Source organism: Hetaerina americana, unplaced genomic scaffold (assembly GCF_022747635.1).
Source record: "Hetaerina americana unplaced genomic scaffold, ioHetAmer1.1.p SCAF_79, whole genome shotgun sequence".
Taxonomy (NCBI): Eukaryota; Metazoa; Arthropoda; class Insecta; order Odonata; family Calopterygidae; genus Hetaerina; species Hetaerina americana.
In genome coordinates this window covers 1,664,572-1,784,008 of record NW_027287416.1, presented here as the reverse complement: position 1 = coordinate 1,784,008, position 119,437 = coordinate 1,664,572, and the positions used below count along the sequence as shown (strand labels likewise).

Sequence of the window (119,437 nt, the reverse complement as noted above, 5' to 3'; positions counted from 1 at the left end):
GGTAGACCCTGGAGGAAGTCGGGAACGGGGGATCTTTATTGAGGGTAGACGGCTTGTCGGGGGAGGGGGAATGCTGAGGAAAGTAGTTGGAGGCGTGGGACGGAGGGAGAGTGAAAAGCTTTAAGCGCTTGAGGTTTGAGAGTGAGAGGAGAGTGGATAAGAGAATGGGGAGCTGTGCTCTGCGATGTGATAACGACACGGTACCTTCTTCTTTAAAATTAAAATTTCTCTAAAACAGCTCTCTCCGCATCGGGGTTGCAATTATTTAGGTGAATAAGATCAATCGTTAAATGAGTGGGTTTTTTGTGAAAGGTATGTGGACGACTGTACCGGAAGAAGTCTATTTACGAGTTCACTTCAAAGATATTTTATTGAAAACAAGTATGAAGTTATGTTTCATTTCTCACCATGTTTGAATTTTGTTACCCTCAATAATCCTTTTACAAATTTCCTGTAATTTACATCTCAAAAAGTTATAAAAAAGCTGGCAATGAGTATCAAAAAATTCTTCAGAGAAATTAAAAAATATCCTTTGTATAAGAGTACATAACGTTGGATTGAAAACTCATTCTTATTCAATGTGAAGATATTGAATGAAGTTTGGACAGCAATCATTTATACTATATGATATAATTCAGCCCGGATACTCAACCTAAAAAAATATAATTTGTCTTATAATCAACTGGGGTGGAATTTAATTTTAAGAAAATTGAACATTTAAAAATAGGTCAGGCTCAAACTAATTTATACTTTGCATTTGAGTTTAAATAATATCAGTTGGTATTTGCAATGGCACACTGTATACAAAGCAATATATTTAACTCACATGCTATGTGAAACTACAGTTTTTCTGTCAACCGTCATTGGACCGTTATCGATTCGATTGACGTGTGTTTTGCAGGGACAGGTTCGAAGCTTTTCTACAGTATATCTACTTTGGCGAACAATTACTTATCTGGTGCAGCATAAATATAATTCTGTACGAGAATGTTAATTTTACGCAGAATGAAGGAAGGAAGTAGATAAACCAAGTTAATTGGGTGTGTGAATTTGCTTGCAAAATCTGTTGGAAGAAAACAAATTAAAAAAAAACCTTATTAGTTTAATCTTGACTAAGCGACTGTTCAGGTCAATTCAATTTCTAGAATTTTATCTAACCTTATTTGAGTGATCTTATCCTTTATTAACTAAGATCATACAGCCCAGTTTTATCTGGGGACGTATAAAAAAAGTTCAAATTTTAAATGAAAACATCGAAATTAATCGGAAGAAGACACGCTGTTTTTTTATTCCCAGAATGGTTCGTGTTGATGTCCGCAATAGCCAACCAGTAACCGAGAGAGCCCTGATTCCACTTCACCCCCGGTGAAGTGGGATGGCAATTAATATTTTTGTTTGGCAAAATAGGCATTGCAGTCTCGCTGCTGGGAGTTTGAAATTTTCTACCGCGCGCTCATCTCTAGTGATATCTGCACCAAGGACAATTCGTGTCATTATGGAGTCGCATGGATACGCCAGGGGGCGGATGGTAAGATTGAAAAGAGAAGTGCGGAGGAGCGTAAAAGAACCAACCACTGGGAATCCTTTGTGACGATAAAAAGGGTGACTCCGCGCGAAAGGAGAGCGACCATGGCTCATCAAAATGGCGAGATTAACAGTGCAGATGGGGCGTGGGGGGAAATGAAAGGAGAGATGGAGAGAAGAGGAGAGTTAGCTACTGGCGGTCGAGGGTAATGGTGAGGATGCTAGGGAAGTGTAATATTGCGATCTATCGACTGTAGTGCTCTTCACGCTACATCGCATTGCAATCAGAAATTAGGCAAATCTGAAAACTACCGCGGAAATTTCGATAGTTTACAATATTTGTTAATTACTACTTTTGCTATAATTTGTTCCCCTGTGCATACATTATTATCTGAAAGTACCGTACTTTTCGGTGATATTTTCAAAACATAATCTACTCATAATAATTATTCTCACAGCTTTTCACTGATATTCTTATTTATTTAAACTAAATTATAAGAATATATTCTATTGTTTCAGGCTTCACTTCGTGCAAGTAATTGATATCCATTATTGAAATAGAAAGAAAGACTCGTACTTTTCCACAGATTTTATTATACGGCACTAATAAAATCTGTGGAAAAGTACGAGTCTTTCTTTCTATTTCAATAATGGATATAAATTATAAGACTTATAGATCATCAGGGGAAATATATTAAAAAGTAGATGAAAAAATTTATTTCTTTCACAACTTTTTAAAGTATTTAGGTCACTCATAGGTGCACATATGAGAAGTTACATTAGAGTGAAAGTCATATATTACGCATTGTATAAATTCTGTCTGACACAAGAGATTATTTCATAAAATATTATTAGTTCTGATGCTGACATAAACATTTTCCAATGCGCATTAGGATATTATTTGCTCGGAATATTTCTCATACCATGAAATAAGAAGGTCAGAAGGGCTTGGCTACCATCGTATCCTCCAGACACTTCTTTTTGGGTGTTTGATAAACTACTGCAGAATTTGGGGAGGGTTGAAGGTTGCTCTACCTGAAAAATATTATTAATGGCTTCTTTCATTATTCATCACTGAATAATCATGAGTTTTATATTAAAAATAAATTGAAAATTATCGTGTTTTATCCTGGAAATTTTCCTAAAATAATATTTATGCCAAATAACTTTCATTGCAGCATTTGAAGCGCTGAGCAATACGCTGCATTGAATCACCAAGCACATATATTGCATTCTATATTTAGATGTGCGATATTTCATTTTAAACGTCGACCATAGGCATTTAAAAAATCAATAAAATGATGATATAAATCAAGGGCTCGATCACGAACCTTGCGGCCCAGGTCCAATGGTTCGCGGTAGCGCAAGAGTCCCTTTGTGCTGGGTTAGGTGATTTAAAGATTAAGGTTTTAGATTTGATATTTGAAGGACGTCGATAGAATTTTTGCTATCTATAGCGTTATTAACTATAACGACAACGCGTGCGCGCTGCGAAAATCCGTGATCGCCCCCAAGTATATCGAAAATGGGATATATATATCTACGAAATCATTATTACTGGAATCTTCGAGATCGTACATATATATACTCGATCGTCCCTACGATGATGAAAATGGGTTCGTTGATAAGCATCAAATCGCCCGAAATGCAACTGTAGGTTATGCATATCACAGTTATCAACAAGAAAATTGGTTTGATAAGTGAAGGTCGCACTCTGAATAACACACCTCATGCTAAGAACAAATTTTTCACGGGAAAAATGGGTGAAATTCAATCAGTGGGGTATGGATCGTCCTTACTCTCTGCCACCTGCAGTTCCCTCGGAAAACCAATGCTTAAAACCATCACACAGCTTGGTTGAAGCCGAGGGTGTTCATCAACGCCACCCTGAATAGATCCCACGCCCTCCATATAGTAGCCCAGCGCTCTATCCACAATAACACCACCGATGTTATACATTTGTTTTTTGAATAGATTTAGAGTTCACATTAAAATCACAGTGAACCTTTGCCACAATAAGGAACGCAAAATAAAAAGACTTAAGCCTCTTGTGAAAATAAAATTTTCGTTAACATTTTGAATGAACCTGACGCGAATATTAATACAAACTAACTTTAAAAACTATCATAGAAATATACAAAAATAATAGTTTCAGAAGTAAAGACTAACAACATGCGTTTTGGAAAACACAATATTTGTAAAATGTCATCCGAGCATGCGGTTATGCCGGCACTTCAGCGCCTTTGACTATAGTCGGGTTTACGTCGCGCTGCGACTTCGGGATTCCACTTGGGGCTGCCTGAGGGTTGAGAGGAAGCAGTTCTTGAGAGGAAGCAGCGCGCGCACGCAATCTATGAAGAAGGAGGATGACATTCTCTCTCGGGAAAGGCGTCTTCGGAGAAGGGAAAAACACGACTTAGATATTCCGCGACATTCTGGACCGCGATAGACAAAGGGTGCGAGGGGAGGTCGGAGAAAGGGCCGGCGGCAAAGCGAAGCTGCGGAAGAAACGCCCGAAGTGGATCTCCCGGAGGGGAGAGAGAGGGTGGAGCGAACCCTTGCTGGACGCGTTCCAAAGCGGCGGAGGAAGGAAAATAAGTGTCTCCGACGCACGCGCGAGAATCAAGGACCCCTCCCTCCCCTCTTCCCTCCTCCCTAAGCTCAGGATCCCTCCCCCTTCCCATCCCCCCGCACGCCCCGCGTGACCCATATTCTAGCGGCAACGCGCTCGATTTCGAAAAGGGGGCAGGGGATTGAAGGTGCGACCTCGAGGAATGGGGAGGGGCACGAGTGGAAAGAATAGGTAAGGATAGGGGCGCGCGAACTGTCGAATCGACCGCTTTAAGTGTCATAAACGCGACTCACAGGTGTCATCTCGCTACCGAGGATTTCGATTTTTGCTCGAAGGCGACCAAGTGGTTTGGGGTGGTAAGAAATGACCAATTAATTGGGGAGAGGGGCAAGCGGAAGAATTGTGTCAAGGAAACCGTTGTTCCAACTGAATGGGGCAAGACTGGAGCCTGGTGTTGTTGGAGGAACACGGGAAATGGCCTTAATTTTGCAATAAATAAAGTGTAATCCCCCAAAAATATGATAGCCGCAGCGGAATTTTGAATTTTACGATTTCATTATTCCAAAATATGATTCATTTCCGCAAATTAGAGACTGCCACTTTTATTTATTAGCTGCGTTAGATTTAAAGCTGCCTGGAAATTTATGATTGGATAGTTAACTATTACTAAATATTTCTCACGAAAATTTGAAATTTCATTTAAACTCTTTTCGATGAGTGGGAATAAGTTTTCCGAAACTTATGCGTCTTTTTTTTCCTCTGGTGACCGCATTGTGTCTAAGGTGAGTTACACTCTTAGTAAAATACCATCAACTTATGTATCAATATTCATTTTTGAGGTCTCGAGGTTCCACCTCGTAATCTTCGAGGCATCTTGGTGGAGGAAAACTAGTCATAGGCTAATGGCGAAAATTAAATAGGTGAGATAAATGTGCTTTATTATACTAAGCTCAACTCACGTCCTAAACACACGCCAATTCCTTAGTTCAAAGCTTATTTCGGAGCCTTAAAGTTCATTCATTATTGTATGGCACTCGGAAAAAATTAAGACAAATTGATATAAATGAAGCTTATCAGTATCTTGCTACTTCATAGTGTTGACTTGTAAACTAATAAACAATAAATAAATTTAGACTTGTAAACTTCCAATATTCATAGGATATTTAGGAAAATCAAATATGTATCTACTGTTTGATGGGATCTGCCAAAAGGATTTACTATTGGAATCAAATGATTGAAGTGATGTCGACACATACGCAGTAGCGGTGCGATTGTTTAGGATTAACTTTTCAAAACTCAATAGCAGCTACGCCTGAATTCGTGGGGATTTTTGATAATTGCCTGTTATTCGTGCATTTTTACTTAACTAAGTTACTAATTTCAAATGCTAGGAGGTCGACTCCGATATTTCGTAGATCGAAAATAAGTCATGTTTATTCCTTAAGTAGGTCACACGGCTCTCTCATCCTGCAGAGAATATTGATATCTTAAAAACTCATTAAAAATGACAAAATTAATTGCTTATTACTCTTCAATGCCGGTTAAGTTTGATACGTGAATTATCGATTTTGCCAAAGAAATAGGAGATTATAATCATGCTTTATTGGAAAGGATCGCTTTGTTGGAAGACGCTTTTCCTTCGCGGTGGAAGGACGATGGAGAGATCCGAACGAAAGTGGCATCTTGATTAACGTGGGTAAATGTTTATTTTGAGTCGATTTCGCAAGGCTGATTGTGACGGTTGTTTCAATCGATCCCATACGAGGAAATGGGGGAGTGGCCACTCAAATCCACCGCGGGGGGTACGTGACCACCCTCCGCGTATTACACTTTAGCGGACGGTGCTCCGCCCTTCTCTTCCTTAGCTACGACCGCCCTAGCCCTATCTATCTCTTGCTGCCCCGACGAACGAGACACGGCGGCTATAAATATTTCCACGGCCGCGTTGGCGAGTTTCAGAAACTTCTGCGTAATGCCCTCCCTTATCATGTTCCCTCATCGACGTATCGGAGGCCAATTGTTTGCACTGATGTAAGGAACGACGTCCAGGTTGCCTGGCTCCCACTCGCCGTTAAAAATACATACAATACAAGCCGTTCGAAGAAGAGGACGTCGTAAATGGTGTCATTGTGGCATTGTCACAGCAACTGCGTGAAAATCTAATTCTCAAGGAAAAATGATACAGGTGTAAAAAAATCTAAAAAATGACCCATTAAAGTCATTTCAAAGGAAATACGTACAATGTCCATAAATTTACGCCCAAGAATGACTGCAATCGTACAAGTGAAATTGTTTGGTTTCGAAAAAAGGTTTATCCCAGCAGTAAATAAACTAATATAACTTATGACACAGGCAATGAAAAAGGTGACATTCTAATATGCCAGTGGCGTCCAATAAAGAAAGTTAGTTCCGGGAGCCACTACAAGTTATTGTTATAGTCTTACGCAAATGTAAAAGTGAAAAATACAAAGAAAAGAAATACCGATGGTAATTTTTCTTCGCAATGGAAAATTTATTTTGGCCACACGTCATCGGTGCGGCCAGAATAAATTTTCGATCTACATACGTTTGATATGAAAGATGGAAGCTCTGTTTGGACTTATCAAAATGGTACCAATGTGGTTCGTGCTTTCTATTCCATACCACTCGCAATACCCAATGATAAAATAACAGCACAGTTTTCAAATGGCGAGCTGATAGCTTTTAATGAAGGTGGTAAAAAATTGTGGAACTGAAGACATCTTACTCATAGAAACTCATGTTCCTACGAGTTCGGTGTCCAATAATAATGACAAAAAATAGAAATTCTCAGGTATTTTGCATTCCTAATATTGTATTAATAATACTTAAATACGAAACATTGTAAGCAATATTTTAAAATTAAAATAATTTGCAAATAAAACATCTCACCCAAATATGCCTCGATCACTGCTCCAAAGGAAAAATTCATTGTGAGACGTTTATGCGTACTCTTGCGGCCATTTTTTGGGAACTGTTTGCTCTGGTGGATTTGGACTTGGGGAAGGCCAAGCCAATTTTAGCGGGCCAATTTCCTAGCGGGAGGCCAAGGAAATTCACATATCGAATAAAAATCCCAAGGAAATACCAAAGAAAATTCGAAAACGCTGGGGAAAGTCACCCACAAAGGGACTCTGTTCATTCTTTTAGTGAGTGGTGATGTTTTTCTTTTGCTACGAAGTCGAAATACATAAATATGAAACTGATAAAAAACGCTTCAAATAACTCCAGGTTTGACACATTAATTTTTACCTGTTTCAAAGATAGAATACAACTTTTGACGGGTGCAGTGGATTGAAAGGTGCAATGGGATGGAATGTTTCCCGCTCGTAGGAAACCTCTACCATAGGTTATCCAAATGGGGGAGTCGGAGACCACTTTTAAGATTTTAAGAAAAACATTTTGTGCTTCAGAGGTAATGAATCTAATAATTGATAATATATTTATATAATATGAAGAGTATAAGCTTGTCATTAGGTTACGTGAGATCTTACTAGAAGAAATCATGCAGTATATGGTTTCTTTATCACTGTAATCCAATCGCTTCAATTATCATCACTGAATACTACCACAGATATCTCATGTGGCTCAAAATTAATATTTCTTTACGCTACTATTAGTAATAGTTGCTCATCAAGCAGAATATAAATGATCGAGAGGAAACGTGAGAATCATCGTTCATATTGCCTCTTTGAAAGAGGCTTTCGCTCGATTTAGACGTTTAAAAGTGAAAAAATACTACAGAGAGACAGTTATGGAAGCCAGCAATGCGTTAGATACTTAGAGGTAAAAGTTTACGAGGTGAAATCACGAATATAGTAGACCAAATCGCGATGGAAGCGCGTCATGCTTACAATCATGAATCTGCGCTTCTGGTGGTTGTTTCTCTTGTCAATGCTCACCGGACAAGGGATTACGCGACTTAATTTCTTTTGTTTTCCATATTTATCTCCTTGTCAGAAATTGGGCTTAATAGGAACCATTAACCATCACTTCCGAATTCATATAATTTTTTTAACGTTTTCATTTAGTGTTTATCTCAAGAAAAAATATATGGATTCCATCCTAGTTGCAAGAGGCAAACTTATTTATAACATAATAACCTTCGTAATACTCTAACGTTTGTTTAAACCCTTTTTAAGCTGACTTGTGCGAAGTCTTACGCATGGAAAACCTCAAGGTTTGTTTTCATCAGCGTTTTTCAAAAATGTTAACGTCACTCTATGCAGGAGTGTAATTACGCAGGGCCGAAATTAAGTCAGTTGCGAATGGGGATGTGAACCAACTTCGGTATATTTGAAATAAGCTCGCGTTAAGGCTTGAGCCTGTGGGTCTCCGATTACCATTCAACATTGCTTCGTGTCATCCAGAGAGATCTTAGCGTTCTCCATTTTCAATCGAAACAAATGCCCGTGCAGATTTAATGCGCTATCTAAATAGGGCTGGTGCTTTTCCTGATTTTAAATTTTGAATGATCCTGTTGAATATATTGTCATTGAGATGCCCCATTCCTAATAATGTAACTAGAAATTTGGAATACGATAGGGTCTAATTTTTTCAGGATTACCATTCAAATCCATGGTAATCCAGCTACGTAAAGCAAAAATCCTAAAACTATTGTTTACCAAACAGCCTTGTTGGCAAGGCAAGCGCTGGCCGCTGAAATAGGTTTTCTTAAATCTACGGCCGTGGATTTTTCTTTTCCCGGTTATAAGAGCTTAAGAGATAAGTATAGATAATCCCTCAAAGGAATTCAAGTAACCACATCGAAGCGAAACAATGAGTGCATGCTTAGAAGGAACTACGCGTTTTTTCTGAGAAATGCTAGCACATGTGACTAGATTCTTACATAACTCTAGATGCGCATATGAAAACAAAAGATCACTTTAGCCAACTAACGGCTTTGTTAATACCGTCGGAACTTCATGCACAAGGGGTTTGGTAATGAAGGAAAATATACATCTATACAACTGTCAATGGTAAGAACGTCGTTACAGGTGGTAGAAATTACAATTTTTTCATTTATTGCTGACAGTCTTTTTTTCATCTCCGATTCAGATATTGAGAATGACTTATAGTGCGTGTGTTGTGTCTTGTGTGTGAGTGTGCGTGTAGTTACCACTGGCGTGGGGCTAACTCTCCGGTAAATAGCCAAAGGACGTTTGTGAGTAGTTTATTTCTTTCGTTTCCACTTTCTTTTGATTGCATAACAATAAGTAATGTTCCCACGCTTAGTTGGAAATCTAAATAAGGATGTTATTATCATCGTTATTTTATTTCCTTGTTTGTTTCAAAGTCGTGAGAGCTAGCCAAAGCTTATAAGGATTATACAGGGTATAATCTAATATAAATCTTTTTTCCTGAGCTCAGTACACATTTTCCGGACGAACCCTGTAAGGAATCAAAGATATCATTTCAGTTAAATATAATTTTGTTGGATATCTAAATTTTCTAATATGTACAAGAAAATTGATTTAAAAAAACACGACTTTAATGTATATTTGAGAAAACTTTGGTTCTACAGTGAGATATAATTCTTTGGCAAAGATATAACAGCAGCCTAGATTTTGAATTAAGCTATATCAGACAGATTCGTCCAAACTGTTTTTCATAATAGTAACTTGTTTTATGAACTTAAATAATTATATTTAAATATTCAATCTAAACACTTAATAGCTGGAGTCTTCTTGTTTTCACTTGCCCTTTATGCCTTGTGCTTTTTCTTTACGTGTTACGAAATTCTCTTTACTTAGCACCTTTAAATATTAATACACCTTCACCTAGAACGTGCCGCTAGTTTTTCCTTCTTGTTTTAAGTAAGCTCCTCGCAAATCCATTGCACCTCATGCACCGCGCCAAATGATGGTGAGAGATCTCGATTCGTAGAAAAAGGGCGATATTCATCTCATTTCAATCACCTTCTCGCTCGCAGTCGGGGACAACAAACAAGGCGAACCCCCAGCGCAGTCATTCATTAACACGCGGGCGGCGGAGGGGAGGAGGAGGAGGAGCGGACGAGATCGGTCGGGGCTAAGGGAAGTGGGCAGGGGGTGGGCATACCTATCCACCCATTCAACTACCGCGGGTAGGTAAGATTTACAGAGCAATCGTTTCGTCGAGGATGACGTCAACCGTCCCATTTAAACTCCGAGCACTCCCCATTGGAGAGGGTGCTCGGTGAATTCCCTGAATCAACCTTCTATCTTCTATCAATTCTATCCAAATAGAATCAAGGAAGGTTGGAAAACATAAAAGGGGGTTTGTCGAGTTTAGAATCGCAAACGTTGTAGAGTTACCGTCATTGTAAAATTTCGATCCGCTCATAGAAAAATACGGTTGGGGGGACGCGTGGGGATTTGCAACGTAAGATAGTTTTACCGAAAGAAACCTGTCCCTTCCGGGTTTGAACACCGAATTCGCAAGATTTTGAAACGCTGAATACTTTCCACGTCGGGTTAATTACTGTGACGGTGGATCTGAATTGTACGCGGATCTTACAAATAGAAGTTTATTGGGAGGATGATAGACGAATGTAATGAAAACGTGAAGTATATATACATAGATTCACGTTAGTTCCTCAATATGTAGAATGCACATCATATTAGAGACCCGTCAGGCTATTGCTGATTAAAGAATTAAATAAAGTTTAAAGAAAATATGCAACATTTATCTAACTTTAGGAAAGCGAGGAGGGAGTGTGTCGGAGAAGAACAGGCATGTTGGATGGAATGAAGGGAGGAAGAAGTATGCGGAATTGAAGAAAGGGCTTATAGTAGTTTCGGATGTCAGGTTGTGTTTTGTGAGAGGAGGCCAAGAAATTTGACGCTGTTATCTTTTTCCATCCAAAATCTACCTTAGACGGGAGAATACCAAAAATAATAAAAAACATCTAACTTTGATTGATAATCATAGCTAGATGTGTAATAGGGCTGCTAGGAAAACTATTAAGGGAGCTCACTCCTTGTATCCCATCCTGACTTCTCGGGAGCAAGTCTGATAAAAGTATTTAAATAGGCACTGGACAATCCTGTTTACTCTCGAGACCTAAGGAATAATAATCGAGGTCTTAAACAATACGATTATACTCTTATATCGACCAAGTGTAATGCATATGAAAAGCAGACTTGCGAACTTTAGTTGAACAACTACCGTACAGCGATTCAAAATCACAAGAATTTAAACATTCTCACGTTTCCTTTTACGAGTGCGTGATTATGACAATGACGCATGAATCGCGAGAATTAAGATTAGAAAATTCAAAAGGCTATATGTTGATATGGGTTCATCATGATTAGACCAACAATAAGATAAAAATTGGGTATAAATATGAATTATTGTATCTATGCCGCAAAATAATAAAAGATATAACAAGATACTTGCTCATTATTTTTTAACGGATCTCCTCTCCTTTCGTGGAAACTAAAAATCCATTCGAATACAGAAATCAGTTTAGGAAACGATTTTCATCATAATATATGCCATTTCACACTTCAACCATATTGTGACAAATTAAAATCGCAAGTGAAGGGATATTTCTAAATTCAATATGTCCTCTCATTTATGAAACCTAACACGTAAGACCGAATTAGTGAGTGATCATGCTAGTGACCATTATGCGTAGATTAACAATGTCGAATTTGAAAGAAGCGCGTTTCAAAAAATACCGCTGCCTGGCCCATCATTTCACCGATGCACGTGAATTCTAGGTAACTGGTGGGTGAAACCATGAAGGTCAAGTTACAGTCAGCAGTCAGCGCCTGGAGAACCTCCAGCAATATCGCCGTAATCTTTCCTGCTCCATCATACAGTGGGAAAATTTCAGCGTCGATCTCTCCATCTCTCAGTACTACGGCAGAAGACGACGCCGGACAAGAATCACATTCAAGTAGCAGTCGGACAAAGAACCTTGAATCATTCGAATGTGATTATGTTTAACTCTAGTGATTCCATACGTATGATCATCGATGGGTTTCTATAGATCACCATTTTCAAAGTCGATGATTCTTGTGTTACGCAGAAATATACAAATTGTTGCGAACTAATAAAAACGAACACTTCTATTTATTCAAATAAAGAGAGCTCGCTAGGTGTGTTTCAAAAAATTTATTTTTAAAATTTAAAACTTCTGTTGGCACAAAATATATGGCTGTTGAGAACTTAATCGCAGAGAAATCTGGTGCCTACCGAGCCAAAATCTCCGAGTTGGGGATTTTAAGTCATGAAAAGTACATAACCTTGAGGTTGGAGGATAGGAATGCTTGCTCGTCTCGTGTATAAATACTAAATTAACTGAATCTGGATTTCATTTTTAAATCCTTGAAAAAGAAAAGAGAGGGGATAGCATGAGTCATATGTTATCTGGGTCGTTCTGTATAGTCTGATTGTGCCAAGTGAAATTGGTATGCCACATCGGATTGAACGTTTAAGCCCATCCAGACGAAATAAGTTCAGTACTTAAGACCAACGGTGGGAACTATTTTTTGGACGAGCAAATGGTTTTGAGAAATATTCCACCACATTAAAAATTTTATTTCATCCTTCAATGTTTTTTTATTTATTCATGGAAAGAGCAAAAAGTTTGGTTTATCTAAGTCGATTTTTAGCGAGTGATTTCAGGACAGTCAACATGAAACCACACACTATCACATGACGAATCCGCGAGGGTTTCGTCATGTGATGAAGAGTGTTATAATTCAGATACTATAAGTTTGTAAGCATGACTCCATCCTTTATATTCGTTTGATAGCTCTTTTCCAGTGCATAATAGTGACTGTAAATTCACAACATACAATTATAATGCGGATAAAATTACGATGGGAATCGTATTCAACTGCCTTAACACTTTTAATAAAGAAAATATTCTATTTGTGAATTAAACTAATTCAATTTGTACACGTTTCCAACCTGATTGAAGTTATAATATCTCACTTCATGAGATTTTCATGTGATATCTCATCATATAAGTAAATGTCATCCAGCTGATTGTTTGTATTAAAGAGTTTAATTTTACGTCTTTTGTTCAGTATTTCAAGAAATGGATCGAAAGAACAGTGTATTGTAATTGTCTTATTGTTTTCAATAATGATTGAATAAATGAATGAGTGAATTCATTTATTTACCCTTTACACCTGCATTGAAGGGTGTGATGGTCTAATTGGTGAACGCTGAACAACCGAATCCTGGTTCAATTGCGAGTGACGCCTCTGGGGACCCTGGGCTTTACCCTAGCTGTGTGATTAATGCGTGGGGACCGTATACTGTTCTCAAACCTCTGGTGTTAAAGGGAAAAGGAGCTGCCCCCTTTACCCTGACATGTGTTTTTCAAACGGCATTTGGGATTTAGTATGAGGTGTGCTCTGCCCACACCTATCACACCAACCATCGGATTTATAAGTTTGTTTAGTTATCAGTCCATTGTTTTTATTAAACAAATCGATGTCCAGGAAACTTTGAGAGCTTCACTGATGTAATCTCGCGATCCTTTCATATAGAAAAAAACCCGGGAAGCGCTAAACCGCTAACTTCACATGGCCTCGTCGAAGGTGCATCATGATGGTCGACTTCACCAACAATTAGAGCGTGCGGTGCACAATCGAAAGTTTCCATAGCCTTGGAGATCCTCATGCCTTATGTTAATGTCCGCTAATCGGGAGCACGTGTCATATTTGAGTAACTCATGCTTGCATGTTCGCGGATGGCACTTAGTCAATGCGGATGCAATGAGTGTCGACGAGCGGAAAACCGCGAGGGTATCACGCGCAGCTGATTGTGCAATGCGTTTTCTTTATTTGAGATTCGTTTTGTCAAATCCATGATTTATAAAAATTTAATTTACCACAAAGAACAGATGACGAAAATTAAGACATGCCAAACTTTAGACGAAAGTATCCTCTTATATTCAACGGGAAAGAACATATTCTTAAAGGAAAAATCCCGAATCCCCAGCTGCTTGCGAAATGCGTAACAAATACACATACCATTTGTAATTTAACAAAACAGCAAATCAATGTCACGAACATCACTACAGCGTCCGGGAGCAAAGTAGAAGTATGCGGCGTAGCGTTTGCGATATATATATATATATATATATATATATATATATATATATATATATATATATATATATACATATACACATATACATTTACACATATACATATACACATATACATATACACATATACACATATACACATATACATATACATATATACATATACATATATACATATACATATATACATATATACATAGTATACATATATATATATATATATATATATATATATATATATATATATATACACACACAGCTTTTGTGAAGTCCTCATGGATGTGAATAATATGGTACATCAAGATATAAAAACATGAAACATAAAAACAAAAAAGTATATGTTTATATGTTTATACATATACATTGATAAAGATTTTTAAATAACACAAACACAAAAAAGGACACTCGCATATGTAGTTTTGGCGTTTCGACGGCCGTCGTCATCAGATTATGATGATGACGACCGTGCCGTCGAAGTGTCAACAATACATCTGTGTGTCCTTTCTTTGCGTTTGTGTTTTAAAAATATTAATCAATGTTTTTAAATATTTGAGCGTTCCCGAAGTGCATTCTGTTTCGAATATATATATGCATTTTTTTCCGAGAACGAGATGGTGCGGTGGCTATCATACTGGCTTCCCTCCAAGAGGTTCCGGGTTCATATCCCAGCGGTGTTGAATATTTTTCAGTGGTATCTCTACTTGAGGTGCTTTGTGGACGGTACTTTTAGTGAGTACACCGTACGTCGGATAGGAAGCTAAGCTCCGGAGCCCTTGGCGCCTTTCGTAAAGAGTAGGCTAATGCCGACGCCGGGTTTCTCTCCAACTTCATCCTTTCCTGTCCATCCCTAATGGCGCAAATGACGTCAGCTGTCGGTCGCCTGCACTAAATACTACCACTACTTAATAGGTAATCTACCGGTTAAGGTAGGTTTTTGGATGGACACAACTACCAAATAAATATTTTGTGACTCCTAATAAAAACAAAACAAAATCCAGCAACCTAGTCTACATCAGGTCCCTCTTCATCTCTGAGTACTTTCTTCCTCCCTTCATCCCGTCCAACGTCCCTATCCTGTTCCTTCCCTTTCCTCGTTTGCCCAACATCCTCCCCTCCATTACAGTCTTCAACATCCCGCTGCCGGTGAATATCCCCTTCAGCCACTTTTCCTGCCTCCATAGAATTGCTCCCAACAAACCCCTCTCTTCGCCCACCATACCAAGTACTTCCTCGTTTGTTTTCTTCTCTGTCCATTTCACCTTCTCCATTCTTCTCCACACCCACATTTCAAAAGCATCCAATCTACGTCTATCCTCATGCTTCAATGACCACGTTTCCGCGCCGTACATAGCTACGCTCCATATCAAAGTTTTTACTAGTCTTTTATTAATATCCTTACTAAACGTTCCTGTCATCAACTCCCTCCTCCTTGTGAAAGCCTCTTTGCCTAGCGTAATTCTTCTCCTTACGCCCTTACTACTTTGACCGTGTTGGTCCAAAACACTACCGAGATACGTAAACTGTTCTACCTGCTCTAATTTTTGCCCTGCTATTTTAATGTTTAGCTTGGCCATTTTCTTTCTAGAAAATCGCATAACCTTTGTTTTGTTAATATTGATTCTCATCCCATACTTGTTGCACTGAATTTCCAATTCACTCAGCAATGCTTGCAATCCCTTGGCTGACTGACAAACTAAAGCTTGGTCATCAGCAAATCTAACTGATTTTACAAATTCCCCGCCCACTTTCATTCCTACCTCCAGTTCTTCCAATGTCTCTTTAATCATTTCCTCCACACACAGGTTGAACAGCAACGGTGATAATGGGCAACCCTGCCTTACATCTCTTCCTAACACTGCCCATCCCCACTCGCACCTGAGCAGTCTGAGACATGTACAGGCTGCGGATTAGCCTCCTTTCTCTCCAATCTATTCCTATTTTCTGCAATATACACATTAGTTTATCCCAATTCACTCTATCAAACGCTTTTTTGAAGTATATGACACAGGCAAATACTTCCTGGTTGTATTCTATATTCCTCTCGATTAATAATCTTATTAATGCATTGGCATCGCGCGTGCCTCTGCCCTTCCTAAACCCAAACTGATCATCCCCTAAGTAATCATTTGCCCTGCTCTCTATCCTTTTGTTGATGATCCTGAGAACAACTTCAGCTGCGTGGGATATCAAACTTATCATCCTGTAGTCCTCACATGATGTAGCCTTTACCTTTTTCGGAATAAGAACTAAAACGGATCTCTCAGTCTTCCGGCCAGATTCCTTCCTCATAGATACTACGAATCAGCCCATATAGCCTCTTCCTCCCACATTTTCCTCAACATTTCAGTAGTTCCGCAGGAATGTTTTCCACCCCCACGCCCTTATTTAGTTTCATCATCCTTAATGGCCTTTCTATCTCATCATCGAGTATGCCTGGACCTAAACTATCTTCCTCTACGTCATGTTCCTTTTCTATGTCTAACTGTGTTGGTCTATGTTCGTTACTATACAGTTCTTCTATAAATATGTGTGGGTATATATATATTTATTGTATATAACATTTTTGGACTAGTCTCACGGACGTGAATAATAATGTATATGAAGTAAGCACTATAAGCTAGCTATAGAGATAAATTATATCCACACAATCATTTTCTTGCTGAATGAAATGAGCCTTCCTTTTCCTCTATTTCTCTTCACAAACACCAAGTCAAAATCTCGAAGTATGTGATTGGTGTTTCGAGAGGTAGGGCGTATTTGAACTTGGGAACTAAGTATCCATTCATTTAGGGTGTTTTAGCATAAATAATAATTCATGTGCAAAGATAGGATAACTACTGTAGAATTGAGCTGTTTAAGGAAACGAGGAAACAAAGGAAGAAAGTCCGAAAATTTCAACTTTTGTTTCCATGGAATGTAATGATGCCCCAGAAAGAATCGATTGTGTATCTTACGATATACAGAGCGGGAACTAAACGTGGAAACGTAAGTGAAGAAATAAACGTCCCGAAAACACCTTAAGAGTGCATGAAAATAAGAAGTCGGGAGCTGTGAACACATAGACGTGGATGTGGACACAGAGTGATGGAGAAATATGGGCGCAGAGTTGTATGAGACGAGTCGTAGCAGAAGAAGCTAGTTTATGATGACGGATCAATACGCGCCTGTTTTATGCGGATAAATAAATTGGAGAATGGCAGTGAGCGTATACGTGAGGTATGAAAGAAACGCATTTTAATCGGAGAGCTTATCCGAGTTGGTTTAGTTGACTCCTTACCCTTTAAAGTCCTTACAGAGAATTCTTTGAGGGGAGAGAGGTACAGGATATTGCGCAAAAGATAACCTCTTCCGCGGAGGTTGTTTGGAGAAGGGAAGATATAAAAACAAGGCGTATGAAATTACCTTGCACATCAAGACAGCATCGAGGTCTCGTTCGTGGGTCAACTGAGTCACTTCGGTCTGGAAAATGATTGTCATGCCTAACGCAAAATTGATATTGCATTCTCTCGTAAAATGAAGGAATATTCTCTAAAAGGGTAAAATATGAGCGGATTTTGTGCGCTACATCAACTAGACACTTTATTAAAAAAGATTTATATCTGCCTCTCCTCGCTTTTTTCACTGTCATGCCAACCGCAGGTTTGGCAAAAGAAATTGAGTTTTCGAATCGGTAACAAAAATCACACGATATATGACCATCATCAAAAGTACCCACCTACTTTGTTCTTTAGATACAGAGAAAAGAGTTTCTTAAGAAGGGCCTTGGATTGTCGTAGGAATAAAATCCAGCTTAGGCAGCGCTGATCACCCCTGGCAGGTAAAACAAAAAAAAACTCTTAACTTATGGATTTGATTTTTATACCGAACCAGTCTTCCTGGAAGTTAACATCGGAGTACCTAAGTATAAGGATCAAAAACCCAATGATTCCCATTGCCCAATACCACTGCTTCCTATTTCCTGCTTCCTTTTACCTCTAGCCGGGGAACATATCCCCGGCCATTCAAAGAGCCATTTCACAAGCAAGAATCGAGAACTTGATGAAGTAATACTGCCCATAGAAACGTAACTTAAACAGTGTTTCAATACTTCGTGACTTCCAATTGTTTTATAATGTGCTCACCTGCGAATCACTCGCGTAATACCAAGCCATTTACAGAGCGATTTTTTCTTGGATATATATTCAAACGAAACTTTGTGGGGGACAATTGTTACATGCATATTTTACTCATCACTTCCATTGTTAGTTATTTTTAGATCCGCGCGGACAACTACACCGAATATTAACTGTTAATAAATGATTCGCAAATGTAATGGAAAAATTTTAATACTAAATCTCAGCCCAAGAATACACACTTAGACGTCGTGTGTTCGTAATACTACTCTCGTAAGAAGTTATCATGTTTGTGAATTAAAATCAGACGTTTCTCTATGTCGCATTTTTTCCTGGAAGTTAAGTCGACGTGAAGAGGTGATAATAATGGGAATAATACAAAAATAGTTGATTGGGGAATTATTTTTCTAGTGGATAGACTTTCGGTACTTGGTTGCCTAATGTCATGCAGTCATTCATTCCAACTTCCCAGGCCATGCAGATTACTTACCGATTGTTTTACGCTTATTGAAGCTATTATTTATTTTGGTCAGTCAGTTTCTTATAGAGCAGTTCTGGAAGGTTACGAAGAAGTTAGTTGTGTTTTGCGTCAACAAGCTATCATTTGTATCAGCACTCATTGTATAGCAAGTCCTAAGCAAAATACATTTATTAAAATATTTTTCCAACTACCTAAGTGAAAATGTTTGAAATGTAAATTGCCCATTTTGTTAAAGCACAAAAATCATCACAAATGTTTGCAATTGTACTGGGAAAATATCGGGAATGAATTAAAATACAAAATTTACATTTAAAAATTTTAAATAAGATGAGGAGATCCACTGTGACATAGGGCGAATCATTAGTGAGGAAATTCTGAAACACGGTTAAGATCCTTCGGTGGAACCTAAATCTTAAAATTCACGGGTAGAGATGAAAAAAAAGGAAGCGGTTTCCCCAATTGAAAATGAAAGTAATTTCATCCGTCAATCCGACTCGCTAACCAAATCAAAGCTCTTCACCCTGCGATATGTATCAAACGAGAGTGTTTTTTTATTGCCAATTGTGCTAAACATGACCTCAATTGCATGAGAATTGAAAATTGTGTCCTATTTGATTTTAATTTTACTGCGACAAGTTTCTTAAATTCCTCCTATCTACGCTGAAATGTGCCCAGATAAACAGAAAAGCGTTCACGAACCAAAAAATGGTAACTGAACTTTAGCACCAGTGCATATTCCACTTTAAAATTACGGCGTTAAAAGAAAAAATCGACCCGGTGTTTCTTCTTAAGCGTGAGATTATGACTTTCCCCAGTATGACAAAAAGTTTTTTCCATCCGTGACGTGGTTTACCCTCAAACTCCTACGCCTATCTGTACGATTTCTTAGGTATAATTTGATCCATCCAAACACAGAATACCATGAACTTGGTAAGATTACAAACAAAGTTAGCGAGAATCAAATCCGGAAAAAACGAAGAAAACATGAAATAATAACAAAGTCAAACAATCGCTCGCACTACAAGAATACCTGTAGTCTTCTCTTACGTAAAAAGCGCGAATCACGTCACTAAAACTTATTTGACGTAATAAAAACAATGGAATTAGTGTTCCTTGGAATCCTGAAATTTGGCCAAATTCAATTCAAAGGGCGCCGAAATTGGACGTTGATGAGTGTTTGAGCTTCTGAGACCTAGAATAAGAATGGCACCACCTCCGAAACTTTATCGACGTTCAATGTAATCATATAGTATTTGAGAATATTGCTTCTGGAAGCCACTTTCAAAATGAAATTCACGGAACTTAAAAAGCATATGCGAAATGAACAACGTCATTGTGACCCTTTATCATCAATGAAATTCAGAAAAAAATATCGCTCTCTTGGATCGTGATAATTATCGTGATATTCAAATATGGCTACTTGCGAATTTCAACATTCTGTAAATGTAAAAGTCAAATCTTTGTATAAATCTTAACTGATGAGTCCACTATTTTACGCGTTTTTTCAAACATTAAGCTAGAAATATGAAGGGGTTGCTTACAGACATGGCCATTTCATCATTTTCAACTCAAATCCTACATGTGGTACCAATACCATGCAATGCATAACACAGTGAAAAAATAAAATAAAATAAGATCGTTTTCTAAATGTCTTATAAGGGAAGTATATTTACATTAATTAACTGTACACAATAGTTAGTGTTTAAAATATTATTTGGTATACGTTACTCAACAATTGGTTTGAATCTAATGTATCATTTTTAGATATTAAAAGTTTTACAGCTTGATTTTAATGTAGGGACAACCTAATCGGAGGGGAAGTTGGTGGATGTAAGGATTGGAGGTGCAATTCGGAAGGGGAGTGTCAGAGGGCGAGGAAGGTGAGGGGGGAGGGTTAAGGTACACACTGGGGGAATTACGTAAATAACATGTGCGTTCGCGAACTTGGGGTGTAAGGGAGGAGTGAACGCGAATCTCAATCACCATGCTGGCCAAATATGGGGGGAGGCGAATGTCGAGCGGAGGGATATCGGACGAGAAAGCATACTCGTTACAAAGTGCGCAAAAAAAGTTTAAAATATTCGTACAAATTCTTCGTCTGATTTATAAATACGTAAAAACAAAAACAAATTCTTCCAAGAATATGAACACCCGACCCCTTAGTCATCAAATGTAAAACCTTAACAATCAAATTGTAACAATGCATCTCACCACACCAATAAGGGAATAGTTATGACAAATCACAATACTTACCCACGTGGATAAGGTGTCACGAAATAACTAGTTATCCGCAAATGTTTACAATCCACGAGGTTAAAGCAAGCGTTTAAACAAACACACGTTTGTCTAACATAAGATTTCGGGATGATAAGGATAAGGACATCTTGTTTCCTTAAAAATACTTGGAATTTCACAGTAGAAAAGAACATACATACGTACGTGTATGTATATATATATATATATATATATATATATATATATATATATATATATATATATATATAATGTATGTATTTTTGTATACCCATTTAAAGTGTGGCAACATAACTTCCTTTTTTTGAAAGCGTTTTTCGTTTGAAAAAGAAAGTTATGTAGCCGCACCCTGTATGTATGCATGTACGTATATGACTTATAATATGGACGTCTTTTTTTTTTTTTGAAAAACTCATTTTATTTATTCGAAGGTCTTGGACTGTAGCAAAACGAAATAAAGAGATCGGTCGGCAGGCGGTTCCTGGTTCGAAATATGACCTTTCCACTGCTAAATTTATCGCACTTTCACGCATTTTCTCAAATTTTTGTTCAGTTGTTCCAATGAAACGAAATCCCCTGCTGTAAAAAGTCTGGCAAGGACAAATACCCGTTTCGCCCAAATTAAAACATCGCTTGCGGTTAGAAATATGGAATTAATGTGTTGACTCAATTAAATAACTAAACGTTATAATCACTCACGATCTCTTCGGGGTGAAACACAGGGGAAATACATAGAGAAGCTAACAAAAAATTAGGTTGTATTAGGAGAGTACTAGGTAAATGTGATGAAAAGTCAAAGAGAGATGTTATCTGTCGTTGGTTAGGGATCATTTAGAATATGCTGCAGGTATATTTGATCCTCACGAAGTTGGATTGGATCGCGTGCAGCGTAGAGGCGCTAGATTTGCAAAACGTTGTTATGATAAATTTAGTAGCGTATCCAAAATATTAGAGCAGCTAGGCTGGGAAATCACTCGCGGAGCGAAGGTTAAATTACAGATTGAAGCTCTTGCATAAATTGAAAGGTCTCTTTAGCAGTGATGTTGAAAACGTATTGTTACCCCCATAGTACTACGGTAGGAGAGATCATGTCAATAAAATTAGAGAGATTACGTGCACAGCAGATAGATTTAAGACGTCTTTTTTTCCTTAAATGATAAGGAATAACATTGCTCGACCTCGGTAGAGTCATGTTCGGGTAAAATTATTCTGGTGTGTATTAACCCCCCTTCCACACGCACTAGCGGTGACTTGCAGGGTATTTAAATAAAAAAATTGAAAAAAACGATCGCATCCCAAATGATTACAATGGAACTAATAGCCTTAATTGAGCGAATGGTTTTCTGTAATTTGTGGGATAGTTTGTAAACTAAAGGCGACTTACAACGGTATGATGACTTTCCTGTGCTACACGGATTGGTGGTTAATTCAATTGCCAACTCTATGACAATAAATTTGCATGATACGGTTGTTCTCAGAAAAAAACAATGAAACCAATTATTTAGGGTAGATTTTTTTATTTCGGTCGGTTTGGTGGGTGATGGTAGAGTTCACCTAGCACGAAGCCCGAGGGCGTGTGAAATTCACACATCAGGTTAGGGGGGGCAGTTCCTTTCCCTGTGCCGGTTATGTTTTCCCAGGAAGACTTGGTACCCGAAAAATCACATAGCTTGGGTGGAGCTGCAGGTACCCAGAGACTTCCCGAGAATTGAACCCGGGATCCTCCGGTCAGTAGTCCAACGCTCTACCCCTGGACTACCGCGACTCATTATTTATATATATATATATATATATATATATATATATTTAATATCAATATATAGGATAAAGTCCTATACATTTAGTAGAGAAACATTGAAAATGTCGTATTTAAAAATAAGCAATCTGATTAATGTACCACCGACGAAGAAAAAAGATTAAAGTGAGAGATTGTCCTTCAGTTGTCAACACATTCGAGAGCTGGTTTGGCAAAAAAATCATTAATTTTCAAATAGAGAAGAGGTAACTATTATCTTTTGACGCCCCAAAATCTACATCGCTTGTGTGAACGGGAGCGTTCTCCGAGACGGTGAGAGAGGGATCGAGGCATTGGACGCTGGCGGAAGCGAAGGCGAGAGATACGTATTGGATAAGAAGCATTGTGGTTATATGACGAAGGAACACAATAGGGCATTTGGCATGGAGTGTGCGATAGTGTACTCTTTGCTTCCAAGGCCAAGAGCAAATGGCAAAAACGTCCGATTGCCTATACCTACCCCGAAGACTATACAGTGCCATATTCGGATACTATCACTTCTATTGTTATAAGTTCAAATTTACCTTTATCATTTCTGAAATAATTACTAAAGTAAACACTTCCATAATGATCCAGTAAAAGTAAAATTTTCTTACTTGCAATTAGGACTAAGGGACTTTGTCTACGGGGAAAGAGCAAGCAACACGCGAAAGTTTGACCGTGAGTATCAACTGGACTCTTAAATAAATTCACATATTGAAATATCTTGCTGTTTTACCAAATATCGCATGTTTTGATTAATCATCGAAATAATCAAAATTTATTCAGAAACATTTTGAAGCATTGCTTAAGACTTGCATGATGAGTTTATGTAATGCTTTAATAAAAGTCACTAGTACAGCAACGGGGCATTTAACAGCAGAAATAATGGCGAAAACAACCACTCGCGAGAGCTAGGTCAGTGGGCCGACAGAAAAAAAATAACGAAAATTGCCAGGTCAAATAATCATTCCTAATTCTAATGCAGAACAACAAAAGTTTCAAAACTCATAAATGACCATAGCTAAACTATTCAAAAAAATTGTGGTCATTGACAAGATTTCGGCACGGTTTTTAAGGAAAATACCCTTAAAAATTGAGACATTTAAAGAGGGTTCCTACTAACTTACTTATTAACCTGCCTAAAAAATAGGAAGAAATACTACATGCTGCACAAGAGAAATTTCGCGCCAAACGTAAAGCTTAATAGTTTCTAAGGACGACCGACCCTAAGCCTAACTTTAACAGATCGACAGTATTTGACGATTATGAATTATAGTAATATGCACCAAGATAATAAAATGTAAAAACAATATCATGGTGGAAAAAATAATACCATGACATTTATTGTACTTGTATTACTGCAGTATGTATTATTTAAAATGACGGCATACACAAGGAATTACAGGAAATTCAGGGGAAAGGAAGAGAATCTTAATATATTATTTCCTGTTCTGTAAACATTGCGATCCGCTGGTGGGCGACTCGTGATGATTCATTATAATTTTAAAACATATACCGCAGGGGAAAGAGTGACGGGGCTTCCCCCGGGCCACGAAAACTGCCGATCATCACACACCTGCTCCAAACACTTAAAGATAGGTTTTTGGGGGGGTTGCGAGTGCACTCACCTTTTCGATAGAACTCAGGCGACCACCTCTTCGCCATCGGCTGCGGAACTGCAGGGCCCCCGCTACTGCCAGGAACCACCGCAAAATAGGTTTCCCCACCGCGTGCACGTCTCCCAACATACGAGGGAACACGTCACTCAGCGGGGCGCGCTCCCTCCTCGAAGCCGAGACTGCGACTCTCGGCGGCGGATCGCGGGAATCAAGGGGGGTTAGCCGCCGACCCCTCTCCGTCCCTCCCCCCCCCTCCCACGCCCTCGGACGGGGGCGGGGAAGACGTAGGGGGACGCCGTCGGTGGGGAACGACGGAGAGGGGCAGGGCCAGGCGGAACGCTCGTATCGCCCCTCTCGAGGACATCCCCGCTCGCTCCTGCCCGCGAAATCTCTTTCGGGAAGGGAATCCAAGGGGATCTCTCCGGGTGTCGAACCTTAGGAGGGAGGGGAGGAGCCGAACGGAGATCGCGGGTTGTTCCGCAGCGGCGTCGGGGACTCTCGCCGCGGAAGGTTCGGTTTTGGCGCGCGGGGGGAAGGAGCAAGAGGGGGAAGGGTTGACGCGGCGTCTTGTGGAGTTCGAGCGATCGCCTTTTTGGCTCACACGACTCAGGAGCCCGCCGCCCGCAGTGTCGCGCCGAGGCGGCGTGGGGGGGGGGGCGTCGCGGGGAGGGAGGGTTGAGGGGAATGGGCGGTTTGGCCGCCTTGTGAAGCAGCGGGGTTTGACGTCACTCCCCAGCGCATGCGCTTCCACTCTCATTGCGTCCCGCGGAAGGTCCTTCGTTCCTTCTCCCCCCCGGGATCCGATTCCCTTCGCCCGTGTGCCCTTTCATCTTCCTCGTTCGTATTCCGCCTCCCTCGTCTTATCACGAAGTTCTCCGGCGAACATGCCGATTGAGGTTTGGATTTTATTGGCCCAAAGTTCTGTCTCATTGTTTTCTCTTGTGAATGCCAACAATAAATTTCGTGAATGGAATGCCTACATGATTTTACATGAAATCCTTATTTCTTCTCCTGGGGTAAAGATCCATGGATTAATAATGCAAGTCTGTCCGTTAGAAAATCAAGCAATTATTGTTAAACACTGCCCAGTACTTGTCTAAACCGTAAAATCTGAAAACACTTGTCTAAACTGTGGCTAGCCGCAATAGGATCATCTCCGAATAATTTTACGCTTCAGTTATTGCTGGGGAAAATAATGGGAATTTACTCAGAAGAATGCTTATTATTGCTACTCCTAGCAGCTACGTAAACGGATGTATTTCTGGTAAAATATTATGCATCAAAATATTATAAATTAAAATATTAAACTTTATCATCTTAGATTTCGTGCCGAAATCGCTTCAATCAATTTCCTTTGTAAAATCATGACTTCGGGGAAGCCTCTTCAGAAAGTATTATTTCATGAATTATAAAATAATATAAAATAATATTGCGTCCTGATTAATAAAAAAATACTCAATGAAGGAGCAGTGATCTTCGCGTGATTATTATTCAAAGAATGCGGTGGGAACCGATCGATATCCAAGCTATTCCTTTATTTCCATTACCGTATAATGCCAGTTTTTACATGTGACACTGACTCTAAGCTTAGTAAATTAAAACCGCTCACTAAACTATCAGCATTGAATATTTTAGCCTATGTTTTTTCCTTTACCTTCGACATGGGGGTTTGAGAAACAATGGAGCACTACTCAATCCTTATTCTCGATGAATCTAGAAGTTTTAATTTGGCGAAAGATATCACTCAACAATGCCGCTCCATATACTCTAAATGGCTGATATGAGCCATATTTATGTAAATAGGAATACAAAAATAGCAGGAAAAATGATGGGAGCATTTTTTCAGGATTTTTTTCGTTAGATGCTTCAAACTTCAGTAGGAGTTAGAAAAATCAGATCGAAAGAGAGATAAGTGGTACAAAAGTTTGCTTACTTCGCACTACAAAAAGATGAACAGTGATTTATTTAATTTCATTTGGAATTACATAGTTTTCCATTATTTCCGTTAGACATTGTTCAGATTGCTATTTAATATAATATGTAAATATAATAGCTATTTATTTACATAATTCCTTGTGGATAATGCGAAAAACCTCCATCGTGAACGGTAAGGGAATGCGTGCGTGTATGTTCACGAATGCCATGAAAATGGAGAATGGTTACTCCCTGGGATTTCACCTGATTTCATCATAAATAGAATTCCGCCATGTGTTACGCAAATGGAGTCTGTCATAGGGCACTTGGCGTTATAATAAATAATTATGTCGAGACCCGCATGTAAGGGTGCAAGAATCAGAAGCTTGCAGAAAATTTAAAACGGAAGTAGTCTGCAAAATTCAAGGTTCTGACACAGAAATTCTATAATTTTCTGGCATCAATAATTGAAAAAATATGCGCCTCTTCAAAATACCGTTACCTATGTACAAGAAAAAAATTACTATCAGCTACGAAGGAATGCACTCGCGTTCCCCGTTTTTCGGAAAAGAAATACCTCATGCTGCGATCATGTGAAAATTCGATGATCCGTGAGAGTTGGAGCAACAAAAGAGAGTTTTTTTCCTTCTTATTAAAAATAATTGATCTTTCCACGCGGCCTATCATTTATTCATTATCCCACGCAGTCACTTCGATGCAGTCCCTCTCTTTCTTATGGAACTCCTATCGGCCCGCTAACGAAACGGGAATAAGTTTGGTGGCCTCGGCCCACGCAATTCATTGAAGGGAGGAACATTTCACGGAATCCCCCAAACCGGCTTCCTCGATATTGATTTTACCTCATTCGTCCCATTCTCTTCCTCCGCAATGTCTTCGCTCCTGACCCCCATAACAACTCCCGAGTTGGCAGATAATCGGGCGATTTGGCTTGAGTTGACCATCGTCCAAAATACTCCCCCAAATTGCGGAACACGTACAAGGACTCTTCCTTGTACTGCCGTGACTGACGTCAATTAAACCAACAAGTAGCAGCACGCCCCCGGGTTAGAACCAAGGTCTACCAGGGATGTTTCACCTCGGAGAGACCAGGACTCAGACATGGCACGGACGATGATACGGACACGGTGTCGCCAGTCAGTACTCCGGTATTTGCACGGAGAAAATGACACATAAAGTGTGAGGAGCTGCTCGCATTTGATTATTTGACTTTTAGAGGATTGCGCCATCGAGAGTATCGGAAATAATCGGGTAGTCCAATGGATAGAGCTCTGGAATACTGAGCTGAAGGCCTGGGGTCAATTCTGGGTGACGCCACTGAGCACCCTCAACTTTACCCAAGCCATGTGATTTTTCGGGTCGGCCTGAGAAACCACAGGGGGGACAGGAGAAGACAGTGGACGTCCTACTCTAATGTGTGCATTTCGCACACTGTCGGAATTAATACGAGTATCTGACGAATTCCACCCATACCTATGAAACCAAACTTCAGGTTGATTGCCGCAGTTTTGAATCAAGGGGACTAGGGTCCGGAGTAGCACTGGTATTAGAAGAGGATACAGATACCGGAGGTAATTTGCAATATTGGAGATAGCCGAGTTCGAGTGTACCTTCCTTCGTAATTTTCTGAGGATAAGATTTTACTGAAGGTTGACAAGAATGAGAGAAACTCGGCGTCAGTAGTTTAGTAGGCCCACTTATTAAGCAAGACCCCCATCATATGAATCCAAGGTTGGACGCTTTACATTTTAATGGGGAAAAAGTACTTTTATTGCATATAATTAATCATCATCATCAATATTTCAGTCCTAAGATTGGTTTACTGCAGCCCTCTATTCTTCCCTATACTTAATCGTTCCTCATTTTATCTTCATTTAATCTTCAGCATTCTCCTCCATCACCATGTTTCAAATGCTTCCATTCTCCTTTAGTCCACTTTTCCAATATGCCATGTCTCCGACAGGCCTCTCACCGAGAGGGCCCGGGTTCAAATCCTGGAGACAACAAATATTTTTCAGTGGGATCCCGATCCCCACTTGTTGCTTTGTGGAGAGCACTTTGAGTGAGTACGACGTCCGTCGGATGGGACGTTAAATTGCGGACCCCTAGGCGCCTTTCGACAAAAGTAGGCTAATACCGACGTCGGGTTTCTCTCCACCCTTCCTTTTTCATCCATCCGTAATGGCTCAAATGACCTCAGCTGTCGGTCACCTCCCATAAAACTACTACTACTCCATGTCTCCGATCCGTTGAGTGCCATGCTCCACACGCCTCCCGGCTCAATTCAACAACGGAACGCTTCACCTAAACCTCTACCTATATCCTCATCCTTGAAGTCGTACTTAACCCCAAAATTATCATTACTAATAAATTACATTTTTTTTGTTTCTACTCCAATTGTATCTGCCCCATAACCCAGCTCATGTTTCAAACGGCCTCAATTGACGGTCTCGTCCCTCAATAATTATCTACTGCCAATGCCATTAAAACTCTGGCTCAGTTACCATATAGATCACCGCGCTTCCTTTGCAACTCAGCATAAATAATCGTTTTGGATGGTACATAAATGATAACCCATGAGAGTTTCATGCTGGCGGCATAATCGCGCCAAATAAAAAATAAGTGATGCCACCGAGATTTATTTTTGCCGCCGGGGAAATCTGTAAATTTAGAGAACGGGAGGATCCAAACAATATTTTTAAAATCTCTATTAATATTTCCGTGCGTCACAGAAACACGTTGAAGATTATTTATAATACTTTAAACGAAATTGCGAAATCTATGCCAAATTTTCGATTAACCAGTCTTTCACTTACAGTTTTTTTCCCGTGAGGCTGGCTTCAAACATTATGGCTTCAAAGCCTATCATAATCAGGTTAAAATCGATCGAATTCAGCTCTAAATTAATATGACTCTATGGGAACGACCGTTATCATTTGCCCGTTTGCGATAAAGGAACGGTCCGTGGTAACATTCCTCTTTTGGAGAATGCGACTGGCGTGAGATTCCACGCATCCCACGAATTTGACGTGCTACTGCTAAAGAGTTATTTGATTGTTTTAATTATTCAACTTGATTGGAAAGATGATTGCTATTGGTCATTTGGTATTCGTTGTTAAATCCCTCCCTTAATTCCTATAAACGATGGGAGCAATTTCCTTGAAAAACATTTAGATCGAAATTCCTCAATAGTACCAATATCTAGGGGAAACGAGGGCAAAGAACTGCCTTAGTTATCAGATGCTAAGCAACATTATGTTCCAGTTAGAACCTTATTTCAAATCTAAAAATATATGAAAAAAACTACCAACCTTTTACGCACATACAATCGATTTCATTCATAACTGTTAGTGCCGTTCCCATAAGTAAATGGCAATTTACCATAAAATATGGCTTGCTATTAGGTTTTGCTGAATAACTTATAGTATTTCATAAATTTCGTTAATTACTCTATCCTTTTACGTATCGTTGCGTCTAAGTGCTTACGCTAATTTTTGCTGCTCATTTTTGTGTCGTTAGTATTAGTTTCAAAAGTTTCACAGTCACCTAGTTTCATGGTGACTGGTATAAATAACAGTATAAGAAGCGTAGGAAAATTGCAGTTACGAGAATAGTGGCCTTTCATAAAAGAAGTTTTGAAGTTGATTGATGTATCATAAGCTTCGGCAACTAATACTGACTCTGATCTCATGGACATTTTATCAGAAACAGACACAGGGTTTCCTTGGTTATTGTTCACCCTGCTCTGTAGCAGGGTGAACACTAACCAAGGAAGTGCATGGTCCCATTTCCTATATTTTAATGTTACGCAGTATCAGATTTATCAGTCCTCATTTTCAGTCTCTTGTTAAATTTGTACACTCTTATTTTGGATCTACAAAATCGCTTGATAGCGTTTGCCGCATGAAGCATATTAAGGTTTAAGAGAATCAATATTTATGTTTAATCTAACTTTAATTGTAAAGTAAGGAGTTATCCTCGCATGTTCTTTAAATTGACCGCCGTACGCCGGGGTATATTTAATTAGGAACACATTAATGATTATCAGAATTGATATTATTTAGAAGCCAAAGCTGAATCCCTAACAACAACAGACCAACGGACAAAATTTTTAAAAATCGAGAGGGAAGAGACGTATTTTAAGTGGATTTTAAGGATGTTCCTGGAATACTAGAAGCATATCTTTGCTAATATTAATATCGAAGTTCTAACTAAAACTAATTCACTTTCATGTTGTTCAATCTTCTTTCAAGCAAAAAATGTTCGTATCACCATCAAAAGGGGCCCTTTTAAGAAATGCATCATATTACACTTATCACAAAAGCAAAGAAAGTGCTAATATAACAGACGTAAGCTGTAAATTCTGAATGTAAAATTTGCCCGTCAAGGAAGATGGATGTATTATTGTTTCTGGCTCAACATTGTGGAAGGTCACGTTCATAGAATGAAGAACTCAATAGATTTTTCCACTGTTCTTTATTTAGGTACGACTATTTTCAACGCTTAGGCGTCATTATCAGGTATATATTCACTCGTGAGTTGCAGTACATTTATACACCATTCTTGTGGGGGAAGTGTTGGGTGTGAGAAAGGAAGATGGATTTATATTCTGTAAGTGTTCTTTAATGCATCAATAAAGAAACTTGAAAGAGGGCTGTAATCTTAATAATAATATCCGTCTGTGAATGGATTCGATCCCGCTAAGTAGGGCTCCGGAGGTTATACTATCATTAGAATATTATTTTCAGGGGGGAAAACGGGGGGAAAAATAATTTATTTAGTTGAAATTACAGCTTGGAATGCAGTCTATCAAAACGTAGTTTCTCCACCGTCAAATGGATCCTCAACACAAACATTATTTGCTCCTCCGCTGGTCTCGCAACTAATATTAATATACCTCTAATTTATTTTTATCGAATTAATAGGAGCCGAAATCGTCAACACTGTCCGCCATCGTAATGTGGGTTATAAGCTTCTTGGTTCCAATTTTAGGCACAGCGGACAAAATAATTCACATGTAACGGTCATATCGGCGAAAATATTAGTGGCAAATGTTCCACTTAATGCGTGAAGTTAACAGACAATAATACATTATTTTCATGCTGGTATATTATTATTAAGCAAAGTGATGGTTGACTCCTTATTTTATCGAGCTCTCTAATTATGCTTCGATTGCACGACCGCGAGCTCGATTCTGGAGCAAAATCTAAATTCGATCTACAAGAAAGGAATCATGGAGTGCATTAATCGCATGTATGTAGAACCTGGAAGAGGTTGAAAAAACATTAACTGATTTAGAGTTCAGATGTCTGAAGAGGACGGTGTGGAAGAGAGAGAACAGTTTTAATTGGAGCACGCCGTTCGTCGCATAATGAGCCATCCTTAGCGCAATCCGAGAAGAGTCAACTGACGCTGAAACCCGGTTCCCTCTCTCTCACTTTCTGCACACTTTACGATTTTAAATTAAAATAATTGACCGTAGTTAATTGTATAAAAATATTCATTAGCTCTACGATTCTATAAAGAGTTAATGGTATTGGTTTACGAATAAAGACTATCATATTTTTCTAGTTTTAAATTGGTAGCGTTTCATAGTTTTTGGATAATACTGGTTTTTATATAATTTTATTGAAACCTTATACGATAGATGCCGGTATATACACCATAGACATGCTAATTATTAGACAAGACTTATCCAAGGGAAGATTAGGGGAAGAATGAAATGCCTAATTTATTTAAAAATAATGGAAGTTCCAAAAGTTATATAGCATTTTAGTTTTTTGTAATCTAAGATCTATTGACGCAAATGTGTCCTCATTTCCATTACAAGTGTTCTATGACATAATTTGAGTCTTCAGGTAAATAATCTCAGATCCTAACGTGAATGTGCCCTTTTAACTCAATCATAGACTCTTAAGCTGGGTTTCTTTCTCCTTTCAAAATGCCCATGTTCACAATATTAAAAATAATGACGTCCTTATGTCTCCAGCGGAGAGAGGAGTTCAATGATCATCACAAGAGCAATGCAAACCGTTAAGAATGCTTTGCGATATTCGGAAATTACTTGATATCAATTACCAGGAAGGAAGACCAGCTTACGACCAATTTAATGTATGGTTCGCTTTAAAATCGACCTACATTTATTTCTCACGGGTCTGCCGCTGTAACCTCCGAGCTTTTTATTGTGCATTTCAAAGGAGTTTAGTAATTTAATAGGAAGGGTAAAAGTTTGCTATTAAAGAGAAAGAGTACTCATCCATTGTGATCACTCAAAATTGAAGGAATAAACTCGATATAACCCCACTTAGTATCGTTTATTTTATTTAAAAGTAAAATGCTCCAGCATGATCAAAAATTAAACTTGAAACGACTTGAATGGGTAAAATATTGAGATTGGTGTTATAAGCATAGCGAATTTTCTACCCCGGGATTTGATAGATGTGATTAAGATTTGAATTTACACTTCCCCAATGAATCCTTGCTACCTTATTGGGAGTGGGCTGGACCCTCTCTTCCCATCTCATTCGACCAGAGTTAAATTTATGAAATTGATTTTGATAAGAAAAACGTTATTCAAGAGTTGTAGATCTAGAAAATTATGCCAATTAAAAAAAAATAACAAGCAATTGACGCATGTTTATTTGAATGAAAAAATCAACAATCAAGATTTGTTTACCGATCAAACGTTAATTTGAAGGTTATTACGTAATTTACACTTACTGTTTTCATTTTCAGCTACGAGCCGTATAATTTATAAAATCTTAGGAAATTAGGTTAACAAATAAGAAAAGATAGTGTGATAATGAGACCTAGAGAGATCTGGGGGATGGATACGTATTGAGTATTAAACTTCATTGTATTTACTCATGATCATTTAAATATGTAAACAGGATATTTATCCAGAATGGACAGTTTAGTCCACGTCAATCACTCAGCCTTGAATATTTTAACATATGTTAATCTGTAGTCTGCAGAATGTTAACATATACTTGTATTGAAACGAATTTCAGACGCCCTAGTTTTAAGGTAAAAAAGTTCATTTGGTGTTTTGGATAGGTAAATACACTAAGATCGAAAAACCTTTCTCTATCGATAAATAGGGTATTCTGGGCAATTATGGTTCCGAGGGGGCACATACTTTGGATTTTGTTGACTCTACACAGCTAGTCAGTGGTGCACAACCGGAAAATTGATGTCAACCGCTGTATTACGAGCTAATTACACTATCGCATGCCATCTACTCCCTGATTTCAAGTTGCGCAAGATACCTCAGGATGTAAACCATAAGCACAGTAATCAACCCTAAGGTCGGTTTGGTAGATTAAGGTGAATTTCACCCATTACTAAGCTCGACGGCATGTGAACTTTACACATCGGGGTGATGGAGGCAAATCCTTTCCCTATGCCGGCTATGGTTTCCTAGGAAGATCTGGTAATAGACAAATCACAGAGCTCGGATGAAGCTGAGGGTGTTCAGAGGTGCCCTGAGGCGTGGTAAACCCTCTGGAAGCGGTGAGTGCACACAAAAGTGTGCCGCTACTTCGAGGACTGCGGAGGGAATGTTTCAATACTTTTTTTTAAATTGAATCAGCCCTACTAATTTTGGGACGGACCTTGTATTACATAATTCTATAGTGTTCTAATAAATATTTATCTCTTATAAATTCAAAAACAGTTTAAGTACGAATTTTTGCTATGCTGACATTTTGGTGTTTTCTTCGTTTAAAAATGAAATATAAGTTCTTAGTATCCGTTAAACACAAGCTCTATAAAGGTTAATTAATAAGAAAAATATCAATAAAGTTGAAGTTTTGGGGTGGATGAGCGCAAGTAGTAACCTTATTTAAAAGAAAATTTAACACACACACATATATATATTAATATATACACATCTCAGGAAAAGATGAGGGTCACAAAAGGTCGTTCTTTGGTTTCTTTGCAAGTCTTTTCATCAGATATTCCTGCGGATAACTTCCAGAAAAGAGTAAGTAGCGACGTGCGGAAGAAGTCAGAACTATAAGTTCACATTACTTCCTTGGGGCGCGAATTTAAGCATGAGTTACACGTGTCAACGACCGTTATACGACGGGATATTTCACATTATTAACTGAAACGCACTTAGGACGATCAATGGAGTGAGCGCTACTCATATGATTGAAATTATATGGCCATCTTGTGAAAAGAGCCGCTATTATTAAAAAAAAACACAATGTGGTACTAATTGGTTATAGAAAATATTCTGATTTCTATGCTAGTAGTATTTTAGCAAGCATAAGCACGCATTTGCTGAATTAGTTTACTTCTCTATTTTATTAAGGCAGTCTACCGGTTGAGGTAGGTTTTGGATGGACACCACTACTAAATCTAATCTAAATCTCATAGCAAGACACAACCCAATGTTAGGACAGCAAGCAGCTTGTCTATAGCAAGTCCCTCTTCATGTCTGTGTATATCCTTCCTACTTTCATCCCGTCCAACATTCCTATCCTATTTCTGCCCTTTCCTCGTTGGTCTAACATTCTCCCTTCTATTACAGTCTTCAAAATCCAATTGCCAATCGACATGCTTTCATCCATTTTCCTGCCTCATTATGATTACTCCCAACAATCCCCTATTCTCGCCCATCTATACCTAGAACTTCCTCATTTTTTACCTTTCGGTCCATTTCATCTACTCCATTCTTCTCCTCACCCACATTTTATAAAAACCTCCAATCTACGTCTATCGTACCGCTTCAGTGACCTTGTTTCCGCGCCGTACATTACTACTTTCCATATCAAAGTTTTTACTAGTCTTTTATTAACATCCTTGCTCAACGCCCCGGTCATCAATTCCCTCCTCCTTGTGAAAACCTCTTTGCCTACTGCAATTCTTCTCCTTACGTCCCTACTACTTTGACTAATTAGGTCCTGCCTAAGTTATTTACCATACAGTTCTTCTGTATATTCCTTTCTTTTCTGTGTCAACTATTATCTTACCCGACTTATTTCTAACTGTTAGCACAGATCTTCCCTTCTTACTTCCCGATAGGGATTTAAACTTCTTGTATTGCATACCAATTTCACCCTTCCTCTGCAAACTTTCCATATCCTTGCAATGCGTCTTCCAACATGCTTCTTTTGCTTTATTCGTTACCCGTCTTAATTTATTATTTAACTCTTTGTACTTCCTTCTGCCTAGGTATGTGTTTACATTTTTCCATTTTCTTCTCTCATCTATTTTTCTAGCCATCTCATCTGTGATCCATTTGTCCTTTTCCCATTAACGGTTCCTATAGTTTCTTTTGCGGCTTCCGATATCCCTTCCTTGATACCTTCCCATTTTTCTTCGATAGTGCTCAGCTCTAGACCGTCCTCCAAGATTTTCTCTACAGCCTGCAGGCACTCCTTCCTTGTCAATCCATTTAATGCTTCTACATTCCATTTCCTAGCCTGCCGTCCATGCCTTATCTTTTTGAAACAGACGCTAGCCTTCATATTTACTAAATTGTAATCAGAGTCCCCATCCGCTCCCGGGAAACTGTGCGAATTGATAACACTGTTCCTAAACCTGTGCCTAGCCATAATAAAATCTAACCGATACATTCGGAGTCACCAGGCATTTTCCAAGTATACCTTCGCATTTGTGATATCTAAACCAAGTGTTAGTGATAACTAACGCCTGTCTCCTGCAGAATTCAATTGCTTTCTCCCCGCGGTCATTCCTCTTACCTAAACCGTAGTTCCCAACTTCATCACGCACTCCTTCGCCTACCTTCGCATTCTAATCCTCCATCACTATTTAATGTTTTCCTGCAGAAACCTACGCGATTTTGTCATATATCTGATCGTATATCCTATCGATTTCTTCTTCCTTATGAGTGATCTTCTCTATACACCAACATATCAAATATACACGCTTTCAATAATTGCCATTGTATTCATTACTCTGCGTTGCATATTAATATAATCGAATGGGATGCGAAGCTTTCATTTGTGTTTAATACTTTGCAATTTGAGTTAACTTAATGCTAATATCTACATATTCACATTTCCGTAATGATGTCGTGTAGTGCTTCATTTCCTTGTTAGATTGCCTTATTCTTTTGTGCTTCGCGATTATTTTCGTGACGTATTCCACTCTCTTCTATAAACATGTATTATGGAATGACAACTCGCGAAAAGGAAGAGTTTTTCAAGAAATAGAAGGGATTAGTTAAATATCAATGCGCGAGGGGACAAATTAGAAAAGATAGAGATAACTTGGAAATGTGTTTCAATATATCAATGTGCGAGGGGACAAATTAGAAAAGATAGAGATAACTTGGAAATGTGTTTCTTTAATGCGTTGATAAAAACACTTCTTTTTCTTAGGTTTAATATAAAAGCAGTCGAAACAGTGGGTTTCTAAGGGTGGTCCAGTTCCAGAAGAGTACGAAGATGGCGAAATGATGAACAAGGTGATTGCCATGACATTTCGAGATGCACGCGGAAACATCTTCATCGATCACTTGCAAAAAGGACAAATGATAAATGGAGAGTATTACGCGTGGCGTAGTTATGCACCGGTTTAGCGAAGAAATTAAGGACAAATGTCATCATTTGGCAAGTAAGGAATTCTCTTTCATCAAGACAATGCACGGCTGCACACTTACTCAATTCGATGGCGAAAATTATTAAATTAAAGTTAAATTGTAACAAAACCCACCGTATTCACCAGATTTGGCCCCAGTGATTTTTTTTAATTTCCAAAGTTGAAAAAATAGCGGAAAACAATTCACGTGGAACGAGGAGGTCATATGCCAACAGAGATGCCCATTTCCGAAATATTACTTTTTGGGCCAAAGTTTATTGAGAAAAAAAGATTATACTGAAAAATAAAAACAATTGTACTCGATATGTATGATTTGTTTTTCTACTTTTTCCAAAGGACTTGTTGAACGACCTACGTATTTCAAACGTGAAAAACACACACACACGCACTTTTAAAATTTCAAGAATTTTACGTCTTACGATGACGATTAGCGAAGCTGCCCAGGATCAGACACTATTCATCCTCCTCAGACGATGGTGCATGTGAATTCCAAAGAGTACGAATCACGGATACTTGCCCCTATCCTCTCTTAATGTTTAATATTAATTGAAAGCTACAATACTGTTTTAAATCACTATTAAAATTAAATGCTATCATATGAAAGCTAATGAAGTTTTTTGTTTCGGCAGTTTCAAAACAAAAGGCGATGTTGCCTCATGTGGGATGCTTGCAGGATTCCTCGCTGTATTGAATTCTTCTTCAATGGTTCCCTCGTGCTTCGAAAACATCTTTAGTTTTCAATACAAATATTATTTGAGGGAATTTACGAATCGAAAATACTAAGGACATTACTAAAAACATATAAATGATGTGTACTATTGTTTTAAAGGATTGAACAAGCACAAAATGAGTTCATTGATAGAAAATTTAGATTGTGGAATTGAAATGAAATTTTATTGGTATTTTTTCATTCACAGTGTCTTAAAAATTTTCCTTAATTCATTTTTCTGAACTTACGCCATCAAATATAAAGCGATTACTTGAAATAGTTAACAAATTATATTAATTTTAAATTAGCAAATACAGTTACAACATATACGTGTATTTAGTGTAAGTAGCTTAAAACAAATGAAGATTTTACAATAGGAATATTTTGCACTGAATCTTCTTTGAGCAACAACGACCAACAATATGACTCATTTACCACCAATATCATAATTATGATAAACTAAAATGACGGACCCACATCAACAAATCCATCGTGCACATCGTTACAATATTTGTAAAAAAATAATATAAACAAAGTTTCGCTCCACATCTCGCTAGTCATCCACAGAGTCATTCGTTTTGAAAAAACATTTGAATAGTTAGCAATTAAGTCGCACCACCACTCGCATATTATTTGCGTGCTGTGATCAAACTACCACCTTATCAGCGGTGACGTTATTGATGCCGCGCATCATGATTTGTACAAAGAAACTTGAATTCCAGGCAAGACCTTTCCTCTTCTATCGGGACATCTTATACGTAGCTCTGGGACACATACACGCGTCCATTTCGGAAACTGCTTTCTCATTCCAGCCGTATTGTTTAAGTCGTGATTTGTAAATATTTATACAGTAGATACTAAGGATACGATTTAACGCATGACGGGGACAAACACAATAGTATCCAGAATGCACTTTCCAGAAATAGGGGGGCATCTGGTTTCTTCCAAGTGATCCCGGAGACATCGGCCGTCGCCAGAAAACTTTAGGCACGACAAGCTCCTTTACGATTTTCCCCCCACTCAACCACGACTTAAGTTACTATCATCATATTTATCGAATTTTTTGGCCGAAATTCACTCCTAGTTTTGGATTTTCCGGAGTCTAGGCCCGAAGTTGCATCCGATGAGGACGGACACAAAAGCAGACTCACTGGAAGGCTTCCCCGAATACTTCGAGCGTGAAACCTTCCTTCTGTTCACCGTCGTCCACGGCGACGGTTTCTGGAGTGCGGGAGCGTGAGGGAGAGAGGGGGGGGGGTCCAGCCTGTGGCTCGGACGGCAAGCCACGGTCGACGGAAAGGGTCTGCACGCGTCAGTCGCTGTCGATGGCCCCGCGGAACTTGTGGGCCACGGCGGAGGCGAGGGCCGCCGCTCGATCCGCGTCCTCCTTCCGCCTCTGCCGGACTCCATCGGTGGAGGCATCCGATTCGGCACCACCCCCGCTGCTCCCCTCGCTGTCCCCCCGCCGCCGCCTGCCTCCCCCCGCCTCAGACAGCGCCGGGAGCTCTAGGAACGTCGCCTTGCTCTTACGAAGGATCGGGGGGGAGCAATCTGGGGAGGAACGGGGTGAGGGCCGGGGGGAGGCACGGGGCGAGGGCCTCGGTGACGCCAGGGGGGAGATCCATGGGGATCCGCTTCCCCTGGGTGACGTGGGACGGGTCGAAGTGGAGGGGAGGCGCTCTCGGGGGACGCCGACGGAGGCGGCGAGGTCGCAGAGCTGCGGAAGGAAGGCGCTGGCGATGGCGGCGTGCTGCGGGCTCAGCTGCTGGTCGGCCATGACCCCGAGCCGCACGGACCCCCGGTAGGTCATCAGGGACAGCGAAACACCTGCGGAGGGATGAAAAATGAGTGATGGGCGAAAGTGGGAGCTTGCGCCCATCACTGCTAGACTCCATCCCGGTACCGAGTCGATGTCTAATTGCCTGACAGGATTCGCGGCTATCTGCCAATTCCCCTTGCAGTAGTCGAAGAGGCCCAAATATCCTTGTAGTCATGGTATTACCACACTTTCCTGTTTACGCGTCAGTACGAGCTTCCCACATCCTCCATGCTCTCGGGTTTTTCGGCAGGCTGACACGTTCGTGTTAGCACGAACAGTTTTCATGCACCTGTCTTACTTCCCGCACGCTCCCGTACCTTGTTTCCTCAATATTTGTGCTCACAAATCTTAACTTTTAAGGAAATACAATCAAGTTTGCTCTCATTAAAGAAAAATGCCTAAAAAATCACGCCAAACGAATGGTTGCTGAAAGGGAACGAGTGCTCTAATTTTAACAATTCGTGAAGTCGAGTTTGAATCACATTATATATTTACTGGCTTTCGAATGCACTTTTTAAGCAAACTAACTTTACCAAGGTATTAATCTAGAAACGAAAATTCAAGCAGCCTCCCGGGGCAAGAAACAGAGAACACTGAGACGCGATCAGGAATAATTTAAACCATCGTCATGGCGACTACGCACACGCCGGATTTTCATCTGGTCAGCCAATATCGAGGATTATACGGAAGGAAATATATAAGTATAAAATTTGACTCTGTTTTGCTAACACTCGGAATTTAGCCTGTAATGCTATATAAACTAACGTATTCAACGCGGTCGACTTAATTTTATTTCTAGCTAAAATGTAAGTTAAAAACAGTATTCGTTTTTATACTTATCTTTAGGAGTAATAAGCATGATCTAAAATAATGAGTCAGTTAAAGGGCTTAATAACTTGAATATATCCTTCTTAGATTATGTTGTTAATTCACATTCGGCGGATTTAATACAAGGTGAGCTCTCATCACCAATAGAACCATCTTAATTTCCTATTTCTACCCCGACCAAACTAACACAGGGATTGTAAATTGATTTTTTCTCATTATTAAATGGTATATCCATTGAATATAATTTGTTTTTATGAATTATCATGAAACGCTTGACGAAAGCCGGACTGTAGTATCAAACCTTCTTCTTCCATTACGAGATGCTTAAGGTTTTTCAAGGAACTCTGAGGACTTGACCCCATAGCAATAAGTCCAATGTATTTGTGAGAGGTGTTGCGGAGACAAACTGAATTCGACTTGAATTTTATTCTTCTGCTGTACATAAGCGCTTCATAAAAATTTACTGTTGCTCAACGTGATATGGATAGGGACACAGATTTTTCATGGGTGGTCGTAAGAGAGAAATTAATGGAAGTTTTTTCATTATGAAGATAACCTAGAATTTGTTAATCTATATTTTGAGCATCTGAAATTATCGGAAAGACTAAAATATAATTTTAGTAATCTCTGAACGTAACCGGTATCTTTTTAAAGTAAAATAGTTATACATCAATATCGACTATGTTTCGAGACGAAAGTTTCCACGAGTAGAAGCACCACTTTTGAACAAGTAAAAACTAATTAGTCACATGTACGTTGCAGGGATGTTTACATGCAGACTTCCTTTTTACTTTTACTCCAAAGAGCTAGCCTAAGATTACTACACTTCCTTTAATTCTTATAGCGCCGTAAAAATACTTGGGATTACCGATAAACTTGAATTGATTTCCAGCACTTATTTCTATATCTTTTCACTATTTACGAGTAACTTCACCATTCACGAACAACGTTTAATACACATTTCATGAATGAGACTCTGAAAATAATCGATTGCATGTGTATTTGTGATATCATATTACAGCTTCGAGCTCTTTCTGTTTCCGAAAATAATGACACTCCGTTTCGTGATTTTCATCTCCATTTTTTACCGTGATTAATGGAGAGCTTTCATGCAGACAAGTGAATGGTTCCGGCTCTGCGGTTTGCTACCGTTAACCAATGTTATCCGCATTCTCGCAATCGATTACATTAAAAAAGAGAATATGTTTCGAACTGGAACCCGGGGCAGGGTTGGATGGATAGTATTCGTTAGGAAGCAACGGATATCGATCGTCCTTGTAACTTTAGTCCGGGAAGGAGAAAAAAAAACGTCGGGGAAACGTGATGCGTCTAGTGAACAAAGTTCATCCGGCAGCGGTGATAAGTGGGTTCAGATAATGTCGAATGCGTATCGTCCGCGGCGATAATTGGCCGTCGTGGGGAAATTAAAAAGACATTGTGACATATGTCATCGTTTCGAGTCAGAGAAAACCTTATTCTGGACGACTGGAGACCAATTTGTGCCTTTTAATCACGACAGGAATGAGGTCAGTTTTTCATTAGCTGCATGGTGTGATAACCTATAGCTTAGCGACGGTGAACAACTCGTAAGGCATTTTGTTGACTGACACCCGGGACCAAAGGGTGCTGCTCGCCAGCGGCACACGACATTTGGCCCCTTTGGAGAGGAAGAGTCTTCTCCGTGACTTATGTCACTCAGCGAAATAGATTAGTAATGTTGCTTCATAAATAAAAAAAAATACCCGTTTTTTATCCATCGATGTCCGTGAATTAAAAATGGGTCTGAAATTGAAGCCTCTCCTGCACCAGAAATTGAAAATTATATGCTAGTGTCGAAATCTTTGTGTCGATTTAAGTACATATCCGATCATGGCCTACACGATGGAATCTCTTCAATTCGTGAATTCATATGATTCTAAAACATTTTCATCACTTTGCACCTGAGAGTCTCTCTCGTATAGTAGATTAAAAACCACCATTACTGAGAGACATTTTCATGATGAAAATTTTTATCTCCTCATTTAAAGTGAAAAATTCTGTCATAATACAACGAATTCTTTCAGGAAATATTTGACTCGGAAGCAAAAAAACACGAACGAGAATATCACATTTTTCACCTAATTCAATTATGAATCTTTCATTACGTTTCACAACGTCTAGCGCGTCAATTTTTCTATTAACTTCAGAAAGGTGACCCGAAAGTTTTTATTTATTTTTATTTTATTTTATCAATATGGTTGATGAAATCTAAGATTTTGTCGAGCGTAAGATAGGTTTTTATATGGATTCATACCACCCCAAAGATGAAATTAATGAAATTAAGATGAATTTCACTGATCGTAGAAAATTTAATTTATGATGTGGAACATGAAAAAAATATATTGCTCAATTTTCATACATCCGTTCATGACTCATTGGTTTTCGAGTTTTTGCTCCTTCATTTACTCAATAGTTTGAGAGAAATCGCGCTAGAAGTAATTAATTCTTAAAACTAGCATCAACTTACTAACCCAAGTAAGAAATTAATTCCTTCATTTAGAAATAGATTACTAGATACTTTTGGAATACATGCATCTATCGTACAGTTGCTTGGATAAAAAACTATTTTCACAGAAATGCGGACTCCGCGGTTGTCATGTGAACTTCAGCGCATACTCGGATATATGTAAATTTATATGGAAGCGGGTATATTACGAAATAGCACACGTGTTCACACGCTCACGGCTTGCTATGCGCGGAGTAGCGCCAAAAACCATGCATGATGAGATTCAGGGGCGCATTGCGGGTCCCCCAATCAATAGGATAGATTAGCAGGGGTTAACCTTCAGGGTACGAATGTTCGTTTTTACCCTGCGTTACGATTTTCACATATTAAACAAGCCTATTCGGCTCGAATTGGGACCGGAAAAATATGCATGAGAAGTTCAAGTAGTATTCACGAAGAGAGGGAAACAAATCACTCTCTTGAAAAACTAATTTGGAAGAATGATTGGTAATGGGCGTGGTATACCAGTGGAGAGCGATGGACTACTTCAGAGGTCCCGAGTTCAATTCCGAGTGACGCCTCTGGTAGTCTTACCACGTGGTGCTACTTTTCAAGTGCCAAGTCTTACTGGGAAAATGGAAAGGAACCCCCTTCACCCTGATATGTGAATTTCACGTGACCACTTAGCTCCTAGCCCTTCCGATAAAACCACACTTTGAGTTCATTTCTGTGGTTTTCCGGCAATTCCATTAAAGTTATCAGATGCGGGGGTAATTTTTACCTTGAAAATCACCTATCAGCATTTGCTCCAAGTTATCATTACAAATCATTTCAAACAGGAGCTTTACTAATTATACATTAAAGGCGTTACAATATTTTGCCCTAGTGCGAGTGATACTGCGAATACTTGATAAATCATCACTTAGAGGATTGACGTTCAAATGTGAACAAACAGGATGACGTTCGCACGCTTACTGTTGCGCGTAAGTAATACGGCAATAAATATATTTTATATATATGGTTCAGAAAAACATGCTTTGACCTGGATGACACTGGAAGTAAGCAGTAAACAAGGAAAATCAGTTACTTCCTTCATACATTAGGAACGGCGAGCGATGAACAATTTTTTAGATTATATATTTATATTATGTATATGAATATATGTATATATATTCATATACATAATATTTAAGAATGAATATATATATATTATATATATATATATATATATATATATACACACACACACGAGATATGCTGAAAAAGTATGGCGAATTTTGAATTTTCGCGGGTTGCGTACATTTGATTTTCGATTTTTTTTGTGGCATTATGTTGGTACTCATGTCTCTCACTTATGCCGTAAAGTTCGGCAATTTTGAATGCTCAGTTAATTGTTGACAGCTGTTTTGCTTGGACGTGTTTTGGCTTGTCTTAGTTTTTCGTCTGTTCCAAAAAATGGATCAAAGGATCTGTATCAAATTTTGCGAGGAAAACGAAATTAATTGCGCAAACGCATTCTCAATGTTGACTGTGGCTTATGGAGAAGCTATCTTAGACCGAAGCAACGTTTATCGGTGATTAAAAATGTTCTCGGAGGGCCGAGAAGATGTGAAGGACGAAGAGTGTGCCGGACGCTCGAGCACGTCAACGACAGATGAAAACATTGATGAAGTGAAGAAAATAGTATTGACCAATCGTCGAATCACTGTTAGAGAAGTACCTGTGAACCTAAACATATTGATTGGCTCGTGCCATTCGATTTTGACCAATGATTTGGGCATGACAAGGGTCGCCGCAAAATTCGTACCAAATTTGTTTAATTTCGACCAAAAACAGCAACTCATTAACATTGATCATTGCAACTCTAGAGTTCCGTCCTTCTTTGCCTTGAGAAAGGTTGAGTAGACCACTGAAAATTTGATACCGAGTGAGTTTCTCTTTTTTTGTGCTGTGATTTCCATATCCACAATATATATATATATATATATATATATATATATATGTATGTATATATATATATACATAAATCGAATGGCACACCTTCGCATTCCAACAATCACGCGAGCTCACAGGAGAGTCTCATGCAGAAGAAAGACTGGGCAAGAGTGGAGAGTTTTTTTCAGAAGGCCCTCGGGTCTTCGATCAAGGTTTTGAAGTGCCAAAGAAAGTATTTGGATGATTGACGGAATTGAATGAGAGGCTGAATTGGATATGATTTTGGCTAGGGACAGCAGGTTGATTCGATGATCACGAAAGGGAAAGAGGTAGAAGGGAGGGCATCACGCGTGAGTTCGCATGTTTGTTGGAATACGAACGCGTATAAATGCAGGTGAAGGCTAAGTGGGATACTAAGGAGGATGATTTTGATTACTTGACCATTGGGTATGATACCTTAGGATAAGCATGATATGAGAAACTCGAAATGGTTGGCATATTCCGACCAGATTCAGAAAATAAACCCAAACCACTCCCATCCAACCATCCAATAGAAATCATTGTCAAACTCCTCCTGATTAAGGTATCCGATAAAAATGTATAGAATCCTTAAAGTCACCAGAAAACCCTTCCCTTTCCGAGGCACAAGCTCTCAGACGTTTAGCGTCAAGCAAAGATATAAAAATCACGAAGGTCAGAAAAAAGGGCCATCCGTCGTCGTGCTAAACAAAAAAGCTAAGACACTGAGGAATTGCGCCTATTAAACGACCCCTCATGCTATGATCCCCGGTCCCTAGATCCCTAACTCTTCATACCAAAAGGAAATGTTCTCTTTCATATTCTATTTTGGACCCAAAGAAGGCCTCAGACTCATAGATATATCCATTCTTTGTCCCCCTAATCCAAAAACCTCCACTTCTATTTGAAACCCAAAATACACAGCCTCGAACACCCCATTATCTCCAGCATAACTGAACTACTGAAAGAATCTGCGCATTAATAGACCACTATCTTCAACCCGTAGTCACTTCCATCCTCTCTAATATAAAAGGCTCGCATAGCTTCCTTGAGCGTTTACACTCCATCTCAATTCCTCAAGACACGAAGATTTTCATGGCCAAAAAATAAGTAACCTCCATCCCCCACAAAGACGGGCTGGAATGCCTAAATCGTTACCTTTCCCTACGAGCTACACCACACACCTCCTCCATGGATTTCCTCATTGAACTGACTCAACTCGTTCTCACAAAAAATTCCTTCAAGTTTAGCAATAAATTACAGATACAAACAAAAGGTACTGCAATGGTTACGCGTATGGCTCCTGCACACGCTAATATATTTATGGGCAAACTCGAGCCCGCCTTTTTCCACCAACAAGCCCTCAAATCACTCTTCAGGGCCCACTACAGTGATAGCATCTTTGGTCCCACGGACGTGAAATTTTATCCTCCCATTTCCTCTCTCAACTCTTCCTCCTCGGTATCATGCATTTCATCAATGTCTGACTCAAACATTACTTTCGTCGATATCAACATTCACCTCCAGAATAATAGATTTAACATCTCAGTCCACATTGAACTGACCAGCAACTAACAATAACTCTACTTCAACAGCTGCTACCCATCACATACAAAACGCGCTATCTATTTTTCACTGTCAGTCCGTGGCCTCCGACTCTACAATATGCCTCACTCAGGAAACGAGGGTGCCCGGAAAACCTACTTAATGATAAAATCCTCGAACCTTTAGCCCAATTCACTCCTTGAACCAAACCAAACCGTCCAAAATGCCATAACCTAATCACCACTTTCTTCTCAGAATACAAGAGATATGGGTGTTTCAATTTTTCAAACCTCCAAGGCTGAACTCGGTCCACTGAAGCTATCCGGAATGGTCAAATCTCATTCCCTCTCACTCCCTTGTCTATTCATCATTCATCCCTCACCTCTCCCGCCAAACCCTCCCACACATCCTCTCCGCTCTTCCCCCGAGTATGTGTATATATATATATATATATATATATATATATATATATATATATATATATATATATATTAAGGTAAACTGCCTTTTAAGATGGGTTTCGGATAAAAACAACACAGACTAACAACCGCTACATTTTTTAGCGTCACCTAACTAGACACAAGCTTGAAACGGACCCTACAATAATCCCTCCTTTATGTCCGGATATTTTCTACCTGCCTCCATTCTGGCCACAACTATCCTGTTATTTTCCTCTCCCCACCCTTTCCTCTCCTTCACTACCTCATTCTCTCCCTTCATGCACAGTCTTAAACAATTCATAACCAATAAAAACGCTGTGCCACCACTTTTACTTCCTCCTTTCGATTTATCCAAAAAATCTCTCTCCTACCTTAGTGTGGACAGCTCTTTGTCTATTTTCAATTACATCCATTTTATTTATCTATCATTCTCCACTTCTACATCAAAAACGCCTTGTTACTATGAAAAATATGATAACCAAGACTGAACATTTTAATATAGAAACTAAAGATAAATTAATAAAATTAAGAGCTTATTTCTGTTGGACATTATTTGAAAATAGAATATCATCGCATATTCTTATAAGCACTGGAAATGTCATCACAAAAATTAACACAAAAAGACCCCTTTGAAAACCGCGGTTATATTAACTGTCTTGCTAATTTTCTGGGCAGCGGATAATCATAGGTTTTTTTCATACTTGTGTTTGCCTGCTGTGGCCTCCAGATGATAAACCCCTCGACCTCCTGGCCCCAAAGACGGAATCCGGACGAGCCAGGGGGTCCCGCAGGGATGTTGGACACCGTCACCGAGTACTTCTTCGTGAGCGCGTTCAGGAGGAGCCGAATACCGAATGAGGGGAGTATGCGCGCGGCGTTCTTGGTGAGCCAGGAGGAGAGCAGCAGTGCAGATGGTCGGTTCTTCTGCGCCTTGAGCTGCTTCCTGAGATCGTCGAGGGCCATTGCGCCGTCCTCCTCTCGCGTGGGAAGCGAGATGAGCGCGAACCCACCGCCGCCCTCGTCTCTCTTGGCCGTGAGGGGGAGGGGAAGCGCGGCCGTCACCACGCCGGGCGTCGGGAGGCCCGACTGTCGGAAGAACTGCCGGAGAGCCCCGGAGGCGGCCGTTAGGAGGATCTCCATGTGGGAGGCCCCAGTCGCCGCGCAGATCTTGCTCACCAGCTCAGAGGGCGCGGGGTCGGACCACGCCACGGCCTTCCGCCCGCACAGCGACACGGACTGCAGATGGTGGCCGCTCTGCCGGCGTGCCGCGAGATCCCGATGATGGTCGTGGGGGTGCGGCCTCTCGGGCAGCAGCTCTCTAAGGAGGATACGCGGGCCTTCGAAAGCCACGCCGGTGAGGAAGAGGGCTTCGGCCACAGCCTCCCTAGCCAGCTGGTACGTCTTTCCCTCCCGCCGGGCGAGATTCCGCGCCTCGCTCGCCAGCCCCAGAGTGATGCCCGCCATGGAGTAGAGGGCCTGGGAGATGCTCGCGGAGGACGCCACCTCGCCCCACGCGCTCGATGTCTTCTCGCGGAGGAAGGTGGTGAAGGATCGCACGGCCTTGGGCGGCGGGGCTTCCAGCTTGTCGGGGCTGGGGGGCGAGACGATGGGCGTGACGACAGGGTCGGGGTCCTGCACGGTCGGCGGCGGCGGGGTTGAAGGGACGGTGGCCTCTTCGCACGGAGTCATGGCCTTCTGGAGTTGCTCCAGGACGAATCCCTTGCAAGCAAGGTGGTGGAGGCGGAGGAGGATGAAGTAGCGCTCCTCCGGGCTGAACACAGGGATGATGGTGGCTTGCCATGGCGGAATGTCCGGGGGAAGGTACTTCGATACAATATCACTCACGTATTCCTGTGGCAAGAGAAGAAACAAAAATAAATTGAGAGATTGGGATATGCTATGTCTATTAGATGGGAATCTGCTATGTATTTGTTTCCACATAAGTCACACAATTTAGCCACCTAAAAACAGTGCTTACAAAAATTATTTGAGATGTTTCATTATCTCTTTGATGAAATACAAATGAGATTCTGGTGAGCCAGCTCCAAATCGGATCACACAAGTAGATATAATGATTTAAAAAATACAAACTGCTGTGGCATCTGTTTCACAGCAATGATTAAAAAATACAGAATATAAACCGCTTGTACTGTGCAAATGAAACAAATAGAACATATTTAATGATTAAGTAATTTAAAATAAATTCGTATCAGTTATGAAAGATGCACTTAATACAATTCTGTTACTGATAAAAGGCAATTAAATATACAAGCTTGACATTTGGGAAATAAATTATTTTTATTTGCAAATTATTCCTCTCTTTCAATCAAAACTATTTATAATTTAACAGCTGTCAGTAAATTGAAATTTCAGAATAGCCGAAAATATTTGTTGAATAAAAACGCGCACAAAGGTATCTCATGTATCCATGATGAAGTATCTCCGGAAAGGCCATAGAATTCTTTCATTTGAATCTCAAAAAATGTATTGATGCCTAAAATGATAATAGTTTTGTAATCTGCTGGTATATATGACGACATCCGTAAGATTAATTCACAATCAAGTTCACGTATCAGCGAATACATTGAGAATATTTCTGAAGGGTCAGCAAACAGAAAATTCTTCAAATGTAGTCATTAAAGTAAAAATGTGCTTCAGGAGGGAGCATTTAAGGTTATACGATAACCATATGCTGAATTAGCATTCACAAATGGTGGAATGCACGGATATACTGAGGCTAAAATATTTCATATTTCATTTCATTTACCAGTTGCAGTCGACTGGAAAGAAGTCGGAACTACATTGGTTACCAAAATAAAATTAGCCGCCTACTCTCTGCATTCTCTCCTACACTGAAATGCCAGGGTAACACCCTTAATTCCGTTACGCTAGCTTAATTAGACTTGGGAGAGACCATTGTTTCGAGAACGTGACAGTCACACCCTCGTGAAGCAACCTCACGTTGGCGACCCCTCTCACCTGCACGTTGAACTCGGTCACGGGCCTTCCCCTGAAGAGGGAGCTCGCCAGCACCACGTGCCTCTCGATCTTGAATTCTTCCGCCTTCTCCCACGCGTAGCGCCCCCACCGCGTCTTCAGCACCATGCTCAGCTGCGGGTGGGCGAGGCGGCGGGTAGGTGGCCCGTCCTCGCAAGTCCCCCGCCACTCCTCTGCCTCCCGCATCACCACTTCCTTCTCCAACCTCTCGGCTATGGCCTCGGGGTCGCAGCGGCCCCTCACCTGCAGCAGCAGGGCCACCACACCCTGCGTCCTGTGGGTGTCCATGGCTGAGCGGATACAAGGGCTCTCCTCGAAGAGGGAGTTGGGGAACCTCCACCGCAACACTCGGAGCCATAGCGAGCGGGCGAGGCTCACCACTGGAAAATTAGACCAGAGAGGAGTCGTTTACGTGCGTCTGTGTTTGTACGGGACATGGGTTACTCAAGTGGTCATCTAATTTGCAGTTTTACAAGGGGATATACAAAAAGCAATTTAATACAAAGCTAAGAGCCTAATGACAAGCTCCATTTGCATAAAACTTTGCCAATTCTCACTTATGAAGAACTCGATGAATCCAAGGGCTCACCATTAACCTCTTTGAAGGCGTTCAGTGAACATACACGCATACCCTTTCCACCTACCATGGGAGTGTGATGGCTTTAGTCACAAGTATTTATTAAATGAATGAGCTATTTTATTTCTATAATATTATTATCTCGTATTATAATAAGGAACAAGCTAAGCTATGATCACTAGGATTGGGACTGGGTGGGTGAATTGGTTAATTAATGGTTTCTCACCGCGAGTGCTTTAGTTAGATTCCTGGGGAAGGTAGAATGTTTTTTGTGAGGTAGGGGGTGAATACACGCCAGAGTAATTTTTACCTGGACATTACCCTACCGCGGTCAATCAATTTTTTTATGATCGTTCGTGGAAAAAATGACATCTTAAATCTATCTGTTCTACACTTAATCCCTCAAATTTTATTGCTATTTTCTCTCCTTCCGCAGTGCGATGGGGGTAATAATACATTTTCAACATCACTGCCAAAGAGATCTCCTTCCAATTTATGCAAGAGCTTCAATCTGTAATTTAACCTTGGCTCCGTGAGTGTTTCCCAGCCTAGCTGTTTTAATATTTTCGATACGCTGATAAGTTTATCATAAAAACGTTTCACAAATTTAGCTCCTCTACGCTGCACGTGATTCAATTCGGAAATTAATTCAACTTCGTAGGATACACTTGCAGCATATTCTAAATGAGGTAAACTAGCGACAGATAACATTCCTCTGTGGCCTTTACATCACATTTACCTAGTACGCATCATGACTCCCACCCGCAGGATGCATCGTCCGCTCGTTAACAAAATGCAAGAAACCCTACAAAGTTAGGCATTTTTGAAATAGATGTGGTATAAAAAATTATAAACATTTACTGTAATATTGAGGCGATTTTTGGGTCCGTTATAAAATAACGGCTCAGGCGGAAGGGTCAGTTAGTATGAATGATTAGTATTGGTCATTTATTTTTTCACTCGGATCAACTCTAATAAAACACTAAATGGGTGATTTTCCAAGGAAAAATTATGGAGGCAGAGTTTTTATTTGTATTTTGGGAAGGCCGAGTCCATTTAACGGAACCTGTGCTGACTTCATCAACATGCTAACCTTCCTCTCCCACGAAACAAGTCCCAGATTATATAGGATTGAATGTGGCAAATGTTGCGTACGATGGCTCTTAGGTATTATTATTAGACCTGTGAAAATATTAAAGGTGGTCGTTAAAAGTAATATACCTCTACATCAATTTATTGCACGCTAGACAAATAATGTTGTAGGGAAAATGTTATTCCCAAACAAAGTCAATGTACCTTAAGGCCGACTACGGCGTCGCCAGCTACTCGTAGCTACCTACTTTCAGCTTTCAGTATGCGATCTCATGAGTTCAAAACAACCGAGAGTTTTGGGTCTCAATAGACTTAGGGATTATTTGCATTCGATTCAAGAGAGTTAATTTAAATACCAAAGTCTTTGCCGTGACTGGGTGGAAATCCATCATGATGAAAGAAGACACTTGGCTTTTCCACATAAAAATAAAAATTTACGACCTAGCACCTCCGCTCCGAACACCTTTCAATTGAATATCCTAGGCCTTATAACGAAGCCTAGTTTGTAAATGTATGTTCATGAGAAAAAACAAAGTACCTCTTTTCTCGGCGTTAATTCAATTGGATAATTCAGTTTTTGAGGCTGTTATTTCTTGGCGTTCCCGAGGGGACACAAGTACTTAAGCTTTTCACATACTAAGTCCATAAAGATTTATCCAGGAAAAGTCTTTTGCTCCGTGAAAAAATAAGTGTGCATATTTCTGTCTGAAATGGATTTTCACGAAGTTTCGACCCCATTTGTTATACTGCACTTCTTAACATTCCGTCACACATTATAAATAATACATAATGCGACTAGGCTATCAGCAATAATTAAACGACAAAGGTACACGAATCATATGAATTTCGCAATCAAAATTTTCAAGATACGAATTATTCATCTCTCCTGACCTGTAGAGATTGCTGTTATTGTTATTCAAAGAAAATACGATGGTATTTCATTGGTATCCCCGTAGCTTTCATTTCGATCACAGCGAGTCCAATAAGAGCTAAGGTAACGAAAAGTGTTTAGACGATTTATTTATTGGAGACGAAGTTGAAAGATAAGAAATATTTGGACAAAAATTGAGTTGCATAATATTTCATCAAAGGGACTAATTTTTAGCTCAGTCACAAAATTAATTTTAACCCATTGCATATAAAATTACCAAAACTGGAAACAATAGAGATATTAACAAAATATTATTTTATAAAGAAAGAAACCATATTGCAATGATATGATATTATATCCCGCTGGTGCTGTATGCTAGGGATAGAATACTATATTACAAATAAATTAGTTTTATCACGACTGAGTAGGCTAAAAGCATTCAAAAACTAATAGACGTATTGAAAAATTTGTAATGGGTTTGAATGGAAATTGCTCAAAAATTATTTATCCATAGAATAATAAAATGGATAAATATTGATTATTTTATGTTAAATAAGTTAATATAATCTTGTAATAATTATTTTGATCATTAAATTAAAGTTACGATTAATTAATTTCTAACTCCAAACAGTTAGGCTGATTCCCTTAGCGGCTTGTGTTACAACATGGCTCTAAATTAATAATAAACCCTCGACACGACTAAAATATTGTGCCATCTTTTGAATAACGAAACAAATACAAAAATAAATGATGTCTAATCATATTAATGAACTAAGTGGCACGGTTCAGACGAAAACTAAAATATTTCAATTTACACGCCTGTGCAGGTTATACATGCTTATATAGTTCTCTTAATAGTTTGAATGCATTAATGTGACAAATTCACTACATGATAAAAGACATTTTATGACTTTAAAATAATTAATTATTTATTTTCCTTAGTTTTAAGGAAAAATCTTCTGTAGTAGCGAGTCTGGGTACAAACATAATACGTCCCAAGCCATTTCTGGCTTTGTCATTTCGGATAGGCAGTCTTTTTTGCAAGCACCGACACATATGCAGGAAGTGGAAAGGTGTCCATTCAATTGTATTCAATGAATAGGGGTAATCAATGCTAGCGTAGTCACGCTTTCTCAATGCCACGCACCGATGCAATTTTCTTCGTTTTGTTCCACCACCAAACTAGAACTTCCTGGCTCGCCAAATATACTCCGCAACAAAAGCTGTACAAAAACACAGGGGCCAACAGAAACAGGTGAAGTATGGGAAACCATCATTAAAATATGCGTACAGGGAAGACTGACGAAATATCAGCCTTATCCATGGCTTCTTTGCAGGGTGATTAGATGTCAAGCTCACAAGAAGCTCTATATGCAATTCTTGCACATCGTATCGCTATTACGTAATTGTCAGGAAATCTTATGCAACGTTTCCGTTATTTTCCGAGGAAGTTGGAACTTGGTGGGGTGAAGCAGACGTAGACGTTGGAACGATAAAACTATTGGCTAACTTTGCTATCTATTAAATACTCTGAGCTCTTCAGGAACGACTGGAGGTCCCATATCTGAACACAATTCTTTCCGCGCTGAATTATTAAATATCGTATAATCGAATTAGTGCTCGGGGTATCTGCAGTGGAACGCTGTCATATGTACTATGCAAAAAAGAACAAAAACATTAAGGTGTGGATATGTCAATAGCAAGACGACCGATTATAACATTAGAACATATATCAATAACAAATGAATATATCGAATAATAGTTTATAACTGATTTTTCCCAAATGTAGAGGAAGAATTAATAATAATACAGAGGCCCTTTTAATGGCTGCTACGAAAAGATCCTCTAATTTTCTCAATCAGCGTTGGTTTCACTGTCGAAGTTTAGGAGTAGGTTCGTACTAAAAAACCCCCCACGAAGAGAGAATCGAAACAAAGTGTGGGGGAGGGTTTCTTTCCCTTTGGGGGTGTTGATTTCTGAGGAGCTCTGATATCAAGGCAGAAAATTACAAATATTGGGTTATCCAGAGAGCTCACGAGTATTTGGACCCAGAAACATCTGGATCATGCTCCTCAAAGCTTCAAACCGATTTACAAGCCCTTCGGAAATATTCGGAAGCGTAATATAAAATTTTCAACTAAGCATATTGCGTAATGTAGGCAAGTAAAAAGAGCTGCACCACCAGTTACCATCAGCAGATTCCGTGGGTGCGAATTACTGATACTCGTTCCTTTTAGGAACGAGCTCAAGTTTGGCAGCTGAGCGTTAGGTCACCTTAACAATTGTGGAGCACGGCCTTTTGATTTTTAAAATGCGAAATTTTTACCTGAGGTCGGACGACAAAGGTGACGAAATATTTACTGCCTAACCTGGAAAATTTATTGTACATGTACTTTTATATTCCTGTATTTTTTGCTATCGTTGTACAAAATCGAACAGTTTTCATCATTAAAACGGAGTTCACGAATAGTGAATTTTCATTCCAAGAAGGATTGTTACCGATATATGACGCATAGACAATACGAGAGAAAATCAGTTCGAAGTAGTTTGAATATCCTTTTAAATCCCGAATGAAGTCTTTCTAATTGGTTTTAGATCAGCGCAGTGCAAAATTGACTGTTATCAGCTGAATAACAACTTACAGCCAGTTCTTACGGCCTATAAAATAGGTAACAAAAATGAAAAATTTCATTATGCCGCAAAAATTTAGTGCCACAAGTGGAAATAAAGGAATAGAATGAAATAGACCGTCTGGAGACCCTCACGAGATTACCACGAAGTTGTTTGTGACTGTGTCAAACCAAACGCTAGGGACCAATTCAATATAAATGTGTGTTCGGGTAGTTTGGTGTTTTCCTCACGGAATCGGTCCCTGGTGGTTGGTTATACACCCTTAGCAAACTGCTTCGTGGAAATCGTATGATGACTTAAGTCTGTCTATTTCATCCAATTCATTCATTTCCCCTTGTGCCATCTATTTTTCACGGCCAACGGCCGTTTTTTCATTTTTGTTACCAGCACAATGTCAATTAATCACGCTTATGGTTGCAATTTTATACTCTTTAAGACGGTGGAAAATTTGTTAAACAAAATTTTACAAAATTCTTATGGATGTATCTACTTACTGACATGGACGGCTGCTAGTGTAGGAGCCAATAAGACTGCTGCTGAAACAAATATGGCTAACGTCCTCAAGAATCTGACGACGCCCAACTGCTGTTCCACGCTTCTCAGCGCCCATAATCCCCTTGCAGCCATTAGTCTGTAAGGAGAGGGCCTCCTGGCCCTACTCGCACTTCGACACCTATTGGGTGAGAGGAAAAGAAACAATTATGAATAACATAAATTTATGAAGCTTAGAAGGATGATATAATTTCGAACTCAATTCTAAGGTATTTTCGTAAGGAATAGAACACAGAAAATGTTCCTACTCATTATTTATCCTCATAATCAGATAAAAGTTTTCCACAAAATAGAAACATACTCGTATTATTCCAGTAGGTACCGCTCATCTTGCAGTGAAAGAATATATTTTGAGTGTGACGAAAAATCATGGTAAATTTCAAAGCTTTTATGACGGCACTCGTACTTGTGACTCTACCATAAATTACCGAATTCAATAATTTATTGAACGTAATTTTGAGTCAAAGGCCACAAGTCTAACCGTTGTATTTTCAGAAAATTAACTTGAGTATGCGATACATTTTGACGACTATACGTCACTCACATTTTTCTCGCTAAATATTGTTATTTTATTGCTGTCGTGTTTTCAATTGAATAAGAGAATGTTACATCAGGATTATCTGAGAGGATAATTAAGAAAGATACTAAAGCAATCAGGCCAGGGAAAACGACAAATAATTGGAGACCAAATGTACCTATTATTAAATATTATGCAGCAAATTTTAATGACACAGGTACCATGCGCACACAATGCCATCAGTGCTTCCCCTAAACCAAAGGATATTAATAATTAATTGATTACATGTGCGAAAAAATATGTAAAAAATCATTGATCAATAATAAATCAATCAATAATCAATCTCCAGACCATATTACTACTCATACAGGAATAAAAACCTATTAGTCTATTGACTCTCTACCTTGTTTGAAATTATTAGGATTTGTAGTTGTAACTAAAAATCTGTAGTTTCTAATTGATGTCATGTATCTTAAAGCTTTGAAGAAAGAATAAGCGCTATTAAGGAAACATAAGTAGGAGTAATCACCTACGTGCGACGTATGTACATCTAGATAATATCCCGCAAAGCCCCACAAGGGTGAGTGATGGGAGTGTTGGGTCACCAGTCACGCAGGTATTATAGAATACTAAAATCTATGTAAAACATATTTCAAACTATTTTGTACTTCATTCACCAAAGGTTGCATTGCAGTTATTTTAAATATAGTACTAGTCGATGGCTATTTGAGAGTTATAATCTTCACCCGATAAGCTTGTGAAGCATATAAATTCCAATTTTCTCATTTACATAATACGCCTCCTCCTGGAATACATAAGGTAAGACAGTGAAGAGTGGCTTGCTTCATTAATACATACGAGGGTCATCCGGAAAGTAGTACCCGTTCGTGCCGCATGAAGTGCTGACGACGCGAGTAGCCGCTGGACGAGGTCAGATAGCTTCAGTGGCTTGTCTGCCTTCTCTGAGCCAAGTTGCGTGACGCTAGCATTGCCTGTGTTGTTTCTGTGATTGTTTACAATGTTTAAAAAAATTGAGAACGCCGCCAGTTGTGAAGTGAGGGCAGTGATTAAATTCCTCAATGCAAGAAACGTTCGCCCATGTGATATTCATCGCCAATTAAAGGAGGTGTATGGAGACAATGTAATGGACGAGTCGTCTGTTCGGCGGTGGTGTCGCAACTTCAACATGGGGAGGGGGAACACACACGACGATGAGCGTTCGGAGAGACCGTCTGTCATTACAGACCAACTGGTGAGCTCAGTTGACGAATTCGTGAGGAACGATCGGCGCGTCACAATTGATGACATCTGTGAGCATTTTCCCAATGTTTCTCGAACAATTGTTCATGAAATTGTTAAACACCATCTGCATTATGCAAAAATTTGTGCAAGATGGGTCCCTCGCGTATCTCAATGAGCTGGCGGCGAAGGACTATGCAGCAGGAATACAGAAACTTGTCACACGTTATGACAAATGCCTTAATTTGCTTGGAGATTATGTTGAGAAGTAGTTTAAAGTATCCTCTTTCAAATAAAATTTTTTATGTTTGTTAATATTTACTTTTGTGTCGTTATTTCACGAACGGGTACTACTTTCCGGATGACCCTCGTAATTTGATGAAAGGTTGGCTGAATGAAATCTTAGTTAAGTCATATGTTTAACTATTTCCCCCAATCATTAAACAAATTTTTGACTAATTTTTCTTTGAAATAATGGAAAATTTTGGTACCCTCACATGGAAGATATTTAGGATATTCTAAGTAACCAAATTTAAATAACAGCATGATTTCCAGCTCAAACAGCATATTTCGATGCCCGGGTTATAGAGCTCGCAAGTGATAATTTATTTAAATGAATATAGTTTTTGGATACACTCCAAATCAAAGGGATGCAAGCACTTCGTGAGCGATAGGCAATGATAAAGATAGAATGTTCACTCATGATAAGGGGGTGAATGTATGATAAAATTTGCTGAGTGACTCTCAAGAGATCTGATAGGGAAAACTTAAACCATTACCAACATCATAAGCTTATCGAAATTAAGTTTCCCTTGTAGTTTTCGTCTACCTTCTAAAATACGGGAAATGATTCGATTATTTGACCGAAATCTTGAGTCGATAATACTCAAACCCAAAATTTAAAGGCTATTTTTGTAATGCTACGCTTGGTTACATTAAATGGAATTCAATGTTGCAATATCAAGTAGGTAGAAGCTTCACTTAACGTTCATTTTGGATGCCGAACGATGAAAGAACGTTTTTAGATTTGATTGAAATTGTTGACTCATCTTATGACTTTGGAATTTACTACTATCAGAAAAAGAAACATTTTCATTCAAGGTTAATTATTAACTTCGCAACCTTTACGAATTAATTTTTTTATACTCTTTGAACTGAAGATGACGATTTTGCGAGACGATATATTTTAATGAAGAGACATCAATGTAAGATAAAAAGAACAAAGACGGTCTGTCATAAAAGCATTGGAAAAAGCATATGTTAAACGGGGGGATCAAAAGGCAGAAGAAGTGGAAGACTTTTGTCACTGGGGAAAAAAATCAAAGTGGGAGAAGGGATCGAGGGAAAACGATGGACGATGAAAATAAATAGAAATATAGCCCGGGCTATAAAGATGTTCTCTCCGAATAAAATTCCAACAAAATCTTTAAATGAGGAAGAACTTTATCGAATGCATCCGAAGTGAGATGCTCTCAGATGAGTGCATAATGAACAGCAACAGATAGCGTGGACAATAATAGCAGCAGAAAGGAGGAAACTGGAATAATTGGAAATGTGGAGATACAGGTATGTATGGGAGAATGATGAAAACCAAATGGATGAATTGAATAAGTCACACAGAGAAACGGAAGAAGGAAGCCTGATGAAAAATGAAAAATACAAGGGACAACCTTATCGGACGTATTTTAAGATGGTGACAGTCTCGCCGAGGGAGAAGAAAGGACGGAATGAAATACAGAGGATACGATTCATAAAACATGTGGCAGCCATCAAAGACGAGAAATATCTACATCTTAGCAATACATCGCGAGCCGTCACAAGGGCGTGTGGCGGGGAAATAAGCTGATGTGAAGAAGTTAACCGTAGAAAGGACTGAGGGAAAACTGTACTATACCACTCTAAAGATTGATGGCCAGTGATCGTTACAATGATGGCTTATTTACGTGTAGTGTGTGAACAAAAAATTCTCTGTTGACCGCTTTATTTTAGCCACACAACTCTTTCGAATTCTCATTCAAACCTATGTCTAGGTGAAAAACTTGTGAACATCACTGTGTGTGAAGAGGAAAAAAAGTATTAGGACACCAACCTAATGGTTCAATTCTGGGGTAATAGTACCGAGTGCAAAAGGAATGCTGGGCGGCAATATGTTTTTCAACTATAATTTATATTAGTACTAAACCTAGGTTCTGATGAATGATCAAAATTTCTGCATTGGTAAACTACATGTTCGGTGCTGGAGGATCTGAATTTAACAACTATCTATGCTGGTGTCAATTTCTCTTACTCCTCCAGGTAGTCGAACCTGCCGATATGTTCTCTGGCTCCGAAAGTTCCATATCTAAAGTAGACAATCAGGTTGTCCCTGTGCCACTCAAAATATTTCAGGCCCATATTCCAAGTTGTCCATCATTTAAACATGATTTTTGTTGAAATGTGACATTTTAGAAATGGCATACAGTGTGAATAAAATACCAGAGATCGAAAAACATTGAGCTTGTTACGTTTTTCATGTCCAAACCTCGGCGTTGAGTGCACTATTGGATGAGTCCAAAGCGTGATTAGTAACCTGAATGGTAAAACAAGGTATTTTAAAAACAAACACGGGTCCAGTTTGACAAGATGATTGATATTAGTGGAGAAACTTACAACTTTGGAGACAGCAGCATAAAAAATTCCATTAAAAGAGTTCCACGAGGCCTAGAGAACAATCTTTGGAAGCGAAAAAAAGCGATCACTTTCTGTCATGATGCTTTTTCAAAAGTAAAAAGACTCTTTCAAATGTTAATATTGACTTTGGAAGGCTAAAAGATAGGGACAGTATCATTCGCCTCTTCCGGGGTGTAAAGAATGTTAGCTGAGTAATGATGGGTGGAGAATTTTCTTTCGTCGTCATGGGGAAAGCTACGCCCTAGCGGTATCTTGGGGTGTTCCTCTGACCTGAATACCCAGTTCCTTGTTTTGGTCTACAAGCCAACTGACGCTATTCCTACGAAAGTAGAAAATGAAGACCACAAAATAATGAAATTTCATTATATTAACGCTAGGGAAACAATAAAATGGAAATTTTGTACGTCTGAATGCAATAGCTTTCATTTTCAGGCTCTTAGTTCATCATTTAAACCTACTGCATTTCTAAATGAAACCCAGTACTATACTAACTATATATATATATATATATATATATATATATATATATATATATATATATATATATATACATAAACACTAAAAGTGTGATTTCCAAGGGTGAATGTATTCCGCGGACAATAAACAGCGCGCCTTACGGTGAAATAATCCATCGTTAAACATTCACGAAATACCAAAATAACTCCTGCTGTTTATGATCCTTCTCGTGAATCTAGCATAAATTAAACTAAAAAGTAGTTCCGGGAAATAAGGTACAATCAAAACCTTTTACGTGACTGTACGCGACAGAAGCTTAAACGTCTACAATGGGGATGAAAGGATTACGCAAGGTATATTCATATGGCCACTATTAATTGAACGAGATTTCCATTAATATGAGGACATCAGAAAACAATAACACTACGATGGAAATTAATCTGGATGTAGGAGCGGAAAACCTTTATTATTGAGACCAGTTTTTGGGGTATGAGACTTTCAGGCATTCGCCAACTTATCAATTCGTTCCTAGATAACCAACCCTCTAATTTTTAACATTGGACTAAATTACCCCATAAGGATAGGCAAAAGGAAAAATTTTGCAACAGCGAATGAACGGAGGACGTGTAACAAAAATGTGTGTGTGAAAAGTTTGAGTTACACGAATATTTTTATTTACGTTATTATTTTATAATTTCCTTGTAGAACCAGTGACCAATGGTTCCGGTACATTGGATTAGCGTGTGTGTGTATATATATATATATATATATATATATATATATATATATATATATATATATATATGGATATCTGGATTCAATCAGAGAGGGAAGGATTCCGATGGTTCTCCTGTGCCTATGAAATAAAATGTATGAAATATGACGAACAAAGAAAACTTGCAACATAATGTTCAATGAAAAATGACCCTGATTTGTTACCAGAGTGTTCCCAGGTCATCAGGAGGGTTTCAACAAATACAGAGGAGAAAAAAGTACGCACTATAGCCGACTACGTGAAATTACGACCACATCGAGAATGCTAGGCCGATTCCTTTTTGTATTTTATTCCATATGCATATATTAAAAATTCCTTTTTATTTGTTGATCTGTTATTATTTAAAAATATCCACAGGCTATTGTTGGATAAGGGTATCCATAATAATTCTCTCCTGCTCTCTGGGTTATTACCAAACTTCTGCACTCCGACCAGGCTTAATAGGGAATGTAACATTTCAAACACCAAACCATAACTTTTTTAAATAGACCGGTTGGTTGGCATGAATTTTTTCTGGCATGGGAGTGAGTTTTCATTGAGTTGTGAGATACTTCCGAATCAGCAAAAGGATTATAAAGGTCTGTTAGATAAAAAAAGATACTTCGAGAAGAAATATCCAATTCAAACCCTTGCCAGAATGCCATTAAAAAAGAATGCCCAAGAAGAATGCCATTCTTTTTTCCGTAGAAAAAACTTATTGAATGCTGTGCGAGGGCGGAATTAATTTCATGTACCGAACGGAACTGTTATCTTATGCTAACGTCACTCTTTGACAAATTCCATGACAACCGCAGATATGATGCCGAGGGCACAAAATCAGCCCGTCCTATTAAGCAAATATGAGTTCCATCATTCATCCCCATTAGTCACGTGCTGCGTACAAATACTCGATGTTAAAGGTAGATACAATGGTGAAACGAAACTTTTAGTGAAACGTTGAAAAAAGAGTAAGGCTGTGACAAGCTAATGGAGCGATGGAGCTTTCTCCTCCAAACTTTCGTTCAAGCGAATGACGGTGCGACTACACAAATCTAGGCTCTCTCTTGCAAGCGCGCCGCAAAGAATGCCCGACCATTTCATCCATCTGCTTCATCTTATTGGAGGTGCAATTTCATCTCCTCTCTCTCCATCTCTCTCCCTCCCTCCTTCTCCTTTCTGCCTTCCTTCACTCACTCCCTTTTCTCCCTTCTCTCCCTCCCCCATTTCTCTCATCTTCTCCCTTCTCTTACCCTCCGATATTTGAACGGTTGGTTCCTACTTCCGGTGGATATAACAATATTTGTCGGGAAATGGATGAGGCGATCAGTGCCTCAGGCCAACCTCTCTTAGATCTTACCGGAAAAAAGTCATCGCGTCCTTTACTACAGACATTTGCTCGAGGATAGGGAGTCTCGCAATAGAAAGAGATAACAGCCTATTTCCCTTGTTTGCGGGGGGGATTCACATGGTTTCCTTGAATTCCTATTCGTAATATAGATGCCGAAAATACACTTGATGCATGCGACTGGAATGCTTTTACAGCATGCATAGTTTTGTAGTGGAATAGACGAGACAATGTGGAAAGGAGAATTTATGGCAGTTCTTGACAGGGATCTGCGGAAATATTTAGGTATTAAAATGATACATCTTAGTAGTTACGATCATTTCTCCTAAATTCTTTTCACATTAGATGTACATGTAGGCTTCCCAAAAAGATGATATATCATGTGCTGTAAGAGATATAGTTAATCGACACTTCTCTCATACGCTAATTTTCAATTTCATGATTCACTGATCAGTTAAGGACAGAAAAATCTCCAATTATGATTCATTGGAAGGCAAACCAATCTATTGTTGGAGGTAGTGCAAATAATTGGCCCTTAGCTGTCCCTTACAAAGAATAAAAGCTTAACAAATGAAGAAATTCGCGACATTTCTCTGCTACAAGAACGTGAAATCGTAGGCTTAATTGCCACATGCCTCTTTACATATAATTTTTATACTGATTCTAATAATGAAATTAATTTGAAAGAGCCAAAAAAATTTATATACATCCATTCAAAGTATGAAGTACGATTATCAAGAAAACAATCGATGACCATGTTAGCAATCACGATACAGAGAAAAAAATTACATTTCATTTTTGCATTCTGAAATTTCATGGCAAAAATTTACCTTAACTAGGCATAACACAGGAAAATAGTCAAGGATAAATTGAAAAGGAAATCAGATGGGGCTAATCAAATGAAATAATCGCTTATGGCCAAGATGAAGTGGTTTACAATGCAGCAAAAATATCTGTAAGCTCTGGGACCTTGAGCACGGAATCATTCTCATTTTGGGCGAGTCCTCTTACCATACATGGGAATCAGTCGAAATTACATATTTAAATAGTATTTCAGCTCGAATGAACACATATCATTTCTAAGGAACTTTAATTAAATAATCCAAAGCCTTAATTGTTTGAATAACTGACTTGATTTCGAATGATTAAATGTTCGCGCGGAATTTTTAATAGTTAAACATTTGGATCAATGATTCCCTTCAAATTTCATCATCTCGGAAAGGGTGCTAATGGGCCAGCGCACGAAAGGGTCAGATGGAGTCGAGCGATTGGATTGGAAGTGCAATGCAATCGCTGAGGTCACTCCTAAGTGTGGACATTTGATGCGTAGGACTATTAATGGAACCTTTTCGAGGCCGAGGGAAGTAGGCTGGCAGAAGCATGAGCCCAAAAAGGCAGTAAGGAGAGGATGAGTTGATAATAATTATGTCATCTCAATACTTACAAAAAATGTGTGCCAGTAGACATGATCTGTGGTCAAACCGGCGGCCTTTTCTGCCAGACTATAACATTACGTGATTTCCGTTTGTCTCCAAACTTATATTAGTCTTGTTAGCGAATTAATTTTAATGCTGGCATTCAGTTGACTTGGAGATTAGATTTGAGCAGGGAGATAAGGGGATAACTCGCGAAATTCTTATCTCATTTGCGCTTTTTTTTCAAGGAGAACAAATAAATACAAGGTTCAAAGCAGTCGATTGATAATTTAAATCGACGTAAAACAAAATATTTGGTCAAACGCAAAAATATTATTTTTGACTGGAGGTTTCCGTAGCAATTAGTGCTTTCGCTGAATAATATTTCGGCGTTTCCTGCTGTGATCTGAGAATCCAGTTTCGTTCTACCAACAGAGAACATAAAGTTGAGGGTCATGAAAAATGCCCAATAGAAATCAGGAATTACTGAAAAACTTATCGTTTGATTTAAATTGTGTGGGAAGCAGTTTGTTATGAAATACCAGCCGAATATTCATTTTCCACAAACTTAAGCGGCACATAAAAACAAGGATTATTTGCTTATGAAATAATCGTAAAATTTCACAGCAAAATTTCAATCGGGTAAATATTTCTGATGAAATGATTGTTATTAAAATTTAGGAATTACAACATCCCTGCACTCACTTCACTCTTTCATTGCAACCCGATGTCATACTGAAAAAAGGATGCTACACTCTTTCCATTCTTCTGGAGTCTTGAATGGACGCCACAGAGCACACAAAATTCAGAATGGGTCAAGGTCTAGTTTCACCATGTTCGGCCAGCAGATAATCACGTCCGAATAAATAGCCAAGAATGGACGAGATGAGGACACAACTTATAAAAACGCGACATCACGAGTATTTCAATCTCGGCTTTATCCACCTGGGATAACTGCGACGGAGCTCAAACATAAAAAAAACCTTCAATGGTGCACCTCCGGAAGTGGACTCACCCTCTGTTATTGGATGCTGCCCGACCCGCTGGCGACCTCACGGGACCCCGTCAAAGTCTCCCCACGCCCCACGGAGGCTCTCCGAACAGTGTGGTCCCTTTCGGCGACGTAATCCTTGACCACCTCGAAACGAAATAGTTACATCCGAGTCCGTTCGTGTACCAGCTTCACTCGCTCGGTAAAAGATTTCCTTTCCCTCAAAGGGCGGGCGCTTCACTCCCGGTACGTCAGCCGCGGGTAGGAAGACTTCCCGTGCGAGCGAGACGGCGGCGAACTGAAATGCCCCGGACGAGATCGGACGAAAGTTATCGGTCGCGGGGGAGGGTTCTGCTCCGATAAACCGACACGGGAGACGGAGAGAGAGATGAAACTCGGAACCGAAGGTTTACTGGGAGGAGGGAGAGGCGGAGGAAGCAGAGGAGGATGGATGCGAGTACCAAAGTGTGCACACGAGATGGAACGACTCGGAGAGAAGACTTCTTTTCTTCCCTCCCCCCGTCCCCATCGCGACAGCGGCCTCCTCCCACCTCTACTTCAGGGAGTCCTTCGTTCCTCTCCCTCCCACCCACCCGACCCTATTCCTCCTCCTCCTCATTTGACGCCCCTCCACCAATCCTATCTTCTCCCCCCTCTCTTCAAGTATCCCTCCGTCGGATCCGGCCGTGGTGCGGACACACTCTGACCCACTCGGTCCCGACCCATCCACCAGGAGGGGGGAAGGGAGAGTGGAAGGGGAGCAGGCAGTTTACGAGCGCATCTCATAGAGGGCGAAGGCGTGCAAGGAGGCTGCAGACCAGCGATGCTGGATCCTGAAAACGAATGTTTTTGACCCAGTGGAGAAAGTGTTATTTGAGGATGTTGACATTAAGTTCATGGCAGAACCCTTGTATTTAATAACGGCTGTTCGCAATGAAAGGTATGTTAAGCGACTGCGACAAAAACTAGGGAGTTTAGAACACGCGAGCTTACTTCTGACCCAAGTCTGGCAAAAGATATTATCACCTATGAGCGTTCTGAATTTAACGACTCAATCTCCAGTTACCAGGTTGTCGAAATCGTACGCTGTTAATGTATCTACCCCTACCACACGCCCCAGTGAACCTTGTTGATTTGATATATAGATATGGAAGCTTCAGTTATTAAGGTACGTCGCATTTGATATTTCTTTGGAATGTCACAACTCGCTCATTTTCGTTTGTTTCTCCCGCCTCCCCAATGTTACTCCATCTGCCTTTTGCCTCACACTAAGGTACGTAAGCAGCCAATATTTCATTAAAAGTAACTGATGAAACTTATATATAAACATGTTACACTTTTTTTAGAGGGTGTCCACGATATTTTTCTCAGAATGCCTTTGCCTGAAGAGTAAAGGATATAAAGGCATTCTTTATAGTCGAATATATTAGCACCGATTCTTCGGTTGTAGGGTGGGTAGAAAAACATAGAAACCTAGAGCGAAATATAGAGATTTTCTGATCCTGATATATATATACACACACACACACACATATATATATATATATATATATATATATATATATATATATATATATATATATATACATACATATATATGTATATAAACCATAAAAAACCATAAACACAGTAATCAACCCGAAGGTCGGTTTGGTATGTGATGGTAGAGTTCACCCAGTACTAAGCCCGACGGCGTGTGAAATTCAGGGTAGGGCGGCCAGTTCCTTTCCCTGTGCCGGTTATGGTTTCCCAGGAAGATCTGGTACTCGAAAAATCACATAGCTTAGGTGGAGCTGCAGGTGCCCAGAGTGCCTTGCCTGGGAATCAAACCCGGGCCCATCCGGTCAGCAGTTCAACGCTCTACCCCCTGGACAGTGTTAATGGTGTGTGTGTGTATATACACACACACACATATATATATATATATGTATACATATACATATATATATATACATATATAGTATGTATACATATATATATATATACACATATATGTATACATATATATATATATATATATATATATATATATATATATATATATATATATATATATATATATATATACATATATATATATATACGACCGACGTATGATTTCTAATAAAGTGACATATTCGAAGCAGGGCGTAAACGAATTTTAGAAAACCTGATGGAGCTATTCTTTCTGTAAGCGGAATATTCAGTCCGCCAGAAGGGTGATATTAACTTGGAGACTTCCATTAACATAGAAATTTCCAACGCACGAGATTCTTTCACTCGGTATATTCTAAGTGTTCCCCTTTTGAAATCCACAACAAGGCAATTGTAAAAATTATTCAATTATATCTGCAATATTGTTAAATACACATTGAGTTCTTACAATGAATGCTTTATTCGTTAAATGCATATTCGTGAAACATTCGTACGAAAGGACACATAGCGTCACACATTTAATAAAGAATCTGGGGTGGAAGCCTTTTATTATGCAAAGACTCCAGGCTAGATTGAACTTATTACAAAGATTTAAAGCGTGTGGTTTTGCATTCGACATTGGAGATGTAATTAAGCCCCCTGATTACACTGGCAGAGCCGACAGTTACCCCAATATAAGACACTTTCGAGCGGATAGATTCAAGTATTCGTTTTTCCCGCGCAATATTCGCGACGCCAATAATGGGGGAGCACCTAACACAGTATTCGGTACGCGCTGTCGAAAATAAGGTTATATAAGATTAAACTCCCCCAAAACTCTCTCCAAGTCTGGCGTCCTAACGCCTCCCGCCGGGCGCCCTTGTGCTGGGTGGGGTGTAGGTGAATGTAGATAATGTCTATTGTATTTTTTTACGTCTAGAATTTGTAGAATACTAAACGTTAATAAGTGTCTGAATTGCATGTATGCCCTCTTTAAATGATTTTTTCTTGTCTCTTTGAGTAGGTACAGGAACAGCTGCTAACCATGCAATACTCGTAATATGACGCCTGTTACATGATTGGTGTTCGGTCGCCCCAATTTCACGCGGTTTTTGTGTGGATCTCGGGGTGCCATAAGTATAAGGAAATAGAGGGAATATATGTAGAATGGCTGGTGACCTACCTCCTCTTGCCAAACGTACTTAGAACAACTTGCGGGGTAATGTGTAGATATACAATTCCCCGCAATAATATATATATATATATATATATATATATATATATATATATATATATATATGTATATATATACTATTTAATAGAATGCTTTTTGGCTTCGTCTGTTAGGAGGAAAGAAAGAATAACCATGGTAAGTGTGTTCATAAATATCATTCTTCAACCAATATCTACATCCATTATTAAAATAGAAAGAAAGACTCGTACTTTTCCACAGATTCCACGGACAATATCTACATGTTTATTTAATATTACTTTCGTAAATTTTGGCATCAATACGGTATGGAGTTTTTAATTGCTAATTTTAATTGTTACCGTGGTAAGATAGTGGCCGACAATTCGATATGAACTCCCAAGCTCAAATGAGGCAATTTGCATCATTTGGTTTTGCACCTCATTTTTTCGTTGAGAATTAATAAGTACAGACTACCACATATCCAAGTTATTGAGATGGTTTCTTTTTTAATTTGGTTACATGGAAGTAACAGGTCGGGCTACTGATAAAAGTACTAATACAGTGTAAATAGACTAAAACTTCCTTATTTCATCGCCTAATATTGACTTTCCTTTAATTTGGCGACTTAAGAGAGCTACTCATCATTTCTTGGATAACTACGTACATAATATGAACCTCTTTAAAAATCTTTCTTAGATTAAAATATTCATACGATATAATTTTTATGCTATTAATGGGATTAAAACTATTGAAATTTATATTTTAAAATTTAAATGCGTAAAGATGAGTCTCATGCGCTAACTAGTTCAAATACCTTACGTTATTTCAACAATCCTACGTTATTTCAACAATCCTACGTTATTTCAACAATTCTACGTTCTTACTAACATTATTTGAGCAATGATATACTTTTCTTTATACTTCCCACGGTTATGTGTTCCTAAGAATGTGATTTTGAGATAAATTCGGAATGATACTTTTATTTATATCCACCGTAAGGGATTGATAAGTATTCTATTTCAGACTCTTTATCAGACCTAGCTGATTTTCACAAAAATAATACTATTCACACTCATTCCCAACTAAAATAATTCACGTTTATTAAGTTAAATTATTTAGAAATAGAATGATTAAAACTTTAATGCTATGATGAATGAATATCAACTTGATGAATAATTGTAATTTTAAAATAAATATAAGATGTGTGCACAACATGAAATGCAGGATATCACATCGAAGGTGCGGCTCCATCGTGGTAAATATTTGATCCAAGAGAGAGGAAGAGTGGGAGAGAGGGATTCGATGACTTATTCCTTGTCACTTATATAATAATGAATACCCCTTCACTGGAGATACACTGGTAAGTAGATACTGGGAGAAGTGGCAAGACATTCGTGGCGCATTTTCTCCCATTAGTTCTTAGAAAATCAAATGACACCTAACGGGAGGGAGGGAAGAGAAAACCTTGAACATGCATGAAATATGCTCACCGTGATGTGCCAAGCCGTAAATATCTTCGCCGACCAATAAATACTCATTTCTCAATTGCACTGCCTCCCACACCCTTTACCCACACCTCAATATAAAATGTATACTACTTTTAATACATTATAATTATTTAAAATTGTATGTATAAATACATATATGCATATAATTATATATATAAATATGTATAAATATACATAATGTGTATATATTAATGGGGTCGAAAAGATCATATTCCTATTATTCCCTGAAGATGGTGATTGAGCATCCACTGAAAATTTTAAAACACTTTCTGTAAGCACTAATCTTATTTTTCGTGCCTCCAATATTTTAAGTGATTATTTATTAGTTTAGTTTATATACATAAGAAGAAGAGGAAGTTGGTTTGGCCACCGAAGAATCCAATCGATTCTGGTTTTTTTTGCGTGCTCTTATTTATTTACTGGTGCCATCCAAGTCATAAATACTGCTGTACGAGCATTTCCATTTGTGTGTATAAACCTACATATGTGATTATGTGGGGATATGTCAGTATATGTAATAAATAAATAAATAAATAAATAAATAAATAAATATATATATATATATATATATATATATATATATATATATATAATGTAAGTTCCTTCTCTTTGTAAAGAAAGGTGGCAGCGCGACCGGAAATTCGGAGTACGTGTGAGATTTATTCTTTGCGTTTCTGTGTTTTTGTTTTTCGTCGGTGCTATCTTGGTGTACATTAATATTCACATCCGTGAGGCTTTTACACGGGGGAGCGTTAGGAAGGAGGTAGGGAGCGGAACAGTTAAAAGGGTATATCTTGGGCAAAGGGAAGGGTTGCAGGGCGGAGGTCAATGGAGGAAGGTGAAAATAGGGTCTGATAACGGGTTGATGGATTTGAAGATATTTTTGAGGCATGAGGGCTGTTCGAAGGTTACGGAGGGGCATTGGGGGAATAAGGCGCAGGTGGATATACTATTTTTCAATATTCTATAAAAATCTTTGAGCATAAATGTTTAATTAGTGGCTCCAGGAAATTTGTAGTGCATAGAATGATAAAGGTGGGTCTTGTACTTTCGGGGCGTTGAGGGCAGTTGGTGTAAGTGGGCGAATGTTCTCTTTTAAAAGGTTTTTCGAAAACCCATATTCCAGTATGAATCATCAGGAGTGTATACTATTCAGGCGCATATATTTTCTAGGTACATATTAAAAGCGGGTGTGAAAATACAAATACGATAACCCTGAACAGAATGTGATTTTGGGATGGTTCCATTGCTGCGTAAGGGAAGGTAACTGCCATAGTGCAGATATTGGGAGTAATTTATCGATTTTATGTGTGCTGCAATATGAACTTTATGGTTTTGAAAGTGAAAGCCGAGTAAAGTAATAGGAGATAATAACATGGAGGAATTGAATTTTACAGAGAAAAATGAGTTTAGGCTTTAAATATTAAGAAAATCTATTGCGTAGGTTGAAAGAGAAAAATGTCACTGCTATCTTTGGACCATAAAAGTGACACGAGGGTTTGGGCGGAAAGATAGTTTGTTCTAGATTACTTATGGAGAGGTTAGCATAAGCTGCGGGCATACTGCTAGTATCGCAGTGCCTATAGCAGTGCCGCCTTTGGTCTGAAGGTAGAAACGTTTATTGCAGATTTTATAAAGCGTTTTTTTCAATACAACATTTGGAAAATCAAGCAGGAACTCTGTGGAAGGAAGATGCGTCGGTTTTTGGGATGAAGAGTGGTTTAGGGCGGTTGAACCTTGATCGTGAGGAAGGGATGAGTAGAGTGAAGTCGCGTTAGTAATAGCTATGAGTAGCTTTGCCTTTGGAGGGATGGAAACGAAATGAAAATGGTTGAGAAAACCATAGTTGCCCTGCACGAAGGAGGGTAAGGAATGGACAATGGGTTGCAGATAGTGATGTACGAAGGTGGAAATTATTTCGGTGGGGAATTAAAACTTGAAAAATGGATTGTTCTGGATGCTAGGGCTTATGAATATTGAGTAGAATGTAGAATTGGGGGGGTGGGGGCTAGGGTTCGAGGGTGACAGGTTATTGGCTGTCTTGCGTGGAGAGGCATTCTCAAGGTCCGAATTCACACACAAGGCTATGTAGTCTTGGGTGTTAAGCGCCACTCTTGAGGAACTCCTGTCTACAGTGAAATTGATTATAACGCTGGGATAGGAGTGTAATAATTTGAGAACCTTTTTCTTTTTTTGCGGATCGGTTTTCTTTCAAGTTTAAGGGATTCGATGGAAGACTGATGGGATGTTTCGGGGAGGAAAAATTTCTTGAATATTACTGCTGGAGGATTAGAAAAAAATTCTACAGTTCGTGGGCGAAAATAGGGCGGAGTTATCGTTTTTTGGCTCAATTGGCGGAGACGTGGCTTGAAGAGGTCTGATTGGAATTCCTGAAAATCCTATCAGCTTGGAGTCCGACAAAAACTTAAGATGTCAGTGAGGATGTCAATGTGATTTATTTTTGGGGTCGGGGAGAAAGATAGACTCCTTTCAGGACAGATAGCCCTATAGATCCGCAGTCATGTGCGAAGGGAGGAAAAGAAGGTTGTAAACCGCGTTAAGTTGAGGACAATAAAGGAACAGGACTGACTGCAAGCTCTGGTGGCGGTGGAGGGGTAAGTAAATCAAGGGAGAGATGGAGACCAACATAGAAAAAGAAAGCGCATAACATAGATATTTTTTTAAGATGGCTTGAAAGTCTGTTATATAAATATTTTAGCGCAGACACTGTGATCGCGTTTAATTGCAGTATTAGATGGGTGTCAAAAAGGGTTATAATTTTCAATACTGATATTTAGTTGAGTCAATGATTATTCTGAATGGAGATATATTGGTCGAGGACTAGACGGGGGAGACCAATTGTTTTTGATAAATGATTTGCGCATTGCGCGAGCTAGTGTGCGATTGGACGGTAACTGCGGATCCAAAAGAGAGATAGGTTTGGATATATAATTAAATATAAGCGCTCTAAGGATACAAGGGAAAGGAAAGTATAAAAGGAGCAAACAGCGGTGAAATGGTCTGTACACTGACTGCAGTGAAGTCTCAGCAGTGCAGAAACCGATGGCACATCACGGAACAAACACAATAAGGAATAGACGTTCACAATTAAGTAGCTGAACACTATGACCAATGAAAGCGAACTCGGAGAGGTATTATAAAATCGAAGATGCTATACATATACAACACATAACACCGCTCCGAAGCTGTCTCTCCGAAAACGTCTAAATCCCAGGCCTCAAAAAAACACATTAAATCCCACGACGTCACCGTCTAAAGCCAACCAGATTAAGCCCTATTAATGAGCGAAAGGAACTGAAGCCATGCGCCTTCCTTACCTACACTTGACAGTCTAGAGGTCGATCCAATTTACTCACGTAAATTTTGAGACAGAAGGCTATTTTCACCTATTTTCGACAGTTCAAGGATTCCCCTCAATGCTTTATCTAGCAATTTAAACAAAATAACAAGCAAAATGACACTAATGAAGATAATAATTGAAAATATTAAGTTGATAATGTCCATATTTACAATGTGAATCAAAAGCATGTTTAAAATATCATCGAAAGAATAAGATGGTTTGAAAATAGTTTCGGTAGGGCAAAGAGTATTAAGGAGAATAATTCTTCCAGTCGCAATACTTCCAGCGCCGTCCTCATATGTACATTGATAGATTTACGTGACGTAATGACATGGAAAATCATTATTTTCTAGAATTGGGGGAAAGAAAATAATTAATTTATGTCTAAAGATTTTACTATTACCTGCACACTGCCATTGGGCCTGCCGTTCTTAAATAATTATAAGAAATTAATCGGAGCCACGACCAGTAAAAGAAAAAACGACACTTTCAACGTTAAATGGGCATTAAAGCAAAAAAAATAACTAATAATTGACTGACTGTTGACTTTATCATAGTTATTTGATGGAATCCCAAGAAAAACAGTTCAGTTGAAAAATTAAAGAATTCGCCTGTTTTATATCTTGTAAAGTCAAGGCATTAGGTACGAGAGACTGTTAAATATCATAAAACATTCACTAATCAGAGAGAGCATTACTGACTCAAGGCACACGCTCATGTCTTCCCGCAATCGGATTTGAATGAATTGTATACGGCCACAACGCTTATGTACAACACGCCTCACGCATTCATCGCAAAGTAGTTTTGACCACAACATATACTACCTTGATCAAAAAGTTCCCGGAATAACCACCGTGTGGCGCTCCCATCGTTCCGATTTGAGTTCTGTTTTTTTTGTTAAATTGGTACATCTGTTGTTGATATTCCCTTTAAATCTTAGTGTCATAACTTGACATTTGCAAAAGTTACGGTCGGTTTTCGGTATGTCCATCAGTGCTTCCTGCGATTTTTCCATTACTTCCTCTCGGCTGCTAAAACGCGTTCCCCGTAATGGTTTTTTAACTCGATTGAACAGAAGAAGTCACAGGAAGCCAAATCAGGTGAATTCGGTGGCTGTTGGATGGTATTTGTTGCATTTTTCGTCAAAAAATTACGAATAATGATAGCACTGTGCGACGGTGCGTTATCATTGGTGCAAAATCCACGAGTTTTCTGCCCACATTTCTGTTCTCTTTCGGCGAATTGCTTCACGCAAACGTCTCATAACGCCCAAATAATACTCTTTGTTTACTGTCTGGCCTTCTGGCAAAAATTCATGATGCACTACACCGTTGTAATCCATGAAAACCGTCAGCATTGCCTTCTTTTTTGACTGAAAACGACGTGGTTTTTTTGGTCTCGGCTCATTTGGTGAACGCCATTCACTTGCCTGATGTCTGGATTGCGTGTCGTACTCATAAACCCACGTCTCGTCTCCAGTAATGATCCTTTTGATGAATGTGGGATCGGATTCAGCCTCGCAAATCATGTCTTTTGCGACGTCAACATGGTCTCTTTTTTGCATGAAATTGAGGTCTTTTGGCATGCTACACGACGGAAACCCAAATCATTAACCACAATGTCTTGGGCGGATCCATAGGCAATGTTCAAGTCCTCCGCTATTTCTCTGATGGTTAATTTGCGGTTATTGACCAACATTTCTTTTACTTTATCAATTTTTTCACCGACTTTCGATGTCGATGGTCTGCCACTGCGTTCATCATCTTCGATTGACTCACGACCACTTCTGAACCGCTCGTGCCACTGGTAAACGACCGTTTTTTTTAGAGAATCGTTGCCGAAACACTTTTCCAACATTTCCAACGTCCGTGCGCCACTAAATCCGTTTTTTACGCAAAATTTAATACAAGTTCGTTGTTGCAAATTTAAATCCATTTCTGCAATTGTAAAAAATCGCCAACACACACAGAGATAGATGTACTCTTGGCTACGTAACTTTTGCAAATGTCAAGTTATGACACTAAGATTTAAAGGGAATATCAACAACAGATGTACCAATTTAACAAAAAAAACAGAACTCAAATCGGAACGATGGGAGCGCCACACGGTGGTTATTCCGGGAACTTTTTGATCAAGGTAGTAAACAACACCTAGAGTGTGCGAGGGTATAAGTATCTTGCGAGAAAAACACAGTCATTTCGGTATTAAAAAATGTCAAATTTTCCGATTCTGATGACGCTGCGCACTTAAGGTCAACATACCTGCGACCCAAATCCCATGAATTACCCTGCGTGTTTACTCTCCTGGCCGTGATTAGACGGAGATGAACGGAGGGGAAATAAATACGAAGATGCATTTGTAGTTTTGTTTGGTTTGGCCGGGAGCGCCGAGCCGATTGTCCTCTCATTGAGGCGGGAATCCGTTATGACGTCGAGTTATTGTCCACAAGCCCGCCCGTCGGCACATCGATGCGGCGAACTGAGGGGCGTGCATGTCTGTGCCAGTTTGAAGTCGCATGCCGGAATCCGGGGCGAGGGGGGAAGGAAGAAAGAAGGAGAGAGCCGCAGGAGGATGGATAATGTTTGCACGGAGGAAAGAGCGCCAAAGTAGGCCGCGGACGGAGGACGCCGTCGGCGGGGCGGGTCGAGGGTGGGGGGATTTTAAGTTGACTCTAGCCTATGAGGATTTTCAACTATTTTAGTTCCCTTCCAACATATTTGAAATAAAATGCAATATTCATTATTTACATCTCAGCACGTAAAAGCGGGAATTATACTATTGGTATGGCATATCAGTTGGATATAAATTTATGACAATCGTGATACGGTACGCCTACGTAAGGGCACCTATAAGGTACACCTCCGTAATCGACTTCAGTTGCACTTGTGATTAGCATAGCTCTTTCTACGGAAGAAATCGGCAGCACATAATTATTGATATTAATTGAGATATTTAATTTTCAAATTATCAAATAAAATATTATTACGAGTGCGTTACGCCTCATTTTATTTTAATTGCTCCTCAGTTGTTCATTCTAAAATATACCATGTGAAATATGGTACTATTTATAGCAGGCGGCGAAATATTTCAAATATTTGATTCTTTAAAGTGCAATATCTACCAAACCCCCTCCGTTTGCCGCACATATTACAGCAATAATATGACCAGACAATAAAAAGTTGTTTAACTATTTATTTTCCATTATCAACTGGAATTACCTTACTTAGTTAATGGGCGTCTTTTGGGTGCTAGTAGAGGGTGGTCCATGAGATCTAATGTCAAAAGAGCCTACATAAAGCACCAATAATGCAAATGATAGCCTTGAAATACCATTTTTTTAATCATACCAGTCGATAAAACATTTTACGAAGATTATGTATTGAAATTATCAGAATATCTTGAATAAATAACACTGAGGCCTGAGGGCACCTCAAAGGTTGACGACTTCACCTTAGGGAGCACCTTACGGACTAAAAAGCAGTCGGGAAATAAAAGACTGCGGAAATGATTTTGAACTCGCATGGTAAGCCGGTCTGTGAGACAAGACGAACGACATGGGGTTACGATTAGGCCACGATGGGACCATAAGCTTGTTTCCGCGGGCGGAGAGCGATTGTCTGATGTTTCTGGTGAATCTTTTGGTTTTCTTAAGTTGTCATATAAAGTGATATGGAGACGCCGAAGTCATAATCAGAATGTTTTTACGTAATATCGCTTCCGCTTGATACTGTCACCCTTCGCGACAGATCTGCTTGGCAGTATTTTGCCTTCCGAAGGCCATTCTAGGGGTTAAGGTCTTTGAAGACGAGAAAAAAACTACTGACTGATAAGTGGCATTCTCTGGAGCCCGAGATTGTGTTTCGACAGCCTATAAAAGTCGAATACTTCCACAATAATGTATCCGCTTAAAATTACCACATTATCCATCTATCTACCCTGGAGGTATTTAGCAATCCTGAGAGGGTTTACGGGTCAGGACCCTTAAAACGAACGAGAAGAGTGATGAGTGATGAATGGAGTAAGAGTATTCGTTTCAACGAGAACTTTTTGCGCTTAAGAGGAAAACCGCATTGTGAATTAAAGTAACTCCTCATAAAGCATTGAAACGTCCTCACTACGTAGCAGAAAACCACAAGAACAGAAACTTTCTACCACAAAATATGATCGCTGCAATTGCATTCATTCGAAAACTTTGCAAAATATGTTTTGATCAGCTCTGAACCCATGTATGAGGTAAAAGTATAAGGTTGTAACAATTTCATGACTTGAATTTTAATACTTCGTTCATTAATCATTTCATGGGCCTTGAGTTCGTCTCAACAGTCTTCGCCCTCCTTGTTAACATTTTCAGGCCCTTACACAAAAGCCACGCCATAAGTGTAATTTTTGCGGGCCATTTGAATTTAGGATTAAAATTTCATATTAAAATATACTACTGCATTGATTGGCATTATAAAGAGAGTTTTATGCTCTATAGAGCCGAGAAATTGAATTAGCTTTTGGTGCAAAACAAACCTTGTAAAACTCTCGCGTTGTAAAAAAACCTTGCTAAAAAAACCCTCCCCTTTGGCATACCCGAATGTCATCTTTTTTTGTATCCCGGTGTGCAATTAGAATAATAAGTATGTGGCAAAAAAAAAGTCGTAAATATGAAACTACGTGAAAAAATTACATTAGCTTAATTCTTCGGTGTCAGTTTAAAATTTATTTATCCCCGGATTGGTAAATACAACCAGGATGGATTTGAACTAATACTTTTCGAATAATTCAAGATAGTATTTCCTCAATATATGCAACTGAATTACGCTCATTTCTTTTCGTAATCATTTTCAGAGTTATTTTTATCTTACAGAATGCATTGCAGTGACAGCTTCTACTATTTTTGACCGAAACGGTGCGGGGTGAGGGGCTGAGAGGAAGTGGAGGGCTACAAAAATCGCTGCATTCTTCATCTAAATCTTCACAATTCCGAAAACCACCGCAAGGGCGCGTGGCAGAGCTTTTTAGGACGCGAGAAATTTATGTATAAATATCTAATTATACAAGCGAATTCTCATTCACATGGAAATTTTTATAAGGAAAAGGGATAGGGACACATATAAAGGATGAACATAGTAGAGGTGGGGAAGGCGGATTTAAGCAGATCACAAGTGCAAAAATACTTCCTAGACCGGGACTTGAACTCCGGATCTTTCCACTTGCCGGGTTGATGCGCTATATCTATATATATAAAGGAGAGTGTTTGTTTGTATGTATGTAATTTGTTTACTTTTTTGCTGTCATAGAAACAGCATTTTTCCAACTATGCCAGCAGGATACTTTTGCAAGAATACTATTATATTCAGAATTGCCGAGATATTATACGTGGAATACATCAAGGAAAGTCTTTTGTAGAATAAAAATGGGCAACTTTGATCCTGAGTATAATATTTATTCATGTGACGCATTGGGCCGAGTCTACACAGTCCATCCTAACAACGCCGAATGTTATTTTTTAAGAATGCTTCTACATACCATTAGAGGACCTCGCTCATTTGCAGAATTAAGAACGGTAAACGGAGAAATATGTGAGACATTCAGAGAAGCTTGCCAGAATTTAGGGTTGCTAGAAGGAGATCAACACTGGGATGACTCATTGCGAGACGCCAGTTTGATTTCTCTTCCAGGACAAATCCGAATTTTGTTTGCCATCATAATAACCTCCTGTAATCCATCTAACCCAAAAACATTATGGGAAAAATATAAAGAATCAATGAGTGAGGATATACTGGCTAAAGTTCGAAGTGAAAATCCTACATTGGATATTACGTTTAACTCCGACATTTTTAATAAAACTTTGATTATTTTGGAGGAAAAGTGTATCACCATGGTTAACAAGACTTTAGTGGAACTCGGTCTTTTTGCACCTGTACAAGATCAACAGGGTGTATTTTATCCAGATTATATACGTGAAACTAGCTACAATGTCTTAGACTTAGAGGCATACATCGCGGATAAAAAGCCACTTCTTAATGAAGATCAGAAATTCGCATACGAAACAATAATGGATCAAGTAGATAAACAAGAAGGAGATATCATTTTTCTTGATGCTGCTGGTGGCACGGGAAAAACATTTTTAATTAATTTAGTTCTCGCTGAAATCAGGGTTCATGGAGAAATTGCTCTAGCCGTTGCATCTTCAGGTATTGCATCGACATTAATGGAAGGAGGAAGAACAGCCCACTCTGCCCTTAAGTTGCCACTTAATATTTCCCGACAAGAAAATCCCACATGTCATATAAATAAAACAAGCGGCCAGGCACAAGTTCTTATAGAATGTAAATTGATAGTATGGGATGAGTGTACGATGGCTCATAAAAAATCTCTTGAGGCCCTCAACGCAGCACTTCAAGATCTTAGAGGAAACTGCAGTTTAATGGGAGGAGCTCTGGTACTCCTGTGTGGAGACTTCCGTCAAACTCTGCCTGTCATTCCAAAATCGACTCCAGCCGATGAAATTTATGCCTGTTTAAAACATTCTGTTCTATGGAATCATGTCCAAGAAATTAGCCTTAAACAAAACATGCGAATCCTCTTAAGAGATGGGAATGCTCAAAATTTTGCAAATAAACTTTTGGAGATTGGAGAAGATAGATTAGTTATTGAAGCATCTGGTATGATAAAATTGTCATCAGATTTATGTGTATCGGTGAAAATTGTCCGCGATATGATACAAGCAGTCTATCCTAACGTTAATCAAAATTATAAAAATTTAGAATGATTGCGAGAAAGAGCCATTCTTGCTCCTAAGAACGATGATGTTAATGAAATTAACAAGGAGATACTAGCCATGCTGCCAGGAGACGTGATTGAATATAAATCGGTTGATACCGTAGTGGATGCTGACGAAGCCGTCAATTATCCAACGGAATTCCTAAATTCACTTGATCCAGCTGGATTGCCACAACATCGCCTTATACTTAAAGTAGGATCTCCAATCATTTTATTGCGAAATTTAGATCCACCAAAACTCTGCAATGGGACACGATTGTGTGTGACAAAATTAATGAAAAATATAATCCAGGCAGTCATTTTAACTGGAAAAGGAAAAGGTGAAATAATTTTTATTCCACGGATACCTCTAATCCCAACTGATCTTCCCTTCAACTTTAAACGATTACAGTTTCCAGTCCGGCTAGCTTTTTCAATTACCATTAATAAATCACAGGGACAGTCTTTAAAGTTTTGTGGTGTTGATCTAAGATAGCCATGTTTTAGCCATGGGCAACTTTATGTTGCTTGCTTCAGAGTAGGTTCGCCTAAAAATTTATATATTCTTTCTCCTGGATATGAAACAAAAAATGTAGTTTATAAACAGGTGTTAAATAAAAAAGATTCTTAAATTTGTATGAAGTAGTGTATTATTGTACTTTATAATTTGTTGTTTTTATTTATGTAGTATATTTATATTACTGTTTCTCCCTAACCCGTGCAAAGCCGGGTATTCAGCTAGTATATATATATATATATATATATATATATACTAGTATTCATATATATATACTAGTATTCATACCTGCATAAAACGTACATCAATGGGTGTTTCGAGGAAAGAGCTTTATTTTTACTTTTGGAATTGAAAACGAAGCGGTGCTTGGGTGCGATTTTTGTTATGATTGAGTAACGCTCCTTAGAAGAACGAGCAGGCACTTGAGTTTATCAGAAGTAGAAGATATTTCTCCTTTTTCCCAGTCGTCTCAACCGCAAATGTTGAGTGTAGTCAAAATAATACCCTTCGTGCCGCAAGGAAACGCTACGTACATCTACCCTAGTAACCCGTCATCCACGTGTCAGGGGGTGCAATCATTAGGTAGCAAGTGTAAGGGATAAGAAAGGGTACTTAATGGGTCTGGAAAATGAAACGTGTTCACTAAAAATCCCTGAATAGAAGTGTTTGATGGCGCAAACTGACGGCAAACTTTATTTTAAACAACTGTTCATTTGACCCATTACAGATGTTATCGGGTATATTCGTAAAAAGGGAATATAAATCAGCTACATTCACTTTTTCTGATCGACCACCACGATAACAGAACAGGTCATGTAGACAACTGTAAAATAAGAATAAAATTCTATCAAGTCGTGGTCATGCAACCTACGGTCCCCAACCCTGACGTCACAGATAGAATAATTTGGGTGTCAGCAACGTCAAATAGAAGGTCGCACAAAAAAATGTGACGAAGTTGATGCGACGTGCGAAAGAATCCTTTCTGAGAGAAAAAAATCTATGACAACAACACCCATTGCTAGCGAGCCCATGAAGACGTATGTCGTCGTATGATGTATTTCCTCGCGAGGGAATTAAGGCGCGCTCCGGTTTCACTCAAGGCTTAACTCGAGCGTGACATGCAGCGGTAACGAGACAACGGGCGGATAAAAATACGCACTCGGTGATCAATCCAGAACGGGCATCTTTAGTTTATATCCTCGATCCGCTTACTAGGCTTAATCCGCAAGGCCGTACATCCGGTGGGAAATTTCTATTTTCAGCCCGTCGTGGCAAATGCTCATCGCTGAATTTGTTGGCGAGATCCAGTTTCAACGGCATCAGGAGAACACTAAACAGCACATGGAGACACATTTGTAACGCTTATACTTGCGCAGCGCGCTCAATACTTGTTCACGGAATCGTTCCAATATCCAGTTTTTTTCCAAACATTGCCTGATTTCCGTTACATTTCCCAGGATAAGGAGGAAGTCAATGCCATATAATCCCTCTCGTTCCCATCGTGAGGGAAGGGTTCAAAATTTGAATCTTAACAGCGACCACCGTAAAATGCGATGGGGCAAGTTCGTGCTACCTCGCAACATTTCCATTTTGCTGCCATTACGATTCGTAGGATACATGACACCTATACAAAACGATACGTGTACCAAACCTTGAATATAAATTTACATAGGTTCAGGGAATATTTACCATTTTCCCAGCCAGCTGAATTATCTTGCCAACTTTTCTGTCAGTTAGAATTGACAAAAGAGGTAAACCACGGCTATGCATGAAAATCACGCGACAGAAAAAATTCAAGCGGGCTTCCTCTCATATTGACATGAACTGGAAACTTGAAACTATAGTATTTCCGTGGTTAAATTATGGACTGTTAACCGGATTTAATAGGTCATTGGTAGAAAACTATTTTCAGTAGAATTATATTAAAAATTCAGTTGAGAAATCAAAATCCACGGGTGGCTCAAATTTACTCCATTTTGTCGAGCAAAATGGGGTTTCTCGACGGAATACAAATGTTCATTCCAACAACTTTTTACCATGAGATCCGAGCCCTTAGACCTCGTGACAATGGGATTAGCCCGGTTGATATACTTTTATTTATTATTTTAATTCGTTAATTCTTCTCCCAGTCCACCGACAGCAACCCAGCCGGTGATATCCGGGAGCATACATCCTTCACTATTTTCATACGCTCAGTTGAGAAATCGCCTTCTTCTATCTTGAATTTTGCATTTGGGTCTTTAATCTCGGCCCAAAGAGGGTTTTACGGAAGGATCTCAATTTTTCCCGGCGTATTGTATTCAGGAAGTTCTCTCGGGTTTCCCACCGGGTCAGCGTGGTGTGCACCGACGTTTCGACGGCTAACTCTGCCATCGTCTTCAGGGCTTCACTTCACCCTGAAGACGATGGCAGAGTTAGCCGTCGAAACGTCGGTGCACACCACGCTGACCCGGTGGGAAACCCGAGAGAACTTCCTGAATAGGGTTTTACGGGTTAAAATTACCATGTTCAACTGGGTAGCGCGCATTAAAAGAAACCAGATGTGCCCATGCGTACACGATAACGGCGACAGCAGCGCCTCCATCTTACTTGAGGCTCTCACTTAGAAACATTTAAGCTCGCAAAGGCTGCATACACTGCCACTTCAAACGTCAATCCTCAACATACCAGTGCTTCGAAGATTACAGGTGGGCATGAGATATTTTTGGCTAATCTTCACAATAAATTGCCAGTTATTTATAAATGAATGATATACGGGCAGAGAGAGACTATTTGCACTCCGGGCCTTACGTACTGTGCGTTATGTGTGCAATACGAATATATGTCATGCGTGAAATCAAAACTAAAATTTGAATAAAAATCACATCATTGGAAGTAGATAATGATGGCCAAATGACTTTCCCACTAGATATATGTATAGTGGAAAATTGTTATCGTTTGGTCATTATTATGCTAAAACTCCACCAAATAATGTCAGAAACTACGTAATTCATTGGAAGAAGAAATGGGCCCAGAGTAGGAGACAAACCTCACGTTATAAGCTTTCTTTGAAATAGCAAATATGCATTTCGATGGCCGAAATATTGTTATTTACATTCTCATTCCCTTATATTAATTTAAGGTACTTGTTGCTCTATCATCTTTGTGGTCTAACCTACCCAAATAGTATGGGGCCATTGCCTTTCTATCATAGTTAAACTCGTGTGTTCTGAATTATGCTAAAAGACTAAGTCTCAAGTCATCACTTCGTTTAATCTGTACCATATTTAGTATATATCGTACATGTGAGAAGTATATGAGATCCATAGGAGAAAATTTTCATAAATCAATTGTAACATGGTCAAAGAAAATCCACTAAATTTGTTCAAATTTACACCAATAAACGACTTACGCTTACGGTTAAACTGGAGTATTTGGCAAGGCAGTGTCCCTCATACCAGGAATTGTGCAGGAAAGACTAAGAGATTAGAAAGGTCCAGGACACGCTAGTTCATTTGTGACACGGAGGGAAACAGGAATGGGGATCATTAGTTGCATTGTCATGGGTTAATAGAATTTTCCCTTTCTTGCTATCCAGTTTTGCATGAACTGTCTACTCCTATTGATTATACCTGAGATATTCTGTAGTGGATAAAAATAAAATATCTATATACATCTAAATAATACCTCGCAAGTCACCACAAGGGCATGTGGCGGTGGGTGTTAGGTCACCAATCATGCATGCACAATCACATTCATTACACCTCTACACAAATATCAGTTCGATCATAAACTAGAATTACGTTATTCACATGATAAAAGATACATACACGCAACAATGTTCAATAGCAGGATACGTATATTCAAATCACGCGGGAGAAATATTAAAAAGATAGGTCTATTAAATACCTGCCACACACCTTTTTGGTGGATCGCGGGATATTTATGCAGATGTAGATATACTATGCACCCCATGACATTGATAGATGGGACAACGGGGATTGAATAAGAGAGTAGACAACTCTGATATACCTCATTTAAGACCTCAATGAAAACAAAATCCAATCTAAGCACCACCACGCATTTAATTAAAAAATCTTACTTCAATGCTTTCCTCGGACACACATATTGCACGTTTTATATAGGCATGTAGGTGCACTTTTGGAAATGTATATTTATATTAACCTAAGGTGCACATTTATGCATAAATGGTTGGTGGCACAACACCTCCGCGGCGGCTTGTAGGGCATTGTACAGAGAAATATACGTAGAGCCTATAGAAAAGTTAGTTATTGTTCTGCTGGCTCCGTGGTTACATCGACAGGTCACTAACACTTCAAAGAAGTACGGTGTTTGACGAAATAACAGCCGCTAGTGGATATAAACCGTTGGAAAATGCTCTACTCGGCGGTTCAAGAACCACTGTGAGTGTTTTCTCATGCACTGACTGGACTATCTGCTGACTCAATGTGATGTGGAACTCAATCCTTCATTTACAGGTATCATCGCTGCTTATTTCTTCTTGACTCGCCAACCTACACCCCTTATTGTTTGGGACACCACTATGTCCCCGCCTTAAGTTATCTGCTAATGACCCTTCGCATCAAACTCCTTTTGACCATGACCACCCCTCGATACTCAGTAGTCCTGAGAATCGCGGAGGTCTGACTCACCAACTCCCGGTGAATTGTAAGGCTTTAAAAGCCTTAAACCCCAGATAACGGACTGGCACAATAGCTGGAATCCTTAAAAGGCAACAAGCGTGGCGAACCCCACATACTATCGCACGAGTGAAATGGTATGCATGGATCAGGTTCGTGACATACGCAGGTTTACCGGATTAACCTAAGGACCATGCGAATGACTCACATTGATAAGTTGGAATGGCACAGCAAGCATTTGCATAGTTTGAGCTACTGCCCTAGCCATTATCTTAATGATGGGAGGGTTGATGAAGGACACGGCCTCGTACCTCATATACTCATTCCTACAAATGAAAATGCTGAAATGCAGAGTTTGACGGACCCGCTAAGTTTTCTTTATGATACAGTCTTCATTGTTTCGGTCTCTAAAAATGAGTACTGTCGTCACCGGCGAAGTTAGAGGCCACAGAATATGGTCAAATTCTGAAGAATCACTTTTGCAGAACCTCTTTAATTTCATACTTAAGTTTCGTCACACCAAAGAGTTCCCGCATTATGGATTGAGTGGCGTCGGAATTACCCAGTTAAATAAAACCAGTTAACACCAAAGGAATGAACGCTGCATCAAATGAGTACCTAATTAATCCGGTCCGACAACAAGGAAGTTGATGTAGCTCCTGGGACTCGTTTGGTCGGGAGTCGCGACGGAAATATAGTATGTTAGCGAGTAGACAGACCTCAAACTGCTTTGCAGTAAGACGAGCATCCTTACCACCAGCAAAAGGGTATTCAGTGTCTAGATCCCAATCTGACTGTCAGGGCACGGAACCCCTAAGCCTAAGGATGAACACACGAATGAGGGGGGCGAAAGACAGAAAACGGACGCACTACAAGTTGTAATCGTCGCACACTGTTCATCAAAGACAAACAAAACAACTCATAAAACGAACTCCTATTCATAATCATGTGTGTTGCTCGTTCAATGCACCGTGCAATTTATTTTGCATTTCCATTTGGAGGGAAAACCTCTCCGACTTCCCCGATTGGACTGGACGAGCCTTCATCTACATCTACTTAATACCCCGCAAGCCGCCGCAAGGGCGTGTGGCGGGGGGTGCTAGGACACCACCCATAATTTAGAAAAGAAACAGAAAAAGAAAAAAAAACCGCATGCAATAACGACAAAATCATATATAAAAAAAAACATGGCATACATTCATGCATACATGCCTTCACGCAGACTTGAGTGATCGGAGCGTGGCGGTCCGCGGACGACACGTGGGCAGCGTCCCACATTACCGATTACATAAAATCAACCATGCTTCCTGCAAGACCAATGTCTCGGCAAGGGCCCGAGGGGGCGAATCTAATTTCGCGCTAAGGTGATGATGGCGCACGTGTCTTCATTACTAATTAACCTCCCCCCCCCCTCAGCGAAGCCTATGCAAAGAGAAAAATCCCGCTTCCCATCCAAGTCGAGGTTATTGGGTGAATATGCAAACGCCAATGGAATGTAAATATTATTTCCATTAGTGTGAGGTGGTTATCGAACTTGCTGGCGGTGACGCCGAGGACTCGTCGATTGCGTGAACATCGGCGGGGGGAAGAACACGGGCGCGGGCCGGGGAGGCGAGGAATGGAAGGACGGAGAACGGTTATTAAAGGGAGGGGGCGGGGGAGAAGAAAGGATAGTTGGGTGACCAAAGACACCGACGAGACGGACCCACGCTTCGCCCTTGGGTTACGTAACCAAAAATTCGATCTCGGCGGCGCCATCCTTAACGAAGAATCAATCCGTGATGAGACCTGTCGGAAAGGGGGCCATGACGGCGTAAATGTTTTGCCCATCATAAAACTAGTTAAGAAGATAACCTTTCAGTCTGGAAAAACCACTGTGGTGCGGGGATACGACTCAAAATATTTCTCTCCAACTTCCGTGTTATATTTCAAGTGATAACGCGAAAATAAAAGTAACTGCACCCTTGCCAAATTGCGAGCAGTCGAACTCTCTTCCACATACATCTACTTTTACACAATACGTGTACAAATCCACATGCTGCCACAAGGACTTGTAGCGGGATAATTCGGAAACTAGCCTTTGTGTATATTTCTTGCATACATGTTTCGATCCAGTCTACGAAGCAAGACCAAATCTACACGTATAAGGTACCATTGACACAACTGAGTTAATCTAGGTGTCATTTATATCTATGTGATAGGAGACACTCAATGTAAAAATACTGCATGAGGATTAAGTGTTAGATAAAGTAGTGATTTATTTCAAAAAGCATTTAAGTTCAGGTGTACATATATCTTTAGTTAGGGCTTCAAGGGGCCTTCGAGGTACCAATAAGTTTCTCTACTTAAGGTAAGAGGTGAGTTTATCTATAAGTAACCTTCTGTCAATTTTTCTCACACTATCGCGATAGAGAGAAAACTTTTTAAGTAGCCTCGTATGTTGTCATGATTTTATCAAAACCTTTTTTGATATGTTACTCTTTTTACTAGCACTTTGTCTCGTAAGCGTGTAGAAGTATTTTACAATTATATAAAACAGTGCATACAACAGTTGTTTCAGTGATATCCTTTATTTTAAATACTAAACAAATTTATTGGCTACAAACGACTAAGCATAACTTAACTTTCATGTGACACGACTGGAGTGGGGTAAACTCCTGCCACACACCCTAAGTAGGCTTGCGATGTACTATGCCAGTGCTTTTTGACGAAAGTTCTGATACGCTGCGCCCATCAGGTAAATAACTGGCTGCGTTATTTAATTCTACACCGAGGACTCTCTTTTGCAGACACGAGCACAATTTTATTGTTGCCAAACCAAACCCGCAGAGGCGGCAGCTCGCTAGCAAGGATGTGCCACCTGTTGACTTCCCCGAACAGCCCGTGCCCAAGAGACTTTTACCTGACCTTATTCGAACGGGAACAGGTTTCGGTCGGGGGCATCTTTTCGCGTCGACGTACGTCTCCCACGGCGGAAGGCACGCCCGGGCGCACGGCCTCGACTCCGCCAACGCGACACGCAATTAGCACCCGAAGTCAACTTGCACGCGGCGCGGCTAGACGATGAAGCGATCGATCGCGTGCGATGTGGAAAGGGAAATCCCAGAGGTATTCCGTCTTAGTCGGCAAATCCGAAGGTGACGACGGAGCGTCCAAGGCGACTGACTACAATGCAGTAACTCAACTGTTTCACACCGACGCGGTCGGGAGGATGTCGGCGACACGCAAACCCGTCCGCGAAGCGTCACGCCGGGGGATGAAGGACTCAATCCAAACACCCTTTGTTTGGGACTCACGTGACGTCATCTCTGAGGCGAAAGGCACGTCGCGCGAACGAGCCGATGGGGGGAGTGGTCGATTACACGATCCAACCACGAGGAGACCTGTCGGAAAGGGAGGTATTGTAGGTATGGCGGAAAACCCGTCCAAGCCGTACGTGTCGGATCATTGTGATGCATCCCGATAGGGTTATTCTCAAGCAGGTCCCTCTGAAATACAGGATCTGTGGGACGCAGGCGTTAAGCATTCCGTGAAGCATTTTTTACACGAGTTGGATCCGTGAAAGGCGGAAGTAAAATTTCATTCAAAAATTTTTTATCGAGAGTTTCTGTCCCGGGTTTAAAAAAAATTGATTACCCTTCAACGGTCCAAATTGCACACTTCGCCCGCATTGCCTACTTCTTTTACAAGCCATCAGTGGAAAGGGAGGTGAGAGCAATAATTTTATTCTTCCCGTTTTTTTCTGAAAAATTACATTGCATTGTTTTAACATGCCCAGTAAGTTGAAAAAACATACCAATCCCGGAAACGTCACAGGGTCTAGAACGATTTAAAGACACAGACAAGGGAGGATCTTGGATCTTTCAAATATAATGAGTCGGTCTGCATGTAGTTTATTGATAAAGCGATCGATCGCTTCATCAATTAACTACATGCTGACCAACTAGGTGCTCTATAAATGTGCGCCTTAAAATTGACATCTATTGTATTTTTTGGATTACCTGTTTTTAAAATTATTTACATATACGATTATAACTTTATGTAATTCATACCATGAAGCTACAGTTAGGGTAAATGTTCAGTGCTGAAAATCAAACGCAAATATTTGACACCACGGCCATCAGTTGGGTTACTGTGTCGTCCGGTGAAATCACATTTCGGACATGAACAGGAGGCGATGGATATTGAGATTCTAAGTTGGAGAGGGGGGGGGACGATCACTCCTATATTCCCCTTGAATTTGCTCGTGACGACAGCGCTAACTTTTTGCATTCTGTTTACCGTGGATTTTGGTGGTGAAGTCAAGGATTTTTTACAATGTCGACACGATGGTTATCCTCCAACGAGAGAAAGCAAAATAGAGACTTCGATGCCAAACTTTCCTTTGAGTTTTCGAACGCCGAGGGTGCTCACGGGAGAGATGTGCCCACATAATTTGACGGCAAAAGGAATAGAAATCCGGCGTGACGTCGAATTCGTCCTTAAATTCCTTGCTAGCGCGCTCAAACAACGGACGCTTGGGTACGCTCGCACCGGCGACCCGCACCGCCCACCGAACTCTTACCAGTGTCCTATCGGTGCGGACGGAAACTCCTAAGGGTCACCCGAAGCGCCGGAAGTTATCACATTGTAGAATTTTTAAAAAACCGCTATGAGAAGATAGTGATTGAGGCGGGTATGTTGGAGGAATGTGGTTTGAAGCCCATCGATTCACGTTGAGATCAGGTGAGACTTCAAAATGTATTAGAAAGGTATGCGACACCTCACCGGAACGGTATTTCGAGCGCGTCCACCAGTGAATTTTTCTTACGGCACTAAGGGCATTATAATGACCCCAAATTGTATTGGTAGATTCAACGACCGAGATAAAGTAACAGGGAGAAACGTTCACCGACAGATTGAAATGCTCTTCCTTTAGTTGGATTATACAAAATCATGACAAAATGAAACCAAAGTGCTTTAGTTTTTTTATTTAAGAGCCGAAATTATAATTATGTCGTTCACATTCATCGGTCCAAAATGCATACAGGCATGTGTGTATGTATGTCCCGAGTTTGTGTACATGAGCAAACGTAGATTCATATGTATGTATTATCTATATGTTCATGAGTGCATGGTGCCCTAACCCCTCCCCCGACTCTCACACGACGGGCGCTTGCGGGGTATTGTGTAGATGCAGATGAGATGTCGCCATGTTCGCAAATCGCCCACCCGGATGAGTTGCAAAATTAGGAACGGGTCGCGTCGCAATGAAAGCAAATGACGCGGGATGGGTAAACAAAACAGTGTTCGGGAAAGGGAGGCAGAAAAATTTATTGCCCAAGGAAAACCCGCGATATCAACGCGGCACTGCCTCTGAGCCGAGAGTTTGCGAGGGAGGGGGGATTGGGGGTTGTTCCGAGTCGGAAGGGGCTGAGACAGCATCTGGGACTTCGCCCAATAGCAGCGAGGGGGAAATTAATTAAGAAAAAGGCAACTCGGCTTCTCGGCCGGAGCACTTTTCGGTCACCGCTTCTTCGCTCTCTTGATACGTGAGTTGGCCGCACGGTCGAGATAAAAACCTGGGGGAGGCGGGGGGAGAGCGCGCCAAAGCGGTTTACAATTGATGGCGCCGGTTTTTCAGAGCGTTGAGGAGAAACTTGTACGAATGTTCCGGTTCAACTCGCAATGCGTCAAAACGAGATGTTTCGCTAAAATTCCTACTCGTCCGCGGGAGATATTCACCACCACTCTTCAAGCCTGGGAAATGGAATTAGTCCGGTTGGCGAAACGATGATTTTTGTTCAAATATAAAATCTCCTAGCGTGATTGTGCGTTCGTATGGGAATGAACAAATGTCATTGCAAATTTTTGCGAAGGTCTATCTGCCAATAAAAACCAGTACGCCTCATAATTATGTAACGTAGAACTGCCGTCAAAATCAATACACGTCGTTATCGTGCTTCCTGAATATCTCCTCTCATTATTTAAAAATCACCGTAAGAAAGAGCATTACCTCACAAACCACGGTCTTCCGACAGCAGATTAACACTAACGAGTGGTAAGTTGCTGTGTATATTTTTACGTGCCATGCTTACGTCTACAATCTCACGTAATTCCCGTTCAGCACACACTACTAGTATCGAAATATGTGCGATATTTCGCCCTCGGAGAACATCCTATTTCCATTCTCTTATTAACTTTAAGAAATTAGTACTTTCCTGCTGGGATTCAGCCAACCTCAGCATATTTGAAGGCAAAGAAAACATCTGGCTTGACATAAAATTGCTCACCGCTGCATAAAGCATGACATCAAAAGTTGAAAAGCCCATGCCTATACCTACATATGCCTCTGGGGCAAAATATGCTCTCTTCGCTTTCTGCTGCGAAGACTTTCCCGTTTAATACGGTTCCCCTAGCGCTCCATGTTATTGTGCACACTGTTTGATGGAACCCATATATGTTTGTACCTCGAACACTGCTCATTTTAAGTTTGGTAATATGTTTCCACCCTATGTGCTGTCCAGTACCTAATCAAACATCATGCAATCATACTGAGAGGGAATCCGTTAGCATATAACCATAATGTACGTACAAAAGACTCAAACGGCGGACTCTCTTCTCTGAGCAAAATTTAATAAGGTTGCAAGAGTTTCGTGAAAATTTTCCATGCATGCCAGAAGACCATGTACAAAGATATATTTTCGCGAGAAATTCGGTTTAACAACTTTTGGTGGTTTGAATCCCACTCTGGGTGACCATGTACTTGGATATCAGCAAGCGACGAAAAAACTAATCTGCGATTGCTATGGACGACAATAACTGCTGGGGTCATGGAACTGCCAGAGTTTGATTATCGCGGAAATCACAAGAGTGGCCTCCATTCACGTCCGGAGGACTATCATATTCGAATCATCTGGACCACGACTCTCTCACCTAGGTAAAACGAACTATGGCACCCGTAAGAAGAGTCCGATTTTCTATTTAGATGCGCTCCGTGTCACATGGAAAAACCAAGCAACCATCCTACTCATGCACTCTCCCGAGGCAGGAAAATTCACACGTGCCGTCACCTTGGAGAAGAGAACCGGAATCTCCGATTTCACGAATGAAATGCCCAATCAAGATGCGATAACCGCTCCAATCCGTAACTGGAGCAAAATATAAATGGCTTATGCGTCCACTTCCGCGATAAATTAGATAATTTTCGCGCACATATGACAATTAAAAAAATATATACATGGAAAGTCGAGGCCGTTTAACCATTTTTCAATAAGTTAGGACTTAAGTTATCTTACTATATAACGCGTGACGGGTATGTTGGAGGAATTAGGTTGGGAGTCTCTAGATTCAGAGGAGAGCAGGCTGGCCTATCTACTTTTAAAAAGGTACACGACACCCGAGTATACTTGCAATACGGATAGAATCATTATGGAACCAAATTATATGGGTAGATACGAACACTGGGATGAAATAAGGGTGATAAACATCGTCACCGACAGATTAAAGCACTTGTGCGATAGGCAATTGTAACAAAATCCAATCCAAACACCAGAATATTTTTGTTTAGAAGGCAGCATTGAAAAATTTAGTAATGCACACCCATTTCTGCCTGTTTCACTTAAAAATGCATGAGTTTACTTGTACGTGTGTTTGGGTATAATATTTGTTGGATATTCATAATATATTGAAATGTATTCGTGCATAAATGACCAATACCAAATACCCCACCACACTCCCTCGCGGTGGTTTGTTGGTTATTCTGTGAATGTAGATAGGGGAATAACTTGCTCCATTAATGGTAAACAGGTTGAGCTCCCGCCAGCCTTAAACAAGGGATTTTTATACCATTTATTATTTTAGGAACAAAGTGATTTAGACTTGATGAAATTCGCTAAACAAAAACATTGCATTAAACCATTCCATTGAAACGAATATACTCCCGGCGATAGAAGCCATTAACTTCTTTTTGAATTTCGTTTTCAATTGTAGGCTTTGGAGATATTTGCCCATTGTTTTACAATGCGCAAGGAGCTACCACATTACCCAACCTTATTGATTAGACATAAAGGTAGGCTATTAAAGTGTCACTCATGTTAGCCTAAATTATAAATTGAGATTACAGAGATAAAGTGTGAAATCTACATTTTTAAATTATCACTTTTCCCATTAACGATAAAGAATCAGAATATCTGCCGACGGCGCTGCGGAAACAAATGTTTTTATGCTACGTAGCCTAGTGTTGGTTCATTATCAGATCCATCCTTATTTTACTGTACTCCTTACCGGCAGCCCGTCTCGCGTGCTCAGTAGAGCATTTCAAACCGCAGTCCATGTAAGATTAAACAAAAAACATTTTCAAGAAGCATTTCTATAAGTAACTAACATATAAACAACAATTTCATTTTGATGTCGTTTGTGTAGCTTGTGGACATATATCTAAATCTGCAAACGATGATACATACTCATAAATGAACTATACCGCCCCATTTCTCAATATCGCGTCGTAAGATACCATTCCCACTTCATTTGAATTATAAAAACTTCTCTATCACCCTACCTGATTAGACCTTTGATTGCATTGTACAAACGCTGTTATTACAGTAAAAAAAAACCATTTCTGGTTTCTCATTCAAAGTTTACGGTCCCGAAATATCTTGGAGATTTTTGACGTCTTTAACGAAGGCAGATGCCGTTTAATTTCGGAACAAATGAGCGTTTAGGAGCGACGTTTCTGTCTTTCGCAACGCAGACGGTCCTCAACCAAAACGTTTCTGGTGCGGACTCGTCGTCGTCTTTGAGTGACGCAAAACCAGGCCAAACGGCATCCACTCTAGGGACGAGGGGGATAATAATTCGGAGGCCGACATTGGAATGCTGAGGCGAAGAACCCCGAGACGATAAATAAATTGTGGGGCGTCGTCGTGGCGTCCGGAGGGGTGCTGGCGTTCAAGACGCAGTGGGCATCCGTGGCACTCTTGCGGGAGGGGGAGAAAACGGGGAGAGAGGGAGAGTGGGGGGGGGGAATGGGCGAAACAGCTGGGCGGATAGTGATAAGATACATCGCGTCTCTTGTGCAGAATAATGCATGTGAGATTATGGAAGAAGCGGTCTCCAAGGGGATCCAGAGGTGGGCCGAGGAACTATTGAAGAGAACCATTACATGTGGCACTACGTGGCCTCAAAGGAAACGATGTGAGATTAATGACGGATGATATGTCGTTCATATACTAGCCGTTCTTGTACAATAAACGTTACTGGAATCTGCCAAACGTTCACCCAGGCTTATGAATAATTTCCTGTTACTACATATTTTTGCTTGTCAGAGGCTCCCTGCGTGTGGACTAACTTTGTTCGAACTAATATATGTGCAGATGCATGTAGATGTAATGACTTTGTGCATGTTTGGCTGGTGACGCAACACATCCACCACAGTGACGCAAAACCAGGCATTGTGGCAGCTACCGGGGTGTTAGATGTAGATGTAGTTATATGAAAGACATACTTGTAAGTCAAGGACATAAAACGTGCGTGCAAAGTGAACGTTTGAAATATTTAACCATACTTTTACTTCATGCGTGATGCACTTGAGGAACTATAAACGAATGCATGCGTGACACCAACTCTTCACGTGCTATGCACGACTGATTTGCTTGCACACTCTGCCACACACCGTGCCGATGGCTTTGCCAGGTATCATATACATTTAGACCTAATATTTTTATGGCTAACATAATGCAATGCTGAATAAAAAACTGAAAAAGATTTTAGTGCCCGCAAGACAATTATAACCGTAAATGTGAATCCATTAATGCTAATTACCATGCGTTTTTACAATTGGAAATGCAGAGTCTGAGTATTCGAGGAAGACCTAGAAGAAAAAAGACGACGACGAACCTGCTATTTATCGGTCAGTTCAAGACTACCATGACCAATTCAAAGCTCGACCTGAGTGAAATGCTTTCATTGTAATTGCTTTGCATCGTGAGGGTCTCGCTAAATACGATTCAATTGAGAGATACATTGTTTTACACCAAACTGCATTGACTAATTTAAAAAGTGTGTGCATACACCAATAGTTAAGTGTGTATTATGACATCATGATGGTGTAAGAAAGTTTCTCACGATTACTGAGGGTAAGATTTGAGGTTACAAATTATCACACAATTTCCCAGGCGTGGCAATGAAAACTAGTGAATTACATTGAGACCATTAACTATTAGTCACGCTGGGACTAAGAAGGGAGGAATATGAAAATCGTACTCACATGTATCTCATCAGCACTGTAGATCCTTCTTGCGTCCGGATGAAAAACAAAAAAATCCAATGTGGCCGCTAAGGCTGGATGGAAAAATGACACAATCCAGGGCGGCGTCGTGCGAACTGTTCCGGTAGTCGAATGGAAATCCTTCCTTGCTGGGGAGTACAATGGAATATCCGTGGTAGGGGTAATCAATCGGCTGCACCGCCGAGACGCACTCGGCACCCTCGGAGGGCGACCGCTGCGTCTTCCGAGCGGTTACACCCGTCCTTGCGCCGCCGTCGACCACGGCGGACTGGTCCCCGGCTGGCCGACGGAGAGGAAGAGCAGTGGAGAGAGAGAGAGAGAGAGAGAGAGAGAGAGAAAGGGATGAATGCAGCGGGAAAGACGGTCGAGGAAGCCTTGTGCGTGTTTGAGTGAGTGGAGGGAGAGGGGGTGGGCAGCAAGAGCAAACGGGGTTGAGGAGTGGGTTGGGAAGGGGTGGCACGGTCTGCGGAGGAGGAGGAGAGTGAGAAGTTGGGGAGGGGACGGGTGGGCCTGCGGGCGGCAATGGGAGGGGAAATAGCGGTCCCGCGGAGCCATCTGAAAACTGCGGCGGTTCTTCAACTCTCGACGGGACTTTTCCTCGTCCCGTCCCCGGGGCATGTGGGTGGTGGGAGAGATGAGGGGATTGGTGGGTACGGGGAGGGTGTAACCAAACTACTCCTTAAACCGCGGTCAAACGTGAGTCAGGTGCGGAAGCACTGGTGGTGGGGGAGGGGGAAGGGAGAGGACACAAGTCCTTACGAAGTCGGCTGTTTTATACACATTAGTTTTTAAATCCTAAATTTGGTAAAATGCAGCCCTCTATTCTTCTCTATTTGGTGTTAATTGCCTCACCCCTGATTGGTATTCTGTTTTGCGTCGTTAATACGTCCTTTGTACTTGTCTATTGGTCTTCCGCGCGGGGTCTTCCCTTCGATTTCACGTCACGCATAAATATATTGTGTATGAGTATATGTATTTATACACATACGCATTCATATGCGAAGCTGTTATGGGAGCGAGAACGAATTTCCCGCGGCAATAACGCGGGTGCTAAAGAGAAGCAGTGACCAGTGATTTATTTTTTCATTGTTATCTATTGACAAAGAGTGAAGGGGTGGAAGGGATGGACAAGCGCGAGATTGCGATCACTACCTCCTCTCTGATAGATATACAAAGAAGAGACCAGGAGATACTAGCCGTTGGTGCATCTTTAAACGATGCGTTCGAGCAGAGATGCTGGACCTTGACAGTGCAGAAGGATTAACGAGTGGGAAAATGAGACTCAGACCATGCTTAAAGAGTTTAAATGCATTTTGACCCTGGCATTGCTTTCTAGAGGTATAGAGAATAAGTGGAATCTGACAACGGCATTGCACGAACTGATCTAAGAAAGGAGTAATATTCGATGAAAGGAGAAATCGAGGATATTAAACCCTTATCAGCGAAACAAGTTCAAGATTTACTCAAGTATTCCCATTTATTGTCACCATATATTGTGGGTGGGGTTTCGAATATTTTTTAACTTGTCATGGAGATAAATGCTGCGTCAATAGATACGAAATATGAAGATGTTTCTGAAGATAATGGGGACCCGTTGAAAGAGGGCGGTCTTAAATTATTTTCTGCTGGGAATGAATCTATCTTTTTACTGCGGAATACAATTATTCAATAAAAACTGTTAATATGTTAATGAACAAAAATACTTTCTCGTTAACAATACCTGATTTTAATTACAATGATTTGGCTATTTTTTGAGTGAAGGATTGAGATAGCTTGGAATGCACAAATTATGATAATATGGCTAATAAATTCAATTATATGCAGTCACATTTCCTATAATTACTACTCTCTACAATCAGAAAGGTATTTCAGGAGAACCTTTTTTAGGAGATTTTACCAAGGAAAAGAGTATTTAAAATTTTTGAAGGAGGGAACAATTAAGAAGGTGTTATGATTCGACTGATCTCAACTAACTACAAAATTGAAGTTTAATCATGTTTTCCTCTAACATTGAAAAATAATAATGCCAGATAGCCCTGATTATTTGCTTTGTTTAATGTTTCAACGTTTTTTAGACCTGATCGGTGTGGCCTTCCAAATTGATTTGATACCCAAGGGCATATCTAGCTCCTATTGATAATGAAACTGTCAATTATGTAATTCAAAAAACGATTAAATGCTAATTTTTGACCATATGCCAAATGTTGATCAATCGTAATCAAAATATTGACCGTAATAGAAATAAGATATTTTAGACCTTGAAACACTGAAATATATTTTTAATATTTAATATAAAAATATCACTGTTAAAAATATGGGTTATACACTAATCAATCAATAGAAAGTAGTAACACCTTTAAAGGGATACTTAATTGTTACGAGAGGATTAGATTCTTATAGCATCACAGTTTAATGAACAAGCGTTCGTACCTTCCCCAGAAAAATATACTTTAAACTTATCAACGAGAGTTTCTTACCGTGAATTTTGTAAAATTCTCCACTCTTCCCTTCCCAAGGAGGAAACCAGTCCGCCTCCTGTCATGAATCCCAGGTTCGAAGACCTCTGAAAATGGAACATTTGGTAATTGTAAATATCTTGTTGCTTTACGCTCCCAACTTTCTCCTGCCGAATGTATTTATCTACCTCTATAGAGATAGTTTCAACTCGGTAGTCCACCAGTTTATTGGACCCAAACAAAAGATGGATTGACGACACTAACGCAAGTATATAATGGGAACAAAATAAGTGTAACATAAATCTAAACTTTGTCAATTGAATTATGTATTGCGATTAAGATTAAGGTACACATTGCAGTGTTTCCTGGCGAGGAACTTAAAAGCATTTAGGGACTGAAAACCTTAGACTCCCCGTTTCTTGGTAGGTATGTCTCCACGGAAGTAATGCATGAAAGTCACAACATCAATGACACTCTTACATCGCATCGCGTTCCCCCATGCACACACCATTCGCTGTTACCTCTCACTGTAGGAATCATGTGAACATTCAGCTATTGGCATTGAGGATGGATGGTGGTGATCTTGTCTCCTTAAACGCTCCTTGGGACGTGTTTGGAAGAGCCAATCTAACGTAAACACGTTGCTAAGACGAGAGGCAAACAATGCCTGAAGCATGATGTTGACTAGATGACCTTCATAAGGCTATTTGACCGTTTTTCCAAGAGTATTGCTTTCGGGGCCTTTGTGAAAGTGGAGTGTAGAACTAGTTTAGAGGTCAATGGAGTTAACTCGAGGCAATGAATTCTTTGCGCTCTTTGAGTGGTGTGATCCACGGTGGATGAAAAGTTATACGCTAAGAAATTTATTACTGAAGCGATCACGATTTTATTTTTGTTTTCGCCCTGATCTTTTAAAAGAATCACTAAAAAGTTCTATTGCTCGAATTTTAGGCGTAATCTTATGTGGGCAAATGTTATATTATTATATCGCTCCAAAGTTTTATCCCCCCCAAGTAGGCAAAACATTGGAGTTCTAAGAAAAAATTTCTCATACACGATATTTAACCTGTATTATCACTGTCTCGAAGATTTAAGAATTATTCGTGAACTTCATCAGTGAAATAAATCATTCCAAAAACAAAATAAATCCTCAGAATTCCTATCTTCAAGATTCCTATCTTGTCTTGATAGGTATATCAGTTTCACGCTATTATATCAAGAATATGCAACAACAATTTGGAATATCTTTTATAATGTAATTTAACTGAGTTCTGAATGTACAACATGAATAATATACGAGGGTCATCCGGAAAGTAGTACCCGTTCGTGAAATAAAGACACAAAAGTAAATATTAACAAACATAAAAAATTTTATTTGAAAGAGGATACTTTAAACTACTTCTCAACATAATCTCCAAGCAAATTAAGGCATTTGTCATAACGTGTGACAAGTTTCTGTATTCCTGCTGCATAGTCCTTCGCCGCCAGCTCATTGAGATACGCGAGGGACCCATCTTGCACAAATTTTTGCATAATGCAGATGGTGTTTAACAATTTCATGAACAATTGTTCGAGAAACATTGGGAAAATGCTCACAGATGTCATCAATTGTGACGCGCCGATCGTTCCTCACGAATTCGTCAACTGAGCTCACCAGTTGGTCTGTAATGACAGACGGTCTCTCCGAACGCTCATCGTCGTGTGTGTTCCCCCTCCCCATGTTGAAGTTGCGACACCACCGCCGAACAGACGACTCGTCCATTACATTGTCTCCATACACCTCCTTTAATTGGCGATGAATATCACATGGGCGAACGTTTCTTGCATTGAGGAATTTAATCACTGCCCTCACTTCACAACTGGCGGCGTTCTCAATTTTTTTAAACATTGTAAACAATCACAGAAACAACACAGGCAATGCTAGCGTCACGCAACTTGGCTCAGAGAAGGCAGACAAGCCACTGAAGCTATCTGACCTCGTCCAGCGGCTACTCGCGTCGTCAGCACTTCATGCGGCACGAACGGGTACTACTTTCCGGATGACCCTCGTACCAAAACTGAACTCTCAGCGTTGGAGTAAATAGCACATTGTTTTCTGTGTACAAAATGAATGTTTTATACAAATCAATATGAATTTGAGATCAATATGGTTGTAAATTTTATGAGCTCTGGTGGCACCTGAATGCAAATAATGTGTACATTACTAGTAAGTCCAATCTGGTTGTATGTGAACTTTACACACTTGTGCTGTTTGGGCTATAAAATATCACAACAGATAGACGATATTGAAAGGGAAAGTAAATAGGAAATATTCTATATAATATGAGTTAAATCGAGGGTTAGAGAATTCAAGTTCATAACGGCCACTCAATTAAAACAATATAAACTGGTGTTGAGTCATCAAGCTTCAAGGGTTGAAGGATGACAGAATAACGCAAAATGCATGAACTGAATGCTGGCTGCCCCACGAATTTCAGTTGTGTCTGTAACTTTCATTTGTCACCCTTCCACATATTATACACATAATGGAGTAAAAGTTCAAGTTATGTCCACTCTTCAGTTGTTTTCTTTATTTCCATGGGCACTTTTTAAATTATCAGATTATTTAATATTCATTTGTAATGAAAACTATTGACTAGATAATGCAAAGATGCCAGTACTACAATGAAATCCCTATTACGGTGATTTATGCCTTAATGTGCTCACAAATAATGCATGATAATTTTGTAAACTGAATTTGATGATTTTCAGTTATCTTACATGCATTCGAGTTGGTTTCTCTAATGCTTTATACTTGTACATCTATGCATTATGTACGGTTTAAAATTTTAGCTTAATTTAATATTTCCTCCTCTATGACACACACATTTTAAATTCATGTGAAATTCTGGTGAAAATGACCGACTAAACGTTATAACAGGTTTATCAGATGTACAAAGACACTCTTAAGATATGTCTTCCCTCCAACAATGAAACATTTTTCATTTTCAAAAACAGCGACAAAACCATACGTTTCTAAATGGCTTTAAAATGTACTTCAATTCTCGGTAAGCTTACAAAAAATAATAAATGTAATCGGAGGGCATCCCCAACAGAAACTTAATGCATGAAATGAGCAATGGAAGTACTCCTACCGATTACCAAGTTCATTACCATTACTTTGCTCGGATCACGAAGTGTTGTCGTGTGTAAAAACTGAGAGTTCTCGTATTACAAGTGACATTTAAAACTTTTTCAAATACTAAATAGTTATTAATTTATCTACGCCACTACGACTTGGGCCTCACTTAATTTTGAAATAGCTTAAGAATATCAAATGTTATGGGAAGAGTTCACCCCAGCCGTACTCTTAAGAGTACGGCTGGGGTGAACTCTTCCCATAATATTTATACGGCCGTAGTTACCGTTCGCTTTGTATGAATATCAAATGAATCAAAATAATTTCTATTTTCGCAGCAAATGCGGTCTCAGCGACAGATGATGAGTGCACCACTCCCTGCACTGTACAGGGTTGGAACGCCAAGACATAAAAATAACAATTTTAAAATTATAAAGCATATATCCAGCACTTTTAAAGCATTACGAAAGAGGAATCGAGACTTAACTCAATTAACTTTTGCCAAGCCGAGATGACTCACGAGTTTCGGATGGATGAATGTTTCCTTTGTTATACGCCCTCTCCCGCACGAGCTTACCCGAGATCGCTACCGGGATGAAGTTGTACTTATGATCGATATCCCAGTAAGATCCATCAATTCGACAAATTCTTTTCGGTGTCCAATCCGTGTGTAAGCAAGACAATGCTTACAACTAACGTGTGTAAGCAAGGAACTATTTATTCATAGTTTGCTTTGAGTCATAAATAAATTATTCATTAGGTTGTATGGGATGCTTTTGACATAGCTACCACTGGAAATATATCGGTGGTTGTTTTGAACGTGCAGTTGTGTGTACGATAAAGTCTGTTTTGCATGAATATATTCGTCTGTGTAGGTGTGAATTGGCATGTTTTCATTCGTTTGCATTTGGTTGCATTCTGTTTAACGGGTGGTGTCCTAACACCCCCCGCCACCCACCCTTGCGGCGCCTTGCGAGGAATTGTGTAAATGTAGATAGATGTAAATAAGAAGTCGATTTGATAGCTATATAAGTCGATTAGTTGGGAAGCCACTCTCGTGTTTATCAGGAACTTTAGACATTGATACCCTCAACTATCGCAACTTCTCGTTGAGTGCGGATTACGATAGTAGCATTGAGAAAGATTCAGGTAAGGCACACTTCATTTCTGCTAGTCTGTTCATCCATCAGCGAGCATCTGTATGTTCAACCCCATTTCTTTTGTTTGCTTGATATTAGAAGTACAATGAAACTTTGAATTGTGTAATACAATGCAAAGAAAATAAAAATAATTTTTTTCTTCAAGCGATTGGCAATATAATACAAGTCTCATTGAGTCGATATCCATAAAATCAGTTTTCTCCAAGAACGAAATACTCGGCCCAGTCGTTGAAATACTGGGATGTGGGGAAGAAATGAAAAAAAACAGGGAGACACTATGCATTGGGGTGAAAAAGAAACCGATCCTGGATCTGATGAACTGTTATTTACCTAAGTTAAGCTTACGAAATAGTGCATCAATGATACATTCAATGCAAGGAATCGAACGGTACTCATATTCATCAAACATTCTCAAACCTTTATTGCAGTGCAATAAGAAATACTGACATATTTGCTGGATATTTCATCACATTTGTGAGTACAATTTCGACTATAGGATAGTCGCCCAAATGCGCTACTTAAACCTCTTTTGTTTTTACTTGTGATTAGGTCGTACTGCGTTAAAAGAATATCTGTTTGGATTTATTTGATCTCGTCGCTTAGTGTGAGGACACTGTGATTAGTTTCATATACCAATGCGCACACTTATACCTCCGTGTGTGTTTTCTCTAAGTGTATAAGCGTAGGTTCGTGCTACAGTAAATTCAGGCACCAATGGCAAAATTTTGGAAGCATAAATACATATACGGATCCTCTAGGTCCCCGATAATTTTTGAAATGGTTCCACGGCTTCTCCACTTCCATTTTTAGGTCGGCTGCGCATGCTCTTTCCCATATGTATTGTTTTCTTCACTATTACTACAGCTTAATCACCCTTCTAAGGTAAATGTCTTGAGTTCTCCGACAAACGACGAAAAGTGGGTAATTAAATATTGAACCCGTTTGTTTAAAATGTCTATCTTTAAATGGAATTGAGGGATTCTGATGGAAGCTAAGTTAAACGGATAAGGTAAGTTAAATACTCGCGACAAGTCCTTTAGTTTGTGGCGTAGTGAAAACTTTTACGAATGAAGAAATTTCTAATGGAACATTTACGTAAAATGCTTCCTGATATGAACGACCTGGTTTTGTTAAGTACAAGATTTGCAGGTCCACTACGTGATACTTATAGAAACTTGTATCATATCACGGAAGATGTTATATTAAGCGCATGGGCAGTTCTTTAAATAATTTCCTGCTTGCAATATGCTTTCCTGCGCTCGAAGTTTCCCAGTAGGCCATTTGCGCATGCTACTTGTACTTGGCCTTTCATTCCTGGAGGAAAGTATGCGGAGTCTTATTCTTAAATTTTCAAATGGATATCTGCTTTTATCATTATATAATGTCATCAAGGAGGATCATGGAATCGGTGTTATATCGAATATGTACCGCGTACATCATCGTATCATACATACTCATACAGTAAACAGCATACTCATACAGTTACATATCGCATACTTTTGATTCGCCGGGGTGTTGTAGTTGGCAGATGACCAGGCGATTCGAGGGAAGTAATTTGGGGAGAAATTCGGGCAACGCCTCGCCCGAAATGGTTCCCTAATTGCAGAATATATACGTATTAAATGGATTCCTCCTTGTACTGATGTGACTTACGTTAATGTAACCAACAAGTAGCAGCTCGTCCGTGTGAGAAACGGGGACAACCAGGGAAGCTTAACCGTGAATGGGCATGACCACCTCGATGCTCAAGTGTCTGAGTATCGAGGTGGCTCTGGAAGAGGCCAGCACTCATGCCGTGATGTGATGACACGGACACGATTTTACCAGAGAGTACCCCGGTAAAGTCACAGAAAGATAGACAATTCAACCGTAATTGCTTGAGACTTCTCGGGAGGTCAAAGACACTAGAGTCATTGACCTTCCGAGGAGGTGGGCCATCGGACACATTGGAAGTAATTGAGTATTACAGTGGGTAGAGCACTGGGCTAAGAACCGTGGGGTCTGGGTTCGATCCCGGGTGACGCCTCTGGCCACCCTAGGCTCAGTGTTATTTCGGTTCAAACGTTTGGACACACGAGTTTGAGGTAACGGAGGTGTATAATATCTTGTCGGATTTCGTTTTATTATGCTTAAAAATTTAGTCTGCTTTTACTGCGTTCATGATTTGCTGAGAAAATGTAAAAATCATTTTTCAGTAATAATTTGCTCCATAAAAAAAAATAACCCGTTTTTTGAGCCAGTACACCGAATACGTACATAGGTTTTGAGATTTCGAGAACGGTTAAGTTGGTTCTCATCAAATGAAAATTCATTGTAGAATATATATTTTTAGATGTTTATGGAAAAAATTTAAACTTTACCTTTATTTTATAAGGATCTGTTATTACTTTTCTTAATGACCCTTTTCTCAGCAACTCTGAGCTGTCTGAGGAAGAAGAGACGCAAGGGTGTCGTATGTCTCGTATTCTTGTGATTTTTTGGGTACCATATCTTCCTGGTAAGCCGTAGGTGGTACCGTGAAAGGGATTTCCTCCCCCCGAATCTAATGTGCTAATTTCACACCCCTTGCGGAACTTATAATTATTACAGAGTGAGCTTTACCCATACCAATGAAACCAAATTCCGGGTTCGGTGGATGGAATATGAATCGCCATTGTACACATTTATGACATTGCATTCATTAACGAGACGTGAACACTGTAAGATTTAATTTGGCAGATGAGGATTATTTAATACCGCATAGATCGTCTCGTGTCAACAGCCGAAAAGCACTATTTCCCACTCCACTCGCTCCACTTTTTAATGGTAACATTTCAAAATAGGAGCGAATCGGTCATTTCCAACACGATGGAGGCGGAAGACATCTCCTCAACGGATGCAGGGGGGAGAACGGGGATTCTCACTCGGTCAGAACTCGTGTAAGTCTTCATTCAATACGTGGCGAGCCCTCGTTTTCCTCGCCGTTCTCATCCGCCTTGAGGGGCATCTCCACTATGCCGACTTTCCCCTCGCGAGGACAGACGGCCATCACACTCGCGTCTCGGGCCCCTTGGGACACCGACTCGAGGTCTGCGGGGCGAAGAAAGTGACAATCGAAAAAATTTCGTCCAAGCTTTTCACGAGAACTCTCGATGCGTCTTACCCTCTCTTTCCCGCCATCCCGCGGAGCATATCGACATGACGACCGTCGCCTGATAAGCGTCGCTTTCTATTCCTAGACTGCCGACCGCGACAACGCGGGTGCACTTTTCCCACTACGTTGGTCGAAACTTTGCTGGCTTTCTCTCCTCCACTATTTCTCTCCCCCCATTCCGCCCCCCACCCCGAGGCGTGTTTAGATGCTGGAATTCCGACCTGGGCGAGCCCATCTCGGCACGCAGGTTCAACGATTCCTTTCTCCCGACTTCCTGGCGAGGTCGACATCTACATCAACACACTACCCCGCAAGCCGCCGCAAGGGTATGTGAGATAGGGGGTGTCAGGGCACATGAATTAGCGTGAGTTCATATCTGAAAGTTAATATGTAGTATATGCTCTTATAAACGTCGTGGTCGTGGTAATTAGAGCACTGGGCTCCTGACCGGAGGGTCCTGGTTCGATTCCCGGGGACGGTCTGGACACCCCCAGTTTATACATCTACATGATATCCCGCAAGTCGCTATAAGGGCGTCTGGTGGGGTTGTTAGGTCACTAGCCGTGCATGTACAATCACAATCATTACACTTATACGCAAATATCAGTTCGATCATGCACTCGAACAAAGTTAATCACACGAAGGAAGATACATGCTACAATATTCAATGACATGATATATTCAAATCATGCGGGAAGTGTGTTAAAAAGATGGGTCTATTCAAGATTAATGCATGATATCGACAAAATATATACTCTACCAATACTCGGTCACATCTATTTCGGTCTCTAAATATACGAGGAAAAAAATTACATTTTAAATCTATCCGTTCTCCTATCTATCTTCCAGATTTTACACACCTGATCTGATCGATCATAGTTAAGTGTATTTTTTTATAATTTTTATTGATTTACTGCATATATCTCCTCTAATTTCCCTCTCCCATCCTTTGCCCATTTATAAGAGTACGGCTGGGGTTGACTCTTCCCATTAATATCATAGTTATTCGGGGCCTACATTATGTCTTTAACATCCTCAGATGAATGACCTGCCTTTAACCGGAGCTGTGTGCTTTTTCAGATACCAGAACTTCGTGGGAAACCATAGGCGGTGGGAGAAAAGGAATGACCCTACACTGATGTATGCATTTCATATGGTAAGTACGTACATGCTCGGTATGGCTCGGTACTAGGTCAATTCTATCCTTACCTCAAGAATTGATGTGTATGACTAAATAATTATACATTTATCTTTAAGCAAGTAACGGATGGATGCCATCTGGGAGATGTGACATCTGAAGTTCGGTATATTGGGCGACAGGTGAAGAACATTCCGACCGTCGTTTAGGCGATCACGTGGCCACGACGGGCGTAGACAACATACGGCACCGGATAATGGCTGCCGAAAGCATGTCCTGCTTATCTATTGGTCGCATTTAGTAGAAGTAGTTATTAGCCTTAATTGAAGGCGACCGAAAGTTTAGGTCATTTGCGCCATTAGGGATTGCTGGAAGGTAATTCGGTAGAGTTCGAATTTTTAGGGAGTGAGTGTTTCCTTCACGAATTATGACAAGGGGTGAACAGCTTTCCCGCTTTAGCCGCGACTGACCCATTCCACGGAGGTGTACTCGTCTTACTTTGAAGCCCTCTACACATGGTACCCAAGTAAGGATCGGAATCCCACAGAAAATGTTCTGCTTCCACCGGGATTCGGATCCGGGCCATTGGGTGGGAAGTCATACTCTAGCCGCCGCATCAACCAGATCCCCTGGTATGGGTTATCGAATGCCCAACGTTATCGAGACTGTTTGCCGCAACTCCTGAACCCTTTACCTCTGATTTTCTGGGTGTCACGTTCTGTTTATCATAACTTGAGGTGGATCAGTGGATCGTCGTTTTCGATTGTTTACATTTGACTAAACAAACGCATTTTATTTAAACCCCGAATGCGACACATAAAATCGTTTTTGAAACTTTCATATATGAATCCAACTGCCAAAATATCTATCTTATGATCCATGGGCAAAGACATAATTATACTTCAAACTTTTTAATTAAATAATAAGTAATTTATTATACAATGATTGATATATGTAATCCAGTGTGCTGTATTTATTCTTAGAGATAGCTTTTAGACATCCTATCAAGTGATAAAAAGGGTGGATATTGGGTGACTAAATATTACACCCGAGGTTTTACATGTGTATCTGATTGATAGTAAATATATACATACATATGTACTCATACGTTTAGTAAAACCTTTGGGTCGAGAAATTATGTGATTTAGGAGCTGACATCAAAATTCGAAAGACTCACGGATATTGATAACTTTCAATTAGGCAAGAAAATTAAGTCATATAGCGAGTTATGTGCATCCAATTACTAACAAAGCATTGATTAAGTTCCACAGTTATATTTTGTATTTCCAAGTGAAATTCATTTGTGTTAACCTATGGAAGAGAATGCGATTTAAAAATCTATCAAAGAACAAGTTTGTTATTTAATATATTTTAGTGCCCGTAAATATTCTTTTCAGCAATTATTCCGAACAAGAAACAGCTAATAAACTAAATAAATGCATGTGGATTGGTTAGTTTGGCCAATCTTGCTCTGAGGTTAACATAGCTAAGGTGTTATTAATGGTAAATCTCCACTGTTATTACTTTTGAATCCTGGAACCATTTTAAAATAAATAAAGATGATAATAGTTAGACGATGAGAATAAGTTAGGGCTGAATGTAAGCACTTGAAGCAATATTAGACTACGCATAGCGCCGAAAGATTGACATCCCTACCAAACAACCAAAAATGTGTAACAAAGGCGAGTATTGAGGCCAGTTCGCAGCATTGAAGTCGTGTTTATACGCAGACAATATTGCATCGGTAGTTGAAATGACTGGTGTTTTATATTAAAGTGCATATATTTTTCATAGGAAGGTAAAAATAGCGAATATGGAACAGAACTATATCTGGAACAGAACTATCATCATGGACATTTTTGTGTTCACTCTTTTACGAACGACAACACTGACGGACAACTCTTGTCACTCATCACATTTAGTCCGTACAGTGCATTACGGTTCCCGATGAATGTCAGCAGCTTTGAAGTTTTTTTCAGTTAAAATGTATCACTGAATTTACTTCATTTTTGGTGGGATTTTCAATTGTATAGTTCATTTTGACTCGCTATTGTAAACAAACGATAGGCACCTTCCAACCGATGCAACTCGAGGCGTACTGGCCTATTTTGTGCGCCAATACAGCGGCTATTCGGCTCCCTCCCCTAATTCTCACGCTACACGAAAACGGAGAAGAACTAAGCTCAAGAGAAACGCCGGCAGTGTCGTTTCATCTGTTTAATCAACGTTCATGTCAAGAAACCAACTTTCATAATTTAAGATTCGAGGTATTGGATTTCGCTTTGCGTAATTTCTGCTTGTCGAGAAAAAAAATTAAGATTTACAATTCTACTGGTAAGAGCTTTATTTGCACTCTCTATTTTCAATTTGTTATGTCACCTCGTGAACAAAAAAGTTATGTGGTTCAAGAGAAGGAAAGGGGGTAGGAGAGAGGATTTTTGGGAGAAATCTGAAGGAGGCAAGACAGGAGGATGCAGATAATTCTGGTAGTTCATGGAATGTCGAAGATTGTATAGAACGTTGAGCAGGTAAGGAAAGGGAAGACATAGGAAAAGGATAGGCATGTTTGGCGGAATGAAGGGTTTTAGAATATTTGGAGGGTTAAATGTAGTGGGGGTTGCCAGGTTGTCTTGTGAAACGAAGCTTAAAAATATGGCGTTGTTCAGTCGGTTTTCATCCTTAAACGGTAGACTAGCAAACAATAATAATTTCATCTTCAGCCCACCTAAAGATGATGTAACACGAGCATGAAAATAAAGTACCAGCGGTAGTATAAAATTAGGAAGTTTATTTCATTTTCTTCAACATTTCAGATTGTACATGCGTACGAAAAACCGTAGTGTTCATGCATCGATATACAAGTATGTATACAGGGTTCGTCCGGAAAATAAGTGTACTGATTTTTTCCCGCCGCTCCAGGCGCGCCCAGCACCACTCTGACGCGCTGCGATTGGAGGGGGGTATGTTGGCAAGCGACGCTGAAAAAGGCAGTCGGCTCTGAGCTGTGGTGTAGTGAGGAGCTCTGTTAACCCGAACCTCCACGCTCGACCCACGTCACGGAACGCGATGCCGAAGTTTTGGAGCAGCGTTATTCCATCAAATTTGCGGTAAAGCTTGGGAAATCGTGTACCGAAACTGTCGGTATGATTAACTAGGCTTACGGGTGTCAGCCATGTCCAGAAACATGATCTTTCGGTGGCACAAGATGTTCGTGGAGGGCAGAGAAGAGGTCGACGACGAACCACGGCCTGGACGCACATCAACGACACTCACCGACGAAAATGTGCGAAAAGTTCGCGATGTACTGAACTCTGATCGTCGTCTTAGTGTTCGGATGATAGCAGAGCAGTGTTAGGTGCCAAAAACAATAGTGCACGAGATTATTAGGCACCAATTACAGATGCGAAAAATTTGTGCAAAGTTGGCCGAAAGTGCTCAGTGATGATCAAAGACTCAATCGTTTGGAAATCGCGACGCAACTTGCGGATCACTGCAAAAATGATCCACATTTTTTAGAGAACCTTGTTTCGGGTGACGAGACGTGGATCTTTGAGTACGACCCGGAGTCGAAGAGACAAAGTGCGGAGTGGCACACCCCATCATCACCCAGTCAAAAGAAAGCTCGCATGAGCAAATCTCGGATCAAGGCGATGCTCATTGTCTTTTTTGACAAAAGGGGAGTCGTCCACTACGAATTTGTACCTGAACGACAAACTGTAAATGCTGCATTTTACGTCCAAGTGCTCGACAGGCTTCGAAAACGAGTCGCCCGCGTCCGGCCAGCGATCAAAAACATCTGGCGGCTGCATCACGACAATGCGCCGTCTCACACCGCGCTTGTCGTGTCGGACTTCTTGGCCAAACACGGCGTGGCAACGCTGCCGCACCCGCCCTACAGCCCGGAATTGGCATCACCGGACTTCTTTCTGTTCCCGAAGATAAAGAGGAGTTTGAAAGGAACGCGATACGGGACTTTGGACGCCGTCAAAGAGGCCGTGACGACGTGTCTTCGAGAGGTTCCCGATGATGCCTTCGCGGGAGCGTTCCAGGAATGGGAACGCCGCTGGAACAAGTGTATCGACTCACAAGGGTCCTATTTTGAGGAATATTAGCTTAAGATATGTAAAAGTATAATAATTTTTTTTTCCTGAGCTCAGTACACTTATTTTCCGGACGAACCCTGTACCACCCAGGCTGTGACACCACCGTTGGCGGAATGGATGAGCGGACAGTGGGATCTCTCTCCGGGTCAACCCCGCTATCATAGCCACTACCTCCACCTTTCTTCCGGTAACATTTTTATTCCTGCCCATCCCCTAATTAATCTCGACAATGACGCGATTTACCCGTCACTCACAATCATCGTCCTCACGCGATTGCTGAAAACCTGTGCCGCGTGGAAAGCTTCGACTCTTCCCAACTAAACTTTCAGCAATTTTCTACGTACTATATTTCCGACGTCCAAGTGCTCCCTGCATCTTTGCCATCCATATCGTTGTGTTTTGGGAAGACGGAATCATCCGACGGGAGACGAAAGGTCACGATCATCTGAATTCGTGGGAGTTGGTTTAACTCAGAATGTAAACAGTAAGTACCCCATTATATTGGTGCGTCCTAAACCTACGAGCGTGGTTAAAACGTAACGTCTAACTCCGAGAAAGATGCAGTACACTCGCTTTTGCGTCTAATGTCGAGTTATTTATTTAATCACCCATCTTTATCGGAGGATTTCGAGGAGAAAGCAGGAGAAAGCGAAACATTTAATAATCGCTTACTCTCATATTCTCATGTACGTGCATCGTCAGCATTTCAGTCATACGATTGGCTCACTGGAGTTTTTTTTAATTCTTCGTTTTCTAATGCTGATTCCCTTGTTCTCCGAAAGCTCCTCAGCCTCGCATACCTCCTTATTTGGTCTACCACTGTCACTTGGCATTCCTCGTACTGGTTTCTCATTTTACCATTCCCTTGTTTTCCTAACATATTGATTGTCGCAAGATGAGTACGATCCATCAAGCATTCTTTCATCAAATCTTTTTCTTATTCCACTCCTTGATAAATTTTCCTCTTTTACTCTTATTTATACATACATTTTTTCTTTTTTGAATTTCCTATCTCGGTTTCAGCGTGAGGTTTCGAAGACATCTGTTCTAATCTGGTAAACCTTCATAGCCATGCGAAACACAAGGACTGCCTAAAGAACCACCATTGTTTCTCACCACATAAATTTGAAAGTTCCTAAGATCTATGTCTGTCTCATTTGGATGGGTACATTACCGATTTGTATACTCTGAGAAAAGAGAAGTTAATTTTAAGAAAACGCCAGTATAATATACAATCGTACATTTTATCCTGTAGGCAGCATTTTGGGTAGCTGAGGAATTTAGTAATATAGGTATCTGGGGAAAAATCCGTCAATATCAAATTATTTTAATAAATACATGAAAGTCTGAGGCAATCAGGTACCGTAATTGCGGTTGTTTTCAATGCCTGCATCAGGAGTTGCCACATAAAAGTGACCCCATCTTCTTTGTAGTATTGACATTTAAATCAAATGGCTTCATTGTTAAGCTAAAAGATGAAAAAAATAATAATCCATGCATAAGAAATGTTATGCCAACGCATAAACATATTTAGCAAAAGATTCTGTAGGAAATGTGGTACCGGCTGACAAAAAGTTATTATATTAATAGAATATTATATTTAACTATAATTTAATGAATATTTTGAAAATCACAAACACTTCATCTCTACAAAAATATCAGTTCGATCATGCTCTCGAACAAAGTGAATCACACGGAATAAGGTTTTTAAATGCAAGAATTCTCAATAACAGGCTATATTCAGGAGTTTGTCAAAATTATATTTGAATAACTAGTGATATTACTCTTGGGAGTTTGATAACCTATTTTCTATTTTCCGGTTTATTTTACACTTAACAAGTCAATAGTGTCTCAAGGTGTACTTAATGCATCTGGTACTTCCTTATCGAACTCCGATATCACTTTTCCTCTTCAACTCTTCTGCACACATACTTCCTTGTTTCCCAATTCATGTGCTCATTTTATATGCGGCATCCCGCTTCGAAGATCTGGCTCTGAATGAAAAGTTCTGTTCAGTTTCCCGGAAAATTTCTACGTGATTCCAAAATTCACGTGGACATTTCCCGGACAAAATCTCCATTCTGTGGAGATCACGTGAGATATTGCAACTCTTTCGAAAATGCGACTGCACCCACGACATACAGTGTAATCCATCGTGTGAATGTGGGACCGAGGACGACGATAAAAGGTAAATAAAACATGTCGGTCTGTCATCTTGATTTCAGAATGGTATTTGGTTGTGGACTGTTAGTAATGTCACGTTTAAGTTACACAAATGAAAGCCGAAATTCGAGGTCAGTCAAGAACCGCTGTATAAACCATGCACAGTTCTGTAATTCGACAGGATTCAACTAAACTCTCTCCAATTCTTTCTATCCTGGGCTCCTATCTTCATGTGGGAATAACTTCTCTCTTTTCTCATACCTATTAATATTTCAATCCTCCATCTCCCTCTAATTCTTCGAACTTGTATTTTGGTTATTCTTATATGTATTACAACATCTGCGCAATATTTGCCACTACTATTGATGACTTCTACTTCCTAATCAACTTGATGAGTTTCCTCTCGTCTCCCTTTCTCCTCAACACATCCTCATTTCTCACATTGTAAATTCATTCCACTTTCTATAATCATCTCCACTGTCACATAAAAAAAATTCCAAATAATGCTCCTCCTTTCTTCCTTATCCATGTGGGATAGCCATACAGAATCACACTCTTACTCTAGAACACTTAGGAAACCACTTTCTCAATACGATTGCAATTCTTTTTGGCAATTAACAACTCTTTCACCCTCTCGGACGCTTTTGTTCCTATTGGTATACTACATCTTGCTTCTTCTGTGTATATCCCCCATTCCATGCCATTAAACTAAAATGGTTCTTGCTCTGGATACAAAAAACCAAGCGGCCAGCTTTTTTGCAACAATGAGAAAATCAGATTCAACCATGACGATACCTTTCAGCGAGCAAACGGCTGGAGTACATTTTGAGATTTAAAATTTTCCAACATCTCCATTTTTTGAAAGTCTTCATGACAGAAATTTTACCTATTTTCCACATAAATATATATACAATAGTAGCTGTAATAAATGCCCCTAACATCCCGGCCGAACTCCAAGCACCCTTCTCCACATTTTGTAGATTTTCTCATACACACTGCTCATAAAAATTCATTCCCTTTGATGTCACCCTTTCCCAAAAATATATTTAATCAACCAATGAAGATGTTTGCAAATATAAATTTAGAAGTTTACATCTACTATCATTAAAATGAGGTTGTTCTCAAATTTGAGAATTTATTGCAATACTTAGAAGCGTGACGCATTTTCTCGACCGTAAAAAAAATACTAAGTCAACCCAGCATAGATTTTGAAAAAGTAGGTCATCTGAAGCACAGTTGGGCATTTTTATCCTAATCATCCTCCAGTCAGGTGAAAGGAATAAACGAGCAGATTAAGTCCGGCTACATTTGAAAAAAAACCTTCATCGAGAACCCTCATGACAAACAGACGCATAAAATTAATCTGGCACAATTAATGAGAAGGTGACATATTAGATTAGGGACTTCTTATCTTTCCGGAAACCAAACGTAAACCTTGGCTGCTTGAGCTCAAAATAGAAAGAGGAGAGTACATGCTAGCCACAGGGAAGCCTGTTAGGATCCTTGACCATGCTGTAATATATTCACGACGTCATTTCACCTTAAAGAGTAGTAAAGGAATAATATAAAGAGAAATAGCAAGCCGAGCAGGTCGCTTTTTTGATATGTTTTATAAATTAGATTACTCATCTTTTTGTCAGATTAAAATGACCTTCCCAGCTCTCTAGAGGCGTGGCGTAGAAGTAGAATTCGTAGCTGGGAGGCAACTCAGCCCTTGCTCCCCTTAAAAGTTCTTTTTTCGACCAAATCGGAAAAATAATTCCGATGCAGGAAAAAGTATGAGAACGCGAGAACAGAGTTTCGAGATTCCACGAATGAGAGAGGCGGAAGGAGAGTGTGAGATATAATAATCTCTGCGAAATCATCAATGGAAAGAAAAATTAATTTTCAATCGACCGTTGTTTCACCGGCGGCACCTGTTTTTTTCTGTTCGATTCGCTTCGGGGAGGCGCGCCTGGAGAGAGAAACAGGAAGTCTGGGAGAGGAAGGAAGGGTGGGGCTTGCATGCCGAGAGAATAATGGGAATTGGGGGGAGGTAGCGGGCTCCCAGCAGTTTCCCGTCCCGTCACCCGGAGGACAAATGAGCGCCACGGACGCGTGCACTGCCTGATAGATAACATTTCAGCGTCGCTCGTCGAAATCCAATCTTTGCGACCTCCTCGCGGAGAAGCCATCGGGCGCACGACCCGAGCTTGAGTAGAGAAAAACAAACCGCAATCGATCGATCCACGCGCAGGGATTATGTTAGATCGATCGTGCGAAAACTTGGGTGTTTCGCAATCTCGCGGACGAGGACCTTGGTGTGTGCAATGGCACGCATCGAGTCCGCAATTGAAGGGAGGAGGTGCACAACCTGCGGCAAGTGGACTTCATTAGGACGGCCACTGCTCCTTATGCGGCTCGAGATAGCTGGATTTTTTCCGAAGAAAATTATGGTGGAACTTTCAAGTCATATTTCATTTATTTATCACTAAATGAATTCATGACTTATTTTCGTTTCAAATTCAATTTGAAAAAAAATTTATTTTAGTTGATTCACGTTCCAGTTTCAAATAAAATGGATAGGCAGAATAACAAATGAAGTATTTCGAAGAGTGAGTGAGGAGAGTAACCTACGGGAGACAGTTGCAAGAAGAAGGAAATAAATTGGACATCCCGAGGGAAGATAAATTACTGTAGACCATAGGTAAACTAAACATGGTGGGATCGGTCCAGAACCGCGGAAAATACCTATCTTAAATACCGTCGCTAGGCAATGACAGCAGAAGGATAGGTTTAGGGTGCTTTTTTTCTTTAAAAAATTAGAGGAAGTAACAACAGCGACTAACTTCAACTACGGAATGAGTGGTTAACTGCAGATGTTTTAAAGGCGAAAGTAAAAGTACCCCGTAGTAAGATTGGAAAATATCGAGGAATAATTCCGTTGTATGCATAAAGAGCCAATAGGCCAGTAGGGTTGATCATGCATAAAGAGCCAGTAGAGTTGATCTACAATCTCGTATCTAAGTCCAATTTTTCAATTTTGAAGGTTCGCATCCAGGAGGGTTCCAGGTTGGTTGTCATCCATCTATCGCAATTTATTCTACCATTTAAAATTGAACTAAAGGGTGTAAGAAGTATAATGTGCAATAACTCAAATCATGCAAGGAACTTATAGTCATTCATAATTAATGGCCGTAAATGACTTAAAAGTTTATGAACAAAATGCGTAGTTTCAGGCGTGATGTGGTGGAATTCGAGCATATTAATACAGAAATAATAACAAATTTCCCCTAGATATTGATTTATTATACGTTTGAGTGAACTCAATCAATATCAAATGGAAAAGTTTCATCATTTGCCCATCATTAAAATGTTATACTGTGCCGAGGAGTGGCATCGCACATGAGAACATTTGGCAGGATTAGGTTCAGAACAATCGGCAAACGCATCGTTTTCTGTAAATGTATTTCCTAAGACAATGGAACACATGAAATATTAAATATGTTTTTGTTTTGGAGGGGGGGTTAAGATCTCTCAACCGTAAATGAGGTAGAAACGGACGTTTAGCTAAAGTTAACGTATTATCATCAACTACCGTACTGAAAGGATACCATTACAGGAAGCGTTCCTAATATGGGAATACAGTCGGTTTTTTACACACGATAGATTCGAAGAAAAAGCCTGTGATAAGTAGCCAAAGCTGCAGTTACATGAGAGTTGGTAACCTCGTCACAACCTATCCTAAGGTTAAACATAATACTGTGTAATGCAGAGAACAAATTTGGACTCACATCGAGAAAACCAGAGGTAGGCTAACGGAGCTCTCAAAATTGCTAGTAACATAACCTTATTGAGCGAAGAAGCCAATCTTACAGAAGGTTATGGCGCACTTACGTCATGCACTTAAATGGATGCGAATAAGGCGAATCGCTCGCCCACCGACACTCGAGAAAATGGTTGCACGAGGGAATATAAGTGATAAAATTACAAGATTTGACCAAAAAGGTGTCCCTTTCGCGGGTATACCCGGGTTATGACGCCGTCGATCTGTCGCCTGAGGTGAGTGTGAGGGTCCGACTCTCGAACCGCGGACTCGCTTTCCCATCGGGACGTCGACTGAAGTCGACCCCGGCGGCGATGGACGATGGAATGCTCTGTGGGTCTCTGCGTGGCCGTAACACTCACTCAATCGCCAGCGGCGGCGGCGGCTGTGCTTACCTTTGCGGCTGAGGGCGATCGTTCGGCGGGGCGTGGCGGCCAGGAAGCGTACGGGATGTGGACTGAACCCTGGCGGCGCGGCGATTGGAGGAAGAGGATCACGTCGCCGTTCCGCTCCGCTCCGTGTGGGGACGTGAATTTGGATAAAAAACAAACCTGGGAAGCTCGATAAGCGCCGAAACCCCGTTTCACGCTCGGGTCAGCAAATCGGGGAGAATGTGACTCGAATTACCCTACCCTACAGTGTGGCATGAGTACGTAGAAAATGGAATCCCGCGTGTGCACTTTCAAGGGCAAATCTGATGTTGATCCACCATCTGGAAATGGTAGGAGTGAAATCATATAAATGGAGTCAAATTATATGAAAAGGACTTTTATAGAGAGGTTATCCTTTTCTACCGAAAACAATCCATGTTAGAAGGCTGAACATATGACTGAGATAACATTTCAATGAAAGAATTCGAGAATTGAAGTGGAAAATTGCGATTCCATAAATCATAGGAAAACAGAACTTGAATCTGTTAAAAAAGGTTTATTTCTTTGGGTGAGGCGTGGGTTTCACAAGCCAACATGTAGGGCGAATAGCGAAAAACTTCTATTGAAACCATGTTACAACTTAGATTCCCACCACAGAAATCCACTCGAAGCTTGATTTTTATGGACTATATATGAGCTCGCTCTTATTAAGCCCTCCGGCGTGTTCAGTAAGGCGTTTTCCAATCCCGTTTCGACCTGTGGTTTCTCCCAGAAGCTACGGAATCTAAAATTTCCTGCTCTTTGGATATTTTTACTGAGAGCGTGCAAAGGCTACACTCGGATTTGAGTCTGGGGCGCTCCGGTTATTGGCTGAACGGTATACCAACAGGAAACTCGAATAATTCGGACAGTTTTCTTTTGCTTATTCTATTAAACTCATTGGTTTTCCATTCCTTCTGTGGAACCTAGAATAACAAAATTTTCACCCGATATGAACAAGCTTAAATATTCAAATTGCAGAATAAAAAAAATATTGACATATATTGTACACATATCAAATGTTTTTCAGCTTCCAAATAATCTCAAACTTTTCCATCCATAGTTGAAATACTTTTATACCTTTTCTCATTTTTAAGTTATATATATATATATATATATATATATATATATATATAATATAATTCATGTATATAATGCATATATTGTTATATATATTTCCTATATTGTTATTCAATTAGTAATATCTGCACTACATAAACACGATTTTCATTGCCTTCAGTTCTTATATTTTCATAGTAGTACTTTTTATGGGAGGCGACCGACACGAAGGTCATTTGCTCCATCAGGGGTGGTTGGGAAAGGAATGGCGGAGAGAAACCCGGCGTCGGCATTAGCCTACTCCTGTCGACAGGGGTCTGTAATTTCACGTCCCATCCGACGGACGCCGTATCCATTCAAATTTCTCTCCACAAAGCACCTCAAGTGGGGATCGGGATACCACTGAAATATACTATATTTGTTGTTCCCAAGATTTGAACCCGGGCCCGCGGTGGCAGTTACCCTGTACTAAAGCCACCACATCATCCTGACCCTCCTTATATTTTCATATCCTCAGGTTGTTAACTACCTCAGACCCTACCCAACTACTAATGTCCCTCATTAACTTCCTCACTTCCCACCCCCCGGTATATTTCCTAAAGTCTGTCTCTCTATCCTTCTTGCCTTAAACTTTTTTCTGTTTCATCGGCAATTAAACAAAACCATTCTACTGTTGTTCTATTTCTACATTTTTCTTCAAGTCTCTACAAAGGATATCTTTAATTGTATCCCCCGTGTTCATAAATGAGACTTTTATCTTAAAATCCAAAGAAATGTCCTAATACTTGAATAGTCCACCGGGTTCAATTTTATTGCAAACAATTTACACAATAATACGATGATAACAATAGATTTTATATAATTCAAACAATTACTATTATCTAGAATTTGCTACTTCTTGATAAATCGATTGCACTAGAGATTTGATCATTTAACTTCATCATATATCTCGCATTGATTTTGTTATTTATTCTGCAATGTTTTGCAAACTATTGGCATACTGATGAATGACCAAAGGTTCATCCGTCTACATATGACTTAATCAGCTCCACTCAATGCGAACGATGACAGAAAAATATGCCTCACGCGTTAGTTAATCGCAACTCAGCCTTATTCACTAATCTCTCTCCATCATTCCCCCCTCACTGCTTGTGCAATCTAGATTAGTTGGAGGATCCAAAGAATACCACATCTCCTTCATTTTATTTCCTTTTTATGAATACTTCCATTGAGTACCTCTCTCTATCAAAACATTATTCTAAACCACAAAACAAATAAGAAAGCATGATTATTTTTACAGCTATGTTTGCATTCTACAGGTACGTATCCCAAGTTAATGGCATCCCAAGTTAAATGATGAATTTTGTCATTACATATTCATTATACTTGTATTATTTTCAATCTTATTATTATCTTATTGGCATCACCTCATCTCCATCAATTCCTCCCAATCTCAAACTGGTTTTCACTCAAATAGTGGATGTTTCTGTTAGCAAATATTGGGTTAATCATCCTTCAAATCATCATTTTTTTTGGCAATAGATTAAACTCATGTCCAATACATTCTTAGTGTCCTGGTCCTTCAGAGCACTGCATATTACCTCCAAGTGGTGGTGTGAAAGGGCAACGATGCATAGGTTACCAATCTAGTTCCTCAAAAGGGAAACTAGTTCATTTAAAGAGACGAAATTGGGCCTGGGCATCAATAAAAGTCAAAACGTAATAATAATTACCTTTTGACTTTGATTGTGACGTACTGCCAAAGGCTCGCAACCTTGCATATATTTTTTTAAATCCTGTCTTTGAACGTGAGTTCTTCCACAATTCCTTTTGCGACTTGTTCCACTGTCTTTCAGCCTCGTTATAAAATTACCTTAATCCTCTCTTATGGTTGATTTTTTATGCTTTATTGCCTCAAAATCCTGTCACTTTCGTGTATCCTGCTCCCCATTTGTGATAAATAT

At 39.9% G+C, this 119,437-nt stretch overlaps 1 protein-coding gene across 2 annotated transcripts; it reads right to left on the bottom strand.

Annotated features, from left to right (window-relative positions):
• Positions 1-37,792: 37,792 nt before the first annotated feature.
• Positions 37,793-116,527, bottom strand: LOC139697501 (putative diacyglycerol O-acyltransferase Rv3480c). 2 transcript variants are annotated; one of them, XM_071596229.1, is made up of 7 exons: positions 116,400-116,527; positions 97,406-97,491; positions 94,908-95,207; positions 55,356-55,534; positions 49,673-50,070; positions 47,395-48,544; positions 37,793-39,450 (listed from the first exon to the last, which is right to left on the bottom strand). In XM_071596229.1, the coding sequence occupies exons 3-7, from the start codon at positions 94,916-94,918 to the stop codon at positions 38,936-38,938; spliced, it is 2,253 nt and encodes a 750-aa protein (XP_071452330.1). In that variant the 5' UTR covers positions 94,919-95,207; positions 97,406-97,491; positions 116,400-116,527; the 3' UTR covers positions 37,793-38,935. The 2 variants fall into 2 exon arrangements, with proteins under 2 accessions (XP_071452330.1, XP_071452332.1); XM_071596231.1 differs by lacking the exons at positions 94,908-95,207; positions 97,406-97,491; positions 116,400-116,527 and adding an exon at positions 64,825-65,198.
• Between the last annotated feature and the right edge of the window lie 2,910 nt (positions 116,528-119,437).

Excerpts from the sequence above, each read along its gene's own strand:
- LOC139697501 (XM_071596229.1), bottom strand. Across the intron at positions 48,545-49,672 it reads TGACCGAGTTCAACGTGCAG|GAATACGTGAGTGATATTGT; the intron begins GTGAGAGGGGTC and ends CTCTTGCCACAG. Across the intron at positions 39,451-47,394 it reads GCCACAGCAGGCAAACACAA|GTGTTTCGCTGTCCCTGATG; the intron begins GTATGAAAAAAA and ends ATCCCTCCGCAG.